The sequence below is a fragment of the Perca fluviatilis genome, chromosome 2 (assembly GCF_010015445.1).
Source record: "Perca fluviatilis chromosome 2, GENO_Pfluv_1.0, whole genome shotgun sequence".
NCBI lineage: Eukaryota > Metazoa > Chordata > Actinopteri > Perciformes > Percidae > Perca > Perca fluviatilis.
In genome coordinates, this window is record NC_053113.1 from 7,133,483 (window position 1) to 7,277,661 (window position 144,179).

Here is a 144,179-nt window from a genome sequence, read left to right on the forward strand (position 1 = left end):
ATTTACATGGAGTCTGGTGGAGATATGCTGGCTCTATACACGCTAAAAGTCCTGATTATTTACATGGAGTCTGGTGGAGATATGCTGGCTCTATACACACTAAAAGTCCTGATTATTTACATGGAGTCTGGTGGAGATATGCTGGCTCTATACACGCTAAAAGTCCTGATTATTTACATGGAGTCTGGTGGAGATATGCTGGCTTTTGGAAGAATAATCTGAGTCTGTCAGCAGCAACAACATAAGTATTAGTGTGTGTGTGTGTCTCTTACTTCTTGGCCTTGTAGACGTAGGCGCAGCGTTTCCCGAGGTAGAAGTCCACCTCGTCTCTGCTGTAACATCCCTCCAGCTTCAGGAGAGCCGTGTGTTCACGCTGGTTCCTCAGACCGCGCTTATAGCCGGTGAAGATAGCTTTACTCCACAGTCTGACCAATCAAACAGAGAGACAGAGTTACAGTCTGACCAATCACACACAGAGAGACAGAGTTACAGTCTGACCAATCACACACAGAGAGACAGAGTTACAGTCTGACCAATCACACACAGAGAGACAGAGTTACAGTCTGACCAATCAAACAGAGAGACAGAGTTACAGTCTGACCAATCACACACAGAGAGACAGAGTTAGTCTGACCAATCACACACAGAGACACAGAGTTACAGTCTGACCAATCACACAAAGAGACAGAGTTACAGTCTGACCAATCAAACAGAGACACAGAGTTACAGTCTGACCAATCAAACAGAGACACAGAGTTACAGTCTGACCAATCACACAGAGACACAGAGTTACAGTCTGACCAATCACACAGAGACACAGAGTTACAGTCTGACCAATCAAACAGAGACACAGAGTTACAGTCTGAACAATCAAACAGAGACACAGTTACAGTCTGACCAATCACACAGAGAGACACAGTTACAGTCTGACCAATCACACACAGAGACACAGAGTTACAGTCTGACCAATCACACAGAGACACAGTTACAGTCTGACCAATCACACACAGAGACACAGTTACAGTCTGACCAATCACACACACAGACACAGTTACAGTCTGACCAATCACACACAGAGACACAGTTACAGTCTGACCAATCACACACAGAGAGACAGAGTGTACAGGTGTTGCTGCTTACCTTCCAGGCATTGTCAGTCTTCTCCAGGTGAGTCCACCTGCAAACATGGAGCACAAAGTTCATGTTACAGATCAGTATTAACTACTTTATTGGTACATAGTGAAACCAGTTCATCTATAGCGCATCAGAGCAGGCAAGCAACGCAGCCTAGGCAGAAATTTAGTTTGCAGAACCAAATATAAAGATTGTCACTTAAGACACCAATGCACAGAGTTACCCTTTAGAAACCCTATATTTATTGGCCCAGTTAGCGTTGAACAGGCTGGATGAAGAGTACGATCCTTTTAGTTGAACATTAAACAACCCCGGAATCACCATCACCAAACTCCACCAGACTCCATGAAAATAATCAGGACTTTTATCATCGTAAAACACACTTCATTCAAAGTGGACAGAAACTAAATTAAACTATCAAAAGCAGTCTTGGTTTATCTTTCCACTGTTCCAACAATCACCACTCTGGTTTGGTTGAAATAAACCCTTAATTCACCCATTTACATGTGGAGATATGCTGGCTCTATACACGCTAAAAGTCCTGATTATTTACATGGAGTCTGGTGGAGATATGCTTTAACTCTATACACGCTAAAAGTCCTGATTATTTACATGGAGTCTGGTGGAGATATGCTGGCTCTATACACGCTAAAAGTCCTGATTATTTACATGTAGTCTGGTGGAGATATGCTGGCTCTATACACGCTAAAAGTCCTGATTATTTACATGGAGTCTGGTGGAGATATGCTGGCTCTATACACGCTAAAAGTCCTGATTATTTACATGGAGTCTGGTGGAGATATGCTGGCTCTATACACGCTAAAAGTCCTGATTATTTACATGGAGTCTGGTGGAGATATGCTGGCTCTATACACACTAAAAGTCCTGATTATTTACATGGAGTCTGGTGGAGATATGCTGGCTCTATACACGCTAAAAGTCCTGATTATTTACATGGAGTCTGGTGGGTTCTGCAGGGATCCTGACTGATGCTAACGTGTGTAAACCCAGACTCTGTGGGGGAACACTTCTGACCGTAACACCTCTCTCTGCAGACTGAGCCCAACAGCTCACCTGTTCGTCTCTAACACCGGTACTGCTGTGTGAATGAAGCTAACGTTAGCTCGCTGCTATCGGCTCACTTTAACCGTAAAACCGCGGGAACATATTAACTGCGCGAGCGTTTTAACACCGGGAGAAACTGATGTTTTAGCTCCGCCATGTTCCCCCGGTGTTCTGACTGAGCTTCCCCGGGCCGGAGGGGCTCTGCCCGGGCCGCGACTGTTAGCTTCATCCGGACTAAATCTCCACCATCCCGGCCTAAACTACCGACACACACCGACCGGTGACCGGGGAACAAACTGCCCGCGAGATACCGGTGGTTATCGGGCAGAAAGAAACACGATATAAAACGTTTTATTAGAACTTTCAAGTGGACATGTTGGTTTCTTACCGTCACTGAGAGGAGCAAGATGGAGGAAAAGGAAGTGAGAAAGGCATGCTGGGAAATTATCGTAAACAGAGGTGTCCGCGGAGCTGCCTGAACAGAATGGTTATTATTTTATTTTTCGTTTTATTGAGACTTCGTTTGATTTATTTAACTTTATTTTGCGACGACTCGTTTATTTAACTTGATGTTGTCTTACCGAGGCTTTATTTTAGTTTATTTTTACTTTAAATCTTCCAACGTTTTATTTATTTAACTTTATGTTATCTTTTTGGTACTGTTTTATTTTTTCATTTTTATTAATTTTATTTAGAAAAAAAGTTTTTTGATCTTGATGTTGAAATAAGTAATTTTTTTCTGAGAGTGATAATATAAATATTTGCTTTGATGTAATTTATGATGTTATGAGAATAATTAAAAGTTACTCTACACTGTAAATAATAGCTGTTAATTTAGTTATTGATTAAATACAATGTTTTACATTTTAAAAGCAACCATAACCTGAACTGCACATGTGAAGCTGGATTCATTCTTTGTGTGTGTGTGTGTGTGTGTGTCTGTCTGTGTGTGTGTGTGTGTGTCTGTCTGTCTGTCTGTCTGTGTGTGTGTATGTCTGTATGTGTCTGTGTGTGTGTGTGTGTGTGTCTGTATGTGTGTGTGTGTGTGTGTGTGTGTGTGTCTGTATGTGTGTGTGTGTCTGTGTGTCTGTCGAAAAACGAGCACCATGCAAATGAGTCTGAGAGTCCCAGACTGTCTGTGGAGATTCCACGTTGCACGGTGTTCGACTAGTCATGACTGGTTTCCAAGATGACTCCCGCAAGTAAACATGAACGCGACTGTCTTCATAATCTATCTTTTTAATAAACTATCTGTACACCTACAATGTCAATGCTTCGGTTCACATTTAGGAACCCTCATTATACTAACATTATGGTGTGGTGATTTTTTCGAGCCCTTTTTAGTGGTATTAAATAACGATTTAATTTGAGTGTTCCCATGCCCCAAATACTAGCATTGTAAGCTAGCCAGCGGTCCGCGGTACTAGCCTCGTCAAAGCTCCAAACTCATTGGATTAGCATGAAAACATGTCCCAGAGAGAGACAGAGTAGGTACACATCAGGTAATAACCCCTAAGTTAGTTTTGCGCCTTTAATTGTCCTTTAAAACATTAGCTGAAATTTTAGTTCTAACAGCCACAGAAAACATAGCACAGCGGGGTCACAGGGAGTCTCTCCACTCAGAAAAAAGGTTTTTTCTGTCTATGTTAACCCCATCATTAATAAAAGACTTGAACAACAAGCTAAAAATGCAAAATACACAAGTAAAACAATACAGAATTAAATACTTGAGTGCCTGGCTGCAATGGTCAAAGAAGAAATCATCCAGGAAGTTAAAACGAGCAAGCAGTTTTCAGTTATTGTTGATGAAACTAAAGATGTTAAGAATTTAGAGCAAATGTCATTTTATTCTGAGATATTTTTACAACGATGTGGTTCATGAAAGCTTTCTGGAGTTTGAAGTGGCAGAACACCTGGATGCAGCCGCCTTAAGTGACAAGATTATATTCAGAATCAGAATCAGAATCAGAAAAGCTTTATTGCCAAGTACGTTTTTTACACATAGAAGGAATTTGTTTTGGTGTTGTAGGAGCATGTCACACATTCTCTAAAATAACAGGTTAAACAGAACAAAACAACATAAAATAAGAGAATTCAGATTAAAAGAAAAAGAGCAGTACAGCAGATTAAGTACAGTAGCATGTAGAGCCAAAGGTGGGGTGTGGAGAGAGTCAGGGTGGGTTCCGGGCCTTGTTGATAAGGCTAGTGACGGAGGGGAAAAACTGTTCTTGTGGCATGAGGTTTTGGTCCTGATGGACCTCAGCCTCCAGCCAGTACAAGAAAAACCAGGGCCAGAGCTACGATGGCGCAGCAGTGATGCGTGGGGCACACGCAGGTGTTCAAGCAAAAATAAAAGAAGTAGCCAAACATGCCTTCTATGTTTACTGTAGTACACACTTCTTGAACTTAGTTATAGTAGACACTGTAAAAAGGGTGGCAGATGCAGGAAACTTCTTCATTATTGGAAGAACTGTATGAATTCATGTCTGGGTCTTATGTACATAAAAATGGCTGGAAGTGAATTGGGAGATGATTGATGGTGCACCAAGGGAACTCCAACAGCTAAGTGATACACGTTGGGCCTGTAGGCACATAGCATGTTGCAATGTTATGGACAGGTTGCCTGCAATACTACGAGTATTTGAAGAGATCGCATCTGAGAACCATCCACAAAGAGCTGTAGAAGCGAGAGGGATATTGGCTCAAATTGATCTGAATTTAGCTGGATCTGTTGTTCTGTTCAGAAAGGTCCTCAAGGGACTCAAATTTTTTTTATTAGAAATGTTCCAGTCTAAAACAGTGGATTATGGTAAGGATGTTGAACTTATTGAAGCACTTAAAGAGACACTGGTCCAGTACTAGGGGTGGTACGGTTCATGAAAAAACACCCGAACCGCTCGGTTCGCTAGTCTCGGTTCGCTAGTCTCGGTTCGCTAGTCTCGGTTCGCTAGTCTCGGTTCGCTAGTCTCGGTTCGGAGCGTGTGTGTACCGCACGGTTCGTCAGTCCACTGTTAATGGTCACTAACCTCTTACTGCCGTAGTGCCCACTTTATACACCTATGTTAAAACACTTACTGGAAATGACGAGCGGGATGGGCGTGATAAACGCAACCCATGGCAGCTGATTGGACGATTGCGTCACATGGGTCTGGCTGGTCCCTAATTTCAGAACAGACTGTCATGGCGGCTCGTTCAGAATACGATCTCATATTCTACTAAAATAGTTTACCGAAACGTGTTTCTGAAAACATTTTAAGCGAGAAATAGGCCATGCAGTTGCTGAATCTTTCTTCATTTCAGATCGACAAAGGTCAGTTTAAAAGATTTTCGTCAGAGTTTGAGAGACACCGAGCCGACCGCTCCTCAAGTGGCGTGGGGCGCCGCTGCACGTCACGTCACGTGCAGAAATGTCAAGTGGGAGAGAGGCTGCCCAGAGCTGGAGGATGCGCCAGCGTCGTTTATAGTCTGGTGTGTGGGAACATTTTGGATTTCATGGTACCTATGATGAAATAAAACAATATATAGATATATAGATATATATAGAACTGCCACTGTGTGCACGTTTTGTGAAACATGCATTCAATATGCTAATTTTAGCTATATATCATATGCTGAAGTATATTCTGGAGTGTTAAAGATTAAAAGAAAAATAAGAACCGTACTGAACCGAAAACCGTGACCCTAAAACCGTGATACTAACCGAACCGTGGGTTTTGTGAACCGTACCACCCCTATCCAGTACCCTAGTAAAGCCTGTTTTGAGGAAATGTGGAGTGAAACACTTGATTTATGTCGACAAAGTAATATTGATACAACTCAGCGAAAACCAAAGAGGCCAAGACAGACAGCAAAGGTGCTTCAGGATACTGTCATCCACTCCACCTCGGGACAGCATGTAGTTCCAGATAGCAAACACACTTTTCTTGTCTCTGTGTACTATCCAGTTCTGGATAACATGATTGGAGAAATAGGAAAAAGATCTAACACCTAATTTCTAACACAAATTGTAACATTATGCAGGGTGTCCAGGCACTAAATCCGTCAAGTCCGACTTTTTTGAGAGAGGAGGCTGTTCTGTTTTTGGCTGAAGCTTATGATTCAAATATTGAGGATCTCAAAAACGAGTTACATCAGGTGAGGAGAGTACTAGACAGACAAAAGGGGGGAAAGGATAATCCTACCACTCTAATGGAGTTCACTCGGTTTTTGGACCCATACCAGGACGTGCTTTATGAATTGTGCAGGTTTTGTAAAATAGCAGTTGTTTTACCTGTGAGCAGTGCATCCTGTGAACAAAGTTTTTCATCTCTCAGGCTCTTAAAGACATATTTGCGGTCAACCATGACAGAAAAGAGACACAGCATTGAATCAAAATGCACAAGGGCTTTGTGTCTTACCTTAAGGCCTTTCCTGTGATAATGCCCCTTACTTCTATCATACATCGATCTCCTATTAAGTGAGATCACATTGTATGGTCACTTATTCCTAATATGAACTGTTTCACATGAAACCTCAAATGCAGGACATTGATTGCATGAGATTAAAGTGATGGTTCGGAGTAATTTCACCCTAGGGTCCTTTGCACCATGACCTCGAGCCAAACACCCCCCCCAGAAGCTTTTTTCACCTGGGTCTAACATTGGGAGAGTTAGCGTAGAGTAGCGTTATCAGCTGAATAGCTTAGCGCAGGGGCTAATGGACCCACGTTTATCTCGTAAATGACCACACTAATAATGCCCGAAATGATACCAAACGTCTACAGTAGTACAAATAGGTTATGCTCTCATAAAACGATGGATTGGAAAGTTTGTAAGTACACCAGAAGTTTATGAAAACTTGCCTGCTCTCTTCTGCTCTCTGTTGCTGCTGCTGCTACCTGCAGTTAGACGAGTGCTTAGGGCTGTCTACAAATTACTACACCGAAAAGAGATGCAACAAAAATATGTATTAATTTAATGATTAAATAAGGTAATGTCTCCAAACTCTCAGTTATTACTTGTCTCCTGCTAGTTATACTACAGCACTTACTTTAAAAAAAAAGTTAAATTAATAAATATTTTTGTTGCATCTCTTTTCGGTGTTGTAATTTGTAGACGGCCCCTAAGCACTCGTCTCACAGCAGCAGCAACAACAACAGAGAGCAGAAGCCAGCAGGCAAGTGTTATTTACATAAACTTCTGGTGTACTTACAAACTTTACAATCCATCGTTTTATGAGTGCATAACCTATATGTACTACTGTAGACGTTTGGTATCATTTCGGGCATTATTAGTGGGGTCATTTACAAGATACAAACGTGGGTCCATTAGCCCCTGCGCTAAGCTATTCAGCTGATAACGCTACTCTACGCTAACTCTCCCAATGTTAGACCCAGCTGAAAAAAGCTTCTCGGGGAGTGTTTGGCTCGAGGTCATGGTGCAAAGGACCCTAGGGTGAATTACTCCGAACCATCACTTTAAGTTTGTCTGGATGAGTTTGTAAATGGCAGCCTGTGTCCTTTTGTAGTGTGTGCATACTATTTCTCATCAAACTGTGATTAAATTCAGTATATATACATCTGCCATATGTTGCCACCCATCAAAAATTCCTGCCCCCCTCTAGCCACCCCATAAATAGTTTTCTAGATCCGCCCCTGCTTGGGAACAACAACATGTTGTATTCATAACATTTTCATATCTTATCTCATGACGGAGTTGTAAACTGTTGAATAGAGAATGTGCACTTGTGACAATTTGCCCCATTGGCGGGTAAGTTGTCTAAAAATAAGAACACAACTACTTATTTGTGAATATTGATTTTAATTTTTAAATTCAAACCAGATCTGGAAATATAAACAATCATGCCTAGAGTCCTCTGGTCAAATTTGACTCGTTTTCAAAGTTTCTTTCAACCAAATGCCCAAAAATAACATGGATGCATGCACATTGTATGGGACCCAGGCAACGTTCTTCACGGGTAAAATTAATGATTATTTTTATTGCATTTTGGGTGTTTTTTCTTTTTCAATTTTATATCATTTAAAAAGATTTATTTAATGGTTTCAAAAACAGCATCCTGACTAAACTTTGACAAATTCCAGTCTGTGATCTGCTCAACATCCTCTGATCTAAACTATTAGTCAAAATAATTTATAATATCTGCTTTTTTAACTAAAAAATTAAGTACAATGTCATTTAAATTATGTTTATTGACCATGCATAAAAAACAACATTGAAAGATGTGGCAAACATGTTTTGAAGAAGCGCCACAAATTCACTTTTTTAACCTGAAGGACAACAAGTTCATTGTCGATGGGAAGACAACACAAGGGTCCAATGTGTGGGAATTCCTCCCATCTAGCGTTGAGATCATTTGTATCAATCTTAGTAAAGAGAGTCAACTGATGAACGTAATCATGATATGATCAAATTAACAAATGATTGCCATCAAGATGAAATGTATAGATTTTATTAAAGTGTAAGTCTCGCCAAAATTCATCCTAGGGTCTTTGTGAATGTACCTGATTCAAACTTTCATTTAAAAGCATATTTAGGACAGAAGCACCACTTTTAAGATTTACTGTATTCTCGTTTTTTGGTCAAATGGCCTTTTGAATGGGAGTACTAGGGGCATTTTTATGATAGCATCAACATCACTATTTTTAAACTACTAAGAAGGCTCTACACAACATGAAACTTTGCTCCAAGTATCACCATGGGGTCTACACCTTAACGAAAGCATTGACAACATTGTTTGTGTACCCAGAGTTTACTAAAAAGAGAGGTTTTGAACAACTCACCATAGCTCTTGTTTTTGGCCGCTACCACCTCGGCAGTCAAAACGAGTCAATATCAAAACAAGTAGACACAGAATTAGTATATTCCATGTGAACCGGTGTAGTTAAGGTGTAGAGCCCCTGGTGATACTGGGAGCAAAGTCTCATGTTGTGTCGAGCCTTCTCAGTGTTTTAAAATTTATTTTGAGGCTAGCATAAAAGTGACCCTAGCTCTCCCATTCAAAAGGCCATTTGACCGAAAAACGGGAATATGGTAAATCTTAAAAGTGGCGAATCCGTCCTTATTATGCTTTTAAATGAAAGTTTGACTTGGGTACATTCACAAAAAGACCCTAGGTTGCATTTTGGCAAGAGTTATGCTTTAAAAGCATTTAGAAACATTAGACTATGTGATGATTGTTTATAGAAACATTTGTTTTCCAAATTTTAAATATTTTACAATATGATTAAAAATATAAAAGGACATAATAGTAAGCAATAAGAGTTCATTATTTAGATTAGATTTTACATATCATTAAGTGTTTTTACAGTTAAAACGTTGATAATCACAGAGATGAAATCAGATGAGTGTTTTGTGTTTGAGTCTCAGATCTGCTTCTCAGTGCAGAGTGTGTGTGATGGTGAACAGACTGAACTTTGATTTCAACAGCTGATGTTCAGTCAGTATTTCTGTCCACAGGAGAGACTCTCAGTACTGCAGAGGACACAGAGACACTGAGGAACCAGGTAACCAGACCATAAACCCAGGATAAAGAGGCTGAGTGAATGTGGTGTTGAAGGTGTAAAGGTGGATCAGTGAGTCAGAGGAGACTGTGTAGAAGGACAGAGAGCCAGCAGGACAGTCCACATACACTGCTACTCTATCAGAGAAAGAGGAGGAGGAGATGGATGTTGTTCTGTTATTGTGCCGGACAGAGTAACCAACATCAGAGCAGTCAAGACTCCAGGACTGATCATTACGTCCAAACCAACAGTCACCACTGTCTCCTCTCCTGCTGATTCCTCTGTAACTCACTGATATATAAACATGTCCTCTCCTCTCAACCTCCCAGTAACAGCGACCAGTCAGACCATCTCTACACAGCAGCTGATAGGAGTCAAACCTCTCTGGATGATCAGGATATGGCTGATCCTCCTCCACACGTGTCACCTTCGTGTTGTTGTCAGACAGTTTGAGTTTTCTGTTCACTGTATTTGTGTCGAGTGTGAGTTCACAGAAATCTGACGGAAAGAACAAGACACAACACAGCTGCAGTTATTAACCAATGAGCACTTTGATGACATTAGAGGGTTGAATGAGTGATGTCACAGTTCAACCCAGTCTCACGGCAGTTTTTGAAATGTTCACATAATTTAATCTACTGATTTGTGTACATGGAGATGTTCATCCGTTTCCTCACGAATTTTAAACTAATGTATTTCAATGGGAAGCATCTTTCGTGATCACAGCACGATTCTTTCTGCCAGTCGGGCTGCAGCAGAGAAGCTGTATACAGCTTTGTTAATGGTATTTTTAGCCCAATAACCGCTGTTTTAATCATTTGTTCCCCAGATCTTATCACGGTTTATATGTATTTACTTTAATGTTATTATTTCGGTCTTCTTGCCATGGAAGCTGGATCGCTTTGTTATTTATTGATTTTTTTAAACTATAATGCTACATCTATCAACATTTATTTAGATGTTATCATGGTATTCATTTCTTTATTTAAATAATATTTATTATTTGGTTCTTATTAACGGTGAAATATTACAGTATGCTGTAAGACAGAACACTACAATACAGGCCGAGCTGGACGCATTCAAAGCTGATATCCCACAATGAAATGCAGGCATGTCTGATAAGATAAGAGCTACTTGTGGTTCCTAGAGTCTCTAAAAGTAGACTGGGGTCCAGAGCCTTCAGCTACCAGGCTCCGCTCCTGTGGAACCAGCTCCCAATTTGGGTTTGGGGGGCAGACACTGTCACCACATTTAAGAATAAACTGAAAACCCTCCTCTTTGATAAAGCTTACAGTTAGGGAGTGAGGAGTTGTAGCGTCCGCCTAATCACCCGCCCACCTGCTTCTCTTCGTAGTCATTAGATTTATTTTTCATATAATCAATAATATAGTGAGAGTAGAAGAAGGCAGGCCCATACCTGTCAAGTATCCCGTTTTGGCCGGGAAAGTCCCGTATTTTACCCTTCTTTCCCGCCTTCCTCCCATATTAGTATTTTCCCGTAAATCTCACGTATTTTAACCTGCGTTATTAAAAAATAACAATACCCCGGGCCCGAGCGGAGTAAAACAAAAACAAAAACATTCCCAATCTGAGCTCTGTCACTAGCCTCGCGATAACTTCCACCTGCAGTAGCCTACTACAGGTACTGTAGGTGGCAGTTGGCTCGGGAGCTAGTGGAGCGATGATGATGTGTCTAAGCGGAAAGAAAGAAGAAAGAAAAACAGACAGATGATGGACGCTACGACAGAGACGGTGCGCTGCCAAAACTTCTGAAGGCTTTACTCTGCATTCCCCATAGCAATGCAAGTTGAGAAAGGGTGTTTAGCATGGTACGAAAGATTGTTCCAGAGAATAGGAGGACGTTTGCGCTCTACTCTCATGTAAAATGAACCACTCTGGCCCCGCCCACAAATACACTCCATCCAAAACAGTCTTAAAGAATGCAAAGTCTGCAACAAATTTGTACAATAACTCACTAAAGAAAAGTTATGTGAAATTAAAAGAAAAACTGTAAAAGAAAAGCAATATGAAATGAAAAGAATGTGTGGAATGAAAATAAAATGTAGGCTAAATGTAAAGACAAGCCATGTTATAAATTGTAAATGTTTTCAGCATTCTGCATCAAGTGGTGATTTTATGTCTTAAAATGTAAGGGATACTGGAGCTTGGTTGGGGTGGTGGGACTGCTCGAGGTGGGCACTGGAAAATTTCCCTTATTTTCAAATCCAAAACTTGACAGGTATGGGCAGGCCAGTACAGCCCGATCCGGCAGGGGAGAGTCCAAGTCCGATCCGGTACCTCTCTCTAACCTGCCTCCCTCTCTTAGTTATGCAATTACAATTCTAGACTACCGGGGAAGTTCCTTCCTTCCTATTACACACTGAGCTGCTCTCTCATCTCTGTTTTCATTTGTTTCCTTTTGTATGCATCCTTGTCCCACAAATGCTTATTGCTAACCTAGCTCTGGAGTCTTTATGTTTCTTCTTCTTCTTCCCTGCAATGCCCGGCCGCGTTCTGCTGCGTCCGCTGCATCCACCCGTGCTCTGCAGTGCCACGTTACATCCCGCAACGCCCTGCTGTGATGTTCATACGCACAGAGTAGTCAGGATCCAGTATTGGAGACTGCACTCTTCAGTATGACATGAACTACAATGACTTCCTTTGAAGTCACTGTTCCATTATCCTTATTATGACTATTATTGCCACTGTTCATCACACCCCCAACCGGCCCGTCAGACACCGCCTATCAAGAGCCTGGGTCTGTCCGAGGTTTCTTCCTAAAAGGGAGTTTTTCCTCGCCACTGTCGCGATAGCCACTGCTAATGCTTGCTCTTGAGGGAATTACTGTAATTGTTGGGGTTTTGGAAATTATAGAGTGTGGTCTAGACCTACTCTATCTGTAAAGTGTCTCGAGATAACTCTTGTTATGATTTGATACTATAAATAAAATTGAATTGAAATTGAATTGAATCTGTGGAAAAATGTTGAATAAAACAGCAGTTATTGGGCTAAAAATACCAATAATAGCAAAGCTGTATACAGCTTCTCTGTTGTAGCCCGACTGGCAGAAAGAATTGTGCTGTGATCACGAAAGATGCTTCCAATTGAAATACATTAGTTTAAAAAACGTGCTGACCATCACGAAAAAAAATAGATGAACGTGTCCGTGAATCAATAGATTTAATTACATTAACATTTCATGAACTGCCGTGAGACTGGGTTGCGTTTGATGAATTAAATTAAAAACACACTTACACTTCCTCAGACCTGGTGTCAACCATCTGACTCCAACAGGCTCCACCCTGAAAGGAGGAGAGGGGGGGGGGGGCATTACATCACTCTCACACACACAGCTTTGTTTTAATCAATTGTAGGGTTGGAATTTACTCATTTTATATTCACATTTGGACTGTCAATTAAAATATGTAATTCAGTTTAATTTCCTTTAAAGAGTCCAATCATAAGAGAAGTTATGTCAGGAAACTTTCCAGATAGAGGAGGTCTAAGTCAGGATTTTATTTCATAGAACGCACAACATCCGTCTGCCCTCTAAAGCTTTTTACTGCTCCAGAAATCAGCTGTTCTTATAATAGCCTATTTGATGTGTATGAGAGTGTGTTCCTTGTGTACTTTATCATATCATAATGACCAGGGGCCTCATGTATAAAAGACTGCGCAGCTTTCATACCAGAAGATGGCGTACGGCCAAAACTTGAAAAGTACCTACGCACAGAAATATTCACATGTATAAAACCGGTCGAACGCCAGGTCCTGCTCAGCTTTCCTTTATACATCACAATCAACGTGAAATTGAGCGCACATGAATGAGTGACTGACCCCGCCTTGCCTCCTCCCATAAATGAATATGGAAATTACTATAAATGCGTCCCCGACGTCATTCTTTGTCCAATCACAACGGGTTATCCCGCTGCAGACGAAAAAAAAAAACTTCACTGACTGAGGTTGAGGTGCTGATCGCGGAGGTGGAGGCGAGAAATTTTTTTTCCGTTTGGAGGTGGATAAGCAATAAAAGAAAATGCCCAGAATGGCAAATTGTTACCGGGCGGTGAATGCACCGAACCATGGCAGAATAATAAAAAAATAAAGTTTAATGTCGAAGGGGAAAGCAAGAGAATAGTGGCAGCTCCACACCAGTTACAGAACAACATACATCTCAGTGTCAGTCCAAATTAAGCATTATAAGCAGTTTGAACTCACTGATGTAATGCCATTTATTTTATTTATTAAGTGTTAGTAGCTCAGTGAAACTGAGTCCAGCGCGAAGGAGACCTGACTCAGAGGAAGAGATGTTAGTGAGGCCAGCATCTCCACGGGAGGTGACAGTGCGCACAGATCCGCTATGCCACGCATGGATGAAATAATGAAATAGGAAATAGGACTACAGTAATAGAAATATGTGCAGAATTAAGACAGTCAAGATGGCCCATTGTTTGGTGGACCGGGTACACCTTGTTCACTTTATAGCCTACAAATCATCCACGGGATTAATGACGCATCACATGAGTTAGCCCCCCCGACACAGCGTTTGTTCCTGGGGAGATGGATCCGTGCGTCCCGCCTCCTGTGCGACTTGGATGTCTGAGCCTCAGCAACTAAAGACTCTAGACACTACTGCATTTTCCGTGTAATTTTCCGCGAGTAAGATATTTCATCCTATGGGAAATACAGAGGATGACTGAAAGTATTTTCTAAGTGGATTTATCAATCATTTTCTGTCCTCATGTTTAACAGAGATTACGTAACCTGCGAATTAAACAGTTGTGTGAAAGATGTGAAACATTGTCCACACAAATGATCAAACTTTTATGGAGTATCAGCGGATATAATTTTTTTTTTCATAGACAACGTTACAGACGTATGCCAGTAACTGTAGTGGAAACTTTATTTTGTAATGTTTAGTTATGTTAGTGATTTTCGGCACTTTTCAGTTAGAATTCGCCACGTTACAGAGCCAGAAAAGACTTTGCGGACGGCCCACACATTCTCACGACTGCTCAACAGTTTGCGTGACGGCCGCACATTTTCACGTCAAGTAAATTTTTTATACATCACAAAGTGTCCGTGAAAACCAGCGTACGCAAGCTTTTCGTGCGAACGCAACGTTTATACATGAGGCCCCAGGGGTCTCATTTATAAACGTGGTGTACGCACAAAACGGGGCTGAAAACGTGCGTACGCCACTTCCCCCGCAAAGGTTGGGATTTATAAAAAACAAACTTGACCTTTATAAATCACAAATTGACTACAAGTGTGCGTACGTGGATCAGCCTCTTATCCCGCCCTGAACACGCCCATTTTTAACCATAAATAGTCAATGCAAAGCACCTTGTGAATGCTGATCAGTATGTTAATGAGCCTGGCAGTTGTTCTTTCGTTACACCGAATCATGCCGAATCATGACGACTGGCGGAGAAAAAAAACAAAACAAAAACAACCTCTCAGACGCTCGGGAATTGCTGCCAATTGAATTATAATTTCGGCCTGTTGCCGCACAGTGTAGGGAAACTGGATCTATAGACTACCTTTATTAATAAAATCTTCCAAAACAGCAGGCATTATGGCACTCAGGGACAGCTTCGATATACCAGACGTATATAATAAGATTTAACAGAACTATATATTATATCCAAACAAGCCTTAGTGATAAAGTTGAAGATTATATATAATATTTATTTAACAAAAACACTTAGCTGTCTGACATTTCCCTCTGGAAACAGCCGGTTTCACCCAGAGTGGCGAGGACCTGTATTTGGACCGGGATGGCACGGTTCCGGCGCGTTGCCCTCTCTACTGGACCCAATTCAGTACACAGATCCAAGAGCGCAGCTATATTACTGTTACAGCTATATTAGGGAATTTAAATCGGCATATGAGCCAGTCATCGTCATGGTCCCTGAAGTCTCTTTTTCTCCTGATTCTTCCATTCCAGTCCTCCTGCAGGGCCAGCAGTGCCATCATGCAGCATTACGTACGGGTTCACCGCAGTATTTATATGTTTAGCCTACAAAAATTTGTGATTTTTAACACCTTGCTCAAATCACAGCATCAACTAGTGGTATCCCCCACCCCGAGATGCAATTTGAAATCGAAATGTAATAGGCAAACACACTTTTCTTCATGCAGGTTTTGTTATGAAAAGTATTAAAGTTCGGACTGATAACGAGGACATAGAGCGTAACGATTGCACGATAGCTTAACGGCTGTATTTCCAGACTTTGACATTTGATGATATATGCACAGTTTTGATTTAAGATTTGAGTTGGAGGTGTTTATGGAACAATTATCACTCAGAACAATTATCATTCAATTATCACTCAGTACAATCTTCATGATAGGGTGTGAAGAAATGTGCGTGAGGCATTAATACTTAAACATATTAAGAGTAGCCTAATCGTTATTCCCACATGTACTTTCTGCAGTCTGACTTCAGTTCACCACCTCACCATCTGCGTCGCCAATTCCTATTTTGTCTCCAAAATGTCGATGCGCATGGGTCAGAGGTTTCTTGAGGGAGGATCGCACATTCTCCCGTCAAGTTTGTTTTTTATAAATCACAACCTTTGCGTGGGAAGTGGCGTACGCACATTTTCAGCCCCGTTTTGTGCATACGCCACATTTATAAATGAGACCCCAGGTCATGAGAATATTACTGAAACTACAGGTTGTTGTTCTATAGCACGTGTCAAACTCAAGGCCCGTGGGCCAAATCCGGCCCCTAGCAAATTTTTATCCGGCCCGCATCTCTGTTCAGGTTCACAATAGATTTTGGCCCGCCTCGTTGTGCACCAAACCAAAAACTGTTTTTCAAACTGATATTATGCAACACTCAACGCAGAATCTGGCTGATTTGCAGACTTTGAGACTCAGAAATCCCCCCAGAACCAGAGAGTTTTCATAGTCAGGCCTGTGAAACAGGCTGTTGTGAGTCGGCTGTGTGGTGGCCTACCTTTAAAAATGTAATCATTGATTTGCTAAACTCTATAATGGCTAAGAAACGTTTTTGCTGACTTTTTAACAGCTTTATGTCGACAAAACTGTAAGCGAGAATGCTGTATAGGACCTGCAATAATACAGTCAAAGATATTTGCGTTTTCGATTCAATAAAATCATGTCAATAAACTATACACGTCTGGCCCTTGATGTCATTCTCATTTTCCAGTGTGGCCCTTAGTGAAATTCAGTTTGACACCCCTGTTCTATAGGATGGAGATGTCCGTCTCTAGTTGCTGATAAACTGATCTATAGGCTATATTAAACGCAGTGCTATTCAACCCAAGTTGCATGAAAATAAAAGCCCCACAGAGGGAAATGAATGAGATATGTCATAGAGTACAAATAACTGTGTGTGCCTATTATGTTTGGACATTTATGAATTCATGAATTAGACATTTTACAAAGTTGATGACGTTGCCCTGACTCAACAACTGGAGAACCAGTTGGACTTTAAAGGGAGTTTGGGAACTTCTTCCCTGGGATCTAACCTTTGACTGTTTAGGCTATCGTTACATTTGACGTGTTTACTGTCCATAAAATGTCATTATCATAGAATATATATATATAAATGTTACATAATGATGACAACAGCTGAAACAGACAGTATGACACCAATATGTGCTTGCAATATAAAAACAATTGGAGAGAGAGATAGAGAGAGAGAGAGAGAGAGAGAGAGAGATAGCTGATGGTGAGAATGCCATGTAGCCTAAAAATCATGTCCTTAAAGGAGAACTCCGGGCAATTTTTACGTTACTCTTGATCGCTATACCTATGTGAGTACTGACAATAGCAAAAAACCCAAAACAAACAGAATCGGTCTTAGCAAACTGGGGTTGCTGCAGCTAATACCCATAGCTCCCAGTTAGCTAAAACGGTAGTTTTGGGGGCATAACATAAAGAGTGCAGTTGTGCCTCTTAACAGACAATTGCAATTAAAATGTTTGTGCAACATGAACAGCGCTCTTACGTGACAACAAGATGCGTTTTCACCTGGTAGCTGCCGTCCGGGAGGGAGTGTGATCCAGCCAGACAGGCTTCTGTGATAATCCACACGCAGCAGTTCCGTGTGTATTTGTAGCATATATACAGTGCCTTGCGAAAGTATTCGGCCCCCTTGAACGTTTCGACCTTTTGCCACATTTCAGGCCTCAAACATAAAGATATAAAACTGTAATTTTTTGTGAAGAATCAACAACAAGTTTGTCCCAATTATGAAGTGGAACAAAATTCATTGGCTATTTCAAACTTTTTTAACAAATAAAAAACTGAAAAAGTGGGCGTGCAAAATTATTCAGCCCCTTTACTTTCAGTGCAGCAAACTCTCTCCAGAAGTTCAGTGAGGATCTCTGAATGATCCAATGTTGACCTAAATGACTAATGATGATAAATAGAATCCAGCTGTGTGTAATCAAGTCTCCGTATAAATGCACCTGCTCTGTGATAGTCTCAGAGGTCCGTAAAGCGCAGAGAGCATCATGAAGAGGAACAAGGAACACACCAGGCAGGTCCGAGATACTGTTGTGGAGAAGTTTAAAGCCGGATTTGGATACAAAAGATTTCCCAAGCTTTAAACATCCCAAGGAGCACTGTGCAAGCGATAATATTGAAATGGAAGGAGTATCAGACCACTACAAATCTACGAAGACCCGGCCGTCCCTCTAAACTTTCAGCTCATACAATGAGAAGACTGATCAGAGATGCAGCCAAGAGGGCCCATGATCACTCTGGATGAACTGCAGAGATCTACAGCTGAGGTGGGAGACTCTGTCCATAGGACAACATTCAGTCGTATACTGCACAAATCTGGCCTTTATGGAAGAGTGGCAAGAAGAAAGCCATTTCTTAAAGATATCCATAAAATGGGTTTTAAAGTTTGCCAAAAGCCACCTGGGAGACACACCAAACATGTGGAAGAAGGTGCTGTGGTCAGATGAAACCAAAATCGAACTTTTTGGCAACAATGCAAAACGTTATGTTTGGCGTAAAAGCAACACGAGCGCATCACCCTGAACACACCATCCCCACTGTCAAACATGGTGGTGGCAGCATCATGGTTTGGGCCTGCTTTTCTTCAGCAGGGACAGGGAAGATGGTTAAAATTGATGGGAAGATGGATGGAGCCAAATACAGGACCATTCTGGAAGAAAACCTGATGGAGTCTGCAAAAGACCTGAGACTGGGACGGAGATTTGTCTTCCAACAAGACAATGATCCAAAACATAAAGCAAAAATCTACAATGGAATGGTTCACAAATAAACATATCCAGGTGTTAGAATGGCCAAGTCAAAGTCCAGACCTGAATCCAATCGAGAATCTGTGGAAAGAACGGAAAAACTGCTGTTCACACAAACGCTCTCCATCCAACCTCACTGAGCTCGAGCTGTTTTGCAAGGAGGAATGGGCAAAATGTCAGTCTCTCGATGTGCAAAACTGATAGAGACATACCCCAAGCGACTTACAGCTGTAATCGCCGGCAAAAGGTGGCGCGACTACAGTATTAACTTAAGGGGGCTGAATAATTTTGCACGCCCAATATTTCCAGTTTTTATTTGTTTAAAAGGTTTGAAATATCCAATAAATTTCGTTCCACTTCATGATTGTGTCCCACTTGTTGTTGATTCTTCACAAAAAATTACAGTTTTATATCTTTATGTTTGAGGCCTGAAATGTGGCAAAAGGTCGAAAAGTTCAAGGGGGCCGAATACTTTCGCAAGGCACTGTATCCATTTTGTGTGTGATCCATCTGGCGTTGATGAGTTGGAGCAGTGGCGATCGGTGTGTTAGTTTCCTTAGCCGGGCTAGCAGGCCCGGCGGCGTCCCTGCTTGTGCTTCCTCCCCGCCCTCCTCGCTTGCCGAGGCGGACAACAATCCAACGAGCGCCGGCTGGTCTGGTGGATGTCCTCCAGAAAGCCGTTCATGCCTTTCGCGGCGGAAAATAGTAGCACGGCGAGCTAGCAACCGGCAGGAGGTATGAGTTGAAAACGCATCTTGTTGTCACATAAGAGCCATGTTCATGTTGCACAAACATTTTGTGTCTATTACGAGGCACAAATGCACTCTTTATGTTATGCCCCCAAAACTGTCGTTTTAGCTAACTGGGAGCTATGGGCATTAACTGCAGCAACTTCAGTTTGCTAAGACCGATTCTGTTCGTTTTTTTGCTATTGTCAGTGCTCACATCGGTATAGCGATCAAGATTAACGTAAAAATTGCCTGGAGTTCTTCTTAATATGATCGAAAACAGGATAATCATCATAACTGTAATATTAATGTCCATGTAAACACATATTAAACAAACAACATGCTAGATCTGTGGGTTCAGCGATAGCAGCGTCCATAGCAATCAGCAGTTTATCTACGGCAGTGGCGGGCCATGTATTTTACACCTGGGCCTTCAGTACTATCCTACAGCAATTAAATCTCCTTTGAATAACCTCACCATGACACTAGAACATTACCGTGTGGAATAACGTGATTTAACACAAGGCTCAACACCTAGAGACACCTAATACACTACTGCAGAGACATGAACACACACTGACTGAAGCATCACTTTCACGCAGTATGACAGCATGCTGCATCATATAGTCAAAATGAATGGAATTACCAAAGAAACCAAAACAAAGCCACAACAACCGGTCATATTTACTCATACGGTTGCCACAAAGCAATCAAAAACACAAATAACACAATCAGCGATCAACAGCCCTCCCCACAAATTCCAGCCAAGCAGCGGGGGCTTAACACACACGTCACCACGCACACACAAAGGCACAGCAGCCACTGACACTGCTCAACTCTTTAATACCTAAAGCCAGCAGTAATAGCTAGTAAAATCATTTCACTAAAATTATGAAAAATCCATAAAACTAACCAAAAGCTGCTTTCTTTCAATAACTTTACATCTAAAAATGTACTTGCAGTGTATACAATATATAAAATACATATGAAATTGATAAATATATATTTATATTAGAAATGAATATATAGGCCTTTAATTATAAAAAATATAATTTTCTGATTCTGACAATCTCTTGGCCAGCAGAGAAGGCCTTGATGGCCCTGACGAGCCACCTCTGATCTACAGATCGAGACATAACAATGAATATTCTGATTAATAGTGGATGGCTTGTGCGTGAAATAACGTATAAATAATGAGGAAAATATAACTGAACATAGCAGAGAGCAGAACAGACTATGTGTGCATTTACACATTGTTATCATTTGATAAGTGTCTCATAAAAAGAATGTATGCACAGTGCGTACAGGATTATGGCTTCTGGCGCCACAATATAATTTACAGAGACCCAATAATTCCCCCAAGAGCAAGCCTCTGCTGCAACAGGGGACCTTTCTCTGTAGAGAAACATGAACATGACATCACTTACACACACATATATTGTGTTTGCACCGCAGTGACTAGGAAAAAGCGTTTTGAGGGACGTTTTTAACTAAGAGTGGGTACTCTCCCAGCACAAGAGGAACTTAGAGAAATAATTGGTCCAGACCTCAGTGTACATCTCTGATTGATCACATGAGCCATGCAGAACCGGCAACTGACATTTTAAACAGCTAGCTAACTAGTCTGTCAAAGGAGTAATTAATGCTTCATCCACACACTTCTCACAGCCTAAAAAGCACAATGCTTTGTGCTAAGCTAGGCTAAACCTGTCCTGGACCTTTCTCTGTCAAGATGAAACTGATTTGATACCGGGAAAGAGGTAAAGAAGGATGTTTCTTAAAACCATGGACAGTTCCTTTAACATACAGAGATGTGTCCAAACTACATATTAACAAAAGGGAGTTATCATTTTAGTTCCTGGAGATGTTCTCCTTTTGTTTATCAGTGTTTGTACCTGAGAGTTTCCAGTCTCGTGAGAGGATCTTTCAGTCCTGCTGACAGCAGCTTCACTCCTGAGTCTCCTGGATGATTATAGCTCAGGTCAAGCTCTCTCAAATGAAAGGGGTTGGAGCTCAGAGCTGAGACCAGAGAAGAACAGCCTTCCTCTGAGATCAGACAGCCTGACAGACTGCAAACACACAGAACAACACACAGGAACCCTCTATCAACACGTGAAGCCATGTTTTAGTTTTTTTGTTTGTTCGTTGTCCAGGTACATTTTGGTACAGATTTAGAATACACCTTTAAAATCATCTGTGGTATTTAATTATTTAACAACAAAAGTAAACAATGAAAAATCCTCATGGAAATTAACTCTGAGTCTAGATATAAATAACTATGTATTTAATAACTACTACTACTAACTACAAAGCTACATGTCATCTGTTTTATCAACTAAAGTTAATCAGTTTAAATGGTCATCAGTTGAATGGGTTAATGAATCCTGACCTGAGATTCTCCAGTGTGCATTGTGGACTCTTCAGTCCAACAGAGATCAGCTTCCCTCCTGAATCCTGCAGGTTGTTGCTACTCAGGTCCAGCTCTCTCAGACTAGAGGACTTAGAGCTGAGAACTGAGGACAGAGCTTCACAGCTTCTCTCTGATAGGTTACAGCCACTCAGTCTGGATAGACAACAGGAAACAAGTCAGATAACATATTTGTTTAAATGTTGAGTCTGGACTTTTGGTATATTTAGTATAAATATGACAAGTCTAAATCCCTTGTTAGTTTTGTAAGATTATTTTTGGGGCATTTTAAGCCTTTATTTGAAAGGGCAGTTGAAGACATGAAAGGGGAGAGAGAGGGAGGAATGACATGCACCAAAGGGCCGCAGGTCGGAGTCAAACCCAAGCCCACTGCATCGATGAGTAAGCCTCTGTATATGGCCGCCCGCTCTACCAACTGAGCTATCCGGGTGCACCTTTTTGTGTTATTTAAAAAAAGTTGTATATAACTAATCAAGACTGAATCAGGAATCAAAGTCACATGATATTAAAATCTAAAGGATTTCTAGATCTCAGCCACAGTTCATATTTCATGCGATTATAAATAAAAACAAAATACTTTGGAATAATTGAAAGATTTTCCAGAATTAGTCCTGACATAAAAAGGGCTGTTTAAATTAAATGAAGCTTAAAGTTTATATAAATATCTCAAATTAAAGACAAACAGCAACTTTATCTGACCTGAGAGTCTCCAGTGTGCAGTGTGGACTCTTCAGTCCAACAGAGATTAGCTTCCCTCCTGAATCCTGCAGGTTGTTGTTACTCAGGTCCAGCTCTCTCAGACTAGAGGACTGGGAGCTGAGAACTGAGGACAGAGCTTCACAGCTACTCTCTGACAGGTTACAGCCACTCAGTCTGGAGAGATGACAGGAAGCAAACAAGTAATTTATTATTAACTCCTGTTGAAAGATAGCAGAGTATTTATTGATAAATAAATCATACTTACAGAGCTTTGTTGGAGGGACGGTAATGAAGAACACGGATAACGATTGTGTTTAAATTTTAAGTCTGTCAACATATTATAAATAAGAACAAAATGCTTTGGAAACATTCAAAGATTTCCGAATCGTTAAATTTTAAATCCTGATGTGAAAAGAGCAGTTTAAATTCAATAAAGCTTAAAGTTTAGAGAAATATCATATAAGAAGACAAATAACGATTGTGTTTATAGGTTGAGTCTGAACTTTTGGTGATACAGTATATGAAATCCCTTCTCAGCATTTTTAAATATCTGCTGCTCTACTACTGGAAACATGATAATTAATTGTGACTGAATTAAGCAATATTACACGAGAGAGTTTGATTTAACGTCATTATTGGCACCACATTTATGCGGCTAGGACCGAGGCACTGGTGCAAAGGTTCATAAGCATGACTGAAGAATACCCGTGTCATTATTGATATGTCCGTGGCAAAGCTGATGTGATCCAAACGACTGATGTGATCCAAACAACTGATGTGATCCAAACTATTCCAGCAACAGTTAACCAGAGTGTAAAAAATGTTTAATCCAACGATTCACTTCTCATCCTCTTCCAACCATTCATCAAAACTAAGTCTTCCATATCAATCAAAATCAACAACAAAACGATCCACTGTATCAATATTGTACGCTAAAGTTTTTTTTATTCAGCCCTGGAAGTTACAATGTTGCCATGGAAATGGCGGAGAAATATGTGATGCACCAGGTGTGCTCAAATGGCTCAGGGTGTGCTTTCATGCTGATTTGAGTATGTTCTAAATGTTTAGTTGACCAATCTGATTGTCTGGTCGGATTCACTTGTTGTATAATCAGGAATAAACAAATGTCCAGTAATCAAAATCACATGATATTAAAATGTAAATTATTTCTGGATCTCAGCCACAGTTCATATTTCATTCTTTATGAAGTAATTCTAAATCAGAATGAATTACTTGGGAAACATTCACATTTTTTGAATGTTTCCAAAGTATTTTTCAATACTGTGTTTTCAAAGATTATTGTTCTTAACCTGACCTGAGAGTCTCCAGTTTGCAGTGTGGACTCTTCAGTCCAACAGAGATCAGCTTCACTCCCGAATCCTGCAGGTTGTTGTTACTCATGTCCAGCTCTCTCAGACTAGAGGACTGGGAGCTGAGAACTGAGGACAGAGCTTCACAGCTTCTCTCTGACAGTTTACAGCCACTCAGTCTGGAGAGACAACAGGAAGGAAACAATATTTGTATTTATAACTCCTGTTTAAAGATATCAGAGTGTTTATTGATGAATAAATCCTACTTACAGAGCTTTGTTGGAGGCTTTGACCACTGGCAGCAGCCTCAGAAGAGCCTGTTCTGAAGCAGGGAATTTCTTTAGGTCAAACACATCCAGATCTTCTTCTGATGACAGTAACATGAAGCCCAGAGCTGACCAGTGAGCAGGAGACAGTTTAAATGAGGAGAACCTTTCTGATCTCAGGTACCGTTGGATCCCTTCCACTAGAGAATAGTCATTCAATTCATTCAGACAGTGGAACAGATTGATGCTTCTCTCTGCAGACAGATTCTCACTAATCTTCTTCTTGATGTACTCCACTGTTTCCTGATTGGTCTCTGAGCTACTTCCTGTCTGTGTCAGCAGACCTCGTAGGAGATTCTGATTGGTCTGCAGTGAAAGGCCCAGGAGGAAGCGGAGAAATAAGTCCAGGTGTCCATTTGGACTCTGTAAGGCCTTGTCCACAGCACTCTGGTAGAACTGTGTTGAGGTTGTTTGTTCTTCTGACAGCAGGTTGACTCCAAAGTTGGTGAATGTCAGATGGACATGAAGAGCAGCCAGAAACTCCTGAACACTCAAATGGACGAAGCAGAACACCTTGTCCTGGTACAGTCCTCTCTCTTCTTTAAAGATCTGTGTGAACACTCCTGAGCACATGGAGGCTGCTGTGATATTGATGCCACAGTCTGTCAGGTCTGATTCATAGAAGATCAGGTTGCCTTTCTGCAGCTGCTCAAAAGCCAGTTTTCCTAGAGACTCCATCATCTTCCTGCTCTCTGGACTCCAGGGTGGATCTGTCTCAGAACCTCCATCATACTTGACATTCTTCCGTTTGGACTGAACCACCAGGAAGTGGATGTACATCTCAGTCAGTGTCTTGGGCAGCTTTCCTTCCTTTCTGGTCTTTAACACCTTCTCCAGAACTGTAGCAGTGATCCAGCAGAAGATTGGGATGTGGCACATGATGTGGAGGCTTTGTGATGTCTTGATGTGGGAGATGATTCTGTCTGCCTTCTCTTCATATGGAAATCTCTTCCTGAAGTACTCCTCCTTCTGAGGGTCAGTGAACCCTCTGACCTCTGTCACCATGTCAACACACTCAGGAGGGATCTGATTGGCTGCTGCAGGTCGTGTGGTTATCCAAAGGCGAGCAGAGGGAAGCAGTTTGCCCCTGATAAGGTTTGTCAGAAGCACACCAACTGAGGCGGACTCTGTAACATCAGTCAGGATCTCAGTGTTGAGGAAGTCCAGAGGAAGTCGACACTCATCCAGACCGTCAAAGATGAACACAACTTGGAACTCTTCAAACCTGCAGATTCCTGCTTCTTTGGTTTCACTAAAGAACAAATGAACAAGTTCCACCAAGCTGTACTTTTTCTCTTTCAGCACATTAAGCTCTTTGAAGGTGAATGTAAATGTGAACTGGATGTCCTGGTTTGCTTTGTCTTCAGCCCAGTCCAGAGTGAACTTCTGTGTTAAGACTGTTTTCCCGATGCCAGCCACTCCCTTTGTCATCACTGTTCTGATTGGTTCATCTCTATCATGTGGGGTTTTAATGATGTCTGCACATATGATTTTTGTTTCTGGTCTGTCTGGTTTCCTGGATGCTGTTTCAATTGTTCTGACCTCATGTTCATCATTGACCTCTACGGTCCCTCCGCCTGTTATGTAGATCTCTGTGAACATCTTATTCAGAAGGGTTTTGTTTCCAGCTTTTGCAATCCCCTCAAACACACACTGGAACTTCTTTTGTGAGTTGGATTTGACTTTTTGCTGGCATGAAGCAAGAATTTCTGTAAACATAAAACAATGAAACCAATGAGGGGCTGTTGCAGATAATGTGCACATTTTTGTTTTCCTGAATCTATTCAAGAGATTCACTTATTTAAAATGTCTTATTATTCCTCAACAACAACTGATATGTTGTGTCCATGTCATGCATCCATGAACTCTCTGGTCTCCAAAGAAACCAGAAGGTATATGTTTTAATTACAGAGGGATGTTAATTAATATTGTCCAAGGTATTTAACACAGTGGCATCAGTGTGTGCAAATGTTAAAGTGATGGTTCGGAGTAATTTCACCCTAAGGTCCTTTGCACCATGATCTCGAGCCAAACACCCCCCCAGAAGCTTTTTTCACCTGGGTCGAACATTGGGAGCGTTAGCGTAGCGTAGCGTTATCAGCTGAATAGCTTAGCGCAGAGGCTAATGGATCCGAAGTGTCTCTTAACATTACCCCACTAATAATGCCCAAAATGATACCAAACGTCTACAGTAGTACAAATAGGTTATGCACTCATAAAACGATGGATTGTAAAATTTGTAAGTACACCAGAAGTTTATGTAAATAACACTTGCCTGCTGGCTTGGGGTGTTTGGCTCGAGGTCATGGTGCAAAGGACCCTAGGGTGAAATTACTCCGAACCATCACTTTAACCAGAAGAGCCAACAAAAACAGGATTTTGTGGCTTTGTTTCATCAACTTTGTTCTTGGAGACACTTTACATTTTGTGTCTGTGGTAGATGCTTGCTTTGGTAGCTTGTTCTGTTGTTGTAATCACAATATATACGCCTATCTTTGTAGATAAGAGGGAGACATTGGCTACTGTCTGTTGAAGACATTGTGATATATTTATTTATTTTCTATTTCACATTATTATGGCTTACCTGCAGGTTCTGAGATGGTGTTTGATAAATTCTCCAGTAGATAATTCTGATTCATCTTCACTAAAACTATTCTGGTCACTTTAATGGTGTTCATACTGTAGGTCGAGAACATCTGGTCCACTGTCTTCACTCTGTTTACCTTCTCCAGTTTGCTTTTTCGGATTGCTGGGAAGTCTTCAAGGGCCCCTTTCTGCTGCAGGTGCCACTTAAATTTTTCAAAGTCCTCAGCTCCCAAATCTTCTAAAGTTCCCAAGACGACCTCTTGAGGTGTCTCCATCTTTGGTCCCTGCAAAGATCCAAAAGATATCAAAAGTACATTGTCAACTAATAGACATTTTTTGGGGTTAAAAATACTCCGATTATCAAAATAGACATATCGTAGATTGAGATGACAGTTTTTTATTAGTTTTAAATAGAAGCAGAAAAATATTGATGTAGAAATATGTGCACATACAACTTAATAACTAAAAAACATGGATTCATGAACCAAGAATATGGATCAATAAACTTTGCATTCCTCTGACCATAAAAAAGTTAAGCAGTGGTCAAAAGTACAATGCCACAGAATACCACTGGAATCACTGTTGCCTTCGGTTTACACATCTTTTTAGATCTTCTTTAAGCCCTTGGTATTTTCCAGGCTTCTGTGTTCCTTCTTCTTGATGTTGCTGTCTTTTGGGATTGCTACATTTATCACAACTGCCTTTTTCTGCTGTTTGTCGACCACCACAATGTCCAGTAGTTTAGCCATTACAATTTTATCAGTCTGGATCTTTCATTCAGAAACCACTGGAGGAGCCTCCCACTTTGACCATGGGACTTTCAGCACATACTTGGCACAGATTTTGCCGTAAACTATGCCAGCCAACTGAGAGAGACAAGGTAGATGTGACGTGAGCAACCCGTTTGAAAGTTGTGAGTCTTCTGGTAGCTGTGCCAAGAGAAATCACAATCATTCCCAATTTTGCAGAGACGGAGAGCGTAGGTATATGTTAGGAGATAACATAGGCACAGGGTAATTATTGCTAACTAAAATGCTAGTTAACATTAGTAATTAAACTTAAACAGCTAATGTAAGTCGAAACTGCCACAGGTTTCTACTGCCTGAGATATTCACTTCACTCACAGCAGGTCATCACTTGGCCATCTTCCTGATGTACTCCTGGATATTTGTTGTTTTATCATGGATAGTGGCTCTGATGCTAACTAGTCCTCATCTACCCTCCTTCCGCTTGTTGTATAGTCTCAGGTTGCTAGACTCCATGCATTGTGAAGAGCATTATTGTCTTGATATCAGTGGCCACTATCTCTTCCTTTGCCAGGTTATTATAGACTTTTTTCACGGTAGACATGTTGACATGTCATAGTAGGAAAAGCACAGGTGTATTCAAAACCATTAATGGTGGCTGCATTCCACTTAGGAGAGGCCCTGGTGTTGTGCATGCTGACTCACTGAAACAGCTTACTGGGACACTTGATGAAATTGAACCATCGTTAAGGTTATCAATTTCAGCTGTGCTTTTCCTACTATAACAGGTCAAAATGTCTGCTGTGAAAAAGGTCCGTACCAGTGGGGTATCTGATGACCGGCATTGTGTATGTGTTTGTAATGATAGGTAGCTGCATGCCACCGTAGTTGCAGTCGTGATGTCATCGGTGTTCACCCAGTGAATGACTGAAAAACATGTAGGCTACACTCGTCAATAAAGAAGCAGGTTGAACTCATATCGGACTAACGGGTTCTTTCTTAATTATTGTCGTTCATGACAGTGTTGATGGCTCTGACCTTGTTTTTTTCCATTAAGCTGACTCCTCAGGACTTGCCATACCCTTAAAGTCCACCAGAGGCCCGTTCCAGAAAGCAGGTTTAGTGAAAACTCTGAGTTTGTTAACCCTGAGATGAGGGAAACTCTGGGTTTTCCGTTCCAGAAAGAGAGGTAACTTAACCTCGGAGTCAGTTACTATGGTAACTGAGTCTGTGAACCTAACCTGGTCGGGAGCAGGTTTTCTTCAAGAAACCTCTGAGAGGGAGGAGATTGAGAGAAACGGGGGGAAAAAACTTGAGTTTCTCTCAGAGGGAGGAGAAACTCATTTCCTCATTCATTCAGTCTGTATCAGGCGCATTTTAATGCAGTTTTATCTGCATGAATAAAAAAATGTTCATGTTATTCAATATTAGGCAGATTATAAAACACGTCATGTCCTTTTGTCGTCCTTTTACGTCGGTATTGAGTCCCAACTATAGATGTAGCCTATTTTCATTTCCACATAACCGATTTGAGAGGTATTTTTTATCACAGTACATTAGATATGTAGATACATTATCCGTCCTCATATCACTAACATCAGCCATCGTGGACAGGCTTTAACATCCCAGCAGATTCTTTGTATCGCATTACGTTTTTTGCAAACGGCAGTTTTCTTTACAACAGTGATAGCGTATCGTAGCCTATTGTAATAGTTTTTGTAGTGTTCCCTGGACAGTAGCCTAGAGCCATTAAAAAGAAATACATCATTATACATTATAGTTCTGTTAATGACCATGGTGCTGCAGCCTCAGAATGGGATTAGTATAGTGTAGCCTACTTTTTCGCCCGCAGGATTGCACCTAAATTAAATTATAGGTGTAGCCTAATACAATTCCAGTTTTCACCAGTAATATTATAAGTTAACTGTGATTTAATATGAAATTAATACACTGTGAATGCGTACGCATTGACTCGAGCAGCAATTTTCTCCCACACCAATTCTCTCTCTTTTGCAGCAGCACCCTCCTTTTTTTTTTTTTACAAAATACATGTTCAAACTCGCTGTTTGCGCGCATGAGTATTTCCGCCGACCCGTTTGTTTGTGGTTGTTACCATGGTGAATCGTAGAATCATGGCTCCATTCATACTGCCTTTTGTGCACGCGCGTAACCCTGAGTGAACATACTCCGAGTTGATTGAACCAACTCAAATCAGCTGTTCTGGAACCAAAAACTCGGAGTTTCCCATCTCGGGGTAAATCAACTCAGACATCAGGGTTAGACTCAGAGTTTGTTAAACCTCCTACCTGGAACGGACCCCAGGTGTTCCGGCGTGCCACGGCTGCCACCAGCAATCACGGCCTTGTGATTCTGCAGCATATCGTACAAGCGTTCCATGTATATTTTTGACGGAGCCAGAGGGCGTTCTACAGGCCTGGCAGGGAGTGGAAGGAGGGCTAGAGCATCTGATCAATTTTCAAAATAAACTCCCTGTGCAGACTCCCAATCATACTTAAACACAGTCACAAATATTTGATCGGTGTTCTTCATAACTGGACTAAATGGAAGAAACCATTTAACTGTGTAGACTACTTACTTTTATGCTAGAAGAACAAATATCTGGGAAAAATGACCAAAACAACATAATCTGTGAGTTGGGCAGGCAAAATAATAACTTTATAGTTAATAATAATTACTTTATTTAAGTAATTATTTTATTGTAATTGTAATAAGTAACATTTTCGACCTCCTAACACTGTTGATGACACACTAATGTCTTGAAGTTGACAAAATTCATTGAAACTGGCTTTAGTTTGCTGACATGTTGAAGAATGTTAACTATTTTCCATTGACCGTTAATGTACACTTAAAATATGAGAAATATACTTTAGGCATGCAGTACATATTTCATTTGTATATCATTTGTGCAAAAACTGCACTAAATGAAGCAGCATACTCAAACAAAGACGCAGAGTATAGGAATGTTCTGAAGATTTTTACATCAGTTCATCTATTTTAACACACACACGTTAAATTGATGGTTACACTGAATCTTTTTGTGTATTTATCAACATGTGCATAAGCAATACTCCCAAAACTACAGAAATGTGTTACAGTATATGATTGAAGTTGGGTAAAAGATTTAACTTAGTCAAAGTAAAAAAATTATATAAAATATATAAGGACAAAATAAAAACAAAATATAAAATTATATATTTTATATAATTTTATATTTTGTTTTTATTTTGTCCTCTTAAAACATGAGCAACTTTTTTTAAAAGGCCTTCAACATGTCAGGTTTCCATCGGTTGTTGTTGCTTCAGCTATAGTTACAGACTGACAACACCAGGTGGAGACACTACATCAGGAATAGATCCATCAGCAGTCAGAACATGTTCAATGTTTAAATATATACAGACATTAATAAATGTAGTTTTCAATGGAGATAACTGAGCACATTACCTCTACTCCACAACTTTGATTTGATAACTTTATTTACTTTTTAGATTCAGATTAATACAAAATATAATCAGCTCATCAATAAAAATAAAACTGTTAGGGTTAGCAGAAGATGGAGGACCCAAAATGCAGGGATCAGGCAGGCAGGTAGGAGAAGGGTTGAACTAGAGGATTTATTGAACAAAAGGCTGGGTGCAAACCAACAAAGGAATCCAAAAACAGAAGAAAAACACAAGGAGTCCCAAAAAGGCAGGCAACAGTCAAAGTCCAAAAATAGAAAACCAAAACTCATGGGGGAAAACTCACAGGATTTGCACTGACCAGAGAAAGCACCAAACACACAGAAAACCGACAGGCCATGGACACGGACAGGAACAAAACGATATGACAAGAGACAAGGGAAACACAAGAGCTAAATACACTTGGTAATGAGGTAACGAGGGGCAGGTGACACAGCAGATGAAACACATTAGGAGAGACAGGGGGCGTTTCTCAATACCAAGAATGCAAAGTACGGACTTGTGTTCTTGGGGAGAACGTTCTTGCTGGTTGTTCTTGGAAGAATAAACTCACAAGTTCACAAGCACAGAAAACGCTGTTAACAGTTTGAGACGATGCGTTCTTCCTGTTATTGGTCAACACTCCCAACACAGAGGCTACCTGCAGGGCTCCAAAATACCAGCTAGAAATAAAAACCACAACAATATAACCACTTTGTATTAAAACAATCTCCAGACAAGAAAACCTCATAATGCTACAACTATTGCAATAATATTGAAAAATAAAACTAATTGAGCTTTAATTTTATTGTTTATGGTTAGGCTCAAACACCCCTTACTTATTCAAAAGAGTGGAACGTGATCCCTACTATTATTAACATATAAGTTTAAGTCAGTTTAAATTAAACAAATAAATAGGCATATGCACTGGTGTGACCTATGTGTTCCTATTAGTGTTATGTGGAATTATCATTTCTCTATTATTGTAGTGCACTGAATATGCCCAGGGAGATGGAAATTAGAAATTCAAATAATAAAAGGTTGGTGTCTCCCCTTTAGTCTACATAACATGTCATAGCATGTTACCACTTAATGTACAACTGTTCATTTATCATAAAGACTGAAACTCAACTTCTAATACAGTTTTTTACGATCACTTTGCTACTAATTTCAGAACCTTGACGTCATTTTTCAAAACTCTAGATTCAAAACTCAAAACGATCATCACTTGTAACACAGGCTGTCCAATGTTCAAAACATTGCATTGTGCATTCATATCTTTAAATAAATCTTGCACTTGCACAATCATTGGTTAAAAGACAAATTGATTGTGAAATACCATTGAAATGTTACTTTAGATCACCCACACACAAGCTACCCATAGTTTCACTGTGTCATCGTTTGTACTGTAGTACAAAATAAGTGATACCTGTTCCATTATGGTACTAGATGTAAATACATCCCTGTAAAAGTACTGCAGTAGTAGAGAGAAAACTACAGACACAGTGGATTCATTGACCATAACCTGAAATGTGTTGATGAAAAACAATACAGTATCACAACATAGGTTAATTTGAATCAAAGCGAAATAATTAGCTACAAAATAGAAAAGACAGTATTGTAAAACATCAAATGCAGTGTTCCTAAACTTGCTTGTACTGTAAAAAGCTAAACAAAGAAGTGATTACTGTACTTCTACATATTCATCAACTCTGTCTTGTGGATTTGGCCACAGGTTCTCATCTACATTGCAATTAGCCAAACATCTTGGAAAAAACCTTCGGGCATGGCAAACAATGTGGTACAAGTATATATGTATATATACAGTACAGTGTATATATATATATATATATATATATATATATATATATAATATATATATATATATATATATATATATATATATATCCAAGGGCCTGCATGCATACAGTGCAGTACTATCAATACTGTAAATAGTCTCAAAGATGGTACATGGGACCATAGAAACAGTGTCTGATAAACAGTTTACATTACAGTAAAGAAGGATGATGAAATATTACATCCATAGATAATGTAGTCTAATTGGTGACATGTGAATCTAACTGGTGACATGTGAATCTCGTTATCTTGAAACTTTCATGATCTAAACATGGAATATTGTGTGTCTGTTTCCATACAATTATGCATTAAGAGTAATTCAACAGTTACTTATCATTTTGAGTAGTTGTATCGATTGATAGTTAGATGATTGTAATGGAATGAATAGACAATCATCTGAAATGTAATGTGTGAATTGCTTTTTGAAATAGTAGTACTTTGATGTTAAGTTGTATCATATTGAACAGGTGATCTTTGTTAAATAAACAAATGATCTTTGGTTTATGTGTATTGTATCCAAGCAATTGATAAAAGTGTTAGAGTTTTGAAAAATTTGCATTTTGATCATTGGTTGCGAGTTTTGTGTCTAGAGTTTTGAAAAATTACGTCAAGGTTCTGAAATTAGTAGCAAAGTGATTGTAAAAAACTGTAAATCAGAAAACAAATACACCAAAAATATAAATACAAAATATAATGTAGGCTATAGCCTATGGCATAATTTAAACAAGTCTCCCGAAAAGAAACGGGTATATCTTATAGACTAATAATATACAGTCTATCTATGGTATATCTCTCCTCTGCCTGCTGCGCTGTGTGTGTGTGTGTGTGTGTGTGTGTGTTTGTTGAGTTTAACTCCGAAAAGACAGTTAACCACATGTGTTGGGATATTTAAACAAACGATCCAAAACGGCGAAATAAAAGCCTCTTATTTACGGGACCGGTCTAAAAGACCTCCGTCTTACAGCGGGGTCTCCGAGTGTGACTGTCCGAGCGCCGAGCAAGCGGCCCTGGCAGGCGCAAGCTGGCGCCCGCGTCATTTTATGGAGCTCCGAAAACTCCGAAAACTTTGGAGCAAATTGTCAATTCGGGAAAGATTTTCACAAGACTGCCTATATTCGAAATATAAACCATTCATTTCTCGCCTAAAATGTTCTCAGAAGTGAATTTAGTGATGAATAAGATGGCGAAGATTGTTAAAATTGTCCCGTTTTTGGGCTGTCTATGTACTGGAAATCCAACCATCATTGAATACCGAAATGAATGTTGGGATACAGGTGCTGCCAAGTTCATAAAAGTTACCAACCGATGTATCCTCGGTAAATGGGCGTGTCAAGAATACATCTGGGAATTTTAACTGTTCTTGGCGAAATGCGAACTTGTGTATTGGGACAGTACTTTGGCAACACAAGATGACTTTTCACAGGGACACAAGAACACAAGTCAATAGAAGAACACAGATTGGGTAATCATGCCCAGGGTAATCATCAAAGGCGGGAAAACACAGGAAGTAAAAATAGATAAGACAAGACAGAAAACTGGACTATCAAAATAAAACAGGAAACAGAAATACACACAACAGGGAGTAATACACAGTCAACAGGGTAAACAACAATCCTCACAGAAACATACACAAACAGGGAAATACAGGAAACAGAAGTATGCAAACAGGAACAAAAAACCATTACAAAGACCGAAAAGTGTACAACAAACACAAAATACCGAAACCATAACAAAAACTAGTCATTAAAAGGAGCTCCAGCTTTACAAGCTGCAACAGTAAAGTAATGAACACATGAAACCAGCAATCATTAGAATAAAATAATATAATTTAGATTATTCTGCAGAATGAGGATTTTGGTACTTATAGTTTATTTTAATGCTGATACTTTTGTCAGTAACATTTTCAATGCAGGACTTTTACTTGTAACAGAGACTTTGTGCGGTATACTTTTATGCTGATGTATGAGAGCGTGAAGATCCTCGTAGGAAGGAGGATTGGGGAATGTTTGGCTCCTAAAACACAGAGCTTTCAGGGAGCAGAGTTCATGTCATGGAAGAAGTTAAAGGGATACTTCACCGATTTAGCATTCAGCTTTGTATCAGTAGAAACCCGATAGTATTTCTGAATGACCGTGCCTCCCTCCCTCATGTCCCCCTGAGACGAGAGATTTCTGCATTTGGGGCCTGGAAAAAATCTTCCGATGACGTAAAATGACGATTTTTGCGTCATTGGAAGATTTTTGGGCCAGAGGCAAAGGACTACAGCCGACTACAGCCAGTAGTAGGATCTACTTCCGTATGTTTTCAACACGCCCACAGGGGGTTGGACTGCCGAGTCTGGCCGAGGTATTCCGAATGAAAACGACTGTCAGCCATCTTGAAGCTTCGCTAAACAGGCTTTCGGTTTTCAGCAGAAAACATTTACAACAATTATCTGCATTCAAACTACCGGACGTGTGTACCACCGGGATACATCGGTACAGATCGGAGAATATGGAGGAAACGTTATTACAGACGCAATACTCGGCACACTACGTGAGCTTCGCCTGCACGGAGACCAGCGGTGTCGCTCAATGCCGCTAGCCGGCTAGGGGACATCCTCATCGGCTAGGTGGAAAGCTAACGCTAGCTGTCCACCTGTCCCAGCCATCCTGCTTGCAAGTGTCTGCTCATTAAACAACAAGCTGGACTACATCCTCCTTCAACGAAAATCCCAACGTGAGTTCAGTGACTGCTGTGTTTTTGTTGTTGTGGAAACATGCCTGAACAACAGTGTACCGGCACCGGGACTATCCAGCTACCAGGCTGCTCTCGCCGGCCCGTGGAGGTGGGCTGTGTTAAACGGACTGGTGTAGAAATAAAACCCAACTAGCTACTGCTAACTGCTGGTGGAGCTTGTGACTGTTAAATGCCGACCATTCGACATTCCACGCTAATTCACGCCTGTGTTTATACTCCGTGTTTAGCTACACCAATGCTAGTATGCGTTAGCTGAACTTTACGGATCCTGCTTGCAAGTGTCCGCTCATTTAGACCACAAACTGGACTACATCCAACTTCAACGACACTCCCAACGTGAGTTCAGAGACTGCCGTGTTTTTGTTGTTGTGGAAACCTGCCTGAATAGTGTACCGGACTGTCCAGCTACCAGGCCTGCTAGCCCTCCGAGCTAGAGATGCTCTGTCGCCAGGTAAAAGAGGTGGGCTGTGTTAACACCGAAGTGGCGCAGAAATGTGGTGATTTGTATCCATTTAACTGCTAACTGCTGGTGGAGTTTGTGACTGTTAAATGCCGACCATTCTACATTACACACTAATTCACGGCTGGGTTTATGCTCGGTGTTTACAGCCCACCAAGCGCTAATGCTAGTATGCGTTAGCTGAACTTTACGGAGCCTATAAAGTGTGTGTACTAAATGTAGCCTGTTTCGTATGTCGTTTTTATATAATGTTGTTTTTATATATGTTAAATGTGTAACACCACTTGAGTCACGATGAAACGTTGTTTCGTGTATATGGTTGAAATGACAATAAAACACGCTTGAGTTGAGTTGAATGCCTCTGTCGGTCTGTCAAGCGGTAGGCGTGGCTTGGGAGTGGACTCAACGCAACGAAGCAGGTGCATTCTGGGATTTGGTGTTTTTCATCCATCCATCCATCCATCTTCGTCCGCTTATCCGCGGTCGGGCGGGGGGAGCAGCTCCAGCAGGGGACCCCAAACTTCCCTTTCCCGAGCAACATTAACCAGCTCCGACTGGGGATCCGCGCTGTCCCAGGCCAGGTTGGAGATATAATCCCTCCACCTAGTCCTGGGTCTTCCCCGAGGCCTCCTCCCAGCTGGACGTGCCTGGAACACCTCCCTAGGGAGGCGCCCAGGGGCATCCTTACCAGATGCCCGAACCACCTCAACTGGCTCCTTTCGACGCAAGGGAGCAGCGGCTCTACTCGAAGCTCCTCACGGATGACTGAGCTTCTCACCCTATCTCTAAGGGAGACGCCAGCCACCCTCCTGAGGAAACCCATTTCGCCGCTTGTACCCTGGATCTCGTTCTTTCGGTCATGACCCAGCCTTCATCACCATAGGTGAGGGTAGGAAAAATGACCGATTAGATCGAGAGCTTTGCCTTCTGGCTCAGCTCTCTTTTCGCATCACACGGTGCGATAGATAGAATGTAATACCGCACCCGCTGCGCCCGATTCTCCGACCAATCTCCCGCTCCATTGTCCCCTCACTGCGAACAAAACCCCAAGGTACTTGAACTCCTTCACTTGGGGTAAGGACTCATTCCCTACCTGGAGAAGGCATTCCATCGGTTTCCTGCTGAGAACCATGGCCTCCGATTTAGAGGTGCTGATCCTCATCCCAACCGCTTCACACTCGGCTTCGAACCGATCCAGTGAGTGCTGAAGGTCGCAGGCCGATGATGCCATCAGGACCACATCATCTGCAAAGAGCAGCGATGAGATCCCCAGCCCACGACGCAACCGCACCCTCCCCACCCCGACTACGCCTAATACCTGTCCATAAATATTACAAACAGGATTGGTGACAAAGCGCAGCCCTGGCGGAGGCCAACCCTCACCTGAAACGAGTCCGACTTGCCACGAGAACCCGGACACAGCTCTCACTTTGGTCGTACAGAGATTGGATGGCCCTGAGTAGAGACCCCTCACCCCATACATCCCGCAGCACCTCCCACAGTATCTCCCGGGGACCCGGTCGTACGCCTCTCCAAATCCACAAAACACATGTAGACCGAGTCAATACTCCCAGGCCCCCTCAGGATCCTTGCGAGTGAAGAGCTGGTCCGTTGTTCCACGACCAGGACGGAACCGCATTGTTCCTCCTCAACCTGAGGTTTGACTATCGGCCGAACCCTCCTTTCCAGCACCTTGGAGTAGACTTTACCAGGGAGGCTGAGAAGTGTGATACCCCTGTAATTGGCACACACCCTCTGGTTCCCCTTTTTAAAAAGGGGAACCACCACCCCAGTCTGCCACTCCTTTGGCACTGTTCCAGACTTCCACGCAATGTTGAAGAGACGTGTCAACCAGGACAGCCCCTCCACACCCAGAGCCTTGAGCATTTCTGGACGGATCTCATCAATCCCCGGGGCTTTGCCACTGTGGAGTGGTTTGACTACATCAGTGACTTCCGCCCGGGAAATCGACGACAATCCCCCGTCATCCTCCAGCTCTGCCTCTAACAAAAGTGTAAAAGAGGGTTTTATGGGGGTGTGGGGGGGTTCAAGAGGGTTTTTTTTCCCCCCTTTTTTTTTTTTTTTTTTGGGGTCAACAGTGTCCCATTCCTTACTGTACACAGCTTGGATGGTTCCCCGCTTCCCCCTCCTGAGGTGGCGAACAGTTTTCCAGAAGCACTTTGGTGCCGACCGAAAGTCCTTCTCCATGTCTTCTCCAAACTTCTCCCACACCCGCTGCTTTGCCTCTTTCACGGCAGAGGCTGCAGCCCTTCGGGCCCTTCGGTACCCTGCAACTGCCTCCGGAGTCCTCTGGGATAACATATCCCGGAAAGACTCCTTCTTCAGTTTTTCATCCATATAAGACCAAAACACATTTTCTGGCTTTTCTCGGCCTAGAAGGCACCAATTTCAATTTTTTTTTCACATTTCTACTACATAAGTGACCCAATTTAAAGATATATTCAGCTTTCCAGCGGTGAAATATTCCTTTAAGGAGAAACACAAGACTTTCACCCAGGAAACAGGTGTTCATGTCCTGAAGAAGTTAAGGAGAAAACACAAGACTTTCACCCAGGAAACAGGTGTTCATGTCCTGAAAAAGTTAAGGAGAAAACATAAGACTTTCACCCAGGAAACAGGTGTTCATGTCCTGGAAGAAGTTAAGGAGAAAACACAAGACTTTCACCCAGGAAACAGGTGTTCATGTCCTCGAAGAAGTTAAGGAGAAAACATAAGACTTCCACAATCTTTTTTCTAATCTTAACTAGTTGTTTTGGTGTCTAAACTTAACTGTGGTTGGAGAGGTTGATCAGTTGCCCTTTAACGTTACATCGCAGCTTGTTTTCACCGAGGCAACAAAGTGTTTCCTGCTGAGTCCTAATCCTCGCCCGTCTGAGCCCTTCCCCTACACATCTCTAAGAGTCCTGACAGACCCTAAATCACACTGAACTCATCTTTCTCATTCAAAGCAACACTTTATCTGGACTTCTCTCTGCTTGCTGCTCACATAGGCGGCTATCTCTATTCACAGCTTTAAACAGTCACACTTTCACTGTCAATTCAGCTGTTTCTCCAAAAACAACAATCAATCTCAACCAATCATAGCTCCACTTACTGAACTTTCAGCCATCATCGTGCATCTCTTCTGTCCTCAGCAGGTCTGCGTAGAAAAGGAGCTTCAACTTCCATCAGACGACGTGAAGCGACGCTTCTTATCGTTCGTCTGTGTGTGTGTGTGTGTGGCCACACCACACTATGAAATGTGCAGTCTTACTGAATGGGCCTTGGTCACATGATCAATTGTTACAGTAAATAGAAACTTCCTCACAGCTGAAATGGAACTCATTTAGCATTAAATCTGGGCATGGTTTTATTGGTGTTTCAACTTCCCCTCCTTAACTTCCCCTCAGTGGTGTAGTCTACGTGACATTAGACTGCACCACTGCTTCCCCTCAGCCCTTGGTATGGCAAAAAGCATACATTGCGTGGAGGCCACATGGAGAGCAGAGGGAAAGTGGGCAGGCCAGGAGCGGGGGATTGAAAACACACCTGCCCTCGTTCACTTTCGGCCCAAACTATCATGGATTGACCGTTGAAGTTATAGGCTTAGCGCTATTGTGCTTCTTGTAAAAAATGAGAAATACATTTAGGGCGCTTTCACAACTATAGTTCGGTGGATTCCCTGCGAATCGGGGGTGAAGTTGCAACATTGTGGCATTTTTCATTTGGTTCGGTTTGTGTTCACACTACACTTTGTTTTGTTTTAAAAAAAATCATGCCAACAATTATTTTAATAGCTCAGTATTCTAAGTATTCCAAGCCTGTTGCCAGGTGTTTCATAAACAAGTGTTTATTAGACACCTGGGGTCCGTTCCAGGTAGGAGGTTTAACAAACTCTGAGCCTAATCCTGATGTCTGAGTTGATTTACCCTGAGATGGGAAACTCAGAGTTTTTGGTTCCAGAACAGCTGATTTGAGTTGGTTCAATCAACTCAGAGTACGTTCACTCAGGGTTCCGCGCGTGCACAACCACTATAAAAAGGCAGTATGAATGGAGCCATGATTCTACGATTCACCATGGTAACAACCACAAACAAACGGGTCGGCGGAAATACTCATGCGCACAAACGGCGAGTTTGAACATGCATTTCGTTAAAAAAGCAAGACAGCGGCTGCTGCTGCAAAAGAGAGAGAATTGGTGTGGGAGAAAATTGCTGCTCGAGTCAATGCATACGCATTCACAGTGTATTAATTTCATATTTAATCACAGTTAACTTATAATATTACTGGTGAAAACTGGAATTGTATTACACCTATAATTTTATTTAGGTGCAATCCTGTGGGCGAAAAAGTAAACTATACTAATCCCATTCTGAGGCTGCAGCACCATGATCATTAACAGAACTATAATTTTTTACTATTACTATTTGTGTCATTTTCCTTAGTAAAAAAAAATATATTTGCTTTCTTCTTGCGTCTCGGGAGTGAAGTCACGTAGGCGACAAGTCACGTTTTCAGCATGTGGACAGGTCACGTGTACGCGACACAAACGTAAACAACAATGGAGGGAGGAGAGAGATGTGCGGTTTCTAGCTGGAAATACAGTCACTTTTTTGAGTTTGTGTTAGCTAAAGACGGCAATATTAAGGTTCGTTGTACACTCTGTGCTGGTGGCAACAAAGTGCTGTCTAGCTAAAAAAACACTACGTCAAATTTGAAGATACATTTGGAGTCGCAGCACTGCAGTCAAACTTAAAGAGCAAGTCCCAGCAGGTGGTGGGAAGCAGAGAGCAGGAGGTCCCCCACCACCCAAACAACAAAAGCTGGACTTCGGTGCAAAACCAGTAAGTGGGGGAGAGTTGAAAAAGTTGGCCAGGCAGTATGTTGTAGCGAAAATGCTGCCCTTAAACACGGCTGACTCGCTCTCTTTCGTGCCATAATAAACCAGATCCTACTACTGGCAACGCCGAGCTGCCTCACAGTAAACCGGTTGTCATTTTTATGTTGAGGCTGTGGGGGTGATGTCGGCAGTTGCTGAATGTAACTAATAAAGTAACTTGTAATCTAATTTAGTTACTTTTAAAATCAAGTAATCTGTTGTGGAACGATGTGACAGTTATCGAGGCATAGTATCGCTTTTTCTTTTAAAGCCAACCCCCCCTCTCCCCCCCGATAACCCTCGCCCTCTAAGCCCTCTTTAGCCGTACAGCCGTTACAGATACTGTCAGCGGGGCGGATGGTTAAGCTTATATTAGAGGAGTTGTTTCAGATACTTCCCTATATTTAATACTGTAGGTATTAAAATATTATAGGTTCAAATATTATAAATATTGTATTATAACTATTAATAGGTTCAAAGGAATTAATTGAAATACTTCCCTATTTCTTAGATTATTTTTAGAGAGACACACACACCCCCGCGCTCGCAGGTTCTAGCTACAGTGGAAACCCGATGACGAGACAAGAGGCTTTCGATTGACAACCTAGATGTCCCCCGTATGTGAAATACACAGCACACAGAAGATCTTTATAACCAAACAATTACAATTGATTACTCACACTCGAACAGCCACTTCTGCCTTGGTCACAGAAGCTTCCGATCAGCTGGAGGATCAAAGGTCTGCTTGTCAGATCGGTCCCCGGGGTTGCTGCAAACCGCACAGCTAAAGAGGAGGCCCCCACTTCTCTTTTCGGGGGGTCCCCGCTCGCGCAGGCAAGTGACAAAAAAGAAGAAAAAGGGAAAAAAAGAAAGAAAGTCTTCTAAAAGAGCAAAAAAAAGACTCACAAGGCTTTTTGGGTCACCTTGCTCAAGACGAACACAGGTGGTTTTATTATTTGTTTTAAAAAAGCAAAAAGTTAACAAGCAAACAAAATAAAATGAAAAATTAACAGAGTTCAATCACTCAAAAAATACTCTAAGACAGAGTCTTGGTCAAAAAACAGAAAACGAACCCAAGGGATCGAGCGAGCGCGGGCTCCTTTTTTTTCTTGGTCCCCCAGGGAGGTGCCTCTCGGCCCTTTTCCTGGCCATCCAGGGAGGTACTGAACCCCTGTGCTGAGAGCACTAGGAGTCTGGTGCTGCTCAAAAAAAGAGGCCCTTTGACTTGCAAAGCTTCTCTTTTTAAACACAATTCATCCCCCTCCCTTCATAGATGCAGCTTGGGGGTGATCAACCACTTTATATGACCTTACATGGTAATACAGTCTTAAAGCAAGCATCAGGTTGGATAAACGTAGAAACATCTCACATGACGATATTTCCTTTATACATATGCATGTTGCTATCTAACATAGAATCTAACTGCTCATTTCAACTGCATTGATCAATAGGTCAAAGCAGTAACCTTTTTCACCTCTTGTATGCATCAAGAGCCTAACCCCTCAAGTGCATGTATACAAGGCCCCAACAGCACTTCCTCTTTCCAGCTGTGCAGGTTCAGACAGACAGTTACACAAAGCCACTTATGCATCTGAAGCCTCTTGCAGACACTTCCTCTTCACGACTGCAGGGTCAAATAGGCAGCTTCACACAGTAACTCACACTAAAATGTCTCTAAGCATGTTTATAGTAATATCAGTAACACAAAAACTTAGCATGATTGTATTTCTAAAGGCACATTAGCACTCATAAACCAAAACCAAGGGCAGTATTATAGTTTCAAGAGCAAAAAAATATATTTTAGCTGTTTTTGGGTTAACTCATGTCAAAAGCAGAAGTACAGTCTCCACTGTTCTTGAGCTGATACATTTCAAAAGCAGAAGTATAGTTTTAGCTGTCTTTTGGATTAATACAAATACATTTCAAAAAGCAAAAATATTTCAAAAAGCAGGAATATAGTTTTTAATTGTTTTTTGGATTTTCACATACTCTCGTTCAACACTGTAAAGTAACTAAATTACTTTTAAAATCAAGTAATCTGTACAGTAACTAAGTTACTCTTTCAAAGTAACTGTGGCAACAATTGTCATCAGTGTGACTTTTCTCCTGACTTTATAGAACACTGTATTGAGTACAGTACATATATTCTCATTGCCTAGATTCACATTTTGTTAGTTTAGTTCTTTTGCTTACTTTCTGGTGCTTACGTGTTACTAATTGTAAATGATCTCTGTTATATGACTGACCACCACAGCAGGACACGGGGGGAATTTCTACAGAAGTTGGGTCCGTGTCAGAGATCAAACTTAGTGCCTTTGAAATTCTACGTTGTTTGTCTGGAAATAACGGGAGGGGGACAGCTTTAAAATAAGTTATACAGTCCTTTTAATGAGTTGCTTCTTCAAAACTCGACAGTTGGTAACACATTATTTAGATAGTCATTCTGTAGATGCTCTACAAACTATCAACAGATTATCAGTACATTTCTCCACTGAATGTCTGCAGACTTTCAACAATTAATCTGTAGATGATCTACAAACTATCAACAAAATATCTTACTTCCATAACAAATGTCTATAGATATTCTCAACTGAATGTCTGTAGACATTCAACAATTAATCTGTAGATGATCTACAAACTACTTTAATAACTGAATGTCTGTAGATATTCAACAATTAATCTGTAGATGATCTACAAACTACTTTAATAGCTGAATGTCTGTAGACATTCAACAATTAATCTGTAGATGATCTACAAACTACTTTAATAGCTGAATGTCTGTAGACATTCAACAATTAATCTGTAGATGATCTACAAACTTTCAACACTTTTTATTGTGATAATCTATATACAGTATCTACAGATATAAAAAATGCTTGAAAAAGCACATTTGTAGTGTATCAGTAACACACACACACACACATATATATATATATGTGTTATTATATATGTATATATACATATATATACATATATATATATATATATAGATACTCAACAACTTTGCTACAACTTATTTGTAGGTTGTCAATAGCATCTCTAAAATATTCTTAACCATTTACATCTACCGCAAATCTCTAAGTCTATTAGCAACATCACTAAGGCATCAGTAACACTTTTACAAGACATGTGATGTCATCAAGTAACTATCTGTAGGTATGCTTTGTGACTATCCAAATAAAGTGAAACACAAGTGAAACTTAGTCAACTGTTTATGGCTTATTGATCAACATGTTCAGTGCGTTCACAAACTCTAGAAATAATCTATAGATATGCCTTATGTCTATCCAAATAAAGTGACATTTATTTGACTGGTTATGGCTTATCTACTTCACATTAACAAAACATCTACTGATCAACATGTTCAGTATATTCATAAACTCTAGAAATAATCCAGAGATGTGCCTTATGACCATACAAATAAATTGAGAGTGTTGCAGTGTTGTATTTTTCATGGTGAAGCTATATTTCTTATCTATTTTAGGGTACTGACTTGCTGGAATTTGGTTGTGCTTTTAACTATAGATGGTTGAAAGCATAGTTGAGAAACTGTGAATTTAACAAATATACAGACCTGTTTTGAGTGGATAAATAAAGGTGTAAATTTCCTTTCTCAATTTCTTTACTGAAACTATACAAGATCTCACACAAACTGGAAAAGTCCACTGAGAATTAGCCACATAATGCTAAATTACCTGTAAAACATGCAATGTGTTTTAAAAATGTATAAACATTCTTCACAATAATGAATCAAATGTCTAACATTATGTTTCCAGATTTTCACAAGGTTTGTGTATGCGGCAAGTGGACATGTTGCAAGATGGGATTTCTAAGAGTAGTGCCACACTCTCAAGGATGCCAAAGAAACTTCGGCACATCTGTCTTAAAAGCATGAGAAAGCATCGGAAGCAAAAAGGGCAGAGAATAGGTGGAGTTGATATCCTTATCCACATTGATGAAAGCAAATTCTGTCATAAAAGAAAGTTATGTATTCTGTTGCTAAATTATTCTATAGCTTTCAAGTCAAAATATGCAATATCAACACTAAATTTGCATGCAGAAAAAAAGACGACATTATCTACAAATCTGTACGAACAACATGGTTCATTCAATTCTATTCAAATTGATCTTGCAAACCAGCTCAATATCTTGTACTACAAAATTATTTTTATTGTTTTAATTGACAAGTCTCTTCAAAGTGTTGGGAGATTCCTTGTCCACTCATTATATTTAAACATTATTTTATTTCAGTATGCCAGAGGACGCTTTGGTAACACATGGAGGAGAAAGACGTGGGTATTTGGGATGTTGGAGATACGGGGCAACTCCAGACAACCCGTCCTTCGTCTAGTGAAGAGGAGGAACAAGGCTACCTTGGTTCCTATTGTCAAGAAGCACATAAAACCTCAGAGTACGGTAGTAAGTGATGAGTGGAGAGATTATTCAAGTCTTTCACAGGAAGGCTACAGACATGTGAAGGTCAATCACAGTCAAAATTACGTAGACCCAGCTACAGGTCTACACACACAGAACATTGAGAGGGCATGGCAGACCTACAAGAAGGAAGTATGGCGGTTGCGTGGAAACCAAACAGAAAAGTCTCTGAAAAGTCAGCTCTGCTTCATAGAATGGACCTACTGGTTGGGCAAAAGACATAAACATGGAATCCTTGGTAGACTTTTTAAGGACATAAGATATTCATGAATGGAGACACATTGTAGATATTAGCCATTGTAAAGTTTATACTCTCCTCCTCTTTTACTAACCTCTTCTAACCTCCAAATGTGACTTGTAGAGGTGAACACATATACACTTGTGTTGCATAGTATACTGGAATTTCAGAAACCACCATTCAACATAATGATCAGCGTTAGGCTCTGTAATTTCATAAATTATGTTCAGCAATGTTGCAGCAGATTTCAGTGCGTTGTTTGTATTAGAGGCTCTGTTTTTGTATAAGATGTGCACATTTTGGTAGAACAGGCAATATACCAGGCAATACAATGCTGTGATTTTTTGTTCTTTGTGAATGTACTGAACATGTTGATCAGCAGATATTATGTAAATGTGAAGTAAGCCATAAACAGTCCACAAAGTTTCCCTTGTGTTTTATTCTTATTTTGATAGTCATAGAAGAAGATTTATTTATTTATATTAGGACAATGCACATTAATCAACATTTCTGTAAATGCGCCAGTGTTAGCCAGACGGCTAATTTTCAACTGCAGTCCTAGTTGCATGCATGTTTTTATGGTGGGAAGAAACCGGAGCACCCGGAGGAAACCCACGCAAGCACGGGGAGAACATGCAAACTCCACACAGAAAGGCCTGGGACGACCTGGGTTTGAACCCAGAACCTTCTTGCTGTGAGGCAGAAGTGCTAACCACTGAGCCACCGTGCTGCCTAGGCATATAGATTATTACTAGGTTGTGAATGCACTGAACATGTTGATCAGTAGATGTTTTGTTAATGTGAAGTAGATAAGCCATAACCAGTCAAATAAATTTCACGGTAACACTTTATAATAACTATCCATAATTCATCATTTATTAAGCATTAGTTAACTATTAGTTAATGGTTTGTTCATTATTACTTATTAATTGTTCATACATAGTTCATCATGAGTAAAGTATTTGTTCACACAATTATAAATGGTTTGTTCATAGTAAATAAGCCTATTAGTTAATGTTTTTTTCATCATTATTAATTAATTGTTCTTACATAATTAATCATCAGTAAAGCATTTATTCACATAGTTATAAATGGTTTGTTGATAGTAAATAAGCCTATCTTGAAAAATATGTTTGTAAGTACATGATTTATACTTAACAAATAATGAAACAACCATTTGGAAATGAAATAATTTTCCCATTATAAACCAGTTACTAACTATTGCTAAATGCTTTGTTCATCATTTGTAAAGCACTGCTCCTATGTTAATTCTCATGAATGAAGCATTTGTATACACACTCATAAATGGTTTGTTCATAGTAAATAAGGCTCTTGGAAGTTATGTTCATAAATAGAAGTTTGACACTTTCTAAGTATTGCAAAAACCATTAGTAAATTAAATAATTTTCCCTTTATAAACTATCTACAAACTAGTAGTAATTTATTTGTTTATCATTTGTAAAGCATAGTTCCTACATTCATTCTAATCAGTAAAGCATTTGTAAATGCAGTTAGTAAATGGTTGGTCCATAGTAAGTAAGCCCATGTAAAATGTTTATCAGTATATTTTTTAATAATTCCTACATGATGCATTAACCATTTGTAAATTAAGTAATTTTACCATTATCAACTAGGTACTCAGGAACGTAAACGGTTGTTTATAACTAGGAAGTTAATGATTAACAGACTATCTAGACTTACATTTGTTCATGTCTTAAATAAAATGTTATGATTTAGAAAAAGGCCTAAACTAATAGCTTGGGTGTTAACACATCTGTTACAAATACTTACCAATAATGTAATCCATGATTAACTCATGAGTTACTACTGGTTAGTTAAGTATACTGTGTGAGCCCATCTAAAGTGAGTACTTTCTATGCTTTACAAACCATTTATAAATGAGTTCCAAAGGCTAACAGAACCTGGACACACGCATGTATTCTATTTTGACATGCCTTCAGAAATATGCCTATGGATAGTTAGTGTTAATACATCTTTAACAAGCACTTACCAACATATCAATCCATGATTAACTCATGAGTTACTACTGGTTAGTTAAGTATACTGTGTGAGCCCATCTAAAGTGAGCACTTTCTATGCTTTACAAAGCATTTATAAATGCAAAAAGGCTAGCAGATACAACAGAGACACAAGTAAAAAAAGTATTTGTAACCCTTATTACGATGTCGTAAGAATGTACATTTATGAAATAGCTCGTAGTAGTGTTATGTAGTTGATATCAATGTGAATTTGGACCAGAACCAGAAGAAAACTAGATTGTTAAGAGCCAGAGAATTGAACATCAATAAAGAGACTAGAAAACCAGGATAAGGTTTGAGAAGTGTATTAATATACACAGAAACATGGCATACACATATACAGATAAAACACAGGTTGGAAAAATAACAACTAAAATAATAAAGTGTGCTCATAAAATAAACCCTTTTCAGTTCTATGAGCTCAATTGTTCTTTGATGGCAAGAGTTCAGAGATGTTCAACGTTGGGGCCCATATGAGTTTGGTTTCTGTTTGTCCCACCACCATGAAGAAGGAATCCAGGACAATCCGTATAAGTTCTGAGTCTCGATCCTGTAGCTCGCCACCCAGCCCACTGAACTGGGAATCTCTAACCCCTGGAAGACTCTGGGATCTGAAGAATCAATGTGATCCAATATCCCTCTCTGGACCGGACCTCCCGTGCGTAGCGCTTCTCAAATCTCCACCTCCTCCACCTGTAGATAAGGCCAAATCAGTTCTCTCAATTACTATCCAGTAATAAAAATCAATTGCTTAGGCTACAATGAAAATAAAATGAGGTGATATTTCATAACCCATATTGAAATATCTAAATCTCTATTCAGTTGTACAACCGTTCTTAAATTTCTTTTCTTACGTATCAAAAGTATATAAATCCCTTTCAGGTATCAAAAGTACATTTATATTATTTTGTAACCTTTATACAAAAAATACATTTCTAATTCAAGTTTTATGGAACCTACCTTAGTAACATTAACACTCTTCTTAATATAATTGCATGAATTGCATGTAAACATCTCTCAAATTGTATTATTTTTCCATAACTTAAGCTATAGTGTTGTAATTTAGAGGCATGAAGACATGCATGCTTATTTATCCCTCCCTGCACAGGTAACAGTAGAAAGAATGCACTTAATATTAGCCTCTTTGAGTTACTTCTCCATAAACTCCAGTTAAACAATTACACACACAACTTGTACTAACATTCATTCAACAGATACCCGCAGCTAGCAATAGTGTTGAAAAGCAACATTACTTTCCATAACCAATAGATAGAATCATTAGCCTTTTCACAGGCAATACGCAGTACTCCGCTAGCCTTTTGTGGCTAATTACCCTATTAGCATATGAATCAGAGATGGCAAAAGTACTCACTTCCCGTACTTAAGTAGAAGTACAGATAATTGTGTTAAAAAATACTCTGGTAAAAGTAGAAGTACTGATTTAACTTCTTTAGTTAAGTAAAAGTAACAAAGTACAGGCTTTGAAATGTACTTAAAGTATAAAAGTAAAAGTAGCCTTGCGAATGACAACCACTTTTTATGCAAAGCTACCTGGACCACACAAATGTTACTGGAGTGCAAGATGAGAAACTTCAGTGGACATAAAAACCAGGCTCTTTATATGCCATTGTCTACATTTTAAATGGATGTCTGCCAAACATCACATATATGATTATTGTTATTGTATAGTGTATTACTACTATGTGCTAACGTTACCACCATCAAGCTGCAATTATTTGCCGCAAATGAATGCAGAATGCGGCCGAATCTGTCGAGTCGTCTTGTAGTGGTGCGTTACATGCAACGTAGCCTACAGTATACTCCCATCCAATTAGATTGAATTCGGTATTGATCACGTGAAAAATAATAACGGTAATTCCAGTGAAATTATTTGAAACTTGTTAGTGAGGACTAGATTAGGACCGTATTTAAAGCTGATGCTGGTTTCAACTTCGCCCCCAGGTGTGTCTGTAAAACACGGACAGAGACAACTTCTCTCTTTTGATGCTTTACAAGCAACGTGAAACCTAGCTAACAGGTGAAGAACACAAACAACTAAATCACTAGCTAACCTACTTTAACTGTGCAAGAACTACAGACCAATAATACAACAACAGGCTTAAATGAACTGACAACATAAGTTATACGACTTACAGTTCTCATGCGTCACTGCAACGATCTACACCATCTCAACTGATTATCCTCCGGACAGTCAGTCTCACTTTCTTTTTTCTCACTTTTTTCTGTGTGGCGCATGCGCCCGCTCGCGGTGTGAGGCGCGTGTCCGCGCTATTCTCCGACATTACAACCTCTGTACAAAACTAAAGTAACGAGACAATTTTTAAAATGTAAGGAGTAGAAAGTACCGATATTCGTGTTAAAATGTAAGGAGTAAAAGTAAAAAGTCGGCACAAAAAAAAATAGTAAAGTAGAAATATCCGAAAAATCTACTTAAGTACAGTAACTAGGTATTTGTACTTCGTTACTTCCCATCTCTGATATGAATACAGCATCTTAGCTAACCCGTTAGCTTTGCACTATTAGCAATAGACAGTATTAGCACCGTTCTCCTAATACAACCATGATTAGCACCGATTAGCATGGATGCTAGCGAACTCAAGGCATAGCTAGTGTTAAGGAATGACTCACCATTTTAATGGAATTCACTGCCTTTAACTCCGTGACGACAGTGGATTCAGGCCAGCTCTCTTTCGTTCTATTCACAACAAAGCATAGCCAGTATTAGATAGGATTTAATTCAATAAATGTCATTCTTTTTCTCTTATTGAGTGAATAACAACAGGCTTATACGACGTCACGTTCCGATGATCTCAACAAACAAGCCTAGTTGATAGCTGATTGGTCAACTCACAGACCTAAGTTCACCCATTGGCTTATTTACAAGCCCATCAAAGTTAACAATAATGACACCCCTATATTATTTTATTTTATTTTGAGACATTCGTTTTGTTTTCCAAGTTATTAAAATATGGTCAAAAATAGTTGTAAGAGATATGGGAGATATATTGTTTGTACCATTATGTCAATAAAATATATTTACTTTATATATGTAGTATATAAATAATAAAAAACTACACAAATACATTCATAACCGAAGAAATAAAATATGTAAACAACTAAAAAAGTATATATATTTTTTAATATTCCTAATTTGACATATTTAATATATAAGAAGTTGCAGATTTTTTTAATTAATCCAGATTCAAGTTTCACCAAACTACATTTCCAATAATGCAACTGTCCCCTCCCTGTAGTTGTGCTGATTAAACATCCGCTACATCTCATTAAGAAAGTGTCTGGGTCATAGACTGTAAATATTACTTTTAGAGTCATATACAGTCTATGGCTTGGATTTAAACTAACATAATTAGAAAAAATCCTGAACAGCAAACAAGTAGAGAGTACTCAATGAATCACCCCCTCCCGCCCCATCCTGGAGTTCACTGACTTTAAAAGTACATAAAAGACCACAAACACATCACAGTAACTTTATGCTTTTATTGTGAAAAGAGACAGAACTCAAAACTAAACATGACATGAGTCAATAGCATTTCTACAATTTTATGATCACAGCTTCCATCTAGGACTGGAAGTGGAAGAAGTTTACAATGTTCACAAGGAATCTGTTCAACAGGAGGAGACTCTCCATCCTACACAGAACACAGAGACACTGAGGTACCAGGACAAGACCTGAACAAGAACCCAGGATAGAGAGGCCAAGTGAATGTGGTGTTGAAGGTGTAGAGGTGGATCAGTGAGCCAGAGGAGACTGTGTAGAAAGACAGAGAGCCAGCAGGCCAGTCCACATACACTGCTACTCTATCAGAGACAGAGGAGGAGGAGATGGATGTTTCTATGTTATTGTGACAGACAGAGTAATTATCATCTTTGCAAATCAGACTCCAGGAATGATCATTATGTCCAAACATAAAGTCATAACTGCCTCCTCTGCTCCTGAATCTTTTGTAACTCACTGATATATAAACATCTCCTCTCCTGTCAACCTCCCAGTAACAGCGACCAGTGAGTCCATCTCTACACAGCAGCTGAGGACAGACAAACCTCTCTGGATGATCAGGATATGGCTGATCCTCCTCCACACGTGTCACTGTCCTGTTGTTGTCAGACAGTTTGAGGTGTCTGCTCACTGTGTTTGTGTCGAGTGTGAGTTCACAGGAATCTGACGGAGAGGAGACACAACACAGCTGCAGTTATTAACCAATCAGCACTTTGATGACATCAGAGGGTTGAATGAGTGATGTCACAGTTCAATGAATGAAATTAAAAACACACTTACACCTCCATGGACCTGGTGTCAAATATCTGACTCCATCAGGCTCCACCCTGAAAGGAGGAGGGGGGGGGGCATTATATCACTCAGAAAGACAGAGAGAGGTAAAGAGAGAGAGGGAGAGAGAGAAAAAGAGAGAGAGAGACAGGTAGAGAGAGAGAGGGAGAGAGAGAGAGGGAGAGAGGAGCGAGGGGAGAGAGAGGGGGAGAGAGAGAGAGGGAGAGAGGAGCGAGGGGGAGAGAGGGGAGAGAGAGAGAGGGAGAGAGAGCGATAGAGAGAGAAAGAGAGAGAGAGAGAGACACAGAGAGAGAGAGAGTCAAATCTAAATTATAAGCTGAATTAGGCCAATTCCCATTGGCCTAATTCCCATTATTCATCAAAATTCAAAAATGTGCAATCAAATATTGGCTACATCTAAAAAACAGTGATCCCCACTCCTATCAGCAGAAAGCCCTGCAACACCAAGAGCTGAGCAAAGAGAAGAGTCCCTTCATTCAGCTGGTCCTGATGCTCAGTTCACTTCCTGACCCGGTTCTGCCTCAGGACCAGTCTGGGAACCAACCAATCAGAGTTAACCAAATTATAACACAACAGAAACTTAACTACATCACCAGTTGGAACACACAAACAAAAGCACAAATAAAAATACAGAGCTATCTGTCCCTAAAGAGAGAGTACATCTATATTGCAGCGAAATATGGGGCCCGCTCAGTAGACATTTAAAAGCTACTGACGTGGGACAATGACCCAATTGAGAAATTCCATGTAGAATTTTGTAGAAACCTTCTACACCTACATCTCACAGCCCCTAGAGCATCAGAACACCCCCTCAGCTCCTTCACCTCACAGCCCCCACAGCCTCAGGACACCCCCCAAACCATCTGGCCCCACCAAATCATCTGCAGACAAAAACAGAAATACATGACCTATTGGAAGACACTACTAAACGTCAAAGCAAAATGGATTGTCACCTAGCCCTAAACCGAGAGAACACAGTAGCTGAATACTTGAGCACCAAATGTGACCACAGACTCAGAAAGACTCTGAGCAGGTACAGGCTGAATGGACACAGTCTGGCTGTGGAAACCGGCCGCCACAGACAGACCTGGCTGCCTCGAGAAGACAGGCTGTGTCAGCTCTGTCCACAGAGACAGGTGGAGACAGAGCAACACTTCCTGCTTCAATGTAGCACATACTGTATCCTGACATCAGAACTCAGTTCCTTAACAAAATTAGATGTAAACTAAACCAGATTTTGATACACTCTCTGACCAGACAAGAAAACAACATCTACTTGGAGAAAATAGTGTGAGCGCTGTAGACGCAGCGAGATATGTGAATGCATGTCACAGCCTGAGAGACAACCAGCACAACAACCAGACATCAGTGCACGTCCCTGATCAATCACATGAGCGATGCAACACCGGCAACTGACCTTTTTGTTTATCAGTATATGTACCTGAGAGTCTCCAGTCTCCAGAGAGGATTGTTCAGTCCCGCTGACAGTAGCTTCACTCCTGAGTCTCCTGGATGATTGCACCTCAGGTCAAGCTCTCTCAAATGGGAGGGGTTGGAGCTCAGAGCTGAGACCAGAGAAGAACAGCCTTCCTCTGAGATCAGACAGCCTGACAGACTGCAAACACACAGAACAACACACAGGAACAATTAGAGGAATGGGAGCTGAGAACGAAGGACAGAGCTTCATAGCTTCTCTCTGACAGGTTACAGCCACTCAGTCTGGAGAGACAACAGGAAGCAAACAAGGTATTTATATTTAACTCCTGTTGAAAGATTTCAGACTATTTAATGATGAATAAAGCACACTTACAGAGATTTGTTGGAGGGACAGTAATGAAGAAGACAGAACAAATGTGTTTAAATGTTATGTATGGACTTTTGGTGATAGAGAATATAAAATCCATTTTTTAAACATGTTGGAAACATGATAACTTATTGTGACTGAATGAGGAGTAAAAAGACTTCCAGTATTCAAATTCAAATAAGATTTAAAAAATAAGGTTCTCAATCTCAGCCATAGTTCATACGTGCTTTACGATATATTATAAACAAAATCAAAATGCTTTGGAAACATTCAAAGATTTCCGAATTGTTAAATTTTAAATCTTGACTTGAGAAGGGCAGTTTAAATTTAATAAAGCTTAAAGTTTAGAGAAATATCATATAAGAAGACAAATAACGATCTATTTATATGTTGAGCATGTTTAAATATATGCTGCTCTACTCTAAACAAGTTGGAAACAATTATTGTGAATCATGACTGAATTAAGCAATATTACACAAGAGGGTTTGATTTAACTTCATTATTGGCACAACAGTGATGCAGCTAGGACCGAGGCGCTGACACCGAGGTTTGTAAGCATGACTGACAAGATAATATGATGTTAAATCAAACCTTCTCATGTAAATAATCGATTATACAACAACGGTCACCAACTAAATAAAAGTTATAATCAAACTGTATTCATATTGTGTTGCAATTCGTTCTCAAAATAAAGAAAAGCAACAGAGGGGATTTGTAGTCCCTCCCTGTTAAACGTTAGACAGCCAGTCATCTGAAGCTAATGTTAGCTTTGTAGCGGTAGATATTGTGGAAGTTTCCAAAACTTAATAACCACCGCACATAGAAACACCAAACTGCTGGGCTAACTTAATCTGGTTATAACTACAATATTTACGGAAAAAATATTTTTTTCATGGATAGATTTAACTACTATACATCTACAAACTTCATTATTGACGTGTCAGTGACACAGCTCATGTGATCGGAAAAGCTGATGTGATCCAATCAGCTGATGTGATCCAAAGTATTCCAGTAACAGTTAACTCCAGAGTGTAAAAATGTTGTTTCATCCAATGATTCACTTTTCATCCTCTTCCAACCATCCATCAAACTAAGTCCTCCATATGAATCAAAATCAACAAGAAAAAAATCCATTGTATGAATGTTGTACACTAACGTTAATTATTTGTTTTTATTCAGCCCTGGAAGTTACAATGTTGCCATGGAAATGGTAATATTTTATGTGATGTGCTCTGGGTGTGCTCGAATGGCTCTGGGTGTGCTGTCATGCTGATTTGAGTATGTTCTAAATGTCTAGATGACCAATCAGATTGTCTGGTCGGATCTACTTGTTGTATAATCAGGAATAAACAAACGTCCATTAATCAAAGTCACATGATATTAAAATATTAATTATTTCTGGATCTCAGCCACAGTTAATATTTCATTCTTTATGAAGTGATTCTAAATCAAAATAATATACTTTGGAAACATTCACATTTTTTGAATGTTTCCAAAGTATTTTCAATACCCTGTTTTCAAAGATTATTGTTCTTGATCTGACCTGAGAGTCTCCAGTCTGCAGTGTGGACTCTTCAGTCCAACAGAGATGAGCTTCCCTCCTGAATCCTGCAGGTTGTTGTTACTGAGGTCCAGCTCTCTCAGACTAGAGGACTGGGAGCTGAGAACTGAGGACAGAGCTTCACAGCTTCTCTCTGACAGGTTACAGCCACTCAGTCTGGAGAGACAACAGGAAAGAAAAAAGTTATGATATTTAACTCCTGTATATCAGAGTATTTATTGATGAATAAATCTTACTTACAGAGCTTTGTTGGAGGCTTTAACCACTGGCAGAAGCCTCAGAAGAGCCTCCTCTGAAGCACTGTATTTCTTCAGGTCAAACACGTCCAGATCCTTTTCGGATGACAGTAAGATGAAGACCAGAGCTGACCATTGAGCAGGAGACAGTTTATCTGTGGAGAGACTTCCTGATCTCAGGTACTGTTGGATCTCCTCCACTAGAGAACCATCATTCAGTTCATTCAGACAGTGGAACAGATTTATGCTTCTCTCAGCAGACAGATTCTCATTGATCTTATTCTTGATGTACTCCACTGTTTCCTGATTTGTCTCTGAGCTACTTCCTGTCTGTGTCAGCAGACCTCTTAGGAGATTCTGATTGGTCTGCAGTGAAAGACCCAGGAGGAAGCGGAGGAACAAGTCCAGGTGTCCATTTGGACTCTGTAATGCCTTGTCCACAGCACTCTGGTAGAAAGGTGTGGATGTTTGTTCTTCTGACAGCAGGTTGACTCCAGAGTTGATGAATGTCAGATGGACATGAAGAGCAGCCAGAAACTCCTGAACACTTAGATGGATGAAGCAGAACACCTTGTCCTGGTACAGTCCTCTCTGCTCTTTAAAGATCTGTGTGAACACTCCTGAGTACACTGAGGCTGCTCTGATATCGATGCCACACTCTGTCAGGTCTGATTCATAGAAGATCAGGTTGCCTTTCTGCAGCTGCTCAAAAGCCAGTTTTCCCAGAGACTCGATCATCTTCCTGGTGTCTGGACTCCAGTGTGAATCTGCCTCAGCTCCTCCATCATACTTGACATTCTTCTGTTTCGACTGAACCACCAGGAAGTGGATATACATCTCAGTCAGGGTCTTGGGCAGCTCTCCTCCTTCTCTGGTCTTGTACACGTCCTCCAGAACTGTAGCAGTAATCCAGCAGAAGACCGGGATGTGGCACATGAGGTGGAGGCTTCGTGATGTCTTGATGTGGGAGATGATTCTGCTGGCCTGCCCCTCGTCTCTAAATCTCTTCCTGATGTACTCCTCCTTCTGTGGGTCAGTGAACCCTCTGACCTCTGTCACCATGTCAACACAACCAGGAGGGATCTGATTGGCTGCTGCAGGTCTTGTGGTTATCCAGAGGCGAGCAGAGGGAAGCAGGTTTCCCCTGATGAGGTTTGTTAGCAGCACATCCACTGAGGTGGACTCTGTCACATCAGTCAGGATCTCAGTGTTGTAGAAGTCCAGAGGAAGTCGACACTCATCCAGACCGTCAAAGATGAACACAACCTGGAACTCTTCAAACCTGAAGATTCCTGCTTCTTTGGTTTCACTAAAGAAGTAATCAACAAGTTCCACCAAGCTGTACTTTTTCTCTTTCAGCACATTCAGCTCTCTGAAAGTGAATGGAAATGTGAACTGGATGTCCTGGTTGGCTTTGCCTTGAGCCCAGTCCAGAGTGAACTTCTGTGTTAAGACTGTTTTCCCGATGCCAGCCACACCCTTTGTCATCACTGTTCTGATTGGTTCCTCTCTTCCAGGTGGGATTTTAAAGATGTCTTCTTGTCTGATTGTTGTTTCTGGTCTGTCTGGTTTCCTGGATGCTGTTTCAATCTGTCTGATCTCATGTTCATCATTGACCTCTGCAGTCTCTCCCTTTGTGATGTAGATCTCTGTGAACATCTGATTCAGAAAGGTTTGGTTTCCTGCTTTAGCAATCCCTTCAAACACACACTGGAACTTCTTGTTTAGGTGAGATTTGAGTTTATGTTTACAAATTGCTGGACTTCCTGATTAAAAAGACAACAAGAAAGCTCATGAAGTAATTTTGTAAAGAAAACAGGAACATATTTTGGTCCATCTCTGGAGACATTAGTAAATGCCCCATTAGTCCAGCAAGTTAAATCTTTAGAGAAATCCTCTTACTGCTCTGCAGGTGGTCAGCAAGCTCGTCATGCTTCATTCTCCTCAGGAAGTGCAGTGTGATCTTCAGAAATGCCTCTCTGCTCCACCTCTGCTCTTCATCCTCACCCTCCCTCTTACTCTCTGAGCATTTTGGGAAATCTGGACTCAGGACCTTCTGGATCTTCTTAAGCTCATTCTTCACAAAAGTGATGATGTTGTCCTCCAGCAGCTGGAACAGAAGATTATATGAATAACACAATCAAACTGAAATCATGGAAGCAAACATCAGATTCATGTTGGACAGCCAGACAATCCAGTGGTCTGAAAAGTGCAGCATGGAGATGATTGTGAACAGAATAGATGTAAAAGTAGTTGTTGTACATGTACAGACCATAAAGATGGAGTCCAGGTGTGTTTGATGCTGCTGGGCAGACTGATCACTGGGAATCTCTGAGCTCTCCTGGTCCACTCTGTGGAGGAATCAGGAAGAATTAGCTCACATCATGTCTGTCCACACAGAGAAACACAAGGTAAAGGTCCTGTGACTAAAAGTGTTGAACATTGAATCAGATGGTTTCCCCTGACAATTAAGTGTTGGTGGTAATGCTGACCCCACTGTGAATCAACAGAAAGAACTGAGAAGTAAACAAGTGATACAACATGGTTGGCCTAAAGGACTCCCTCCGGAGCCTAAACGATCATATATGATTGAAAACGGCATCTCCGATTAATATTTTAATAATTTTACACAATTTAACACTCTGGTCATCACGGAGATGTGTTTGGTGTCTTCAGGAGTTTTTCTATCCAGCCTGGAACTTGTGCCTTTTTTCGGAGTTGTTGAGCAATAAATCCAAAATCTTACATCCAAGTCCATAATGTATCACGTTTTCGGTCATTTCTGCTGCTAGCTCCATGCTACCGTCTAGCATAAATCTCCCATGATGCTTTGCAAGTGTTGACGCTTTTAAATCAATGGGAAGGCAGGTTCGTCACACAAAGACTATATAGTGGAAAAGTTAGATCACTCCAGAGAATCCGAGCAAGAACAAAGAGTAAAGTGGAAAAGAGAGATAACTGCGGTCTATTACCGTTCTACTAAGAAGAGTGGCGTCACTGTTAAGAGATTTGGGATACATTTGGGCCTTTTTTGAATAAATGTATATAATTTGTCATTAATATAATGTTCATTATGTTTATTTTTGCACTGCATGACTATAACTGTTTTAGAAAACCCAAATGCTTGTGTAGCATTGGTGTGTGTGTGTGATATTGATACATATGACATTATTATTTCGATTATTGGCATAAGTGAATGTCATGAGGGCAAAAGCATCTGGACTTTTTTTTTTTTAGAAAGAATGTATATATTTTGTAAACTGTATAATTTATAATGTTTATTTCTTCACAGTTTGACACCCAACACATATGGGAACTAATTTAGACAGGAGATTGGCTTATCTTGTGTGTGATATCAATTCATATCTGTGAGATTCATGTTCCGTTTTATTTATTTATTTTTCTTTAAGGTCCTACAACCTTTTTCTACATTCAAGGGGCCTCACTGCAGCACACATTTTCTCATAGCCCAGTTTTCCTGAAAAAACTGATGTACATAGATTGACTGTAGACAACAGGGTTGATGTTTTACAAGCTTTTTTAGAAAATAAAACCAGACGGACAATGAATTGTAAAAATGACTCCAGGTTTATTAGGGTTAAGCAGCAGACTGGTATCATAAGGCCAGGAGGTCTGCAGATTCTGTGGTCATGGAAGCAAACATTTGTAAGTAGAAGAAGTTTGGGGAGTCAACGGTGAAAAAACTTCCGTTGGCCTCCACACGATTTTGGCAAACAATCAGCTGACTCAGGAGGGGGAGGCAGATATTAGATGGCCTGTGTGTAGTCGGGGAGAACTGTTGACCTGGACTGAAGATACTGTTCGATGGGGGTTCCCTTTTTTTTTGCTTCCCCTTATTGACTTCTGATGTGACGTCCAACTGGCAAACCCACATCCAACATTTGGGAAGAATTTTGCGTTTTGACCAATTTGGGTGAGTACAAAAAAAATCTGGTGATGAACCCACTCTTGGCCTTAATTGAAACTTGGCCTTAATTGTCCAGACTCAAATGGTAGAAGTCTTCTCATGGCAAATTGTGTCCTCACATAGGTGACACAAACACTTACCAAGGGTTGCTGGCAAGGGCGTAAATCTGATCTAACAGTAGGGGGGGACAATAAACATAAAATTTCTGAAGAGCAATTTTTGAAGGGGACACAAATAATACAGCCACAATTATACTCGTAGAAGACATGCGTACACTGAGGAAAGCCTTAATACTATCATTAGTGTAGCATGGAGACTGTACCATTATCCTTCTTTTCAGTGTTTCTCGTGATTCAATAAAAAAGATCTTGCGTCCTCCACATAAATATTAGGTTATGTCTGGGACAGAGGATATATACTTAACTGATCAGCCACTTAATTTCATATTGAGCAAAAAACAACTGTAGATCTCCAAAATTAACCCTAATATAAGTTCACACACAACGTAAGGCTTATCGCCGTGGTAACGTTAGTTGTAGTGGGTGCATTTCTATCCAACAAGCTAGGTAACGTTACACTATATTACACTAACACAGCGAACGTTTTTGTCATGACTAATTCATTAATTACTCAGCATCATTTTTCTATATGAGAAAAGAAAAACTTAATCTGATGTTTAATGTGAATAAGACAGCTTTGAACCGTCTACTTACTACATTCCTGTCACTACCGATGTGACTGTCACCGTGAGTGTAGCGCAGATCCTAAAGCATGCAGTGGACCAAACCACTCTGAGGCAAGGGAGGGGGGACTCAAAATGTTTCTAAACTTAAAAAGCACTTTTTGGGGTTTGTATTGTTTTACTGCTTACACAGATATTTAAGTGTACATCATTATGTTATTTACAATACTCAGCACTGTTTTAATGATATTTCTAGGGGGGGACAACCCTTAGATGGGGGGGGGTCGTGACCCCCCCGACCCACCTGGGATTTACGCCCTTGGTTGCTGGTTCTCCAGGGGGGATGTACAGATGAAGTTACCCTGGAAGGGGCACTCTGAAGCAGATACATCCCACCCATCCCCCTGGTATTCCCAGTTGGGAAATAACATTTGGGAAGAGTTTTGCCATTCATGATTTTTAGCCTACCCTGTGGCTATGGGAGATTTAAAATGCTTTTTAATGGGGCTAAAACACCAGATAATATTGGACAAAACCAGGTCCAATATTAAATTGAGATATACAATTGAAGACTGGTTTAACTGGAGCTTTCACATGTGAGAATATAAATATATGTAAAGAAGAAAAATGCTGAAAATGTATTTCAAAACTTCTCTGGCTAAATAAAAGTTGAAACATCAATCAGCAATATTATAATAATATTAGCAGCTTACCTCTTTTCAGCATAGGGTTGTTGACCTTTAAAGTCAATGAGGCCTTGATGTGACCAGTCACTCTTGAAGGAAACACAGCTGGGTTCAGGTTCAGCAGAGTCTAGTCTTTGATGGATCCTGTTACACAGAAAGTAAGACCAACAGGGATGAAACTTCACTTTTTAGTATTCAGTCACAAAAACCGCTGGAGACACAAGCAACAACTAAAACAAGATTAACACAATACAATATACAAAAAACTGGATTAAAAAGCTAAAACACCAGAGAATATATTGGACCAAACCAGTTCCAATATTTACCTAAAGTCAAGAGTTGATGACTGGTTTAAATGGACAACTTTCAGATGTGAGAATACAAGTGAATGTGAAGAAGAAAGATGCTGAAAATAAACTCCAAAAACATGGATGGATACATTCAAGTTAAAACATGAATCAGTAATATTATATTATTAACAGTTTACCTCTTTTCAGCAGAGTGTTGTTGACCTTTAAAGTCATTGAGGCCTTGATGTGACTGGTGGCTCTTAAAGGACACACAGCTGGGTTCAGGTTTAGGTTCAGGAGAGTCTAGTCTCTGCTGGGTCCTGATAGAAAAACACATTTATGGAGGGTCACATGTTCAGTTAAAGTCGTCCTGCATAAAATATAATATTAATATGTCTGTAGGACTAATTATTAACAATTAAATGCTAATAATGCTTTACTTTCTGTCCAAAACTCAATACAAATATCTTTTGAAATCAGAATTTAAAAAAACAGTAAGACAGTAAGACCAACAGTAAGACCAACAGGGATGAAAATTCACTGTTTAGTATTCAGACACAAAAAACTGCTGGAGATACAAGCAGCAACTAAACAAGATTAACACAATACAATATACAAAAAAATGGATGAAAAAGCTAAAACACCAGAGAATATATTGGACCAAACCAGTTCCAATATTTACCTAAAGTCAAGAGTTGAAGACTGGTTTAACTGGACAACTTTCAGAAGTGAGAATATAAATGAACGTGAAGAAGAAAGATGCTGAAAATAAACTCAGAAAACTTCTCTGGATACATAAAAGTTAAAACATGAATCAGTAATAGTATATTATTAACAGTTTACCTCTTTTCAGCAGAGTATTGTTGACGTTTAAAGTCAATGAGGCCTTGATGTGACTGGTGGTTCTTAAAGGACACACAGCTGGGTTCAGGTTCAGGTTCAGGAGAGTCTAGTCTCTGCTGGGTCCTGATAGAAAAACACATTTATGGAGGGTCACATGTTCAGTTAAAGTCGCATAAAATACAATATTAATATTAATATTTATAGGTCTTTAGGACTAATTATTAACAATTAAATGCTAATAATGCTTTACTTTATGTCCAAAACTCAATAAAAAACTAAACATAATACTTCAAAATGTTACACAGAAACTAAACAGAAAGATATTTTTAATTGAGACAGGAAATTATTTTGCAAAACAATATTCTCATTTCAGTCTTTCAAACTTTATTTTAAGGAGTGTGCATGAGACTGATATGACCCAAAACAACCCAAATGGGACGTAGTTACATCTAATGAGACTTGTTCCAGTTTGCTGGATGTTCACAACTAACCTCAATCTTCTTCTTAACATTTCAATTTCACTTTCCATTGCAAGTCGCTCCTTCTGCCATTCAAGTCTCTCCATCAATCCTCTCTCCTCCATTTCAAGTAGCATCTCCTCCATTTCTATTCGCCTCTTCCTTAGGGGTCTTTTTTTAAAGTAGCGGTGGCTCCATGGACCGTTTACTCTTCATGGACACACAGCTGGGTTCATGTTCAGGTTCAGGTTCAGCAGGGTCTGGTCTCTGATGGGTCCTGTTAGAAAGAGAGGAAGACCACTTGTTACTCTCCAGAAACAAAAGCTTCTAGAGAAACTAGAAGTTATCAGCAGAAAATAAAGTCTGAAGCTCTTCACTGGATGATTTCTGCTCTCTGCTCATCCTGCTGTGTCATTCATTCTCTTTCTGGGAGAAGAGGAACATTGTAAAGACTCCAGGACTAATGTCATCTTTCTGTCCTTAATGGAGACAAGACTACATTATGACAATCAATCTCACCTTTCTCTCCTGTGTATCAAATGTAAAAACAGCATATAAAGTGGAGCTTTTGCATGAGTCTTTGAGGAGAAACTCTTTTTTACAGACCTGTCCATTAAATCAACTATCCATTTCATCATCATCATCAAATGGTTTGAGTGTTAGTCGACAAATAATTTCTTTAATTAAAAGAGAGCAGATCAGGGCTCAGGTCCCTGATGTAAAAACCTTCTTATTGCATTATATTCTATATATTTACATTTTTAAGTGTTACCTGCCTCCTGAGTTTTGTGTTCTACTTCAAATAAATGAGGACATTTATTTATTTTATTTATTTATTTAATTATTTATTTTTTAATGTGGATTAAGACAAGGAGATTTAGAAGAGCATCGAGCTAAGGCTTCATTCTGTGGAAACCTACAACATTTTGTAACTTAAATTTGTGCATACTAATATATCTGAATGCAGGAATTTAGACGTCAGAAGTTTTTTTTGCCAATGTCGCACCAAATGATTGCTGAGAGTGTGGTCTACACCTAGTCTATATGAATATGATGTGTACATCTCTCTCTATCTCTCTCTCTCTCTTTCTTTTTCTGGGCTAAAATATAAATTACCTAAGTAACTTATTAACTCCCACTGCTCACTGTAAATGATGATTGCAATTTATTGGACATTTCTGTTGTATAATGACAATAAAGCTGAACCTTGAACCTTATAGCAGAAACATTAGTGTGTGTTGTGTCTGACTTTACTCTGATGTAGACAACTGCTTGTTTTCTGACAGTTGGAGAAAAGAAATAAAGCTCAGCTGTTTGATTCCAGTAAATCACCAACATGTAGATTTATCTTCAACACAAGAGTCCTTAACACTTTCTCAGGAAATAAGAAGTAAAGTAGAAACATAATATTTAACATTACAGAGCCAGAAACTAACCCTGAAGAGACCGAAGACTAACGTTTTGTTAAAGTATCAAACAGCAACAGTTTCTTCAAACAGTCCAAAGAGTTGATGAAGAAGAGGGTCACTCTCCACCTGGAGAGAAATCTCTGAAATAGGTGAGCTGTTCCTTCGAATGAATCACAGCTCCACCTGTCAGGAAGCAGGCAGGAAGGGCTGCAACAGGAGCAGATTTTCACAATAAAATGACATTTGGACTAATGGACTAAGTCACTTTTCTGTCCTGTTAGTGTTTGTTCTAGGTTTTGTGGAAGACTGAGGTGCAAATATTCGGTGGCGGGGAGTTTAGGGTTTGACCTTCAAGAAAAGGTTAGGTTTTTCAATAAAAAATATGTAATTTTGCATAATGTTGGACCATTATTATCCCCATATGTGTGTCTTAAACGTTGGAAAAGTTAGATCAGATGATAAACAACACTCAGAAAGATTAAAGACAAAACTTAAAGCTAAAGAAGTCTGACTACAATCATTAGATCTGAGAAAAGTTATAAAGTTAGTTTTGATGCTCACATTGACTTTTATTCTGAAAGGTTCCAGAGGAAACAGTAGAGTCCTGTTGTGTCTGACTTTACGCTGGTGGAGGCAACAGTGTTTTTTCTGACAGCAGGAGAAAGCCCCCATCTTCAAACTCAGCCTTCATTTAGATCTCAACTACATAGCTGAAAAGTTTCCTGACTGCAGCCTCACGGTTGGGACAGACAGACGTATAAACACCTGACAAAGTATTTAAAACCTCCTCTGTAATAGTTCATGCTACAACATAGAGATTTATCATCAACACAAGAATCGTCTAAACTATCTCAGTAAATAAGAAGTGAAGTAGAAACATTATATTTAAAATTACAGAGACAGAAACAAACCCTGAAGAGACCAAAGACTAACTTGTTGTTAAAGTATCAAACAGCAACTTACAGTTTCTTCAAACAGTCCAAAGAGTTGACAAAGAAGAATTCAGGTGAGTTGTTTTCTGATGAGTCACAGCTCCACCTGTCAGGAAGCAGATTTTCACAATAAGAGCTTTGTTTCTTCTCTCTGTGTAACTGTGGTTGTTGTTGTCAGTGTGTGTTTGTTCTTCCTTTGTCCCGTGAATGCAAAACCAGGAACTTTTCACACGTCGAGTTCCAACATGTTTTAAATGTTAATAAACTACTGACTGACTAAAAAGATCAGAGGAGAGATGAGGAGCTACACTGAAAAGATGCAGAACAAGTTTTCAGCCAACAAGGCTGCGTCAGAGCAGACAGGCCTGCAGGACATCACCTGCCTGATAATAACTGGATGGATTATCATAGAGTGGGCGTGTCTGTGAAGAGAAGGCTTGGTCCAGAGAAACATTTTCATTCAGATACCTGGAGGTCAGAGGTCAACAGACCCCTTTGAAAATGGACATGCCAGTTTCCTCCTTGCCAAAATGTAGCCTAACTTTATCTCATCCTCCCCCCCTTCTTGAGCTGATTTGAACTCCTTTATAGTTTCATCTGGAAAAAAACTGTGAATGTGCAGAGTAACACGCTGTCAGATAAATGGAGGACAATAACAAGTACAAGCTTTCCTTCTGAGATTAAAGCAAGTATTCAGACATGTTACTGCAGTAAAAGTACTAATAGCACAGTGTGAAGTTACAGCAGCTGGCTGAGCAGATAACTAACGTGGAGAGAAAACAGACAGACTCTCTGCTCCCTGAACTCAACACAATATGAAAATGACAAAGTGAAAGACTTACGTACTGGACTGCTCTGATTGGAGGGTTTCTCACGCTGCAGCTGGACCTGGAAGACCTCTGGGACACCCAGACATCTTATTGTGTGTGTCGACTGAAACCTTTATCTCTGACAGCAACACAACCAACCTGTTTCAGCTTCATCAGGAGGAAGAGGAGGAGTACAGAGGAGACAGAAAGAATCCTGTAGAACCAGAAACACCGTGACAACAGAGATCAGAGGAACAGTAACACTTTATTACAACCAGCAGTGATAAACGGGAAATTAAACTTCAGTTAAAAATGATTTTAACTGTTAAACAACGACATGATGATTTATAATGTTACTGATTATTGGTAATGTTGTCATTTGTTATTTTAAAGAGAAATACCAAAATAAGGAACAATCCAACTAAGCCAAAGTCCCCAGTTAGTTTCCATCTCTGAGTTGGTGATGACGTCATGGCGCCCTCTGGTGGACATCAGCAGAAAATACAAGCAGAGCTCCACCAGACATATTCACCAACACAGTCTCACTCCCTACTTGTCAAATGTATGACACATGGTCAAACAACCCTGGTGTCAAGTTTCAACGAAAGAGGTGTACCCTTGACGTTATTTTTCGACGTGGGGGTCCGTCAGATTCATGTTATTCCCTCACCGTCGAATATCGACGAAAGAAAAAACACACCCCCCTTAACTCAAAATCTGTGACAATTATTATTGGTATTTTTAGCCCAGTAACCGCTGTTTTAATCAACATTACTCACGAGATATTATCATGGTTTATATGTATTTCTTTTAATGTTATTATTTCGGTCTATTTCGGCCAGGGAAGTTGGGTTGCTTTTTTGTTTATTTATATTTTTTAAACTATAACGCTACATCTATCAACATTTATTTAGATGTTATCATGGTATTCATTTTTTTATTATAACAATATTATTTCGGTCTTATTACCGGTGAAATATTACAGTATATGCTGTAATACAGAACATTACGATATGATCCGAGCTGGATGCATTCAAAGCTGATATCCCACAACGCAATGTGGGCATTCATTTCAAAGAATCAGGCAGGGATCAGCTGGTCTTTAACGCCAGTATCGCTTCAATATACATAAATACAGTCAGTGGTTTGGTCACCAGCAACAACACGCTGCTCAGTTTTGTTCCAGTAAGTCAGCGGTTCTCAAAGTGTGGGGCGCGCCCCACTGGTGGGGAATAGAGACGTGACAGGTGGGGCGCGCCAAACGGGAGGACATTTTTCTTTTTTTTTGCACAATGCATTCGTTCTAACTTCCGACTTTTAGAAGCTGGATATATCATTTGTTGCGTGTAAATATAAATGTGGATAACGTTAGTGATAGTGACATGCTTGCTACAGTTGCGTTTCTACAGATGAATCGGCGAAAACACGTTTTATTTCTCTGATTCACGGCTTTGTTCTAGCGCCGCTGGGCGCTCCCTCTCCAGTCTCTCTCTAGGTCTCTCCACCATATAACGCTCTCTCTCTTCAGTCTCTCTCTAGGCCTATATCTCTCCACCATATAACGCTCTCTCTTCAGTCTCTCTCTATGTCTCTCCACCATATAACGCTCTCTCTCTTCAGTCTCTCTCTATCTCTCTCCACCATAACGCTCTCTCTCTTCAGTCTCTCTCTATCTCTCTCCACCATATAACGCTCTCTCTCTCCAGTCTCTCTCTATCTCGCTCCACCATATGCCACCATGCTTTCGGGCAGTTGTTGAGCTCCTCCGATAAGGATTTTAAAATGAATGCGCTGTCGATATTGTCTGTAGGCCTAACAGACGCGATGGAGGAATCTACACATCTCAGTTCTCAAGCGGCAGCCACCTGATGTAAACAAATTCAACCCAAGCGTTCTTTGGTGACGTGGTTGATTATGTTACTGTTGATCATGTGTCCGACAATCTGATTGGTCCGAACAGATCCTGTTCGGGCAATAATTGCTTCTCAACGGACCTCCAGACCGAACTTCCCGACCTGGTATGGGCGGGGGCTAAGTTCGGCTGGCATCCAGGCTACATAACCACTGAAAACTGTCAAAAAAATCTAACCAGAAATGTGCTGATTGATCGTTGTTTTGGTACATTAAACCACGTTATAAAGCCCATGAGAACCGTTGGGAGTCAACCCACAGCCGCTCCACTGCCCTGCTGAAAATGTGAAGCAGAAACGCCTCAGATGTCAGATAACGGCCATAATAATTGGACTTTGGGTTCGATTTTCTGAAAGTTTTCAGTGGTTATGAGGAGCAATATGAGAGAGAAATTTGGTAATCACTGATCATTGTTTACGTACATTAAACCACGTTTTTATTCATTAGTAAGCTACAGGACAGCGTCTTTCAAACATGACCTGCGCGAAAGAGAAAAAAAAATAATGAATGCGTCATTGTACCCAGCACTTCTGGAAATGTACTTCCAAATGCGTCTCTGTCCCCAGCACATTTCAAACCAAACCGACGCCCATGGACTTACCCGTAACTCAATCTGGAAAATAATTCGATTTCGTATTTTTGACCCTCTGAATTTACCGTTGGATAAGCCTAAGCATGATACGGGACAGCTTAGGATGCTCCAGGCTGCAGCCATACCCGCCTCCACTAGACTAGAGAGTGACTGCACGTGTGTGTGTGTGTGTGTGTGTGTGTGTGTGTGTGTGTGTGTGTGTGTGTGTGTGACTATAAATGCAGCGCGTGTGAGAGCAAACCGTCCTTATAGCTTATTAGACCGATCACCCCCGAAATTGTGCAATGCAAAACAGGCTCATTGCAGCCACTAATACAGGGAGAATAGACCTTTCTTGCCAAATGGATTGCTGTTCCTTTTTTTGAACAGATTGCAAAGTGGCACTTTTATTTCTTTTCTATTTTTGAACTTGATACAAATTTTGACACAGCTGCACTTTTATTTTCTTTATTTTTGAACTTGCTGTTATTTGATGTAGATAGTTAGTTGCATTTTGATACAACTTGTTAATTCAATAAATTGGAACATTTTAAGCTTGTTGCGTATTTCATTAGCATTGTGTTGGGGCGATGGGGGCAGGTGGGGCTTGAAAATTCCCCCTTGTCCAAAGTGGGGAATGACCGAAAAAGTTTGAGAACCACTGCAGTAAGTTATGTACCATAATAATGTTTAAACGGATCCACGGAAGTGACGTAGTAATTACCGCTTCTCGTCTGTGAAAAAATGTTGCACGTTGTACGTGAGAATTTACACAATAAAATACTAATAATGAAAAAATAATGTTTTTTGCTAAGCACTTTGATTTGCCTTATATATACTACATAAAAAACCTACAGTTGAGTGTTTACAAATACAGCCTAATAGCTTGTTTGACTAAATTGCAATTTTGACTTGTACTGTTGTGAAAAACAATAAACTATATACAAAGAGAAGCATTTTTTATTTTATTTTCCATGCATAGTTATTTAAAAACACAATTTTCTAATTTTGCAGTTGATGAATATTAAAAGCAAAGACTAAATGGGAAAAACATGAGTATATTTATGTGTAAAAAGGTAAAGGTACTTTATTTGTCACATACACGTAGCAAAATTCATTCTCTGCATTTAACCTATCCCTCAAGGGAGCAGTGGGCAGCCAATCACAGCGCCTGGGGACCCACTCCAGATCTGAGCCAGTGCCTTGATGGTGGGGGAAACTGGAACACCCGGAGGAAACCCACGCAAACATGGGGAGAACATGCAAACTCCACACAGAAAGGCCCGGAACAAACTGGATTTGAACTCAGAACGTTCTTGCTGTGAGGCCACAGTGCTAACCATTGATCCACCATGCTGCCAATGTGTGAAACTTAGTTTGATTTAAAATCACACTGCATTATTAGTTGTTTTAAATAAATGACTTTTTAGAAATATAAATTTATGGTAGGCCTAACATATTAATTATTATATTCAGAAGATGATCCTCATATCAATCACCGTGGTTACAGCTTGTAGCCATCCTAACCCTTGTAGCCTTTACTGAGAATACCTTTTCAAAATTAAGAAGGGACTAGTTTTAAGAAGCATTTTCAGGAAATTAAAAGGATAAGCAGATTGTTGCCGAGGTTTTTGTTCACAGAGTAAGATGTATATAGCTTTGTTTGGGTATGTATACATATGTGTTTTGGCATTTTTGGCACACTTCTACCTCAGCCTATATACTGCACACAGACAAAACACACACATCTCATTCAACCATTTCACAAGCTGAAGAAAGGGTCGTGGCATGGGTCTGAGGCTATCAGAGGTCATAAATGATGAACCAATCAATCAGCTCTGATCCTAGGCACCTTGGTGTTCATATGGACAACACCTTTGGCTGGAAGGCCCGTGTTGAAAGTGTGTGTTATCATTTAGAGCAGACACCCACGGTGAATCAGATGGTTAAAGTTATACAAGGCTGCATTACAGAGCATTTTAATATGACGTTGTGATGAAAGGTTGTGTAGAGGAATAGAAACCAGTCTCTCCAGGCAATCACACAGAATATGGTCTGCTCTATCTTTATTCTCCATGCCAAGTATGAGCTCTTATCCTATGGATAGATAGGTATGGGTAAACTTAACATTTCTAAACTATAGGCCTAATTTGGACCTACCTCAATTAAAACTTTAAATAATGTTGCTTGAGGTTGCGAGTGTTGTGCAATAGCTTCATGATATGATGCATAGGGTTGTGTGTAGGTTGCTCTCTGTTTGTGCAGCAATAGATTGTTGCTGTGTGATGTGCTCCAGTCCGACTTTCACTTTGTTTATGTTGTTTTTTATTGTAAGTATATGTCAAGTGTTATGTGTGAAGCATTTGAACTTAAGGCAGATATCCCTCTGGGGACAATAAAGTATCCTCTGCAAAGTGGTCTCCATGATGTCTAAAAATTAAAACGTTGTCGTAGGACAATAGCAAAGGATATATGACTCCTGCTTTGAAATATTGACCTCTGAACCTTGAATCAAGTCCATGTTTGAAGGCTTGTCATTTAGCAACAGAAGGTGCTACACACATAGGACCAGCTGTTATAGAAAGTTCTGGACCTCAGCTATTATTTAGATATGGTTTTCAAAATGTTTCTGTTTTGTTTAACTGTTAGACATTGTTGTTGTGGCATTATTGTAAAAGGTACACAGTCATTCTAATCTGTTTTATTTCAATTGAAATGTTATTTTATTGTAAGACTACAACATGAGCACAAACTAAAGCCTGCAATTTGAAGTTTTTGAATCCAACAAAGTAACCTACAGCAAAGTATGATTTTCATGAAGTGGTGGAAGCAAGCCATCTATTTATCTTCCTGAACTGAATGGTTGTGTCCTATTGCAGAATAAAATACTTTTAAATGTCCAAAATCCATTTTGACTCCTGTGTCATATATGAGTCAGTTCAAAGGTTAACATACCCAGCCAGCAATGACATGTGGGGCCCAGATGAGGGCTTCATGGGCGGCAAATGTGGGCCCCATTATGGGCTTGCACCCGGGATCCACATTGGGGCAAGCCGTGGAAGCCCAGACATACTAAAAGTGGGACCTGTAAGGGTCTTATGTGGGTCCTAACTGGGTAATTCATGTCAGACCCATTTGGGCCCCACCTGCCCAAAGGGGTTTAAAGTGGGTTTGCACCCAGGATCCAGCTGTGGATGCCCAGATGGCAGTGGCGGATCTAGAAAATTTTACATGGGGGGGCAAAGGGGTAGCAAGAGATCTTGGTAGGGTGGCAGGGGAAGACGGTACATGGAAACCCTCATACATAAACTGATATGCCCTACTACGCCCCGCAACGCCCTGCTATGCCCTAAACTGCTACGCCCTAAACTGCTACAACTATTATTTCTATTCATAGTTCCATTATCTTTTTTGTTACTATAATTACCATTATTATGAATCATAATTCTCTATATCTGTATCCATCTGTATGTAACCAGCGCCACCACCAAGACCCTGGATATGTCTGATGTTTCTGTTGCACCAAATGCTTGCTCTTGGGAGAATTGTTGGGTCATTGTAACTTAAAGAGTGTGGTCTAGACCTACTCTATCTGTAAAAGTGTCTTGAGAAGAGTGAACTGTTGTTGTATATGTAAATATTTACATATCTAACCCTATAACATATACAACAGAATGGAAATAACCAAAACTGAAAACACATCATGTCGACATGTCATGTTACTGTACTGCAATTTATATGTACAGGAGAATATAAAACCAACCATATGGTCCAGGGGTACTGCAGCCTCCTCTTCCTCTCTGTCATCTTCATCTGCCTCCTCCTGATCACTCTCTGCCTCTGTCCCTCTCTCTGAACCTGCAGCCTCCTCTTCATCCCTCACTGTCAATTCTTCCTTTCCCTCTTCTCTTTCACTCATTTCTGCATCTCCTTCTGTGGTCTTCTCCTGCTCTGACCTGCCTGGTCTCTCCAGTTCCCTGTCTTCTCCTTCTTCATTTCCCTCCTCCTCTTCCTCCTGTGCACTACTCAGGATTTTCTTGGCTGGCAATATCCCCACTTTTAGGCTTCAGCTAATATCTCCAGCTACTCTGGCCTGCAAAAGTCAAGATGTGAAAAGCTCTTGTTATTATTGTATTACATTACACTGTATGGCCCTGTAGCTAATAAGTAGCCTAAAAAACATAACATCAGACGAGATTTATTACATGCACACATCAGTTATGTTTAGACTAGCCTTCTTAATCCCGTTGTATTTGTTGTTTTCCCAGTTTGACAGTAAAGGATGTTGCCTGGTTTAATTTGTGCAGCCGTATTGCCGTGATATGTGAGAGGAAGTGGATTTTATAGTAGCCTACTCCTTAACTAATCACACACACATGATCGGTTCCAGCAAGCACTGTGTAGTGTGTTAACGTAACGTAACCGAAACGGCGACCCTCTGTAAACGTTATGAATTCAAACATGCCAGTTTGTAATATTCTGTATTATGCTCTTCTTGTCTTTACTGAAATCAAACTAATCAAACAGCAGAATGCGCTTACAACCCACGAGGGAGCGATTTGACTTTTGGCTAACAGACGCGCTGTTGTTGATACTGACTCGCCTTTAGCAGACATTATAATTATTACAAATTTAACTTTAGATGAAACGTGTGTTTTAACTTCACCTGGGGAAACAGACTTCACTTTGAGAGGCTCGGGGAGGGGGGGCAGCTCAGTCGCTCCAGTCTTTGCCGGGATGCAGGGCCCCCACACCGCAGCAGACTCGCTGTGTGCGAGCCTGAATGTGCGAACGGTGCTCTGCACGTTTGATGCAGGGACGTAGCTAAGTATTTGAGGGGCAGGGGGCTAAGATTACATCTACAATTATTATTTATTATGAATTAATATAAATTAATTGTTTGTTTCAATGTTTTAAGAAGCCTGTGCACATAGTGGCAGTTTGTTTTTACAAGCAAAGTTTTTTGAATGCCAAAGTTAGGGGGGCAGCTGGGGGGGCAAGGCCCTACAGTGGGGGGGCAGCTGCCCCCCCTTGCCCCCCTGTAGATCCGCCCCTGCCAGATGGGTTTTAAGTGGGACCTGTAAGGGTCTTATGTGGGTCCTAACTGGGTAATTCATGTCAGACCCATTTGGGCCCCACCTGCCCAAAGGGGTTTAAAGTGGGTTTGCACCCAGGATCCAGCCGTGGATGCCCAGATGGGCTTTAAAAGGGACCTATAAGGGTGTTATGTGGGATCTTAACCTGGCAATTCATGACAGACCCATTTGGGCCCCACCTGCTTAAAGGGTGTTTAAAATGGGCTTGCACCCAGGATCCACACGGGGGCCAGCCGTGTATGCCCAGATGGGTTTTAAGTGGGACCTGTAAGGGTCTTATGTGGGTCTTAACTGGGTAATTCATGTCAGACCCATTTGGGCCCAGCCTGCCTAAAGGGGTTTAAAGTGGGCTTGCACCAGGATTCAACCGTGAATGCCCCTATGGGCTTAAAGTGGGCTCTGTAAGGATCTTATGTGGGTCCTAACTGGGCAATTCATGCAAGGCCTATCTAAGCCCAACCATGCCAAATGATTTAAGGAAGCAATCCAAGAAAAACGAAGAATGAATATAAGTCCAAGATAAATAAAAGACACTTGACGCTTTGAACTGCAAGAAATATATTGTTAAATTGAACAACAAAAATGATCTTTAAAAAACAATTTAAATGTCACAACATACCGGTAAACAAATAAAAAATATATTGTTAAAAAATCTCTGAAAAAAAAAAAAACACCTCTCCAAAAAATACATTAATATAAAATACACTCATGGCGTCTGAAGGAACTGTAAGGTGATGGGAATGGTTCAGGTGGAGTGAAGGTGTGGTGAGCAAACAGTCTCGGTCAGAAGACGTCAGGTGGTATGGAGTGAGGAATGAAACAGGGAGAAAGCAGGGTTCAATGCAGCACCAGTGGTATTTTATTTATCATTCAGAGTGACGTGGATTCATTGCAGTTACTGTGTGCTGCAGAAAGGGATAACAAACATAATACAATTAATGATAGTGGTCAATTAACACATACTGCAAACAAACAAATGCACAGGCTTTCAGATAGTACAACAATATATCCACATTGCTTATGGCACATGGCTGGCAAACCATGGCATTCAGTTAGCAGTGCACATGGTAGCATAGCAAAGTTAACTCCTGAAGACTCACACAGGTTGCATTGGAGTGCCGGCAGAGTGAGCAAAGAATGAGCCAAAGGGTTCACAATCAATTTATAGGCAACAGGTGAGGTGGGCGTGGTCAGGCAGCAGATAGCAAAAGCCTCCTTGAAAAAGTGGAACGGAGTTGAAAGGGAATGGGATGGCAAGAGTCTTTTCAGCGTCTGTGTGGTGGACGCTCCTTTTTCTCTTTGGGCTCTTGCAGCCCTCTCCCCTCCACGGTCACGTGCGCCGGTAAACCACTTCAACAGCGCCATTTCCACTTCACATTTTGAGTCATTGCATTACTCTTCAGTGCACCTAAAAACAAAGGAGCATAAGTCAATTCAGCAAGGTTCTTTTTTGCTCCAACAAGTGCATGTTCTGCTCTTTCAATGGGTTGTCTCAGTCCGTTTTTTAGCGCTAACAGTCACGGAGATATTCAAGCAGTTTAGCACTGTGATGGCCACAGCTGTGGCCACACAGCCATCTTAAAGGCGGTAACCTCATACACTCACATTTATCTTAGTTCATGCTGTTTTCCTTAAGACTGGTTTCTATATCTTTTCAGACACATATTTTGTTGTAAACATTTATTTAGTTTTAAATAACTTACAGGGCACTGGATTTGGTTTACATATATACTTTATTAGTTTTGGATTGGTTTTCTAATATTATGGTTTTCTTTGAGCTTACCAGTGTTGCGGATTCCACACCCTGGAGTGAGGCATGCAGGCTGCAGGGACAAAGGGGTGGCGTCTGGAACTACAGTAGCTTTATAGGAGTGGTGGCTAAATTGGACTCTACCACTACTTGTCATGTCAGGAGGGAGTTAGCTTTATTTGTCCTCAAGATATTTGAGTTTTGATTTGTATTGTCTTTAGTACATTTATTCAGTTAATGTTAATTAGGGCCCGAGCGCCGACAGCGGCGAAGGCCCTATTGAAACTGAAGGAATTATTGTTTCTTTCTTCTATTATTTTCCCGTCAAATGAATTTGCTTTTTGAGGGCCTTAACATATTCAAAAACTCACCAAATTTGGCGGTCGCATCAAGTCTGGTGAAAATGTACGTATTTTAAGGGTTTCGGGAAGAGGCGCACAAAAATGGCTCGCTAGCGCCCCCTAGAAAGTTAAGAAAATTGAGCCCCTGCAGTGCGTTTAACGTAGACTCACGAAACTTGATAGACATATGTAACATGTCACGATGTACAAAAAACTTCATTAGCGCCATACCCTAAACCCAACAGGAAGTCCGCCATTTTGATTTCAAAGTTCGAAATTAGTGCGATTTTGGCCATTTCCACATGTCGTACTTTAACGAACTCCTCCTAGAGATTTCATCCGATGGACTTCAAACTTGGTCTGTACCATCCCAACATCTTAACGATGAAAAGTTATTAAAAGAAAAACTTTTCGTCAGACGGTGTGGGCGTGGCGTGGCGGCCATTTTGAGTGTTTAGCGATGAACAAAGAAGTTGTTGTAACTTGAGTGTACGTTGTCGTATCTGCCCGAAATTTCTCACGATGGACAAGGGTCCAGGCCTGAGGACACCTACAGGCCAAAATTGACTTTTGGTCATAGCGCCCCCCCCTGGCCACAGGAAATGCGCCTTATATGACAAACATCATCCGATTTACATGAAACTTAGAATGTGTGGTCTACATGTGATACTGAGTTGCCTCCTATAATATGACCACGCCCACTTACTCAGGCCACGCCCCCTTTCATAACATTTGAACCGTTTAAGGTAGAGTCTTGTGTGAGGTGTCATTGAACTCAGCAGAGAGTTCCTTCTTTATTGGTGATGGTTTGGCCCGCCCCCTATGCATAAGCCACGCCCCCTTTCATAACATTTGAACCGTTTAAGGTATACCCTTGTGTGAGGTATCATTGAACTCAGCAGAGACTTCCTTCTTCATTGGTGATGGTTTGGCCCGCCCCCTATGTTCAAGCCACGCCCCCTTTCACACATGCTGACCCATTTAAGGTAGAGTCTTGTGTGAGGTATCATTCATCTCAGCAGAGGCTTCATTTTTAATTGGTGATGTTTAGACCGCCCACTATGCTTTAGCCACGCCCCCTTTCACAGCTAATGAACCGTATGACGTAGAGTCTTGTGCGAGCTATCGGTGAACTCGGCGGGGAGTTCCCTTTTCATTTTTGCCGATTTGCGGCGTCTGAGTGCCGCGCGAATGCACGGTCGCAAGGAGCGGCGTCCGCTGGTAACCCCGACGAGCGCAGAGGCGCGAGGGCCCGTCCATCGCTGCTCGCAGCTTTAATTAAGATTACATTTCTTTTGGAGTAAGTGTTTAGTTGTTTTCTTTTGTTATTTGTAATTTACATATTAGTGTTATTGTTAGTCTCCCCCTGGGTGTCAAACCTGTCTGATCACCCAGTATATAAGTCCCCTTTGTTTCTTGTATAGGAGGTCAGTTGTATTTTTGAGTTTGTTATGTTCAGAGTTTAAGTTCAGTTTGTTTGTTTGACCTCTTTTAAGGGCCCAAACTTTATCTTTATTTGTTGTCAGAATTTTTTGTGGGTAAAATAAAAAACCCTTTTTTGAAATCTCCTTGCGACTCCTCATGCCTAACTGCTTGATCCCTGACAAGCACCATGGAATTCGTTTTCTAGTTAGTGCTCACCTTTCTTTGAAAAGAAGTCAGTTACCAATTGTTTCCCCTCATTCTGTTTTCCCTCCTCCTCCTGTCTTTCCTTTCTTTTTGGTAGCATGATTTGGCTTTCTTTGAGAAAAGACATTTCTACAGCAGAAGTTTGCGCTCCACCAGACGCTCAACTGAACTGGCTAACGTAATGCATGCAGGTGGACTAAACCATTTGGCACATTAGCAAGGGGGGGGTGAGACCTTTTTGTATACAAAATAGTCAGTCAATCAACCAAGTTATTCTGCCAATACACTAACTTTACATTTCATCTGATATGCATTATGAAATGTTATTAGGAAATAAAAATATTCAGGTAAAATAAATATATATTCCAGACTTTTCAAGGGCCCTCTCTCCCCTTGGGCCCTGGTAATCAGTATTGGTTTTACCCCCGGTCCGATGCCCCTGGTGTCTGTGCTGCTGCTCGTCTTTATCCAGAGAGAGCCAACACTAAGCGACGCACAGGTCTGCTTCAGAGCTCCGTCTATCGTGATATATTAATTATTGTCCAACCTCTCCCGCTGTTTTTCCTTTTGGTTAGATTCTACATCAGATTAAACAGCACAAACCAAAAATACAGACCACTGTACAACTGGGTAATTCTGCCTAAAGGGGTTGTACAACACAAAGTGTTATTTTTCTGGCAAAATAATATTTCAACTTACCTCAATTTGTGAATGTCTGATAGAAGTTCTCCTTGAAGTCACAGGTAGCAGCAGTGCTTTCTGAATGGACTGCTAACGTTTTGAGCGCGAAACAAGGCCTTTGCATACAGGCCCCTTATAGATGTCCTAAGAACTGCCTGACCAAATAACAATTAAATACAGTAAAATTCGTAAATTGAGAGAATTAACAAATGTTAACTGCTCCGCTGGCTTCATTATGAATGAGCCTAATTAGGTGTTGTGTGCATAACAGGCGGAAAGAGTACTGAAAATCTGTACTCAAGTACAAGTACTGTTACATTGCTAAAATATTACTCTGTTACAAGTAAAAGTACTGGTGTTAGAGAAATACTCAAGTAAAAGTACAATTTGTAAAAAAAAAAAAAAATTACTCAGAGTATTAGTTACTTTTAACCACCGTCACTTCTCCAGACTAGGGCTGGATGTGTTTTCCTTTACCAAAAGTTAAAATGCCAACAATCTATTAATCATTGGATCGAGGCGCCGCCCCCTTGCTGGCGACTCTGCTACCACTGTGTCAGAACTCGGAACGTCCGTGTTTTGTGTTTTTGTGACTCTTTGGAAGTCTTTTATTTCTGGATTATTAGCGTGATCGATCCCTGACGACCTAATTATGATTTTATTCAACAATCGTACCGTTGTTTGCCTTCTGTGGCTGTGGACACTGATTGTTTGGAAAGCCGTGCAAACAACATTTCAGGCTATGAGAGAGCCCGGCCTACCTCTCATGTATAGCCGGCATGAGCTCCTTCAACTGCGTGTTTCTGTGCCAGGATTACTGAATCATGATGCTGATCTGACAGATATCAAGCCCAGGGCCAAAGGAAGGAAGAGGGGCAACAGAGGAGGTGTTCGGGTACGAAACCGTCGGCGGGGATTTAAACCTGTTCTACCTTCGGTCATTATGGGGAATGTCCGCTCCCTTGTCAACAAGCAGGACAGCTACGACAGCTTGAACAAGTTTTTATCGCATGTTCCGGCAGACCAGCTTACTCTGTTTTTCTGAGACGTGGCTGTCCGACAGGATACCTGACTCTCACGTGGAGATGGATGGTTTTGTACTTCATAGGGCAGACAGAGATCAAGCAAACACGGGTAAGAAGCAAGGTGGAGGTGTTTGTTTGTACGTGAACGACCGGTGGTGTCACGCCAAACATGTTACGGTAAAAGAGAGAGTCTGTGACCCGAACATTGAGCTCATTGTAGTAAGTTGTCGACCTTACTACCTACCTAGGGAGTTTTCCCATGTCATCGTCATGGTGGTGTACATTCCCCCATCGGGTAATGGGAAATGTGCCACTGAGACTATTTCGAGAATCACGCATGATTTACAGCGCTCCTCTCCAGAGGCGCTGGTTATCATAAACGGGGATTTTAATCATTGCTCTCTCTCCACCACTCTGCCGTCTCTTAAACAAATGGTGACGTGTCCTACGAGGGGTGATAAAACTATTGACTTGTTATATACGAACGTTAAGGATGGCTATGTTTCTAATGTGCTTCCTCCGCTGGGTAAATCGGACCATAACTTGATAACCTTGATGTCTAAATATACTCCGGTGGTACGGAAACAGCCGACAACGTCAAAGACTGTGCGCATCTGGTCAGAGGATGCCTGTGAAACACTAAGGGGGTGCTTTGAATGCACAGACTGGACTGTGTTCTTTGATGGTGATAATGATCCGGATAGTATTTCTGACAAAGTGACTTGTTACATTAATTATTGTGTTGAGTCTATAATTCCTTGTAAATCAATCAAAATCTTTCCTAATAACAAACCATGGGTAACCAGAGAAGTTAAGATTGCAATAAATAAGAAGAAAGCTGCTTTTTATAGTGGTGACAAAGATACAATTAAAAATGCTCAAAGAGAACTGAAAGTAATTATCAGACAGGGTAAATTAAAGTATAAGGAAAAGGTTGAAGGAAACATGTCCTGTAGTAACACAAGAGGACTATGGAATGGTATGAAGTCTATTACTGGATATGGGTCCAGTAAACCCAGTTTATGTAATTTGGGTGTACAGGCTAACGATGCCAATACTTTTTTCGCAAGGTTCGATGAATCGGACTTCTCTTCACTTCATGAGAATGCTCTTTTTAATCTTAGGCAGAGCAGCTCTGAGGACTGTAGCCCAGCTATTATTTTAAACACTGAAGAGGTTCGTCAGCAGTTAAGGCACATTAAACCAAATAAGGCAGCAGGCCCTGATGGTATGCACCCACGTACCCTAAAAGTGTGTGCTGACCAGCTGTGCTCCGTTCTCCATTCACTGTTTTCTTTGTCTCTGTCTTCTGCTAAAATCCCGGTGATGTGGAAAACCTCCTGTCTGGTCCCTATTCCAAAAAAAGCTAAGGTGTCTAACAGTCTTTCAAATTTGAGGCCTATAGCCCTGACCTCGCACATTATGAAGTGTTTCGAGAGGGTTGTATTAGATCATCTGACTAGGCAGGTGTCTGCCTTTCAGGATCCTTTGCAATTTGCATATAGGAAAGGTGTGGGGGTAGATGATGCACTATTATATATGGTTCACAATATTTACAGTCATCTTGAAACTACTGCCAGTTCCGTTAGGATCATGTTTTTTGATTTTTCGAGTGCTTTTAATACTATACAGCCACATATTTTAGCTAGTAAATTGACCAATTTTAAATTGCATAATACTACTGTTGCCTGGATTTTAGATTACCTTTTAGCACGACCACAGTTTGTTAGGATTGGTAACAAACATTCGGATACCATTCTAACTAATACTGGAGCACCTCAGGGCACGCTTTTATCCCCCTTTTTATTCTCACTTTATACTGCTGACTATAGGCATAGTCAGCCATCTTGTTGGGTACAGAAATTCTCGGATGACACTGCTTTAGTGGGTCTACTTAATCAGGGTGATGATCTTGCCTACAGAAGGGAGGTGCAGTCTTTTTATACCTGGTGTGAGTCTAATTATATGAAACTGAACGTGGGAAAGACCAAAGAACTTATTATTAATTTTAGGAAGAAAAAAGAGAAGGTCCTTCCAGTTACAATTAATGGCAAGTTGATTGAAATTGTGCAGTCATATAAATTTTTAGGTGTACATATGGACGAAAAATTAAACTGGAAGGAGAATACGAATGTCATAATGAAGAAGGCTCAGTCGAGATTGTTCTTTTTGAGAAAACTTAGATCATTCAACATCAGTAAAAAGCTCTTATATGTTTTTTATCAAGGGATTTTGGCTAGAGTACTTTTTTATGCTGTATTGTGTTGGGGGGGCAGTAGATCTGTTGAGGACAAAAATAGGATAAACAAGTTAATCAAGAGAGCTGGGTCAGTTATTGGTCTTAACCCGGATGTTCTGGAGGTTACTGTAGAGAAGAGGATTAGTTCAAAACTAAAAACTGTCCTGCTTTTTGAAGGCCATCCACTACACACTCTGTTCAGAGGACTCAGAAGCTCTTTCAGTGAGCGATTGGTGATGCCTCGGTGCTCTAGTGAGCGCATGAGAAGGTCTTTTGTTCCTGCAGCGGTTAGATATTTTAACCAACACTGTTAACCGTTGGATTTTACTATTGTCTTCTAAAGTGTTTTTTTACATTCAGGAATTGTGAAATTGAATTTTTTCTTAAAATGTGTCTCATTAGGGTCTATTAGTCTACTAATCCAGAATTATTTATTTATTTATTTGTCTGTTAATTGTGTATTGTATTCGATTGCTGTATGGTTGGTGGCAAACCAGTTTCCCTATTGGGATTAATAAAGTTTTTTTCAATTCAATTAATAATTGATTAGATACAAAACTTTTCTCAAACAGATCTACTGTACCTTTTACAGCCAACACATCAGTCATTGTTGGTGTATGTGCTACACCTTGATAGAAACACATGCTACTCCTTGGTCCAAGGACATCTAACAACACAGAAGTGGAAGACAGATTGATGATGAGGCCTCCTGCAAGTCCTTTTCTAACAAATATTGAATTACAATTTCCTAAGAGATAATAAATGCATCATATTCATGTCCATAAAGGGACTAGTTGTCTGTGAGCTATTTGGCCTCATCTTCAAAAATGAAGTACCGTAAAACTTCGAATAGGATCCCGGAGTTTTATTTGATCAAATAGACCATTGGGACAGGCATCTATGGGATGTGGATAACCGTATGGGGTTATTTGTAGGGATGCTTGACATTGATTTTGTACCGATATCCGATATACCAATATTGTCCAATGCTTAATTTCCGAATCCGATATTAGCCGATACAGATACCGAAACATATGATCGTTTATAGGCTTACTGCCCACTGTTCCATGACTCCCTTGATACTGGGGATTTGAATGTTTTGAAGGACTAGCCAGCAACCGGTAGGCTAACTGGGGTGCGGTGCTTACTACCCCTTCGAGAGAACATGCCAACTGAACATTTCTTTGACTGAGGTAAACTGAAAACAAATAGCCACACAAGAACAAAAATTCAACTCATTCCACTCATTGGGGCTTAGATCTGCCCTGTTCAAGAATTTATTTACTCTACAAACCCTGTGTGTATGCTGGTTGGCCAACAACCTACACCCAAATTTTGTCTGCATTTGCTTTGAGAGGAAACAAGCTTTCCAATAAGGTATAAGATGACATACTTTAGTCATTTTAAACCATTTCAAAAACCGATACCGATATTTACCAATATTGAATTTTAAAGCCAATATCGGCCGATAATATCGAGAATAGTTATTTGTCCAAGGGACCGGCGTCTGGGACTGGGCTATTATTTGAAGTGTTACGGTAGGCCTGCAACCTTTCTGAGATTCCACTAATCAGCATAATTCAACACAGCGTAAACTTTGACCTATTTTGATGTTTTTTTACATTTTTGGGAAGTTACATTTTTCATTTTCTGCACGACTGACAAAAATGACTGATTGATTGTTTTGGCGAAAGATCTACATGTATGCAATGTTTGTTCTTTGGTGACTAGCGTGACTTGAAATGTATTGAGTTACAATTACTAAATCTCAACATGCTTGATTAGCCTAAATGTAGAGTTACTACTTACTAAGTTACTAAAAATTGTACAGTAAGTAATTACATAACTCAATAGGCCTACATTTTTTGTGTTTTTGGGGCGCAAGCACCAATATTTTGTTTACACAAAAAAACCCACTCGCCTTATCAAACAAAAATTATAGGCCACACCCACCAAATCCCTCCCAAAACTAAACCCAGCCCACTTGGCCCATGAATATGCTATGCAGGACCCATATATGCGTTCCCAGATCAAACCCATGCCCACTTGGCCCATAAATATGCTATGCAGGACCCATATATGTGTTCCCAGTTCAAACCCATGCCCAATTGGCCCATGCCTGTCCCTTATGGGGCCCATGTAATCAGCCCATATGGGCTTCCTATGTGGGACTCATACTACAAAACCTACATGGGACCCGTTGATTTCACCCAGCCAAAGCCCATGCCCACACAGTAACCATGGAACCCGTACTTAAACCATCTGGGCCCCACATGTCATTGCTGGCTGGGTAGTGGTGAAATTACTAGCACAGGTGTAAATGTGTCTGAATAGCACACATCTCAATGCTGACTTAATGTTTAGTAATTTTTTTTAGCAATTGGATTTCCTAAGTAGATACTAAAAAGAAATGGAAATAAAAAAATTGACTCAAAATATGAAAATATTTATTCAAAAACATTTAACAAACATGAAACATACATTTATAAACAGGAAATGGAACAGGCGATGAAAATTGGCTAGGGTTGCAAATAGATTAGGCAATAAAAATGGGGCCAAAAATCACACATACGACACAAATAAATAGCCTCAAATAATACACCAAACTAAATATAAGAAAGAGAAAAAAAAAATTTAATATATAAATAATAATTTGCTTGTTCAGTCACTTCACTGGCACAAACATTCAGATGCAATTAAAAATGACCCTCAGTGTATATTTAGGGACTCAGGGTAAGTTAGGACATCTCTGAGGATTTCAATCCCGAGGTTCACTCTGCAGCCTCCAAGAGGGTCAAACTGCTCTTCAACTTGTTGAGTCATCACAGTGTCCAGAGTAAAGCGTGTCTGAGCCACTTGCACTCATTCAGACCAGTTGATATCAGGGGCCTCTCCTGCAGCAGCCCCCCCCCCCCAGTCTCTGCAGCTTCAAGGTCAAGGTCAAGGTAAACTTTATTATCGCACAAGGGGAAATTCATGTGGTCATTCATTACACACTCTTGTAACAACATATTCTCTAAACATATAGACACCACAGACAAACCAATAAACATGTATATAGAAGAAAGTAACAATACCACAAAAATAACAATAACAGAAGTCGACAATAACAATACAAAAAACAATATTACAAAAATAACAAAGACAACAAAGACAATCCGACATCTGACGTTTGTTGAACATAAAAAAGGCTAAAAAGACAAATATTTTTCAGGTAGCTGAAAAAAAAAAATTAAAAAAAATAATAATAATAACTAGAAGTAGTTGTCAAAAAAGAAAATTTGGGATCTACCATCCAATTAAAGTGCCAGTGCAAGATCAAAGTGCTTGCGATGTGGTAGGTCATTATACAGTCTGATCGCTGTAGGCACAAATGATTTATTGTACCTTTCTGTTCTAATTCTCTGTTGTAAAATTCTACCCGTTGACCTATTGCTTCTCATAAATTTATGATGAAGAGGGTGAGTGGGGTCATTAAGGATTTGGTCGGTCTTTTTTACGATAAGCTCATTATACTGCTGAACTGCCGACACCTGGTCAAGTCCGATGATCTTACTGGCCATCTTGATCATTTGCTGCAGTCTCTTTTGGTCCTTAACATGCATGTTACCAAACACACAGATAAGGCCAAAAGATAAAACACTCTAGAGGATACTTTTATAAAACATTACAAGGATGTAGGATTCTTAGTTTTATTCAGTGCACATTCATTAAAAGTTAATTTAGAATTAATTTCAACTCCCAAATATTTGTAGGTTGAGACTCTCTCTACTAGTTCACCATTGATCTTAGAAGGGGGGACTGTAATTCTATTTTTACTAAAATCTATGACCATCTCTTTTGTTTTCTTCACATTTATTTGAATAAAATTATCAGAACACCATTGAGTGAAACTCTGGAATTCTCTCTGGAATTCATTCACAGAAGAAATATCAGATTTTAAAAAGCCAACCAATGCTGTGTCGTCCGCATATTTAAAATAAGTGTGAGCTGAAGAAGAGGCTTGACAATTATTGGTGTACAATGTGTATAAAATAGGCGACAGAATGCACCCTTGTGGTGCCCCTGTGTTTACAGTTTTTAAGGATGATATACATGAATTAAATCTGACTTGCTGACTGCGATCTGTCAAGAAATTATAGATCCAAATGATCAATTTGGGATTTACTTCCAAATGCACCAATTTTTCCACCAACAGGTGGGGTTGGATTGTGTTAAAAGCGCTGCTGAAGTCAATGAACACAATCTTAACCAGGCTCTTAGCATGCTCAAGGTGCTCATGGGTGCAGTTAATCAAAGATAGCAGAGCATCCTCAACACCTCTCTCTGCACGATAAGCGAATTGATTTTGGTCTAAAAGACGTGAAACCTTATGGAGAAGTTGTTTTAAAATTATTTTTTCAAAACATTTCATGACTGTAGATGTAAGGGCAACAGGGCGCAGATCATTGAGTTCCTTATGTTGGGGACCAAGAAGCTGGTTAAACCTGATTTAACCAAAAAGGCCTCAGATTGAGCTGACCAGAGAGACAAAGGAATCGTGGCCTGTATGTAAACCCCAAAGCCTGGTTAATTCACACCTCTATGCGAAAGTCCCAGCCAGAAGGGACAAGCCTCACAGCTGGCAGGAAGTCAAAGAACTACAAGATTGTAGTCTCGACACTTTCAAGAGTTTCGAGTCTTCCTATTGGGTCAGCGGGACCATAAACACAGCATGGAGTCTTGACCTATAAATAAGCCTGATCACCCAAAATCCTGTTGTCTTCACTTGCAACTCACGTTGCTGACAGGAGGCACGCAAGCGCTTGTGCTGAACTTCCATTTTCTGGGAAAGTGGATTTAATTTCCGTGGATCCTTGAAAACGCACCAGTGTTTTCATATCTGCAGTGAGAAGGAAACAACGTTTTTCTTCTCAAAGTCGACTAAACTTGCCCCCTTGCTGCCTTTTTGGAGGGAAGTTTCTCCGTGGCCACTGACGAGCGCCAGGGACCCGCTCTGTTTCATTTCTGTGGAAATCTATGGACAGGAACAAACGGACTGAATGCACCGTAAGAAGGCTTACGTCTGGGCAGAGATAAGTAGTGTGTTTTATTAATGAGCAAAGGGTTCGCTACCACTTGTTGCCATTAATGTGATCTGTGATTTTAATTATGTACTGGTCTATATATGATTATTAATCTGTTTTCTGTGAATGTATCAGTGATCACGATACTGTTGATTAGGTTGTGTTAAGTAGCTGGGTATAACTGTAATCGCTACCTGCTAAGTCACTCCTTTCACGGAGTTTAGTTACTGTCCGCGAGATAATCGCGGTAAATCAGCTGTTAGCCACTAGAGTGGTTATAGTGGCCGTTTCCCTCGATAAGTCAAAAGTCTCAGTCTGTCCTAACTACATGTGTGGTCCAGCCGTGAGGGGCTGAGGGAAACTGGTCATTTTCGATAACTAAGATCAGAGTGCCTCTTTTCTTTACACTTCTTCTCTTTCTTCTTTTACTAACACACACACACTTGTTGTAATAATTGCTGGCTGAACCGGTCCATGCTCAAAATCACCCCTTCCTTTGTTTCCTTTTAAAGGATTTTCACAGAAATGAAACTGTTCCACAGTTTGATTATTGGTCCCTGACTTGCAGGGTGGTTCCCTGTTTTGATTGTTTGTCAATTTGATAAAGTTATTAATAACCATATTCATTACTTTATTAATATTGATAAAACATCTTTGATAATTTGCAAATGATCAAATCTGTACCCTACGGGTATCCAACACTTAGGTCTATTGTTTTTAGGCACAGGCACTATTAGGGATTTTTTCCATAACCTGGGAACAGCACCAGTGTCTAGTGACAGCTGGAACAACCTGTGAAAGGGCTGTGCCAGCTGATCAGCACAAACCTTTAGTGTCCTACAGCTGATCCCATCAGGTCCACAAGTCTTACGGGATTTACACATCTAAAATGAGATTTGACATCATCTATAGAGATGTCAATATCCACACCTTCCATCTCTCTTACTACTGTAATGGCCTCATTCTGTTCTGCTTTAAAATCATGTATGTCAAATCTACAATAAAAATCATTTAATTGATTTGCCATGTTAAAATCATTCTCTGCTACCATAGGGTGCTTCTTGGGCTTGTAACCTGTGATAGATTGAACTCCCTGCCAGGCTCTTCTAACATCATTTTTGAAGAAGCGTTCTAACTTATGTTTGTATGCTATTTTGCAGTCATTGATCTTGCTTTTGATCTTTTTCTGCACTATATTTTTCTTTTCTCTACTTCCTCCTGATTTAAACATGCATTTTTTCTCATTAAGGAGTTGCTTTAGCTCTGGAGTGACCCAGGGCTTATTATTAGGAAACATGTTAACAGTCTTTCGGGGGATGATTATGTCCTCACAGAATTCTACATACCTCGAAATAGCGAACGCTGCGTGATTGACGTTGTCAGTCTCGTCAGTAACCACATTCCAGTCTGTGCACTCCAGGCAGTCCTGAAGAGCCTCAGTCGCAGCAGCAGACCAGCATTTAACCTCCACCTTTTTCGCTTTCTCACTCTGTAGTCGGGACAAGAAGGCATCAGCTTAATCATATTATGGTCCGAGTTCCCTAAACCAGGCAAAGCCTTAGAATAGAAAGCGTCCTTGATGTTTCCATATCAATGGTCAAGCTTCATTACGCGTAGAGCAGGTGACATATTGTTGGTACGTAGGTAAATGCTCCTTTAGACTGCATAAATTGAAGTCACCCATCACAAAATTAGCTGCGTCGGGGGCCTCTTCCTCAGCTTTAGCTACAAGTTCCTGAATCGTAGTGTGTCGGCGGAGGGCGCAATATACACAACAAACAGTCTGATTTGTTGGAGCAGCACTCTAATAATGGGTTAAATTCACTTTATCAACATGCTTATAAGAAAGGGCACTCTACAACGACAGCCTTAGTTCAGATGACGGATGATTGGTTGCATGAAATTGATGATAGAAAATTAGTTGGTAATGTTAGATCTGAGTGCAGCATTTGATTTAATTGATTATGATCTTTTACTGAAAAAATTAAGTTGTTATGGATTTGAAAAGTGTGCTATCAAATGGATCTATAGCTATCTTACTAATCGGGAGTTTAATGTACTGTTTAATGGTAATTATTCTGAGACAATGGTTCTTTGCGTGCCTTAAAGGAGTTGTCTTGGACCACTCTTATTATCTATTTTCATTAATGATCTGTCTTTTATTTTGGGGTGTACCACTATTGCGTTTTATGCAGATGATTTGACTATTTTTGTGTCTGATCATGAATCTAATCTAATTATTAATGTTGCGAAGAGTAAAAATTTGGTGGAATCAATAGTTTTGTGTCATCTGGACTATTGTTCCATCATTTGGGCTGCAACTACAGAGAATAATTTAAACAGATTACAGATTGCACAAAATAAAGTTTCTCGGCTTGTCCTAAATTGTATTAGGGACATGCACAATCAGTTAACATGGCTTCGTGTAAGAAGCAGAATCAATTATTCTCTTAAAAAATATAATTATTACAAAAGCACCAGAAATTATTTATAAAAGATTGACTTTCTTCAGTGATGTTCATACTCATTCCACTTGCCAATCAAGTGAAGGGCGTTTCTTGTTACCTGTCTGTCGAACAAATCAACTTCAAATAACAGTGTGTTATAGAGCAATGGTGGCATGGAACTCGTTCCCGTTATTTTTGGTTGTAGAAAGGCACAATGTTAGTTTTTCCAAAAGACTGAGACTGCATTTATTTACTTTGGAGTAACTGTAATTATGTTATTAATAATGACTGCATAATGAGCTATGGCAATTGAAATGTGATTTTTATTTAATATTATACCCACAGAGTATGAATATTTTGTACATGGAAGAGCTTATATTGTTATATGGTTATGTGTTTATGTTTAGTGTATATGTGTTATGTTGTGTTGTGTGTATGTTTGTTAGTTAGATGATTTAGAAGATGATGTGTGCACTTCTGTATTTGTCTTCATCGTTGTACAGCTTTGATGTTAATATTTTGGTAAAAATTGTTAAAGGTCCCATGTTATGAAAAAGCATTTTTTTCTGGGATTTGGGGTGTTCTTTTGTGTCTCTGGTGCTTCCACACGCATACAAACTTTGAAAAAAACCCATCCATGGTGTTCTGAGTGAGATACGGTTTCTGAATGTGTCCTGCCTTCAGTCTCCGGGTGAGCTGTTCAAAATCGGCACAAGCCGAAACCAGCTGGCTAACCGCAACCGTTAGCTCGTAGCGCTAACGCTAGCATGCTACCTCATTCTCAATAGCAAAGCACTGCTACAACACACACAAATTCACCATAATCTACAAAAGAACTACTTACATGTGCGCCCTCGTTTAGAAGAAGTCTCCCAGCTAATCCTGCCTTGTAACTGACCGAAGTTGGAGAAACAACCTTTCTTTAACTGTCTATGGAGCTAGCTAGCTGACATGATCTACATCTGAACTACTGTGCATGTGCGAGTGCAATCAAAGATAGTACAGAAGAAGAAGAAAAGAGGTCTCACTCTGTAGCTAAAACAGAGACCAGGTGAAAAGAAGATCTGCAGCAGTGAGAGAGAGCTGTGCAGTATAACTAAAATATGGTGTTTTTTGAAAATTAAACCATGTAAACCTATTCTGGTACAACCTTAAAATACAATTACAAACCTGAAAATGAGCATAATATGGGCGCTTTAAGACCCCAGGAAGAATAGCTGCTGCTTAATGTAGTAGCTAATGGGGATCTAAATAATAAACAAACAAACAGCACGGCCACCACCCATTGCTCCCGCAGTGCTGTCTGTCTCACCAGCAACTTCCGAGGGCTCAGATGCAAACAGATCCCTGATTGCTGTGGTTGGCTGTCTCTGCTGTGCTAGGCAACCCCTAACCAGGATTTGCAAGGGGGACTGGTGCCTCTCTGTCCTTAGGCCATGGTGGTTCCACTGGTTCGTGAAGGCATTCAAGTCCCTGTTGATCCTTAAATATAAAATAAATGTAGCCCTGGTGTAAATCTGAGGGATTTAAACCGGTTACTTTATGTATAAACTGTGTTTAAGAAACAAAAATGTTATTAATGCAATTGAACTGAAAGTATTTTAGTTTAAAAGAGAAATAAAAAGGTTAACTGAGAGTTTAAACACTTTAGTTTTGAATTAAACATTACTTAGTATTTAAAACATTAAAAATTAGAAGTTAATATACACGTTCTAAAGGTTTTTGAAGCTTAACAATGATGTAAACTGAATAATATTTACACGTATTGTGCCTTTATTTTGAAGTGTTTAATTGATTAGTCAGTTTTGTTGTCAGTTAATATCGTGTGTGGTGAATGGTTGAAAGTGAGGAAGTGAATGTGTGAGGGAGGGGTTTTGTTTTGTTTTTGGAGAAGAACAGGAGAATGAAGTGGACACAAGCGGGAGGACGGAGAGAGAACGGTAAATCGTAAGGAGTAAAAGAAAAGAAGGAGAGACATTGAGAGACATTGAGAGACATTGAGAGACATTGAGAGACACGAGAGTGGCGAGGACGGAGGTGTGGACACTACGGCACTCTACTTGTTTGGCAGCCATCTGTGAAGCAAACTTTGTGCAAGTGTTCATGGCCGAAGCTGGAGCTAACAGCGGGGAGTGCTGATTGAGGACGACTGCGTGTTTCTGCTGAGGACTCTGCTGCCGCTGGTGGATTGTTTTTGCATTGTCATTTTTGGAATTGTGTTTCTTGGACTGGCCGCTAACTGTAAGTTGGATTTTCGTGTGCTTGTTTCACCGAAGATAACGTTCTGACGGACGCTACTCAAGCTAGCTACTATCAGGCCTGACACGTGTCCCTTTTTCCTCTTTCTCTGTGTGTGTGTGTGCATGTGCGCGCGAGTGTGGTACCACCATAGTGAGTAGGGTTTGAGTAAATTAACCAGACCTTGGAACTGTTGTAAGGGGGTGATTTGTGATATATATATATATATATATATATATATATATATATATATATATATATATATATATATATATATATATTGTGTGTTATTTAATATAACTGCTTACTATTATTTGTACTTTTAAGTTGTCATAATACAGTTTTTGGTAGCACTGCATATTACGACTCGGTAATAAGATGGTAATAGTGGGGTAACAGTGAGATAATAAAGAGGTAATATATAGGTAATAACATTTAATTACCAAAGTAATAATGTGGTAATACATCACAGTAATAAGATGTAATACTGGGGTAATAAGGTGATAACAGATGTAATAACATGCAATACCAATGTAATAAGTAAGAAAGGGTTTGGCAATAACCATATGTATATCTAGGTAATGGTAATATACTTATATTTATATTCTAATAATGTGGTAATAATGGGGTAATATATGTTGATATTTTCACAGTATTATAGGCTACTATCAGCGTAATACCTTCCAAATTAGATAAAACTTCTTGGAATTTACAATTGGTAATTACCATATTATAATGCTGAATTGTATCCACCCTTTATGTTCCAAACATTTCCCTTTTGTTTCAAGGTAATACTTTATGTTAATTTATGTTAATGATGTTTAATCTTGTGGCTTCTTACCTGGAAACGCTTCTGGTAGTTTCTGTGTAACAACCATGAATCAGTACCGTAAAATGCAAAACTGCCTGTTTCTATTGTATTACATGGTAATATTAGAATAACAGAGGTGTAGCTATTACCTGGAAACGCTTCTGGTGGTTTCTGTATAACAACCATGAATCAGTACCGTAAAATGCAAAACTGCCTGTTTCTATTGTATTACATGGTAATATTAGAATAACAGAGGTGTAGATATGACCTGGAAACGCTTCTGGTAGTTTCTGTGTAACAACCATGAATCAGTACCGTAAAATGCAAAACTGCCTGTTTCTATTGTATTACATGGTAATATTAGAATAACAGCGGTGTAGCTATTACCTGGAAACGCTTCTGGTAGTTTCTGTGTAACAAAATTTATAAAAGTAACTGTGCACATCCCACCTTCTGGCAGGTGCAGGACAAATGAAAGTACTTAAAACGAAAATAATGTAATGTCCGCAACACTGCTTTAAACTCCCATATTTAATATAAAAATGCAACGTTTCGACCCAACTGGGTCTTCTTCAGGCAAATGCTGAACACATTTGATGAAGGGATATATGTAGGGCTAACATTCAGCTGACACACCATCTGGCTTCAACTAGCCTGATTAGGTGTGAGCTGCCCAAAAAAGCCCCACCCATGACATTTTCATAGACTGTTTCACCATATACATCTCAAAAGAGGGGGGGGGGCTTTTTAAAATACAATATATCCAAAGAGACACATGATGTTACCATGCACAAAACTGGAGAAAAAGGGAAAAATAAAAAATAAAGAGATAAACATTCAAGAGGAAAACAATTCCATATAAAGTTACCACAAACTGTTAAGAATTTAATGAACATTATCCCACATATTCATAAAATCTGCTGCATTAGTACTTACACAAACAGACAATATCTTACAATATTTTATATAAGAAACAAACAATATCTAACAAAATTTTTTATAAAAATGGTTTTATATCAAATTCTTCATTAAGAAACAAACAATATCTTACAAACATTTTTATAAGAATGGTTTTATATCAAATTCTTCATTAAGGCCATGAGGAGACATTGTGTTTAGATAATGAATCCAAAAGGTTTTCCGTTGGAGGAGCCTTTTATCCTGGTCTCCCCCTCTAGGAGGTTTGTTGACTCGCTCCACCCCTATATATCTGAGGGCGCTAACATTATGCCCTGCCTGTTTAAAATGAGCTGCTACAGGGCTGCGCTCATCCCCTATTCTAATGGTGCTTCTGTGTTCACTGAGTCTGGTCCGTATCGCTCTCGTTGTTTTACCCACATAAGCTAAACCACATGGGCAGCAAATTAGATAAATAACATGTGTGGTGCTACATGTTAAAAAAAAGCTTTAATCATCCACACACTGGCAAATTAACATCTATTCGCGGTGCGATTACATGTAGCACCACACATGTTATTTATCTAATTCGCTGCAACAATATAACTACACAACACTGTAATGCAGCAGTATATACAGTAGCTAACATGTAACCTGAAATAAAGGAAATACGTAATGTATTGTTATACAGTGTACATAGAATAACCTATATTGTTTATCTAAACAAACTAAAATACACTTACATGTAGCACAACCCAAGATAACAGTGGCAAACTAGCTTAATGAAGCGTACTGATAGTCTAATATGAGCTATCAATCATCATCGTGTGTGTGTTCCTTTAAGAACTGTAGGACATTTGCACCATGGGACTTCAGTCAGGAAGTTGAACGTGAGCAGGACAGCCTCATGTGTTATCTCTCCATACAATCCGCTTCAATCTTCGACGTTCCATGCCTTTGGTAGCATTCTCGGTATGTGAAGCAGATGCTGATATACTGTTCTGATATCTTTGTTAATTATTGTCAAGTTTGATGTGCAATATGTATATTTTTGATGATGATTGATAGCTCATATTAGACTATCAGTACGCTTACAGTATACTGCTGCATTACAGTGTTGTGTAGTTATATTGTTTTTACAATTATGATTGTATAATGTTTGTGACTCATCAATACGTAAGCAACTGGTCATTGTGTTTCATTTCCCAGTTTCACCATTTCTAAATAAACTGAGTTACGACAATGCCAGTCTCCAGTGCTTGATGGTGGATGGTGTTTAGCTGCTGGTCAGATTGCACATGGTTACATGCATGCAGGAAAAGAAACATTTCATGTTAATATTAGAATAACAGAGGTGCAGAGATTACCTGGAAACTACCAGAAGCATTTCAAGGTAATCTCTGCACCTCTGTTATTCTAATATTACCATGTAATACAATAGAAGAAGGCAATGTTGCATTTTGCGGTACTGATTCATGGTTGTTACACAGAAACTACCAGAAGCATATCCATGTAATCTCTACACCTCTGTTATTATAATATTACCATGTAATACAATTGAAAAAGTGAGTTTTGCATTTTGCGGTACTGATTCATGGTTGTTACACAGAAACTACCAGAAGCGTTTCCAGGTAATATCTACACCTCTGTTATTCTAATATTACCATGTAATACAATAGAAAAAGTCAGTTTTGCATTTTACGGTACTGATTCATGGTTGTTACACAGAAACTACCAGAAGCGTTTCCAGGTAATCTCTACACCTCTGTTATTCTAATATTACCATGTAATACAATAGAAACAGGCAGTTTTGCACTTTACGGTACTGATTCATGGTTGTTACACAGAAACTACCACCGTGCGCTTCCAGGTCATAGCTACACCTCTGTTATTCTAATATTACCATGTAATACAATAGAAACAGGCAGTTTTGCATTTTACGGTACTGATTCATGGTTTTTACACAGAAACTAACAGCGAAAGCGTTTCCAGGTAATATCTACACCTCTGTTATTCTAATATTGCCATGTAATACAATAGAGAAACAGGCTGCGTATTTTTATCGGTACTGATTCATGGTTGTTACACAGAAACTACCAGAAGCGTTTCCAGGTAAGAAGCCAAAAGATTAAACATCATTAACATAAATTAACATAAAGTATTACCTTGAAACAAAAGGGAAATGTTTGGAACATAAAGGGTGGATACATTTCAGCATTATAATATGGTAATTACCAATTTTAAATTCCAAGAAGTTTTATCTAATTTGGAAGGTATTACGCTGATAGTAGCCTATAATACTGTGAAAACATCAACATATATTACCCCATTATTACCACATTATTAGAATATAAATATAAGTATATTACCATTACCTAGATATACATATGGTTTTTGTCAAACCCTTTCTTACTTATTACATTGGTAATTGCATGTTATTACATCTGTTACCTTATCACCTTATTGCCCCAGTATTACATCTTATTACTGTGATGTATTACCATGTTATTACTTTGGTAATTACATGTTATTACCTATATATTACCTCTTTATTATCTCACTGTTACCCCACTATTACCATCTTATTACCGAGTCGTAATATGCAGTGCTACCCATATATACAGTCTATGTTTGGATGTTATTAAATGTAACACTAAAATAATTTAAAAAAGATCCTGAACAGCAAACAAGTAGAGAATACTTGATGAAAGACCACAAACGCTTCACAGTAACTTTATGCTTTTATTGTGAAAAAAGACAGAACTCAAAACATGACACATGTCAACGGCATTTCTAGAATTAGCTAGAAATGCCACAGCTTCCATCTTTAAAGGACTGGAAGTCGAAGAAGTTTACAATGTTTACGAGGAATCTGTTCAATCATTCTGAATGATTTTATACAAAGTTCATTCATTAGTTCATAACAATAAGCTGAAATATATCTGTAAGTGTGATCCTGTACAGACTCAACTGATCAGCAGTGAGAAACAGGAGGAGACTCTCCGTCCTCCACACAACACAGAGACACTGAGGTACCAGGACACCAGACTGTAAACCCAGGATAAAGAGGCTGAGTGAATGTGGTGTTGAAGTTGTGGAGGTGGATCAGTGAGTCAGTGGAGACTGTGTAGAAGGACAGAGAGTCAGCAGGACAGTCCACATACACTGCTACTCTACCAGAGACAGAGGAGGAGGAGATGGATGTATTTCTCTTATCATGACGGACATAGTAATGACCATCAGAGCAGATCAGACTCCAGGACTGATCATTCCCTCCAAAGAAACTGTCACCACTGTCTCCTCTCGTGCTAATTCCTCTGTAACTCACTGATATATCAACGTATCCTCTCCTCTCGACCTCCCAGTAACAGCGACCAGTCAGACCATCTCTACACAGCAAGTGAGGCCAGTAGTCAAACCTCTCTGGATGATCAGGATATGGCTGATCCTCTAACACACGTGTCACCTTCCTGTTGTTGTCAGACAGTTTGAGGTTTCTGTGTGCTGTGTGCTGTGTTTGTGTCCAGTTCCAGTTGACAGCCATCTGATGGAGAGAAACAGACACAACACAGCAGCAGATTATCATCTGTTGATTTATTAACTCTTGTGTTATCTTCCCGTCAAACTGACCCGAGGCCTGTACTACGAATCCAGATCAACATGCCCTGGATTTCTTTCAGTTACCCGGCTTCACCTAACCTAACAACCGCGGTCCGGCATAAGCTGTGTCACGACGGTGGTTATCAACTAGTTCAGTCAACCCAGGGTTTCCCAATCCAGTGGCGCGCGTGTTAACATAAAAGAGGCGGTGTTTGCACAGCATGACCAATCGCAAACATCTACCAGAGCCGCATATTTCAAACAAGAAGAGCAAACTATAATTCTACATAAATATAAAACACAGACACGGTTTTACAGGCAAAACGCAATACTTGCTTGCTAAAACAGGAAGGAAAGCAGGCAAAAAATGTTGACGCTGTTATGCGTATATTGACAACGCTTAGCCTATCAATATCTTCCAGTGCTGTAGTCTACGTGATAGTAAGCTGCAGGATTTCCATATACCCATTTCAAAATGCCCAATGACACGTAACAACATACATTCCATTATAATTTTGATATATTTTGGATTGTCATCTGTGCTTTTTTCTTCACATAGGCTAAATTAAGGTATTTTCACCATAAATTGGTGCATAAAATTGTATCAGTATGCACGAAATGAAGTCGTTGGTGCTTAAAACTTCCCTGGGGGAGGACACCCAGACCCCCCACTATGATATGCCCCCCTCCTCCCCCAAAGGCAGATTCTGGCCAATATACAGTACAGTACACACCCACTACAATACGTTAGACTACACTGATCACTTCCCCATCAGTTAGCCACAAGATCAGACCATAATTACACTTTTGCTTTCCATAAACTGTCATTACTTTAACCTTTTATTTAAGTTGCAACAATGGCAGTGGTACGCGATTGTGAGAAAAAATCAAAAAAATAACAAGTTCAAGAAGCCGACAAATATCCTATACGTAATTCCCTTCACTGAAAATCTATATCTTTCATAAAGATACCCATCAGGGAATGTTAACGGGGTTATCGCTCTCTAAATATTTAAACTTTTCTGAGCGCTCTCTCTCTCTCTCTCTCTTTCCTCTCTCTCTCTCTCTCTCTCTCCACGCACCGAACTCCAGCTGATCTTCTAAGAACGGTGACGCCGTTATCAACCGAGTATTGATTGGTCAGTGGGCGGTGCTTAACACCGGTTGATCTCTGATCTCCAACTTAACCTGCTCCCGGCCAGGTTAGGTGTTCAGCATAAGATACCATGGCGATTGAACCCGGTGATTGAACTGGTATATGTTAATGTTTAGTCAGGATACTGTTTGGCATCCCATAATCACACTGTTGTCACTGTTGTTTTGCTTGTTTATAAAGTTTAGAAAATTATAATTTATTACTGAATTCTGTTTCCCCATTTTAACCAACTTTATTACCATTAGTTTTACACTTATTCTCTGTTTTATTGACAGATTTATTGCATTCATGGTAAATAAACCTCATTTAAATGAACTTATATCTAATTTCTGAGTAAAATGAGGAGAAATGATTAGTATACATTAGGGCTGTCAATCGATTAAAACATTTAATCTAATTAATTACATACTCTGTGATTAATTAATCTAAATTAATCGCATACATAATTTTTGCTGTGGAAGTATTTGAAATGTAATGAATAATCTGCATTAGTGGCATTAAAGTAAAATAAATCATTTTATTATTATTTTCACTGTTCACATAATAGCCATAACAATCAACAATATGATCTAATGTGCTGAGGAAATAGATTCAAAAGTGCTTCAGGAATAGGGTTGGGTATTTCTTTGTTTTTGTTCTGATACCAGTGCTAAAGTGGTACTTTTAAAACGGTGCCAGTGCCTTTATGGTGCCTGAACTGATATTTTTTAAGAAAGTAAAAAAAAAAAAAGAAGGGTACCACGACGCTGTAGGTTACCAGATTCTTTGAACGCACCATCTGTTTTTCCGACAACGGCAGCCACTAGCTAAAGGTAGGCTATCGTTAGCTCCTGTCGAGTGAAGTGTTAACTAGCGTCACATGCAGCAATGTTTGTGTTTTGCTTGTAACGTCTGTTTCAGAGCATCAGAGAGAAGCACAGACATATCAGTAGCACCGGAATTTAGTACCCAGCCCTATTCAGGAAGAAGATTTTTAAGTAAATGTTCCAATCACTGATCCAGGCAGCGCATTTTTCGTCTCCCTCCTTCATTTTACAGTTGAATGGTGGCTAGAACGGCTCCGGGTTAGACATCAATATGGAATGGATTAATCTGCGTTATTTTTTTTAACGCATTGTTTTTTTCTAGAATAAATTAATCGAAATTAAAGCGTTATTTTGACAGCCCTAATATATATTAGGGTATCCCTTCTTGCCTCGACCACAAATGACCTCCAGGCCCGTTTGCTACACTGTTAGCTCCACCGTTAGCTGTTAGCTCCACCGTTAGCTGTTAGCTCCACCGTTAGCTGTTAGCTCCACTATTAGCATGTGAAGCTAATGCCAAAACTCGTCAACTGCTCTGTGTAACCGAAGCTGCTCTTTTAACATCCCTGCTCTGTGCATTCACATATGAGAGCAGCGCTTGTCTCCCATATCACACTACTAGCTGATTGTCTTATTTTCTTTACTAGTTCCAGATGGTGTCTTGAGATGATGTGGGGTACTTACTGTTTACATCTTACTTTATACACTTCAGGCTGTTACAGCTAGCTCCGTGGACAGACTGTATGTCTCTAGGTGGTACAGCCTGAGACATGCACAATAAAAAATATTGCCTTCTGCATTTTTGTTGTGCTTTTCCCTCCATTGTACCGAACTGTGATGTCTGAACCGAACCATGACTTCTGTGTACCGTTCCACCCCTAATATATACATATATATATATATATATATACATATATATATATATATATATGTATATATATATATATATATATATATATATATATATATATATATATATATATATATATATATATGTATATACATACAGTACAGGCCACAAGTTTGGACACACCTTCTCATTCAATGCATTTCCTTTTTATTTTCATGACTATTTACATTGTAGATTCTCACTAAAGGCATCAAAACTATGAATGAACACATTTGGAATTATGTACTTAACAAAAAAGTGTGAAATAACTGAAAACATGTCTTATATTTTAGATTCTTCAAAGTAGCCACCCTTTGCTTTTTTATTAATAAGGGAAAAATTCCACTAATTAATCCTGACAAAGCACACCTGAAGTGAAAACCATTTTAGGTGACTACCTCATGAAGCTCATTGAGAGAACACCAAGGGTTTGCAGAGTTAACAAAAAAAGCAAAGGGTGGCTACTTTGAAGAATCTAAAATATAAGACATGTTTTCAGTTATTTCACACTTTTTTGTTAAGTACATAATTCCATATGTGTTCATTCATAGTTTTGATGCCTTCAGTGAGAATCTACAATGTAAATAGTCATGAAAATAAAGAAACACATTGAATGAGAAGGTGTGTCCAAACTTTTGGCCTGTACTGTATATATATATATAATTATTAGCCAGGATATCCCCAGGTCTAAATTAACTGATGTAATTTTATTCATAAACAAAAGATAGCAAACTAACAGGACTAAACTATTTTAAAAATTGTCTTTCCTCATGTAGGAAGAGACACGTCAAAGGTGTTATAAGAACAAGTTTACAAAGCTCTGTCTGTGTGTGTGTGGATATGACACATGCCTTTTGTATGGGAGACCCGGGTTTGAATTCCACTGCGAGGCGTGTTACCTCTGACATATATAGCAATTGGAAATAGCTTTGGATAAAAAGTGTAAGCTAAATGACATGTAATGTTATGTGGAAATCTTTGGATGGTGATGGCGCAGTGGATATGACACATGCCTTTGTGTGGGAGATCCGGGTTTGATTCCCACTGCGGTACATCAACCAATGTGTCCCTGAGCAAGACACTTAACCCCTAGTTGCTCCAGAGGCGTGCAATCTCTGATATATATAGCAATTGTAAGTCGCTTTGGATAAAAGCTTTAGCTAAATGACATGTCATGTAAATAATGTAAAGTGTTCACACCTTTGTGAACTTTCCTTCTCAATAACAACATGAAATCAAGGAGTTAACTTTCCCTACTACAGATTTCTCACCGTGGTCAGAAAAAGAGGGTAGACATTTTGTTTCTCCATCTACACTGCTAGAGTAGGTACTCTCTCCCTAGCTAATGCGAGTCACGCTCTCTACCACACAATCAGGCCACTTACATAGGCTACTGTGAAAGTTCTCCATAGAGCCTACGCAGAAGCATAAATCTGCCTTTAGACTCAACTCTCTTAAAAAACATGTCAGGCAAGATGTTGCAAACAAACCTCAACCAGCAGGCTGCTTATTTTGCTTGTGCTGATTGTCTGTCAGATTGTGCCCCTTCTGGACATTTTATGTTGTCTTGCTTTAACTGCTTGTGCTGATTGTCTGCATTATTCATTACTACATGATGCTGCCTGACTCCTCTAAGCTCTTCATTCTGTTCAAATTATTTACTTTTTCAGATTCTCATTTGACGTGTGTCTTTAAAAATACATTTTTATTAACATCAGGCAGAGGGACAACAGGTGAAAATTTGCCTTTTGGCCCATTTACAGGGATGTTGATCAATGTGAATTTACCCTGACAATTAGTGAATAAAAGAAATCAAACTTAAAACACACTCACACTTCCTCAGACCAGGTTTCAACCTCTGCGGTCCACCATTGTCCATCCTGCAGGAAGAAATGGTCCCAATCATCTTCATACACTTTCACTCAGAAAATCCATTAAACACGAACCAGAGTTTCTGAGTTACCAGAGTTAACCAGAGTTAGTGGCAAAGGAACTGTTCTGTCCATCTGCCCATACCTGAGTCTCCATTTAGGATCCTTAAGACCTGCTGACAGTAGCTTCACTCCTGATTCTCCAGGATGATTATAGGTCAGGTCCAACTCTCTCAGATGGGAGGGGTTGGAGCTCAGAGCTGAGACCAGAGAAATACAGCCTTTCTCTGTGATCAGACAGCCTGACAGACTGCAAAAACACACACACACACACATGCCCATTAGACGCATTAGATGCACATGACAGAAACAAAAACTGTCACTGATGGATAATAGTGTTTTGAAGTTCTGTAATAAACCTGCTCTTTGTATATCCAAGTAAAATTTCTGTTTTGTGAACAGATACCTTATCCTGGTGACAAGCTCTAGAGTTAGCAACCCCCTTCAGTACGGTATTGCTGCCACATCTAATACAGAATCATAAAAAAGACTAAAGAGACTTGATTTTTAACTTGGGTTTTTACTCAGGTCCAGCTCTCTCAGACTAAAGGATTAGAAGCTGAGAACTGAGGCCACTGTGTCCATTCAATAATTATTATATGAAGAAAATAAGAGCTCATAAAACAGCTGAACACCAACCTGAGAGTTTCCAGTCTGCAGTGTGGACTCTTAAGTCCAGCAGACACCAGCTCCACTCCTGAATCCTTCAGGTTGTTGTTACTCAGGTCCAGCTCTCTCAGACTAGAGGACTGGGAGCTGAGAACTGAGGACAGAGCTTCCCAGCTTCTCTCTGACAGATTACAGCCACTCAGTCTGAAATAACAAGTCCATCCAATAATTAACAGATTAAGAAATTAAGAGCTGAGAGCCATAATTTTTCATACAGCTGAACACCAACCTGAGAGTTTCGAGTCTGCAGTCTGGACTCTTCAGTCCAGCAGACACCAGCTCCGCTCCTGAATCCTGCAGGTCGTTGTGACTCAGGTCCAGCTCTCTCAGACTAGGAGACTGGGAGCACAGAACTGAGGACAGAGCTTCACAGCTTCTCTTTGAGAGTTTACAGCCACTTAACCTGAAGAGGAATCAGCAACACATAAGAAAACAATAACAAGAAAACATTGTTAGGAAGAAGAAAAACTATATTTAATCTGAGTAGTTCTTTGTGCACGTACAGAGCTTTGTTGGAGGCTTTGACCACTGGCAGTAGCCTCAGAAGAGCCTCCTCTGAAGCATCGTATTTCTTAAGGTCAAACACGTCCAGATCTTCTTCTGATGACAGTAAGATGAAGACCAGAGCTGACCACTGAGCTGGAGACAGTTTATCTTTGTAAAGACTTCCTGATCTCAGGTACCACAGTTGGATCACGTCCACTAGAGAACGATCATTCAGTTCATTCAGACAGTGAAACAGATTGATGCTTCTCTCTGTACATAGATCCTCATCCAGTTTCTTCTTGATGTACTTGACTGTTTTCTTGTTTGTCTCTGACAAACTTCCTGTCTGTTTCAACAGACCTCGTAGGAGAGTCTGATTGGTCTCCAGAGAAAGACCCAGGAGGAAGCGGAGGAACAAGTCCAGGTGTCCATTTGGACTCAGTAAGGCCTTGTCCACAGCAATCTGGTAGAACTGTGCTGATATGTTTATCAGCACAGGTTTAGAAAACCGGGTTGTTTTCCGTTTCTTCAATAGCAGGTTGACTCCAGAGTTGGTGAATGTCAGATGGACATGAAGAGCAGCCAGAAACTCCTGAACACTCAGATGGACGAAGCAGAACACACTGACCTGGTACAGTCCTCTCTCCTCTTTAAAGATCTTCGATGCCACACTCTGTCAGGTCTGATTCATAGAAGATCAGGTTGCCTTTTTGCAGCTGCTCAAAAGCCAGTTTTCCCAGAGAATCAATCATCTTCCTGGTGTCTGGACTCCAGTGTGGATCCTTCTCTGCTCCTCCATCATACTTGACATTCTTCACTTTGGACTGAACCACCAGGAAGTGGATGTATATCTCAGTCAGGGTTTTGGGCAGCTCTCCTCCATCTCTGGTCTTCAACATGTCCTCCAGAACTGTAGCAGTGATCCAGCAGAAGACTGGGATGTGGCACATAATGTGGAGACTTCGTGATGTCTTGACGTGGGAGATGATTCTGCTGGCTTTATCCTCATCGGTGAATCTCTTCCTGAAGTACGCCTCCTTCTGTGGGTCAGTGAACCCTCTGACCTCTGTCACCATGTCAACACACTCAGGAGGGATCTTATTGGCTGCTGCATGTTGTGTGGTTATCCAGATGCGAGCAGAGGGAAGCAGATTCCCCCTGATGAGGTTTGTCAGAAGCACATTCACTGAGGTGGACTCTGTAACATCAGTCAGGATCTCAGTGTTGAGGAAGTCCAGAGGAAGTTGACACTCATCCAGACCGTCAAAGATGAACACAACTTGGAACTCTTCAAACCTGCAGATTCCTGCTTCTTTGGTTTCACTAAAGAACAAATGAACAAGTTCCACCAAGCTGTACTTTTTCTCTTTCACCACATTCAGCTCTCTGAAGGTGAATGTAAATGTGAACTGGATGTCCTGGTTGGCTTTGTCTTCAGCCCAGTCCAGAGTGAACTTCTGTGTTAAGATTGTTTTCCCGATGCCAGCCACTCCCTTTGTCATCACTGTTCTGATTGGTTCATCGCTTCCAGGTGGGGTTTTAAATATGTCTTCACATATCATTGTTGTTTCTGGTCTGTCTGGTTTCCTGGATGCTGTTTCAATCTGTCTGACCTCATGTTCATCATTGACCTCTTCAGTCCCTCCATCTGAGATGTAGATCTCTGTGAACATATTATTCAGAAGGGTTTTGTTTCCAGCTTTAGCAATCCCCTCAAACACACACTAGAACTTCTTTTGTGAGTTGGATTTGACTTTTCGCTGGCATGAAGCAAGAATTTCTGAAAACAAAAAACAATTAAATCAATGAGGGGTTGTTGCAGTTAATGTCTGTGCACTTTTCTGTTTTCCTAAAATCTATTTAGAGAGACTATTTAAAATGACTTATTATTCCTCAACAACAACTGATATGTTGTGTCCAAGTCATGCATCCATGAACTCTGTGGTCTCCAAACAAACCAGAAGGTGTATGACTTAATTACAGAGGGATGGGAATTAATATTGTCAAAGGTGTTTCTCACAGTGGTATTAGTGTGTGCAATTGTTAACCAGAAGAGCCAACAAAAACTGGATTGTCTGACCTTATTTCATTAACTTTTGTTTTTGGAGACATATTACATTTTGTGTCTGTGGTAGATGTGTGTTTAGTAGCTTGTTCTGTTGTTGAAACCACAATATATACAGTACGTCAATCTTTGTAGACTTCTTAGGTCTTGACTTAGCTTTGTATTTGTGTTGACTTCATTATGTTTGTTGTATTAACATATCAAGTAAGTTGACTCGGTTGCCTTGGAAATCTAAGTTCTACCAACTTATTTTTTTAAGTTTACACAAGACAAGAGTGTGAGCCAAGATTAACAAAAACATTTATTTCACACATTCAAGTGTTTCATACAATACAAAACATTGGTAAGACACAGCATCAACATTTCTTTCCTTATCCACTCTGTTAAATATCCATCTGCATTTCACACAAGGTTTTTTTCTGCCATTACAAATCATAAGCCTTACTGTTATAGCGGCTGTGTGTGTGTGTGTGTGTGTGTGTGTGTGTGTGTGTGTGTGTGTGTGTGTGTGTGTGTGTGTATATGAGAGTGAGTGAGAGAATGGTGTATGTCTGTGTGAGAGTGAGTGAGAGAAAGAGGGGAGTGTATGTGTGTGTGTGTGTGTGTGAGAGAGAGAGAGAGAGAGAAAGAGAGAGAGAGAGTGAGTCAGTGTGCGTGAGATAGCCTGAGTGTGCAAGGTGGTGGCAAAATAAGAGAAGATATACAGTCACATATGTCGACTAGAGGCAATAAAAACAGCATATTTTGAGAGACAGAGCAAAACAACTCCCAGGACTTATAGTCCACCTCAGCATCAACAGCTAATATTTGCATAACAGTGTGCTTACCAGAACATGCAATGCTTGACAAAGCAACATGATAATTTAACAAGGCTATTTGAGGTAGTAAAACAAAAATCAAATGGCAATAGTTTTCTCCTTTCCATTCCGCGAACAACTGACCTTACTATCACTTAGGGTAGAAGTTCTTAAAAGACACACTTAAAAACAAGGAACAGTAACTCCATGACGACTATGTAGCCAAGATAACGGGTGGCACTTTTGAGTAATATAAAAAACAGCTATTAGGACTGTCTAGTCAATCTCAGCATCAACAGCACATAGGCTATATGCAGAACATAGTGCTATCCAGAACATGTCATGCTTGAAAAATGAACAGGATAGTTTTATATGGGTGTGTGAAAACAAACAAGAGGCAATATTCATCTCCTTTTCATCCCTCTAACTGACCTGAATGGTCCAAGTGCATGTGTTGATAAAAGGTTTAGCAAACTTGAAAGACTGGAGTAGGTGTGCAACTCCAAAGTATATAGCAAATAAAACCGCTTTCGCCTTTGAGAGCTAGGGAAAACTATCTGGACTACCTAGTCCATCTATCCATCAGCCGCACATGTACATAACCGTGTGCTTTCCAGAACATGCAATGCTTGACAAAGCAACATCATAATTTAACAAGATTATTCGAGGTAGTAAAACAAAAATCAAATGGCAATAGTTTTCTCCTTTTCATCCCATGAACAACTGACCTTACAAGTTCTTAAAAGACACACTTAAAAACAAGGAACAGTAACTCCATGACGACTACGTAGCCAAGATAACAGGTGGCACTTTTGAGTAATATAAAAAACAGCTATTAGGACTGTCTAGTCCATCTATCCATCAGCCGCACATATACATAACTGTGTGCTTTCCAGAACATGCAATGCTTGACAAAGCAACAGGATAATCACTGCAATTTTTAGTTTCACAGGCTCTTGGACATGAGCTTGTTCCGGAGTCCATTATCTCTTGAAGAGCAAAGGTCTTCACCAATGTTCATTATCACCTTTTGTATTACCTCGAACATGTACTTGAGCCCTTTTGGGTAATGGATGTTGAAGACGTAGAGCAGACCCATCAGCATGGCGAATGCGTTGGGCACATCCTTCAGGTCCCGAAGAACGATATGCTTCTCCAGAATCAGTGCAATATCAATCATCTCCTTGGGGACAGGGCGTTGAGGATCCTCCTCTGTAACCACCAAGATTCCGACGTTCATTCCTTTCACTGCCTCACTCTCTTCGTTTGGCTAATGACACAACAAAGTAATGAGAATAGATTGCAAATCAGCATTAATTCCTCAACACATGCTTATTCAAGATGCATAGAAAACTTGGGTATGAAAATGTCTGATGCAAACTAATGTAAACTAGGGGTGGTACGGTTCATGAAAAAACATCCGAACCGTTTGGTCCGCTTGTCTCGGTTCTGAACGCGCATGTGCCGCACGGTTCGACACATGTGCAATGTGGCCTCGTGCCCGTCAGGTGCCCCGTATGTGACCTCAGTGTGTTTCCCTTTCGCGCGAAAGAAGAGGTGTGAACAAGTTAACAACAAAACGTACAGCGAAAGACCGTGCAAAACATTTCAGGCCGTCATGCCAACCTGTAAAAATTTTAACATCAATGTACGCTGTAATGTTTTTTCACTCGCTGAAGCGGCTGCATTTTAGTCAGGCGGGGCAGGGGTCCATTCCAGGTAGAAGGTTTAACAAACTCTGAGTCTAACCCTGATGTCTGAGTTGATTTACCCTGAGATGGGAAACTCAGAGTTTTCGGTTCCAGAACAGCTGATATGAGTTGGTTCAATCAACTCGGAGTAGGTTCACTCAGGGTTACGCGCGTGCACAAAAGGCAGTATGAATGAAGCCATGATTCTACGATTCACCATGGTAACAACCACAAACAAAGGGGTCGGCGGAAATACTCATGCGCACAAACAGCGAGTTTGAACATGCATTTCGTTAAAAAAGCAAGACAGCGGCTATGTCAATGGGCTGATGCTGCAAAAGAGAATTTGTGTGTCAATGCTGCTTGAGTCAATGCGTACGCATTAACAGTGTATTAATTTCATATTTAATCACAGTAAACTTATAATATTACTGGTGAAAACTGGAATTGTATTATAATTTAATTCAGGTGCAATCCTGTGGGCGAAACAGTAAACTATACTAATCCCACTCTGAGGCTGCAGCACCATGATCATTAACAGAACTATAGCTAATGTATAATCATTAATTTCTTTTTTATGGCTCTCACTGGTTTGTGTCCAGGGAACACTACATAGACGTTTAAAAAACGTTTCAGAGCGAGTCACACTTTTCTGACGGCTCTACAGTGGCTTTACCATTAGGCTACAGTATGATCCGCTACTGTTATAAAGAAAACTGCCGTTTGCAAAAACCGTAATGGACACAAAGAATCTGCTTGGTTAAAGCCTGTCCACGATGGCTGATGTTAGTGATATGAGGACAGATAAGGTATCTACATATCTAATGGACTGTGATTAAAAAAAATACCTCTCAAATCGGTTATGTGGAAATGAAAATACATCTATAGTCGGGACTCAATATCCACGTAAACTCTCTGTGAATTAATACAGCTTTTTCATCAACGGGATCGTCAACAAAAGGACATGACACGTTTTATAGTCTGCCTAACATAAACCAATAGGCTACGTCTTTTTATTCATGCAGATAACAAACTGCATTAAAATGCACCTGATACAGACTGAATGAATGAATGAGGAAATGAATTCCTCTCAGAGGGAGGAGAATGAGAGAAACTCAAGTTTTTTTTCCCTGTTTCTCTCAGTCTCCTCCCTCTGAGAGGAGGAGACTGAGAGAAACTCGAGGTTTCTTGAAGAAAACCTGCTCCCGACCAGGTTAGGTTCACAGGCTCAGTTACCATAGTAACTGACTCTGAGGTTAAGTTACCTCTCTTTCTGGAACGGAAAACTCAGAGTTTCCCTCATCTCAGGGTTAACCAACTCAGAGTTTTCACTAAACCTGCTTTCTGGAACGGGCCTCTGCTCAGTTCTCCCCGCGACTGACGCGCGCACACACACACACACACACACACACACACACACACACACACGGTGGATGCAGGAAAAAATGGAGAAGAGACATATACAGGAGGGCCTGACAGCTACGCTCATTATTGTAAGTGCAGTGATAAGTCCAATAAGTACTTTATCAAATGTAATATGTAACAAATCATATGTATGTCCCAGCCCAGGATAGGAAATTAACTAACAATATAAACTGTTTTTATGTTTAACGTATTCTGACTTATTCAAAAGATGGAGCTTTAAGAGTTCCTCTCTTTTTCTTTTAAAGGATACATTTTTGTAAGAGCTACACTGAAGTTGGCAGTTTGATAAATGCAAGTTATTTCAATTGATATTCTGTAATATTTCAATCTTCTTGTGAAAAAAAAGGGACATAAGTTCCTGTAGATGGCAATACACATTCTCCTTTTTTTGCCAAATAAATGAAAAGCTTGTTGAAATCAAGACAATGTCTTCCCTCTTGCTGTATCAATCTCAGCTAGCTTTCACTGCATGAAAAGTGGGATTTTCGTCAGTATGCGGCACTGTAGATTGTCATGGAACTTCAGGTTTACGGCTGTACACGGCAATTTACAGGCAACACCGAAAACTGCCGAAAATTGTCGGAAATTGACGTGGGCCTTGCTTGGCAGTTGTCCCCCCATGACCCCCCCTCCCTCTAATTCTAGGGGAGGCTTTCACATGTAAATAAAAATGCTGTGAGCTATACAAATGCAAATCAGGGTAGCAGGGGGAGTTTTACCCCAGGTGACATTTTTCTAAAAGGTATTAACTTAATTTTAAGAAAATCTCTTAAAATAGATCAGACTCAGTATAGCCTAATTGTAGACTCTTCAATTTTAGCTTGAATTGATTTATTTAATGGAAGTATGCTAGATTAATTACTTTGTATGTCATTAGCAATGACTAATGTTATGTAAAAAAGATACACAAAATAATTTATTTCAACAATTTGTTTTAATCAGGCTTTGCCACAAAGGTAAAATGTGCTAGCTCAACCACTGAGCATAGTGACATGACTACAGTCTTTGGTCTTGCTCATCCAACATTGTCTGGTGGAATGGAGACAGAGGCTCCACTGTACAGTTTTCTAAGAGAAGTCTTTCTGCTGACACCAAAACACTGTGCTTCACATAAAGCATATCAGGTTTGTCATTGCATGACAAGGTCCCAACCATTTCTCTTCTTAAAATACTGGCAAATGCAGCACCATATTCACATGTCCATGGCATATGAAGCGGTTGGCTCTGCTGAAATGGCCTGACTTCAATTGTGCTTTTATTAACATTTCCCAGTAATCCATTATAACTCACTGTAATTCACCTCCACACCAGTGTGTGCGCTGTTCGCGCCCTGCTGGTTAATCTGCTCCACGGTCTCTCTCTATCACTCTGCCCCGCCCTCACTGCTTCCATTTGAAAAAATCGGCGGGACATGGGAGATGAGTCTGAGAGTTAGAGCAAAAACTTCCGAAATATGGGAATATTTCAGGCCAACTGGTAAAAGAGTTATCTGTACACTCTCCAAAGATGCGCTCACAGAAAAGAAGAAGACAACGTAAGTATATAATTATTAATGAAACGGCGAGCTAGTCTGTACTGTTTATTAACTCTTGATCGTACAATGTCTTGGGTTGTTAAACAGGCTACTTAGACTTGGCAGTAATGTTTTAAACCCCACCAAGTTTAAACGCGAGCAGCACAGAGCTGTGGCTGCTTTCAGCACCATTCATTACATAGCTAAGCTGGTGATGTTGTTTTATAAAAGTATATTTATTTTTTATCTCGTAATTTTCAGAAATCAGTCGCCGTCTTCACAACTCTGAGATAAACTGTAGCAGGCGCTACGAACCGGAGCAAGGGTAAGATTTAAAGAATATGCTTTCATTGAATGAATTTCATTAATTCTTCTGTATAAGGACATAGATACGTTAATAGATACCGATCTTAACCATAGTTTTTTTTTTTTTACAGACTAACCTCGCCTCATAACGAGTCTGTGACCTATATTTGCTCGGAGCTGTCTATGACGCCATTGTGTCTAAGTAATTTTTACTTTTTCATCTTTCCTTGTTTAATTTTACTGTGACTTATGTTTTTTATTCATACCACTCTCATTTAATTGTTTTCCAGCTGCCTGTAAGACATATTACGAGACAGCACGCAGGAGCTTCAGCTAGAAACAACCAGATGTGGCATCGCGGGCAGAAGCTGTGAAGAGTTCAGCTCGGAGTCGGTCGAGAAGAAAAGAGGGTAAGATTAGATCCGTTTGGTCAATGTGAATATTTTTCAGGTGCATTCATAGATGTGTTGTGTCCATACGCAGTGCATTGCGCAGTACTGACTGTCTTTATTGATTGATTGAGTTTACAGCTGCTGGAAGCGAGACTGTGTGCTGGCTGCGGGTGAGGTGGGCATTTGGAAGTGCGCCACATAGACATCCAGGACAACGCACCACAGACGTCTGCTAAATAGACAGAATGCTGCCGGTTACCAACAGCTCCGAGGCAGCCGCGGGTTAGGTGTGGACGGTGCGGCTTCTCGTGAGCGAGGGATATTTGTTGTGTGTGCTGTGTGTCTCCGATGCTTTGTACGCAGTTTTCTGTCTGTGTTTTGTGTCAATAAAGCTATATCTTTGAATAAACAGCACGTTCCTGACAAATCATTTTAACTATGATAATCATGACATGAATATATAACATAGCATATATGAAATAAATATATATACATAAATAAATATATATATAATGCATAAATAAATATATATATATAACATTTTATTAATATAATAATGATGGCCCAGGTTGACCAATAGCCTAACCCGTGACAGACCTGTGAACCAATCACGAGAGATTTTTCTTGTTTAAAAGTAGTGGTTTCATCCAATAGTGAGTGAGGAAATTCCAGCCAGGCCATACGTTCTCTGGCCAGGCGCCTATTCATATTCTAATTAGATCCATTAGCACCCTCCCGCGGGGGGGGCGCCTCCACATACGTCATGGTTCGTTTCCGACAATATGTGGCACAGACGAACGTGACGTTCACAGCCTGTAAATTGTCAATAACTGCCGAAAATTAGGGGGATTTCCGGGCGTTTACAGGCATTTACGGGGACGGAAATCCCACTTTTCATGCAGTGTTTCCTCAGAAATGGTCTTAATAATGTGCTTAAAGTCAAGTCAAATTCAGTTTGTGCATGATTAGGCTACATGATATAACTATATAATTATTTTATACTGTATCCTACATTGTGGATAATTAAGCTATATATCGTATGCTGAAGTATATTTCTGGAGTGTTAAAGATTAAAAGAAAAATAACAAGAACCGTACAGAACTGGAACGCAAACCCGCGCCCTAAAACCGTGATATGAACCGAACCGTGGGTTTGTGTGAACCGCCCCCGACCCCTAATGTAAACCTATGTAAACGGAAGAAATTAAAATACATTACATTGACATATTTTCTAGATATCCTATAACTACAGGACTGATGACGATTTTTTTTGGATCAAAAGGTCAAGATTAGCAAGTGATATGGATTCCAAAGTGGCATTGATTCCTCACATACCTTACAAATCTTGAAGAATTGGGAGGGATCCTCTTTCAGGAAATGGGCCAGGCCGAGGAGAACAACTGCTCTCTTCTGTTGATTTGAGTTCTGGAAAACAGAAGAGGGATACAGACCCGAAAGGACATCAGTGCTGCATAAATACATAAAAAAATGTACACAACATCTACACTATCTATAAAAAATTTGGGATCACCCTTCACTTTTTCTGTTTTCAACAAAAACATACATGAGATTAGTCAAAATTGGCACTTTTTGCAGCAATCACAGCCTAGAATACCTTAAGCATTCTAGCTGTCACTTTTTCTGGGTAATCTGATGGTCCCCAAGACCCTCAAGCTGCCTCTATTGTGCTAAGGCTGTAACTGTTGCAAAAAGTGGCTATTTTGATGAAGGCAACATTTGAAGTACAAAGTCAGACTTCATGATTATTTCTTACTCCAACAATGTCATCATGTCCTGTTTATGTTATAATGTTGTTAGGGAGATACACATACCAATCTTTTCAGTGATATACTTTGTCTGGCTATGACCTTCCTATGTGTATTGTAGTTTAATGGGCATATTCTCCATTCATTCTGAGAGGCACCTGCACTACAGCCCTGCACGGGCCAAAAACTCCAGCCCTACCCGACCCCAGCCCGACAACGCCTGCAATTTTTTCAGCCCGAACCCGGCACGACCCTAGACCAACATCAATCACTTTAAGCTCTCTGACGCGCGCGCTCTCTCTCTCTGACGCGCACTCTCTGATGCACGCTGTCTCTGCTACACACGCAAACACACACAAGTCACACCTTCTCCATAAACAACATGAAATCAAGGAGAGGGTTAACTTTTCCTGCTACAGATTCCCCACCGTGGTCATAAAACACAGGGGAGACACTTTGTTTCTCTCACTATGACTCTAGAGTCGCTACTCGCTCCGATCGCCGGCACTCTCTCACTTCTCCCTCTACCACACACTCCCCACACACACACACACATGCGCGCGCTCGACGCACACCAGCGTCATGAATAAAACATCAGGCCACTTACATAGGCTACGGCGAGAGCCTCGCTGGAGCCTCCGCAACAACTGTAAAATGGCCTTAAGATGGGCACAATGAGGAGAGAAGCTAAAATAAGCCCGAGTCCGACCCGAGCCCGATCTGTAAAAAAACAAAAAACGGCCCGAGCCCAGCCCGAATGGGCTTAGCCTGTAGGGCCCCGTCGGGCCCCGACGGGCTTGCAGGGCTCTAACCTGCACTTACTAATCTGAAACAGATGCTCAAAAGGTGTTATCAAATATGACTTGACCTTGGCCTAAAAAGGACAGTCAACAGGCCTTCAGCAAGGAAACTATTACTTACATCATCATCTAGAGACTCAACAAAAGGCTGAAGTTCCTTCACTTTCTCCAGTCTCTGTCTGTACAGAAGCAGGAATCTGGGGACGAACTCATCTAGGCGGTCAAAAAATGGCTGCTTCAGATTCATGGAGACAATCCTCCTGAATTCTGCTTCAATCTGCATAAAAACCAAGGTCAAACATGGAGACAAAATATTAATATAAAAATAGAATCTAATCAAATGAAGAATGTAATACAAGTCACTTTAATAATACATCAAGTAAAAATGACACTAACCTGTCGCTGTGTGAACAAAGCTGACCACCTGGCTTTGAGATCCTTGACCAATGGCTCCTCCCCGACGATCTCCTTTCTCCTCAAAGAAAAGGTGCTGTCCATAAGGGCATCAACTTTCTTCCAGTCAACATTTCTTTTCATCATTTCACTCTCTAAATTGCATCTGTCTTGTTCAAGCATTTCAAGGCTTCTATTGAGGGGGTTCAGGCAGAAAATTCACCTCTGACCTCATAGCCTTCTTTGGTCTTCTGGTATCCGCTGATGCTGACCTCCCCCTTTTATGCACAGAGAGCTCCACAGACCCAGCAATGCGCAATTGCTGTCTGAAATTCCCCATTTTAAAGTATATGCTGTATCTCCAAGCATACCACCCACATGTTGAGCCAGCCTCTTTCAAGCATGGAAATTTGTCCACCAATGCTTTTGCAACAATGGCACACTCTCCGTGGGTTGGGTGGGTCTTTATGGCAAATATTGCCTCTGCCAAGCTATCAAGAATGTCACTAGACATAGATCTAGGCACTTCTAAGAGAGAGCCATCTTTGAAATATGCATCATTGCCACGCTTGAGTTTCAACTCTATGTCAGTGGGAAACTTTGGGATGACAAAGGGATCTGGCAAACATCCACTACGTCTGGGAGTTGATTCTCCAGATGAGGTTGATGGCAAGCTAGCAGTGTCCAGTGTGTCCAGTGTGGAATCAGAGATCTGGTCATCATTCGAGGGTTCTTGTTCATTTGAGGGCTCTGGGACATGCTTCTGGAAAATCCTCAAAGTAGCTCTCTCCTCTGGCAGGTCGGACATGCTGGTCAAATTGCACAACTCATTTCCGAAATTTGGGTCTTCAAACTGCACAATCAGCATTGCATCCAAACTTAGTTCTCTCCTCAGTATGTTGATGAATGCATCAAGTGTTTCCGGAACACTTTCAATTTGAAGTCTTCTAATGTCATCTGGTGCAAGGATTACACGAAAGAGCATAGTTCCTAGAGTCATGACACAGAGAGACAAAACAAACAGGTTTCAATATAAAACTAAGCATGTTCAATATGCATCAACAGGCAAAACTATGACTGATATCGGCACTAATCTCCCAAGAGCAAATTGTTAAAGTTTATCAGTGTAACAGCCAGAATAAGAACCAAGAATAAACAATAACATTGGTAGACAGACAACACATCTTGTGTGAATCCTGACAGGATCACAGCTCTAATAGTTATCAATAAAGGAGACTTAAGAAAGTAATACTTACCTTACTTAAGTAAAAAAGCTTTTGCAGAAACGTAATGTTGTCCTTGGATGGTGTATAATGACAGTGGAGTGTAGTCATTCAGATCCTGAGGGTCTACAATGGAGATGTTCAAGGTCTCATTCCTGCACAGTTCATAGCATCTGAGGTGGTCAATATACCAGGCTGTGAAACATTCGACAATGAATGACACCTTCTGTGACACAACCAGTATTTTGACTATTTTAGCAAAGTCAGGAAGTCCACATGTATGTCCAAAAGATACAACCATCCCTCAGAATATTTAGTACCATGTAAAATCACACTTGAGGTAAGACCAACAGACTTCACTCTGTTGTATTTCTGTTGAATGGCGGTCTTCACAGAAAACTCCAAAAGTTCTGGTGAAATATGTGTGAGATTCACCACCTCCAAGTCAGGTTTGAAAACACTTGGCATTCTAAGATGGTAGGCAAGAAGAAGCTGATGGTGTGTGGATAGTGTGAGCAGATTATTCTTGACAGTAACTATGTTTAGCTTCAAAACCGGATTGCCGCCAAAATCAACTAAAGGGCCAAAGCACCTGATAAGGTGTGCATAATGCTCGATGAAATGGTGTTTCGGTTTCAACCTGTAGTCAGGAAAAACCTCCAGGAGTAAGCTCCTATGGGCTGATATTTTGGACTCCAAGTAGCACAATGATTGTTCTGTAAATTTGGGGCTACACAAGATCTCAACAATGTCTTTCAATTCCAGGAGAATGCCCCAAGCTTTGTTATGTTCAGGGACTAAATGGCCGATTATGAGTGGTAGCAACCGAAGCAGAGTCCAATTCTCATGGCCGTTGCCACCAATGGTCCCTCTGACAAGCGAACTGTTGGTTATTTTATGGGGTTTGTTAAGTTTATCAACAAATCTGTAAGGAAATGTCCGAATTGCATTATTCAATTCTTCCAGCATGAAAAACTTACATGAAATGAAATCATTTATACAAAGAGCTAGCTCCTCTCGGACTATCCCCTCAAACAAGTCATGCAAAATATCTGGAGGTTTTGCAGTTTGAAAATAACATAATCTGTCCAATGGACAAGCTCGCTTTACACCATCAACACTTTTTAAACATTCATTTTGTTGCAGTTCAGACACACAGTTATCAATGGACTCTTGGGTTCTGAGTGTAAACTTTCCACTTTTCACTTGACAACTTTGTATATCATTACAATCAGCTAAGCAAAACCTGCAGAACATGCCTCCATTGAAACATTCCCGGAAGCCAGCTAGTGAATGTGCAAACATACACAATTGTGCCAGTTACACTTGCTCCTAGTCTCTGAACAAATAGTCCATGATTTTCAAGAAGCGCAACATCTTTGATCAGAGGCTGAAGAATCCTCTCATATCCAAAAGTGATGATGTCTTTCCTATGACACAATGTTGCAAGATAGATAGATGAAAGAGAGGACCTATACTGAAAAGGTAGATTAACAATCACCCAGTACACACCACAAACCTTGTAGTCATTTTTGGCGGTACCTAAGGGGTTACATACCTCGAAATCATCAATAAACAACCCAAGAGCAATGTGAAATTCCTCACCAGACAGCAATTCATTCTCTTTTCGATTCAAACTGTCATAAAATGATCCATACTGGCTTGTTTGTGAACCTGAGCTATGATGTTGTAGAATTTTATCAAGTACATCATTTCGGTTTAGCAACTCTGTAAGAACACGTAAAATTGGAACATAAACAAAGGTTCTCTGTCGAGCAGCATCTAGTACATACTCAACCGGCTCAATGTAGCTCTCTTGTAAGTTGTGCCAAGTTCATTTTCTCTTGACAGGAATTTTAAAGGGTTTGATTTCTGAACAATATCAGACACCTGAGCAAGAAGAGGGGCATCACAGTTGCAGTTATGGTGCTCTAATATGGGTCTGATTGACCTTATAGTAAAGGTTTGTGCCAAAAGGCTTATTTGGTAAAGTTCATCAACTATATCTTGTATTGCAGATTTAGAGACATGCAAAACTGTCTGCATTCGTAAGAATAAAGAAGCGAGACTATACTTAATAGTTTCCTCAATGTCCTCTTCCTCATAGTCATCATCATCAGCGTTTAGGCCTAACTCAATATCATCCTCTAAATGTGCATGGTCAGTAACAACAGCATGGGCCTCACTTCTAAAATTAATAATATAAGGTCTTACATCATCTACACTAGCTGCATGGTGATACCTGCTCTTGTGAGCCTTAAAGGTGTTGTAGACATTGGATTTGAAAGAGCACTGTTTAAAAGGACAAATCACTGTTTCCTTAGCCTTAATATGCTTTCTTAAATGAACAAAGTATTGTGTAAGGTTGAAAGGTTCACAGAAATCACACAGTTTACATAACAGTTGTACATTTACAGGCGCAGTGTCAATTTGTCGGGCATGCTGGGCAACCAAATGTTTTTTTAAAGCTACTTGGGTCTTGAGGGTGCAAGGACAGTCTTTGTATATGCAGGGAAAGGGGTAAGTAAGTAAGTAGTAAGTAAATAATTTATTTGATATAGCACCTTTCACAGACAGAGTCACAAAGTGCTTCACACAAAAGACATTTGATTAAAAAACATTAAAATCCAAAACAGAAAATAAACAAGCAACAATAAATGCAGTTTGAGTGAGGGTTCAAAAAACCCAAAAATTACAAACATGAGACAAATGCCATTTGGAACAAGTATGCTTTCTAAAAGCGTCAACCGAGATTGCAGAACGTAAGTTAACAGGAAGAGCGTTCCACAAGGTCGGAGCTACCACTTCGAAAGAACGGTCACCTTTAGTCTTTAAACGAGTGCGAGGGACCATCAGTAGTCCCTGGTTAGAGGACCTGAGTGACCTGGTAGTGATGTACGGCTGGAGCAGGTCAGAGATATAAACAGGCGCCTGACCATGCAATGCTTTATATGTCAGAACTAGAACCTTAAATTGGATCCTGAACTTTATTGGAAGCCAATGTAACATGGATAACACAGGAGTGATGTGTGACATTCTGTTAGACCTGGTCAACAGCCTAGCAGCAGAATTTTGCACTAGTTGCAGACGTTTCTGGGATGACTTGCTAAGACAGGTGAAAATAGAGTTACAGTAATCAAGTCGTGATGAAACAAAACCATGAATGATCATCTCAAGTTCCCCTTGGTCCTGAGTTTAGCAATGTTTCTCAGTAATGAGAAAGTAATGCCGGAGACAGACCTGACATGTTGTTCAAGAAACATATTCTGATCAAATATAACACCAAGGTTTCTAAGATTGGACTGTACCACTGAAGAAAGGGACCCCAGAAGATTAATAACTTTGGCGGCTGTAGTATCCTGAGCGACAATAAGGACTTCAGTCTTAGCCTCATTAAGCTGCAAGAAATTGTTTGCCAACCAATCCTTAATGGCGGACAAGCAATTAAGCAATGCGGACACTTTGTTGATTTCCTCCGGCTTTAAAGAGACATACAGCTGGATGTCATCAGCGTAGAAATGATAACTTATATCTCCAAATTGCCTAATTAAGTGGCCTAGGGGAAGCATATACAATGTAAATAAAATTGGACCCAACACAGAGCCCTGTGGCACCCCACAGGATAGAGCCGCGTTTTCAGAGGAACAGGGGCCTAGTGACACTGAATAGGTTCTATCTGTGAGATAGGAGGTGAACCAGTCCAAGGCGCTCCCAGAGATCCCAACCCAGTGCTTAAGTCTGTCAAATAAAATGGAGTGATCCACAGTATCGAACGCTGCGCTAAGGTCCAACAGTACCAGAACAGAACATTTCCCCGCATCAGAAGACATCATTAGATCATTAGATACTCTAAGAAGAGCGGTTTCTGTAGAGTGTTTCTGACGGAAGCCCGATTGAAATGGGTCTAGAATATTATGAGTGGTTAAAACAGCAGAGAGTTGATTAGCTACAACCTTTTCTAAAAATTTTGGAGATAAAAGGCGTCTTGGAGATTGGCCTATAGTTTGCGGGAATTGAGGGATCCAGATTTGTTTTCTTTAAAAGTGGCTGAACCACTGCATGTTTGAAATACAATGGGACACAACCGGTTTGAAGAGAGTGGTTGATTATAGAAAGTAAACAAGTACTAACAGACCCGAGGACATTTTTAAGAAGGGAAGTAGGTATAACATCTAGGAAGGCTCGAGGAAGGCTTCATACTGTTCACCAAGTCAGTGAGTTCTAACAGAGAAATAGGAGCAAAACAGTTCAAAGTTAACGGCCGAGTGAACTGAACTGAAGAACATGCCATAGCAGTGGGGATGATGCTATTCTTGACATCTCTTATCTTATTTTCAAAGAATAAGAGAACGTCACTGCAGTCATTATTCGAAAAGACTGGCACTTCAGTGCAGATAGAGTCAAGATTAAGACCAAGTGGAAAAACAAGGTCCAAGGTGTGACCCCCAACATGTGTGGGACCAGACACATGTTGGATAAAATTAAAAGATTCAGTGATATTAAGAAAATCTACAGCAAAAGTGCAGGAATTGTCATCAACATGAATATTAAAATCACCAACCATAACCACTTTTTCGAAACAAATTAAAGAGGACAAAAGATCACTGAATTCAGAAATAAAAGAACTGTTTGAACCAGGGGGTCGTTAAATTAAAACACAATAAAAAGGATTAGAACTACCGACTTTGGTCACCTGTAGTTCGAATGTGGAAAACACCCCACAGGTTACTGTCCGACATAGAAAGTGTTTTTTGTACACCACCGCGAGCCCTCCTCCCCTGCCCGAGGTCCTTGGAGTACTGATAAAATGACAGTAAGTCAGTTAAGTAGTTCCATTGAATCCATGCTGAACTTTGTAATGCCTTATAACTTTACGCTGATTTGTTGAGGAAAAACTACAAAACTTACAGTTCCACTGCATCAATCATGACACTGAATTAATCTTCGGTCAATTGTTTCTGAAGAAAGAAATAGAGACAGAAATACTGCATTAGCATGGCTTAAAATACAAACGAATAGCATAGGTGTGTTATCAGACAAGCTTGTTATTTCATGAATTGTAATGCAATTTAATGACTAAGCCCAATGTTGGAAGGAATTTTATGTTAATCAAAAATAATGCATTGGTCAGCCCTTTCCCTATTGTACTAAGGCCTACATCCTTCCAAAGAAAACATAAAGCAAGTCAGTCTGATAACCCTCACGTCATTACAGACAGACAGACAGACAGACACACACACACACACACACACACACACACACACACACACACACACACACGGTAGCGTGAGTAATGAATATTTCAGTTCAGTTCAGATTGAGAACTATAAATAGTTCACTACTTCACTATTATTATTATTGATTATATTCACGTTCCACTTAATTTAGTTATTAAAATGACGGTTGGGGAAGAGGATATGAGAGACTATACATCTTTAGCCAAATAATCACAAACCCACTACGTGAATTTATATTACATTATAAGTATTACTTAGGTAGCTATCTCCCTCCCTTTCTAGCTACCTGTCTGATCAGTGCTGCTGCAGATGAGGAGAAAGCAGAGGGGGGTGGAATGGGCTGCTCCTCAGTCACAGACTGTTTTGGCGGACACAACAGAGAAATACCTTGCGTGCTCGCTGGACAATACTGTCGTCTTTTCAACAGAAGGTCGACAGATTTGTGGCTAATCGCTTTCGTGAAAAACGGGTGTTTGAAAAGTCGCTAAATCTAGCGCAAAAGTGGGCGCACAATTCATGACAAAAAATAGTATCTTGCTTGTTTAAACTAGTTAACGTGTTTCAACGTCATAGCTCATTTGCCACATCTGACCATATGCAAAATATAAGTTCGGACAAGTCTGCCTAAATTAAACCACCTTAGCCTGCATATTTAGCCTGGTCATGTCAGAAATTCAAAAGAAAACATTTCCCCATGCATGCCTTCATCGAACAAACCAGCTAGCTAGCTAGCTAGTCAACATAAGGACTAACTAATTTAACTAACTTACATTCAGAGGATTAGTTCGTTAGTTGCATAACTTAGTTGAAGGCAAGTTCAGAATTTCTCCACAGAATCATTACATAGCTAGCTACTACTAGTTAATGAGCAATGTTCGTTCTTTTTCCGCGATTCTCTCACACACACACACACACGCACACGCACGCGCACGCACACACACACACACACACACACACAGCTAACGTATCACTTAAGTTTTTGAAACTAAGGGCTTGCACGTTATACTGTAGGTTTGAATGGTCAGTTCACAGTATTTCGTTAAAACGTTAGCTTAGTAAAAACAAAATTCAAGCTATACTGAAATATTAGACTGTAGAAAAAGTTAAAAGTTTAGCTACTTACGCCAATGGTCAGCTCGCTTCTCGCGCTCGGTCCTGCGATAGAGGAGACGTTGACGAACGTGGTCTGCCGCTCTGCGCATGTGCAAAATGACGTAGCGTGGTGAACCCTGGGTGAACTTCAACTTACATTTGAGAAGACAAGAATGACTCCGTTGTGTCAACTGTGCATTAGAATTTCTAAGCAAAACACAGATATGTGTGTTATCTTAACAAAAGTATTGAAAAGTTTTGAGTTGAAAGTTGACTTGACCCCAAAACATAAGTTGAGACAACAAAAAGGGGAAATAATTTTTTACAGTGTAGTTTTTATCCTCAATTGTATTTGATGTCTCTTCATGTGTAAGTTATTCTTGTTACAATTAAATAACTTATAACTGAAGTTTAATTTCCTGTTCATCACTGCTGGTTGTTACAAGGTGTTACTGCTCCTCTGATCTCTGTTGTCTGTCTCTGAGTGTTTCTGGTTCTACAGGATTCTTTCTGTCTCCTCCTCCTCCTCCTCCTCCTCCTCCTCTGCCTCCTCCTCTGTACTCCTCATCCTCCTCCTCCTCCTGCTCCTCTTCCTCCTCATAAAGCTGAACCAGGTTTGTTGTTTTGCTGTCAGAGACGAAGGTTTCAGGCGACACACACGATAAGATGTCTCGGTCTCCCAGAGGTCTTCCAGGACGAGCTGCAGCGTGAGAAACCCTCCAATCAGAGCAGTCCAGTACGTAAGTCTTTCACTTTTTCATTTTCATACTGTGTTGAGTTCAGGGAGCAGAGAGTCTGTCTGTGTTCTCTCCACGTTAGTTATCTGCTCAGCCAGATGCTGTAACTTCACACTGTGCTATTAGTACTTGTACTGCAGTAAAATGTCTGAATACTTGCTTTAATCTCAGAAGGAAAGCTTGTACTTGTTATTCTCCTCCATTTATCTGTCACACAGTATGAATCAGCAGTAAAACATGATATAATGTTCGAGGAAGGCGGGGGGGGGGGGGATACATTTAGGCAACATTTTGGCGAGGAGGAAACTGGCATGTCCATTAGTCAAAGGTGTCTGTTGACCTCTGACCTCCAGGTATCTGAATGAAAATGTTTCTCTGGGCCGAGTCTTCTCTTCACTCTATGATAATCCATCCAGTTATTATCAGACAGGTGATGTCCTGCAGGTCTGTCTGCTCTGACGCAGCCTTGTTAGCTGAAAACTTGTTCTGCATCTTTTCAGTGTAGCTCCTGTTCGCTCCTCTGATCTCTTTAGTCAGGTTCTCCAGGATTCTTTCTGTCCTCTTCCTCCTCCTGACGAAGCTGCCTGAGTTTTGACAAATAGTCCAAAGAGTTGATGAAGAAGAACTCAGGTGAGCTGTTTCATGATGAGTCACAGCTACATCTGTCAGGAAGCAGATTTTCACAATGAGAGCTTTATTTCTTCTCTCTGTGTAACTGTGGTTGCTGTTGTCAGTGTGTGTTTGTTCTTCCTTTGTCCCGTGAATGCAACACAAGGAACTTTTCCACACGTCGAGTTCCAACATGTTTTAAATGTGATGAACAAACTTTATCGTTAAACAGACTCAGTGACGCAGTGGAAGAAGTACTCCAAACTATTAATACTACACGGTGAAAATACTCTGTCCAACGTCCTGCTCTGTTACTAAATGTACTTGATGCAGTAGTAGCAGTGAGAGAGCTGATTCTCTGGAACATTACATCATGTTTTACTGCTGATTCATACTTTGTGTGTAAACTGAATGTGCAGAGTAACACGCTGTCAGATAAATGAGGACAATAACAAGTACAAGTATTCAGGCATGTTACTGCAGTAAAAGTACCACAGTGTGTTCAGCCATGACCCTTATCTGTGTGTGTGTGTGTGTGTGTGTGTGTGTGTGTGTGTGTGTGTGTGTGTGTGTGTGTGTGTGTGTGTGTGTGTGTGTGTGTGTGTGTGTGTTTGTCTGTGTGTTTGTCTGTGTGTGTGTGTCTGGGTTTGTTTGTGTGTGTGTGTGTGTGTGTGTGTGTGTGTGTGTGTGTGTGTGTGTGTGTGTGTGTGTGTGTGTGTGTGTGTGTGTGCATCTGTGTGAGTGTGCGTGTGAGTATTCAAAACTCAGGCAGCTTTGTCAGGAGGAGGAAGAGGACAGAAAGAATCCTGCAGAACCAGGAACACTCTGACTAAAGAGATCAGTGGAGCGAAGAGGAGCTACACTGATATCTTTTACATACTGTATATAGAATGATTTTCTGGACTTTGATGTGATTTATTGATCCTCTAATGGACCCATGTGAAGAATGTGGATGTAATGGAGGTGTGAGAGTGTAATCTGTTCCTCTGAGATGAAGTGAAGGACTAAATGTTTGAATCCAAACTGCAGCAGTGCTGCTGTGTACTGTCATGGTGTTTGATCAACAGAGAGAGCAGACAGACTCCAGGGGGACACATTTAAAATATGCTTCTCCTGAAAGAAGAACTAAAGAACCAGCATTCAGTTGGCTGCTTGTTCTGGAACATTCTCTCAGACAGACGTTGGACCAACTGACCTCCATGTTTGAAAATCTCTAAATAATATGGCGAGTGAATCGTGTTATTCAAAGGATACCCAGGAGAAGGAGAAGGAGCAGGCTACCCTCCGCGTCGCAGCCAAACCGTGTGGATTCTTGAATTGATTTAATAGGGATTGCAGACAAGAGACCAGCGGTGACTAGGTGGTGAGTGCATGTTTTGAACGCCTTTCTTGGCGCCACCAGGCGTTTAATAAACGCCACCAGATGCTTATTAGACACCTTGTATTGTTTTGATAATCAACTCCTCCCTTTGGTTTTCACAGCCAATTAATATGAACTGTAATCACCCAATCAGTAAAAGAGAACGTCAGGCCACACTAATCAAGCACAGATTTCTTTGCTGCTTGTGTGAGTAGCCAAAAGGGTCATAATACGTCACAATTCTCACAGCATTTTGAACGCCGTTCTTGGCACCACCAGGCGTTTTGATGTTGTTATTTCAACATATCATTACATGTTCAAATATTTGAACTAGAGTATAGTTATAGCATTTATAAAGCACTCATTAGCAGAGGTGTTAAGTATCGAAGGACAAATACTTTGTTACCTTACTTAAGTAGAATTTTGGGTATCTGCTTTACTGGAGTAATTATTTTACAGCATACTTTTTACTTTTTCACGCAATTATCTGCACTTTCTACTCCTTACATTTAAAAAATAGCCTTGTTACTTATATTTTAGTTCGGCTTGTTTTCATTCCGGCTTGTCATCGTTAAAAAAAACACACGAAAAAAACCTATGCAGATAAATCGCACCATCCGGATAGAGTGAATTTGATTGTGGTTGGATGAGAAGTATAAACATAAACCATTTTGACACCCTATTGGTTTGTACGTGATCCATCACACCTGCACAGACCCGGTGCTAATACAGCACTGGTGCCTTAAAGACCATTATCTACCGGACCGAATAGCAACGCGGATTTCGGTGCCTTAGTAGGTGCCACTTAAATGCCTGCACTTCTCTCTGATGCTCCGAAAACGGACGTTAGAGGGAACTGAAACATCGCCGCATGGGACGCTAGTTAACACTACAGTTGGCAGCAGGTGACGTTAGCCTACCATTAGCTAGCAGCTGGAGTAAACACGGTTAAAATGCTGACAGCTAAACGGTGTAAAAGTGTGTCTGTATTTCACTGGAGAGGATTCTAACACCAGAATGTAGCTGCCGTTGTCTGAAAAACACAGAAGAGATGTGTCACCTTTTTCAGCCCTTCTGAGTTTGCAAGTATGATTTTAATATAATATTATTATAGTCATTATGGCCTTTAGAAAAAAGTTTTTTGTGGAGGTGGGGTAAGGCAAGGCAAGGCAACTTTATTTTTAGCACATTTCAGCACAGGGCAACTCAAAGTGCTTTACACAAACATCAACAAATAGGAAATTCAAAAATAAATAAAAACATTGACAAATACAAATATAATACAAGATAACATGCAAGATGAAATTAAGAAAAGGCAACATGACAAAGAAAGGTCTTCAGCCTTAATTTAAAAGAGCTGGGAGTCGCGGCTGACCTGCAGCTTTCTGGGAGTTTGTTCCAGATAAAAACTGAACGCTGCTTTCCCCTGCTTAGTTCTGACTCTGGGGACAGAAAGCAGGCCTGTCGCAGATGACCTGAGAGGTCTGGGTGGTTCATGGTGGAATAACAAATCAGAAATATATTTAGGCCCTAAGCCATTTAAGGATTTATAAACCAGCAAAAATATTTTGAAGTCTATTCTTTGAGGTGCAGGAAACCAGTGTAAAGACTTCAGAACTGGAGTGATGTGATCCACTTTCTTGGTCTTAGTTAGAACTCGGGCAGCAACATTATGAATCAGCTGCAGCTGTCTAATTGATTTTTTAGGGAGACCTGTAAGGACACCATTACAGTAGTCACTTCTACTAAAATGTGGTAGTGCACTATAGGCCCCTGTGGGGCGGGCTAAGCTTTTGTCCTCAATGGCATTTTTTACCCCTTACATTACTTTTACTTGTATACTTTAAGTAGTTTTGAAACCAGTACTTTTACACTTTTACTTCAGAAAAAAGCTTGAGTTGATACTTCAACTTCTACAGAAGTCTTTTCAATCCCTAGTATCTGTACGTCTACTTGAGTAATGAATGTGAATACTTTTGACACCTCTGCTCATTAGTTCTTGTTGACTGAGCTAAACCAGTTTTCCTACTGTTTCTCTAACATTCCTGAGGCACTGATCTCCTTTGCTGTTTGTTTGAGAAGGCAAAAGAAAATTCCCAGTATGCACTTGGGTGTTATTTTACTATTTAGTTAGTATTTCTGCATATGGCTCTTATAAAATATGTGGAGTATAGTTACATCATTTATAAAGCAGGTATTTGTTCTTGTTGACCTAAAGCAGTTTGCCTGCATTCCTGAGGGTGGCAGCACAGGACAATATATAAATTATTCCCTCTAACAAACTACGGTCATGTAAAGCATGGGATTATCTGATTTATTCTAGTCTAAAGAATCAGTTCTAGTTTTCTAGTAACTGTTGGACATGTTGTTGTGGCATTATTGTAAAAGATACACAGTCATTTTAATCTATTTTATTTCAATTGAAATTGTATTTTAATCTTACATTACAACGAGCTCAAACTAAAGCCTGCACTTTGAAGTTTTTGAATCCAACAAAGTAACCTACAGCAAAGTATGATTTTCACGATGTGGTGGAAGCAAGCCATCTATTTATCTTCCTGAACTGAATGGTTGTGTCCCATTGCAGAATAAAATTCCAAATGCCCCATCAATCTTGACTCCTGTGTCTTATATGAGTCAGTTCAAAGGTTAACAGAGTGGGCAAATTACTAGCACAGGTGTAAATACAGTGCCTTGCGAAAGTATTCGGCCCCCTTGAACGTTTCGACCTTTTGCCACATTTCAGGCCTCAAACATAAAGATATAAAACTGTAATTTTTTGTGAAGAATCAACAACAAGTGGGACAAAATCATGAAGTGGAACGAAATTTATTGGATATTTCAAACCTTTTAAACAAATAAAAAACTGAAATATTGGGCGTGCAAAATTATTCAGCCCCCTTAAGTTAATACTTTGTAGCGCCACCTTTTGCTGCGATTACAGCTGTAAGTCGCTTGGGGTATGTCTCTATCAGTTTTGCACATCGAGAGACTGACATTTTTGCCCATTCCTCCTTGCAAAACAGCTCGAGCTCAGTGAGGTTGGATGGAGAGCGTTTGTGAACAGCAGTTTTCAGTTCTTTCCACAGATTCTCGATTGGATTCAGGTCTGGACTTTGACTTGGCCATTCTAACACCTGGATATGTTTATTTGTGAACCATTCCATTGTAGATTTTGCTTTATGTTTTGGATCATTGTCTTGTTGGAAGACAAATCTCCGTCCCAGTCTCAGGTCTTTTGCAGACTCCATCAGGTTTTCTTCCAGAATGGTCCTGTATTTGGCTCCATCCATCTTCCCATCAATTTTAACCATCTTCCCTGTCCCTGCTGAAGAAAAGCAGGCCCAAACCATGATGCGCCACCACCATGTTTGACAGTGGGGATGGTGTGTTCAGGGTGATGAGCTGTGTTGCTTTTTACGCCAAACATAACGTTTTGCATTGTTGCCAAAAAGTTCAATTTTGGTTTCATCTGACCACAGCACCTTCTTTCACATGTTTGGTGTGTCTCCCAGGTGGCTTTTGGCAAACTTTAAACGACACTTTTATGGATATCTTTAAGAAATGGCTTTCTTCTTGCCACTCTTCCATAAAGGCCAGATTTGTGCAGTATACGACTGATTGTTGTCCTATGGACAGAGTCTCCCACCTCAGCTGTAGATCTCTGCAGTTCATCCAGAGTGATCATGGGCCTCTTGGCTGCATCTCTGATCAGTCTTCTCATTGTATGAGCTGAAAGTTTAGAGGGACGGCCGGGCCTTCGTAGATTTGTAGTGGTCTGATACTCCTTCCATTTCAATATTATCGCGCACAGTGCTCCTTGGGATGTTTAAAGCTTGGGAAATCTTTTTGTATCCAAATCCGGCTTTAAACTTCTCCACAACAGTATCTCGGACCTGCCTGGTGTGTTCCTTGTTCTTCATGATGCTCTCTGCGCTTTACACGGACCTCTGAGACTATCACAGAGCAGGTGCATTTATACGGAGACTTGATTACACACAGCTGGATTCTATTTATCATCATTAGTCATTTAGGTCAACATTGGATCATTCAGAGATCCTCACTGAACTTCTGGAGAGAGTTTGCTGCACTGAAAGTAAAGGGGCTGAATAATTTTGCACGCCCACTTTTTCAGTTTTTTATTTGTTAAAAAGGTTTGAAATAGCCAATGAATTTCGTTCCACTTCATAATTGGGACCCACTTGTTGTTGATTCTTCACAAAAAATTACAGTTTTATATCTTTATGTTTGAGGCCTGAAATGTGGCAAAAGGTCGAAACGTTCAAGGGGGCCGAATACTTTCGCAAGGCACTGTATGTCTGAATAAAACACATCTCAATACTGACTTAATGTGTAGTATTTTTTTTAGCAATTGAATTTACTAAATAGATAATAAAAAGAAATGGAAATAATAAATTGACTCAAAATATGAAAATATTTATTCAAAAACATTTAACAGACATTGAAACATACATTTATAAGCAGGAACTGGAACAGGCGATGAAACATTTGCTAGGGTTGCAAATAGATTAGGCAATAAAAAGGGGACCAAAAATCACATTGACAAATAAGACTGGTTGCAGAAAACAAACAAAAAAATACAGCCAACTAAATTTAAGAAAGAGAAAAAATGAAAATAAATAAATAACAATTTGCTTGTTCAGTCACTTCACTGGCACAGTCAACTGCAAGTAAAAATGACCATCAGTGTATATTTAGGGACTCCAGATATTATGACATCTTTGAGGATTTCAATCCGAGGTTCACTCTGCCTCCAAGAGGGTCAAACAGCTCTAAAACTTGTTGAGTCATCACAGTGTCCAGAGTGAAGCGTGTCTGAGGCACAGTTGATATCGGGGGGCTCTCCTGCATCAGCCACGTCCTCAGTCTCTGCAGCTTCAGCCTCTCTTGTTGGAGCAGCACAGCCACCACCCATTGCTCCCGCAGTGCTGTCTGTCTCACCAGCAACTTCTGAGGATTCAGATGCAAACAGATCCCTCATTGCTGTGGTTTTCTGTCTCTGCTGTGCTAGGCAACACCTAACAAAGATTTGCAAGGGGGACTGGTGCCTCTCTGTCCTTAGTCCATGGTGGTTCCACTGGTTCGTGAAGGCATTCAAGTCCCTGTTGATCCTTGGTAAATATACATAGTGCAGTGCCCAAAGATGCATTTCATTATCAGGGTACACTATACCCTCTCTCTCAAGAAAACTGAAGAGGTCATGGTAAACATTGATTACTCCACATGTCACCCCAGAGTCTTTCAATCCGCTGATTGTGTGTACTTGTTCCTCTTATGGCACTGCCTCGACTAGAACCTTGAAAGACTAAGAATGTCATCGGTGTGAATTTTCCCCTAACTTTATTGATCCCCAGAGTACAGTACATATATTCTCATCATTTAGGTTCACATTTTTTTAGTATTCTTTTGCTTACTTTCTGGTGCTTATGTGTTACTAATTGTAAATGATCTCTGTTACATGACTGGCCACTGCAGCAGGACACAGGGGGAGTTTCTACAGAAGTTGAGTCTGTCTCAGAGATCAGACTTAGTACCTTTTAAATGCTTCATTGTTTGTCTGGAAATAACGGGAGGACAGCTTTAAAAAAAGAGACTCATGTGAGAGAGTATCTTCGTTCCGTGTGGTAAAAAGTAAAAATACGTATATTTAACACCCCAGTCTGAGCAGAAGCTACTTTCCTCCAAAGAGCCAGCAGCAACATGTTAACATTAGCAATGTCAGCTGGTGTAATGTACTCTGCCTTTATGTGATTATGTCCTTGAGACGTTATTTGTGTACACAATACATGTGAACCTGTTTATTTTATTTATTTATTATTATGTACTTCATCCTTTATTTTTAGGGCCCAAACGCCGACATCGGCGAAAACCCTGTTGAAACTGAAGGAATTATTATTCGGCCTTTCTACAATTTCATGATCACAGCTTCCATCTTTAAAGAACTGGAAGTGGAAAAAGTTTACAATGTTCACCAGGAATCTGTTCAATTATTCAGAAGTATTATATACAAAGATCATTTATTAGTTCATAACAATAACCTGAAATATTTCTGTAAGTGTGGTCCTGTACAGACTCAACTGATCAGCAGTGAGAAACAGGAGGAGACTTTCCATCCTACACACAACACAGAGACACTGAGGAAACAGAAGACCACAACCTGAACCCAGGATAAAGAGGTTAAGTGAATGTGGTGTTGAAGGTGTAGAGGTGGGTCAGTGAGTCAGAGGAGACTGTGTAGAAGGACAGAGAGCCAGCAGGACAGTCCACATACACTGCTACTCTGTTAGAGACAGAGGAGGAGGTGGATATTTTTCTCTTATTGTGACAGACAGAGTAACTACCATCAGAGCAGGTCAGATTCCAGGACTGATCATTACCTCCAAACACACAGTCACTACTTCTTCCTTTCCTGCAGATTCCCCTGTAACTCACTCATATATCAACCACTGCTCTCCTCTCAACCTCCCAGTAACCGCGACCAGTCAGACCATCTCTACACAGCAGCTGTTCCCACCAGTCAAACCTCTCTGGATAATCAGGATATGACTGAAGCTCCTTCACACGTGTGATCTTCCTGTTGTTGTCAGACAGTTTGAGGTGTCTGTTTACTGTGTTTGTGTTGAGTGTGAGTTCACAGGAATCTGACGGAGAGAACAAGATACAACACAGCTGTAGTTATTAACCAATCAGCACTTTGATGATGACATCAGGGGGTTGAATGAGTGATGTCACAATTTGATGAATGAAATTAAAAAAAAACTTACACTTCCTCAGACCTGGTGTCAACCATCTGACTCCAGCAGGCTCCACCCTGAAAGTTGTAGTGACGGAATTTACTCATTTTATATTCATATTTGGGCTGTCAATCAATTAAAATATTTAAGTCAGTTTAATTTATCTTTAAAGTGTCCAATCATAGCAGAAGTTATCTCAGGACACTTTCCAGATAGAGGAGGTCTAAGTCAGGATTTTATTCCATAATACGCACAACAACCGTCCTCCTCTAAAGCTGTTTGCTGCTCCAGAAATCAGCTGTTCTTATAATAGGCTATTTGATGTGTATGAGAGTGTGTTCCTAGCGTAATTTATCATATCATAATGAGCAGGTCATGAGAATATTACTGAAACTACAGGTTGTTGTTTTATAGGATGGAGATGTCTGTCTCTAGTTCCTGATAAACTGATCTATAGGCTATATGAGTGCTTTGTTATTCAACCAAAGCTGCATGAAAATAAAAGCCATACAGAGGGAAATGAATTATATATGTTCATCCATCCATCTTCGTCCTCTTATCCGGGGTCAGGTCGCGGGGGCAGCAGCTCCAGCAGGGGACCCCAAATTTCCCATTCCCGAGCCACATTAACCAGCTTCAACTGGGGGATCCCGAGGCGTTCCCAGGCCAGGTTGGAGATATAATCCATATACTTAGTCTTGGGTCTCCCCCAAGGGCTTCCTCCTAGCTGGACGTGCCTGAAACACCTCCCTAGGGAGGCACCCAGTGGGCATCTTTACCAGATGCCTGAACCACCTTAACTGGCTCCTTTCGAGGCAAAGGAGTAGCGGCTCTACTCCGAACTCCTCACAGATGACTAAGCTTCTCACCTTATCTCTAAGGGAGACGCCAGCCACCCTCCTGAGGAAACACATTTCGGCCGTTTGTATCCTAGATCGTGTTCTTTCGGTCATGACTCAGCCTTCATGACCATAGGTGAGGGTAGGAATAAAAACTGACCGGTAGATCGAGAGCTTTGCCTTCTGGCTCATCTCTCTTTTGTCACAACAGTGCGATGAATTGCACCGTTGGAGTTTACCTCGGTCGACGAGAGGGTCGACTCCCTTCGCCTACGGGATACGGGGGGGGGGGGACCTCTGACTGTTGTTTGTGCATATGCACTAAACAAGAGCTTGGAGTATTCAGCCTTCTTGGAGCCCTTGAATGGAGTCCTGCATGGGGCTCCAGTGGGGCACTCCATAGTTCTGCTGGGGGACTTCAACGCACACGTGGGCAATGATGAAGACATATGGAGAGGTGTGATTGGGAGGAACGGCATCCCTGACCTAAACCCGAGTGGTTGTTTGTTGTTGGTCTTCTGTGCTAGTCATGGATTGTCTAGAACGAACTTCATGTTCGAACATAGGGATGCTCATAAGAGTACTTGGTACCAGAGCACCCTAGGCCAAAGGTCAATGATTGATTTTATAATCATTTCATCTGATATGAGGCCGTATGTTTTGGACACTCGGGCGAAGAGAGGGGCGCAGCGGTCAACCGATCACCATCTGGTGTTGAGTTGGGTCAGGGTGTGGGAGAAGACTCTGGACAGACCTTGTAAGCTTGTAAATTGGGAACGTCTGGAGGAGGCAGTAACCCACGAACACCATGGTGGACACCGGTGGTCAGGGAAGCCGTCCGACTGAAGACGGAGTCTTTCTGGTATATGTTATCCCAGAGGACTCCGGAGGAAGTGGCAGGATACCAAAGGGCCCAAAGGGTTGCAGCCTCTGCCCTGAAAGCAGCAGCAGGTGCGGGAGAAGTTCAGAGAAGACATGGAGAAGGACTTTCGGTTGTCACAAAGGTGCTTCTGGAAAACCGTTCGCCATCTCAGGAGGGGGAAGCGGGGAACCATCCAAGCTGTATACAGTAAGGATGGGACTCTGTTTATCTCAACTAAGGAGGTACTAGGGTGGTGGAAGGAGCACTTTGAGGAACTCCTGAATCAAACTAAAATGCCCTCTTTGTTAGAGGCAGAGCTGGAGGTTGATGGGGCATTGTTATCAATTTCCCTGGCAGAAGTCACTGAGGTAGTAAAACAACTCCACAATGGCAAAGCCCCGGGGATTGATGAGATCCATCCAGAAATGCTGAAAGCTCTGGGTGTGGAGGGGCTGTCTTGAATGACATGCCTCTTCAACATTGTGTTGTCTGGGACAGTGCCAAAGGAGTGGCTGATCAGGATGGTGGAAGCATTTTTGTCAACTTATGGTCAATCTGGTTTTATTTTCTAAAAAAGCTTGTGATCTCTCCTCATAATAAACAATCTTTGTTGTTTCTCAGAGGACTTATTGCTGGCCTTATATGGGCGTAATGTGTGACAAACTTGCCTTCCATTGGTTTACATGACAAAAACAAGCACCTCCCAAAGCATCATGGGAAACAAAATGTATGGTTAGCATCAGAGCTAGCAGCGATCGGCGGCCAGAAATTCATAAATTGTGGACTTAAAGTGGATCAATCTTGAATGTAACAGTTTGGATTTATTGCTCAAAGACCCCGAAAAAAAAGGCATAAGTTCCAAGCTGGATAGAAAACCTTCTGGAGGGGCTACAAAGACAACAAAGAAACCGCTGTGACGGAACGAGTGTTAGCTTTTAGCTGGAAAAGACGGTAAGTCGCTAGCTCTTATGGCTGTAAAATGATTGAAATATGAATCGGAGATGCCGTTTTTCACTGTTTTTCATCGTATACGACAAGCTCGGGCGGATAAGGTTAACAACAGGGAGTTATCATTTTAGTTCCTAGATATGTTCTCCTTTAAAACTTCCTACACAAATATCTCCTTTTTGTTGATCAGTGTTTGTACCTGAGAGTGTCCAGTCTCCAGAGAGGATCCTTCAGTCCCGCTGACAGTAGCTTCACTCCAGAGTCCCCTGGATGATTGTAGCTCAGGTCCAGCTCTCTCAGATGGGAGGGGTTGGTGCTCAGAGCTGACACCAGAGACGAACAGCCTTTCTCTGAGATCAGACAACCTGACAGACTGCAAATACACAGAACAACACACAGGAACCCTCTTTCAACATGTGGATCCATGTATTTGTTTTATGTTTGTTTGTTGTCCAGGTAGATTTTGGTCCAGATTTAGAAAACACCTTTAAAATAATCTGTGGTATTTAATTATTTAACAACAAAAGTAAACTGAAAAATCCTCATGGACAGTAACTGAGTCTAGAAATTCATAATTTTATAATTAATAAGTACTGCCGAAGTTTATTGGATCAGGAGAAACATAGCTACACGTCAGTTATTTTATCAATTAAAGTTAATCAGATTTTAAATGGTCATCAGTTGAATGGGTTAATGAATCCTGACCTGAGAGTCTCCAGACTGCAGTGTGGACTCTGCAGTCCATCAGAAATCAGGTTCCCTCCAGAATCCTGCAGATTGTTGTTACTCAGATCCAGCTCTCTCAGACTAGAGGACTGGGAGCTGAGAACTGAGCACAGAGCTTCACAGCTACTCTCTGACAGGTTACAGACACTCAGTCTAGAGAGACAACAGGAAACAAGACAGATAACATTTGTGTTTGAATGTTGAGTCTAGACTTTTGGTATATTTAGTATATTAAATCCCTTTTCAGTTTAAATCATTTATGTTTTATTCTAAACAAGTTGTAGATAACTAATCAAGACTGAATCAGGAATCAAAGTCACATGATATTGAAATTTTAAGGATTTCAAGAACTCAGCCACAGTTAATATTTCATGCATTATGACGTGTGCTTATAGATAAAAACAAAATACTTTGGAAACATTAAAAGATTTTCCGAAATTAGTCCTGACATGAGAAGGGCTGTTTAAATTAAATGAAGCTTCAAGTTTATAGAACTATCTAAATTTAAAGACAAACAGTAACTTGATCTGACCTGAGAGTCTCCAGTGTGCAGTGTGGACTCTTCAGTCCAACAGAGATCAGCTTCCCTCCTGAATCCTGCAGGTTGTTGTTACACAGGTCCAGCTCTCTCAGACTAGAGGACCTGGAGAGAACTGAGGACAGACCTTCACAGCTTATCTCTGACAGTTTACAGCCACTTAGTCTGGAGAGACAATAGGAAGGAAACAAGATATTTATATTTAACTCCTGTTGGAAGATATCAGAGTATTTATTGATGAATAAATTACACTTACAGAGCTTTGTTGGAGGAACAGTAATGAAGAAGACAGATAACATTTGTGTTTAAATGTTAAAGGCCCCATGGCATGAAAATGTCACTTTTTGAGTTTTTTAACATTAATATGAGTTCCCCCAGCCTGCCTATGGTCCCCCAGTGGCTAGAAATGGCGATAGGTGTAAACCAAGGACTGGGTATCCGGCTCTGCCTTTGAGAAAATGAAAGCTCAGATGGGCCGATCTGGAGTCTTGCTCCTTATGAGGTCATATGACCTTATGAGTTCATAAGGAGCAAGGTTACCTCCCCTTTCTCTGCTTTGCCCACCCAGAGAATTTGGCCTGCCCATGAGAAAGAGAGAGACATCATGGCTTGCAAACAAGCAAAGTGGCATTTGGTCAAGGCGAGTCTGGACTTTTGGTGATACAGTATATGAAATCCCTTCTCAGCAGTTTAAAAACATTATACTTAATCGTGACTGAATTAAGCAATATTACACAAGAGGGTTTGATTTAAGGTCATTATTGGCACGACAGTGATGTGGCTTGGCCCGAGGCGTGTAACCATGAGTGAAGTGATGACAACAAATGTCAATTTTGGCCTGTAGTTGTCCTCAGGTCTGGACCCTTGTCAATCGTGAGAAATTTCGGGCAGATCCGACAACGTACACTCAAGTTACAACAACTTCTTTATTCATCGCTAAACACTCAAAATGGCCGCCACGCAGGGTTCGAAATGACTTAGGACTCTTGGGGGGTCCCCTAAAATGTAATTATAAAAAATACTGAAGACTACCTTGCTACACTATATACTGCAGGCAAAATTATATTGACATATTGTGAAGGTGGGATAATGGTCTTGGGATGTTTTTCATGGTTTGGGCTAGTCCAGTATTGTAGTGGTGTCTGGAGAAGTGGATTGGCTATAATCTAACAGGTAACCCTCTAATTCTGGAGCAACAAAGTTACAGCACCTTATATAAATCCCTGACATGACAAAGTGGATAACAGGTCATTCTTTCCTTGAGCAAGGAAGTTAACTAAGTTACCTAAATCGACCAGGTGTACTCATTATGGTGATCTTTCTTTTTCCTCTTTCTCTCTCCATGATGCAGGATTCTAAATTAAGAAAAATAATATTAGCTTCCTAGATAGCTTACCAAGCGCTCATGTACACTCGTTCATGCTCAAATTACATTCACTTTAATCAACTCACAGACTTGAATTAAGTCCTCCTCGCTATCTTTCGTAATCACTGACTGGACAATTAGGTTGTTATGCTAGCTTTGAATAACTAGTCTAACTGCTATATGTCTGCTGTTAGCTGGCAGATTATTTGGCTTCATACCTATGCTTCATACACATACAGCTAGCAAGAAACGTTGACAAACGCACTCTTCTAATCATTACGTTACACTGGGTATCTAAGTTAGTTAATGCAACTTTTGATATAGGAACACCAACTCCAAATATTTTACTATAATAAGCAGTGACGGACTGGTAATATGGCATTTGGGCAGATGCCAGAGGGGCCGCGGGCCCTCATGGGCCGTTTGGGCCGGCCGGCCAATCAGAGAGCCGCATGATTGTCACAGCCATGCGGCCACTTAATTGTAAACTGCGGCCCATATAATTTCTCTCGGCCCCCTTTCAAGCATCAATAACAAAGTTATTTTGCTAAATGATGGCCAAACGTATCCAAATCCTTAACACTTAGTAGATATGTAATCTGATTTGTATTTATACCACACATGAGTCTCAATATCACAGTCATGGTTACCCTCTACAGTCATGAACTTTTACATCAGTCTGTATTGTTTTGTAGCAAAATTACTTATTCAGATCAGATGTTCAAAAATGTAAACGTGCATGGTTTGAAATAAACAAATCTACCTGCATTTCTTTTATTTGAATATTTTTTTGCTAAAGTTAAAATGAAGCAATGCCTTCTGGGAATTTCAAGACCGAATCAAGTAGAGCCGAGTAGACCGCGTCTGCGTCTTTATGTGTCTATGATCTGCGTCAGGTGGTGGTTGGAAGTTGTTGACAAAAAAATGAATCAAGGCATCAAGCGACACAACGGGGGGCAGAGAAAAAGAGAGAAATATAAGAGAGCACTGTTGGCTGACGTTGAAAAATGCTGCAAACTGACTGATTTGTTTTTAAACTCAAGTGCAGCTTCAGCTAGCATTAGCGCTAATACAGCTAGCATGTTAGCAACACAGCTGAGCCAGCACACCAGGGAGAGAGACAGGACAGTGAGGAATATGAGGAAGAGGAAGAACAAAACGAGCAAGAGCAGGATGAAGAGATAGACATGGATAACGAATCTATGAAACTAACCATTGGAACTAACCAACACAGAACAACAAGCGTGCTGTGGGTCTGAATGTGGATTACCAGAAGTAACAGAGATGGAGACCAAAGCTGCAGGAGGGAGTGTAGGTACAGTAAGTTTGACTATGGAGCGACTGGCTCTGATTTATTCTTTTTTTTTTTTATAAGTCTATGTTTTGGTGCAGTTGTTTATAGGGAGTTTACGTTCACCATCACTGGGGCTATCAAAAGTGCGTGTTCTTTCCGTGCGTCAAAAGTTCTATCTGCGAAACCCCCCACCACCACCACCGGTGGGCCGCTGGTGGGTGGAAATGCCAGGGCCGTTTTTTGTTCCCAGTCCGTCACTGATAATAAGCAATTATTATGGAGATATAAACATAATCGAAGCACTTACAGGATTTTCATTAGGGATTTCACTCTTTGTGAGGCTTCGATTTTGCCGCGTTCAACAATAACATACGTGTCTGCACCATAGACGTGTTTCCTGTTTACAAACATTACAGGGTGCGTGCGCATACCAGGGGCAGAAAGACAGATTGGTGAGCTGGTCCGATAATGCAAACGCATTTTTGTCTCAGTGCACATTGTCTTAGTCCCTTCATTTCGTCATGGCATTTATATAACACATACTCTATGGTCTTACAAAGCTAACGTTTTTGACCGATTACAATTTAATCATTTTTGGGAGCTGGAGAGCTCTCGTTATGAGAAGCTAGCTATAGCTCTGTTTGCCATTCATTCCAATGGGGAAACATCGCGGCTAGACTTTCGACATACATTGCATATATTTACACTTTGAATTTCATCATGGTATTAATATAACACATACTCCATGGTCTTACAAAGCTAACGTTTTTGACCGATTACAATTTAATCATTTTTTGGGAGCTGGAGAGCTCTCGTTATGAGAAGCTAGCTATAGCTCTGTTTGCCATTCATTCCAATGGGGAAACATCGCGGCTAGACTTTCGACATACATTGCATATATTTACACTTTGAATTTCATCATGGTATTAATATAACACATACTCTATGGTCTTACAAAGCTAACGTTTTTGACCGATTACAATTTAATCATTTGTTGTGAGCTGGAGAGCTCTCGTTATGAGAAGCTAGCTATAGCTCTGTTTGCCATTCATTCCAATGGGGAAACATCGCTGCTAGAATTTCGACATGCATTCCGGTGGCGTATTCCTTTAAGCTTTCCTTATTGTTTGTATATAACTGCTGACTCAATAAAACATGATTTTAGTTGGATCTGTTTGTCGGTCTTTAATTTTGCAGTGTTACTGTGATATATATGTATGGCTATAATTATCATTTTAGGCTAATGTAATAGCCCGTGTTAACAGCAGGGTTACTCCTGAGTGTACCCTTATGGTTGGTTTATGCCTTAAAATAATGGCCAGGATTTCTGGGAAAACGTACGATAAGTTAGTTTCAAAACATCACTGCAGGTTGATTGTTTTTAGCAGCAGAGGTTGATTGTGGGCGAGAGGGCCATAACACTGTCTTGGTTAGCTCGCCGAAGCTCTACTGCCACTGTCTCAGCAACGTTAGCTAATGTAGGCTAACTATAGCCAGTTAGCTTTGTATGTAACGTAACAAAAACCCACCCATCTCAGAGGAGCAAAGCTTAATATTTCATTCAATAAAGTTATGTACAAAATGAGCACTAACGCCACAGGTCTTATGTTGGCAACGTGGACGCAGACGACTGCCTTCGGAGTTTACTATATCGATATAGTAAACTCCGAAGGCAGTCGTAATATTTACCTAGTAGGCTAGGCTAACACTGTTGCCGTGTAACGCGTTAGCAAAACATCGACACATTAATTGTCTATGGTCCGGACTCGAGTACCACAGCCCTGACAGGTAGATATCACTTAGCTGAACAACCACAAGCTGCAACTTTTCTGATTGATACAATGGGAGCCTGACTCTTGCACATGACCCCAATCTGCCCCTCTTATGGCTTGAAGCCATAACCTCCGCCGGTTTTTGGCAAAAGCATGCTTCCCCCTAGGTATGTTAAACATCAGGCACCCATCACTGGGTACAATTAACTACGCAACAACTCCTTGGCATTTTGACTTACACTATGCCTCTACTAGCTAGCTACACAAAACACGTCTTCTTTCTGCCCCCCCGGTTGCGTGCGCAAGCAGTGATGACGTTGCCGAGAAACTCATGTATAGACTGTACTGTATGCGCCAGAGGACCACAACAACAATCTGTGATGCTATTAGCTGCCCTGATTGCTGCCCATTCGCGCTAGGAAATAAATAAATTATTGTTATAAATATAAAACGTCACTAAAGACCTATAATTTTCACAATCATTTTTAATATTAAAAATATTTGTCGGGGACCCCCCAAAATCTAAAAATAAATTCTTATAGGGGGTCCCTACCCAGCCAGCAATGACATGTGGGGCCCAGATGGTTTAAGTACGGGTTCCATGGTTACTGTGTGGGCATGGGCTTTGGCTGGGTGAAATCAACGGGTCCCATGTAGGTTTTGTAGTATGAGTCCCACATAGGAAGCCCATATGAGCTGATTACATGGTCCCCATAAGGGACAGGCATGGGCCAATTGGGCATGGGTTTGAACTGAGAACACATATATGGGTCCTGCATAGCATATTTATGGGCCAAGTGGGCATGGGTTTGATCTGGGAACGCATATATGGGTCCCGCATAGAATGTTTATGGGCCAAGTGGGCATGGGTTCGATCTGGAAACGCATATATGGGTCGTGCATAGAATGTTTATGGGCCAAGTGGGCATGGGTTCGATCTGGGAACGCATATATGGGTCCTGCATAGAATGTTTATGGGCCAAGTGGCCATGGGTTTGAACTGGGAATGCATATATGGGTCCTGCATGGCATTTTTATGGGCCAAGTGGCCATGGGTTTGAACTGGGAATGCATATATGGGTCCTGCATGGCATTTTTATGGGCCAAGTGGCCATGGGTTTGATCTGGGAACACATATATGGGTCCTGCATGGCATTTTTATGGGCCAAGTGGCCATGGGTTTGAACTGGGAACGCATATATGGGTCCTGCATGGCATTTTTATGGGCCAAGTGGCCATGGGTTTGAACTGGGAATGCATATATGGGTCCTTCATGGCATTTTTATGGGCCAAGTGGCCATGGGTTTGATCTGGGAACACATATATGGGTCCTGCATAGAATGTTTATGGGCCAAGTGGCCATGGGTTTGAACTGAGAACGCATATATGGGTCCTGCATAGCATATTTATGGGCCAAGTGGGCATGGGTTTGATCTGGGAACGCATATATGGGTCCTGCATAGAATGTTTATGGGCCAAGTGGCCATGGGTTTGAACTGGGAACACATATATGGGTCCTGCATGGCATTTTAATGGGCCAAGTGGGCATGGGTTTGATCTGGGAACACATATATGGGTCCTGCATGGCAGAGGCGCAAAGTAACTATGTAGGCCTATTGAGTTATGTAATTAATTTTTATTAACTTGTAGTAACTCTACATTTAGGCTAATCAAGCATGTTGAGATTGAGTAATTGTAACTCAATACATTTCAAGTCACGCTAGTCACCAAAGAACAAACATTGCATACATGTAGATCTTTTGCCAAAACAATCCATCAGTCATTTTTGTTAGTCGTGCAGAAAATGAAAAATGTAACTTCCCAAAAATGTAAAAAAAATCAAAATAGGTCAAAGTTTACGCTGTGTTGAATTATGCTGATTAGTGGACTCTCAGAAAGATTGCAGGCCTACCGTAACACTTCAAACAATAGCCCAGTCCCAGACACCTGTCCCTTGGGGCAGAAACACATATTTAGACAAATAACTATGCTCGATATTATCGGACGATATTGGCTTTAAAATTCAATATTGGTAAATATCGGTATCGGTTTTTGAAATGGTTTAAAATGACTAAAGTATGTAATTTTATACCTTATTGGAAAGCTTGTTTCCTCTCAAAGCAAATGCAGACAAAATTTGGGTGTAGGTTGTTGGCCAAGGTTTTGAAATAAAAGGGCATTAAGCCCCAATGAGTGCAAACAATGAGTTGAATTTTTGTTCTTGTGTGGCTATTTCTTTTCAGTTTACCTCAGTCAAAGAAATGTTCAGTTGGCATCTTCTCTCGAAGGGGTAGTAAGCACCGCACCCCAGTTAGCCTACCGGTTGCTGGCTAGTCCTTCAAAACATTCAAATCCCCAGTATCAAGGGAGTCATGGAACAGTGGGCAGTAAGCCTATAAACGATCATATGTTTCGGTATCTGTATCGGCTAATATCGGTATCGGAAATTAAGCATTGGACAATATTGGTATATCGGATATCGGTACAAAATCAATGTCAAGCATCCCTACAAATAACCCCATACGGTTATCCACATCCCATAGATGCCTGTCCCAATGGTCTATTTGATCAAATAAAACTCCGGGATCCTATTCGAAGTTTTAAGGTACTTCATTTTTGAAGATGAGGCCAAATAGCTCACAGACAGCTAGTCCCTTTATGGACATGAATATGATGCATTTATTATCTCTTAGGAAATTGTAATTCAATATTTGTTAGAAAAGGACTTGCAGGAGGCCTCATCATCAATCTGTCTTCCACTTCTGTGTTGTTAGATGTCCTTGGACCAAGGAGTAGCATGTGTTTCTATCAAGGTGTAGCTCATACACCAACAATGACTGATGTGTTGGCTGTAAAAGGTACAGTAGATCTGTTTGAGAAAAAAATGAGGGAAAAACACTTGTTTTGTATCTAATCAATTATTAATGATTAATAGATTGTTGGCATTTTAACTTTTGGTAAAGGAAAACACACATCCATTTTTTTTTACAAATTGTACTTTTACTTGAGTATTTCTCTAACACCAGTACTTTTACTTGTAACAGAGTAATATTTTAGCAATGTAACAGTACTTGTACTTGAGTACAGATTTTCAGTACTCTTTCCGCCTGTTATGCACACAACACCTAATTAGGCTCATTCATAATGAAGCCAGCGGAGCAGTTAACGTTTGTCAATTCTCTCAACGCATTATTTTACTGTATTTAATTGTTATTTGGTCAGGCAGTTCTTAGGACATCTATAAGGGGCCTGTATGCAAAGGCCTTGTTTCGCGCTCAAAACGTTAGCAGTCCATTCGGAAAGCACTGCTGCTATCTGTGACTTCAAGGAGAACTTCTATCAGACATTCACAAATTGAGGTAAGTTGAAATATTATTTTGCCAGAAAAATAACACTGCAGATTGTACAGTGGTCTGTATTTTTGGTTTGTGCTGTTTAATCTGATGTAGAATCTAACCAAAAGGAAAAACAGCGGGAGAGGTTGGACAATAATTAATATATCACGATAGACGGAGCTCTGAAGCAGACCTGTGCATCGCTTAGTGTTCGCTCTCTCTGGATAAAGACGAGCAGCAGCACAGACACCAGGGGCCTGTACTACGAAGCAAGATCAACATGTCTTGGATCTCTTTCAGTAATCCGGCTTCACCTAACCTAACAACCGCGGTCCTGCATAACCTGTACTACGACGCTGGTTATCAACTAGTTCAGTCAACTCAGGGTTTCCCAATCCAGCGGCTCGCGCGTTCACATAAAAGAGGCGGTGTTTGCACACCACGACCAATCGCAAACATCTACCAGAGCCGCATGTTATATATAAGAAGAGCAAATTATAATTCTACATAAATATGAAGAACACAGACACGGTTTTACAGGGAAAACGCAATACAGTCACTGCTTCCTAAAACAGGAAGGAAAGCTGGCAAAAAAAAAAAAAAATAGCCGACGCTGTAGATGTTTAAATCACAACGCTTATTAATATCACTTCCTCATCAGTCAGGAAGATCTGACCATAATTACACTTGTGCTTTCCATAAACTGTCGTTGCTTTAGCCTGTTATTTCAGTTGCAACCCTGGCAGTGGGAAGCCATCGTGAGAGCAAACAAAAAATATAAAAACATAATTCAAACCAATGTGTACATTGGCGACACGTGGCTCAAGAAGCCGATATGTAATTCCCTCCCATTAAAATATATTGGCTATATTTCATAAAAATACCCATGTTAACGGGGTTGTTGGTCTCTCAATGTTTTAACTTTTATGAGCGCACCTCTCTCTCTCTCTCTCTCTCTCTCTCTCTCTGCACCGAGCTCCGCCTGATCTTCTTTAAGAATGGTGACGCCGTTATTAATCGACCTATTGATTGGTCAGTAGGCGGTGCTTTTACACCGGTTGAGCTCTGATCTCCAACTTAACTTGCTCCCGACCAGGTTAGGTGTTCAGCATGAGTTACCACGGCGATTGAACCCGATAACAACTAATCCATCTTCGTAGTACAGAAAATCCTGGGTTGAGCCTTAAGTTAGCTCGTTAACGCCAAATCCTGCTTCGTAGTACAGGCCTCGGGGGCATCGGACCGGGGGTAAAACCAATACTGATTACCAGGGCCCAAGGGGAGAGAGGGCCCTTGAAAAGTCTGGAATATATATTTATTTTACCTAAATATTTTTATTTCCTAATAACATTTCATAATGCATATCAGATGAAATGTAAAGTTAGTGTATTGGCAGAATAACTTGGTTGATTGACTGACTATTTTGTATACAAAAAGGTCTCACCCCCCCCGCCCCTTGCTAATGTGCCAAATGGTTTAGTCCACCTGCATGCATTACGTTAGCCAGTTCAGATCATATCAAATCTGAGCACTAACTAGAACACAAATTCCATGGTGCTTGTCAAGGATCAAGCAGTTAGGCATGAGGAGTCGCAAGGAGATTTCAAAAAAGGGTTTTTTATTTTACCCACAAAAAATTCTGACAACAAATAAAGATAAAGTTTGGGCCCTTAAAAGAGGTCAAACAAACTGAACTTAAACTCTGAACATAACAAACTCAAAAATACAACTGACCTCCTATACAAGAAACAAAGGGGACTTATATACTGGGTGATCAGACAGGTTTGACACCCAGGGGGAGACTAACAATAACACTAATATGTAAATTACAAATAACAAAAGAAAACAACTAAACACTTACTCCAAAAGAAATGTAATCTTAATTAACATTAACTGAATAAATGTACTAAAGACAATACAAATCAAAACTCAAATATCTTGAGGATAAATAAAGCTAACTCCCCCCTGACATAACAAGTAGTGGTAGAGTCCAATTTAGCCACCACTCCTATAAAGCTACTGTAGTTCCAGACACCACCCTTTTGTCCCTGCAGCCTACATGCCTCACTCCAGGGTGTGGAATCCGCAACACTGGTAAGCTGAAAGAAAACTGTTATATTAGAAAACCAATCCAAAACTAATAAAGTATATATGTAAACCAAATCCAGTGCCTTGTAAGTTATTTAAAACTAAATAAATGTTTACAACAAAATATGTGTCTGAAAAGATATAGAAACCAGTCTTAAGGAAAACAGCA

The 144,179-nt window shown here is 40.4% G+C and overlaps 3 protein-coding genes, 1 long non-coding RNA gene and 1 pseudogene across 5 annotated transcripts in view; all 5 read right to left on the bottom strand.

Annotated features, from left to right (window-relative positions):
- rpl35a (ribosomal protein L35a) overlaps nt 1-2,680 on the bottom strand; it is a 6,374-nt gene extending 3,694 nt beyond the window's left edge. The window contains exons 1-3 of the mRNA XM_039777444.1: nt 2,588-2,680; nt 1,141-1,177; nt 273-425 (exon numbers count right to left, since the gene is read on the bottom strand). Coding sequence (XP_039633378.1) covers nt 273-425; nt 1,141-1,151 — 164 coding nt within the window. The 5' untranslated portion in view covers nt 1,152-1,177; nt 2,588-2,680. The remainder of the gene's footprint in view (nt 1-272; nt 426-1,140; nt 1,178-2,587) is intronic.
- A 6,566-nt stretch (nt 2,681-9,246) lies between these two features.
- Nucleotides 9,247-66,057, bottom strand: LOC120543599 (NLR family CARD domain-containing protein 3-like). Its single transcript, XM_039776743.1, has 15 exons — nt 65,881-66,057; nt 65,066-65,140; nt 62,727-62,970; nt 62,236-62,358; nt 61,590-61,712; nt 61,130-61,246; nt 58,079-58,157; nt 57,709-57,916; nt 55,811-57,572; nt 55,553-55,726; nt 24,119-24,292; nt 22,804-22,977; nt 21,572-21,745; nt 12,953-12,999; nt 9,247-10,195 (listed from the first exon to the last, which is right to left on the bottom strand). Exons 3-15 carry the CDS (start codon nt 62,837-62,839, stop codon nt 9,663-9,665), a joined length of 3,801 nt encoding a protein of 1,266 aa, XP_039632677.1. The 5' UTR covers nt 62,840-62,970; nt 65,066-65,140; nt 65,881-66,057; the 3' UTR covers nt 9,247-9,662.
- An 8,200-nt stretch (nt 66,058-74,257) lies between these two features.
- LOC120544114 lies at nt 74,258-77,884 on the bottom strand. Of its 2 annotated transcripts, none has more exons than XR_005636458.1 (3): nt 77,841-77,884; nt 74,522-74,829; nt 74,258-74,326 (listed from the first exon to the last, which is right to left on the bottom strand). It is a non-coding gene; the product is annotated as an uncharacterized LOC120544114 (long non-coding RNA). The 2 variants fall into 2 exon arrangements; XR_005636457.1 differs by lacking the exon at nt 77,841-77,884 and adding an exon at nt 75,205-75,246.
- A 24,100-nt stretch (nt 77,885-101,984) lies between these two features.
- On the bottom strand, nt 101,985-113,347 carry LOC120545580 (annotated as a pseudogene).
- Nucleotides 113,348-129,491: 16,144 nt separating this feature from the next.
- On the bottom strand, nt 129,492-134,232 carry LOC120544032 (ribonuclease inhibitor-like; the record flags this gene model as incomplete). The annotated part of the gene is made up of 4 exons (XM_039777541.1): nt 129,492-130,149; nt 130,273-130,319; nt 133,091-133,264; nt 134,150-134,232. Coding segments are annotated over 4 exons (513 nt in total), but the record flags the coding sequence as incomplete, so codon positions are not given.
- Nucleotides 134,233-144,179: the final 9,947 nt, after the last annotated feature.

Bases quoted from the DNA above. Each gene is read 5' to 3' on its own strand.
- LOC120543599 (XM_039776743.1), bottom strand. From the start codon at position 62,839: ATGGAGGAGATGCTACTTGAAATGGAGGAGAGAGGATTGATGGAGAGA. The intron at 57,917-58,078 runs GTCTGTACATGT...CTTCTGTTCCAG, and splicing joins ACCTGGACTCCATCTTTATG to CTGCTGGAGGACAACATCAT. The intron at 24,293-55,552 runs GTCAGATCAAGA...TTGTCTCTCCAG, and splicing joins TGCAGACTGGAGACTCTCAG to ACTGAGTGGCTGTAAACTGT.